The following is a 143,840-nucleotide window of genomic DNA, read 5'->3' as shown; positions in this document are numbered from 1 at the left end:
AATCAGCCATGGTAGATAGGTGGTTAAATTGCAACGGAATAGATGAGCAGCGGTGACAATAGCAAGGTAGGCAGCGATGACGGTAGCAAGGTAGACGGTGGCGGCGACAGACTAGGATTATAAGCTAGATGTATAGTGCAACGGAAATAGGTAGTGTCTAGGGTTAGGGTAGAGACATATCAAAACACAGTAACATCATCGGCAATAACCATAGCAACGGAAAGTGAAGTAAACAAAGGCAACATTAACGGCAACAATAGCGGCAACGGTAACATCAACGACAGTAGTAGAGGTAACGACAACGACAACAGCAACAGCAACAGTTCTTCCATATCAACTTTAGCTAATTCACACAGACAACTTCTCTTCACTCCTCCTCTCCCCCTGAAGAGGTCGTCGGAGTCAAGAAATAGACTATATCTTCATGGGAATACATCAAGGTAATGGGGATACGTCAATAAACATATCCTTTTCACTCCCCCTCCCCCCCTTGAAGAGGAGGGGAGGAGAGCACTTAAATTGCAAGGAGAACGCAAACACAGGTCACAAGAAAACCTAGGCTCTTATACCATGTCAAACAAAGTAGGGTAAATATTTGGTTATGCTCAGATACGCTCATATTATTATTATTCTCCAATATGGAGGTATTTATACAAGTACAAAGATGTGTTAACCCTAAATAAAATAGGAAATATATCTAAATTACAATCGGAAGTAAATCTCTATTACAAAAGGACTAAATAATAATTGGTAAGTAACCAAAATTCTAATGAAATAAGGAACCAAAATCCTAACTAAGTAAGGACTCGCCAACACATTTTTCATATATCCCTCATCCTCTCCAAAATGGAAAATGAAATGCTACGACAAAAATAACAGAAGTTACAGCCGCCAATATACATCCAGTGTATGAAAAAGAATAAACTGGACTTTTAGCACCAAAAAAATTTCTTAAATTTCTTCTTAATAAATTAAAGTGTTAAACAACCCAGAAGAGAAAAGGTTTGCAACAAGCAGATTACTAACTAAAGACATTAATAAGTGCAAGTAAATCAAAAATTGACAACAACAACAAAAATCTTAAATTTCTGCAGAAAACAAAGAGAAAATGAGTTTGTAGATAAAAATCAAGCCCATGTGTTATCTGCTGCCAAAAGCAAACCAAAACCCAGTAATCAGCACCGAAAAAACAGAAATACAAATCTATAAACCCAGAAGAGAAATACAAATTTATCAGATGTTTCCAAACTTCAAACACCAAAACATGTCTCAGTGCCACTTCCATTTTTAATTTACCCAAGCTCAGCATAGATGAAATTTGGGCAGCAAATATTACAAAAAATAAATAAATAAATTGGGCAGCAACATCACATTTCAATATGCCAAAATGGAGATTTCAGAATCTATAATTTGAAAACAAATGTCCAATATTACCAGAGGGGGCTATATTTTAGAATCTATAATTTCAGTATAGTTGAAATTTTATTAAATTGGGGCAAGAGTTGGGAATTTTACCAGAGGGGGTTTCGAGGGAGACCCAGAGAGAGACCAGGATGCAGTGTGGTGAGAGAGAGAGAGAGAGAGAGAGAGAGAGAGAGAGAGAGAGAGGGGCCGTCGTCTCCGGTTCAAAGAGAGGGATGAGAGGGGTCGAATGAGAGAGGGCTTGAGAGGGATGAGATTGAAGACGGAATGAACAAAATCTGCGCCTTTTTTTTAGAAAATTTTCTCGAACTTGCGCGACGACCAAATCTTGGCGTCGCGCAAGGTAATATTTACACGTCAAAATTTTCGCAATGCTCAACATAACAACAAAATGACGTCGCGCAAAGACTTTTATCTGCCAAAATTTTCGATCTGCGCGACGTAACAATAAATTGACGTCGCGCCAAGACTTTTTTACAAGCGGCCGCCAAAATTTTCGCAAACTTGCGTGACGTAAAAATAAATTGACGTCGCGCAAAGACTTTTTAGAAACTGGCCGACAAAATTTTCACAAACTTGCGCGACGTAAAAACTAAGGCGTCGCGCAAAGTAATATTTTCACACCAAAATTTTCACAACTTGCACAACGTAACAAAAACTGGCATCGCGCAAAGAGTTTTGCGCAACGACTAATTTCAAGCATCAGTTTAGCTCGCGCAACCCTAAATTCTGAAGCCAAAATTATCACAACTTGCACGACGTAGAAGATAGCCTTACGTCACGCAAACCCTAAACCTGAACCCTAAAACCTAAACCCTAAACCCTAAACTCTCGAAAATTATCACATTGCGCGACGTAGGTGGTCTTGGCGTGGCTTAAAGTTTGTTTGTGCAACGAATTGATGCATCTCACAAGATTATTTTTTTTAAAAGAATGATTATAAAAATTACTGATGAATCATATTAAAAAATCCAAGTATTGTGAAATAATAGAAATAATTGTAACCAATTGCATTTTGAAATTGATGATGAATTTATAAAATGAAAACATTAAAACATTTATGAATTTGATTTGTGATTGTTAGGGCTGCAATTCGGCCGGAACGGATCGAAAACAAGTGTTCCGAATTCCGATATGAAAATATTCGGAACTAAAAATAAATTCCGATGCCAATTCCAAAAATTCAGAATATAATAATTCTATTTCGATAAAGAATATTCGGCACTTTCGGAAACTTCTGAAATTCCAGAAAGTTAACTTTTGAAATATTATTATGATAATTTCAAAAATTTAGGTATTCATAAATTAGAAATTCTAGATCATTAGTATCGAAACTAATGATCTTTATTTATGAATTCGTCTTTTATCTTCTTATCAATCTTCTTTTCAATCCAAGTGATACATGCGATCTGGAATTCTACCTTCCTCTCTCAGTTGCTCCCTCTAAACTTCTCTCCAGTTGATTATTGCCAAATTGTGTCCTATAGATTTCTTCTTCACGTTTCCTTGCTTTTTCGTTTTGGTTTGATGATAGTATTTATTATAGAGCATAGTTCTTGTATGGGTTGAAGGATTGAGGGTGCTGTAAATTATTATTTGTTGTTGATGGCACAAAAAAAAGAGATTTGGATGCAACTGGATACAAAGTTGTTGGCTGTGTAATTGAACTAATTTTTTTTTTTTTTTTTTCATTTGGACCATTACGTCAAGAACCCTCTATCTGACTTGGGATTAATATATTTTAATTGTATGGATGAGATATTTTTTACATTAGAATTTTATTGTATTTTTTTTATGGATGAGATTTTTTTTTTCTCCCTTTCTGTTGCACTTAGTCTATTTAATTAAACCATGATATATTATCTAATTTCATATTTAAACTAAAGATTATACGATTACATATGATTTTTTTTTCCTTTTATTTTGCTAAGGGAATGTTAAGGTTTGTTTCTCATTTTCATTTTTTGAAAATGTTCTCTAAAAACAATTTTCAAAAATATTACCAAAAGGGTCATGGCTTTATGATTTAAATGAAGGTACATGGTGTTGTAACAAGACACTTGTGACAAGCATGTCTAGTCAAATACAACATCTAGCTTCAATTCAAATATATGACCATATGATATTATAGAGGTTACATGCATTGTTGATCAGAGTAATGCTGAAAACACTAAAATAAATTCCAAATTTTTATAGCTCAATTTATTTAACAATGTTTCATTTCTTCACACATATAAGGTTTGGATATAACAAGTACACATATGCATTTTTGTTATATTCAAACAAGCATATTTGCCAAAATCTTTACACTAACATAATTAAATTACAAAAAATTTCATTTACTGTGTTTTACATGGCAAGTCGCAAATAAATTGCATTATTCATCATCTGAACTATAATAACCTTCGTTATCGTCGCTATCATCACTTTCGGTCTCCCAATCCTCCTCCTCTATAACTACATCATCATCGTTGTTCGAGCCCACTGCAACATTGTATCGCAAAAGATCACCGAGGTCAATTGTAATTGACTGAATCGGTATTTTGATTGAAGACACTCCTTGTATCTGAAACGGTTCTTATATAACATTTGTATCTCAAAATGTTTCAGCATCATTTTCCATTGAAGATTCTAAACGTTGGTCAGTGAAGTTGTTGACGTCGTTGTCAGTTGGGTCTAGTTCTGGTATAGCATACACATTCCTCTGAACCATCTTCTGAACAATTTTCCAACAGCTCCCGGCTTTAGAGTCGTGTAGATACACTGTTAGTCAAGACATAAACAAGACATAGACAGCTTTCCTAAAACAAGGAAAAGCTTGTCTATCATCTCTCATACTTTTCCATGTTTACATATCCATGTTTTAGGGATGTTTACACATCCATGTTTTAGGGATACCTTTCCAGGATTTGTGTTAGATGTAATTATTAATTAGCCATGTACAATTGCATATAACTCTCAAGTGAGTAATACAATTTCAGATTAGCATTTTCTGCAAATCTTCTTCTCCAAGTTCATCTCTATTCTCTCAATTACACTATCTTTGGCATGGTATCAGAGCAATCGATTTTGGTTGCCTTTGCATAACCTTGTTCTTTCCTAATCTCTACCTATCCTTGCCCATAATTTGCTGTTATATCATTCCTATCTCATACTTTGCCTTACCTTAAAATTGGTTGTGATCACAATCCTAATTTGTGCTCTTGTTTGCTGAAGTTCTAAGCTTGTTTGCTTAAACCTTGTCTCTACTTAACCTTGTCCCTGCATAATTCAAACTTGTGTTCCTTTGATTACTTGGTTTTGTTGTACCCCTGTTGTGTTCCAGAAAACTTCCGTTGCATTTATGTATCCATACTTTCACACAAGACCCACAACATGGCACCCAAGACTGCTTATGTCATGACTATCGGTGAGTCTCCATCTCCTGCCTTACTCTCCGACTCCAACCCCGACTCAGGTACACGCTCTACTACATGGATAATTGATACTGGTGCAACTGATCATATGACTTTTGACTCTACTGTTTTTTCCACCTTATTTCCTAAATCTCATTATCCTTACATCACTAGTGCCAATGAGGCTCCTTCTAATGTTGCTGGAGAAGGGACTATATCACTTTCCCCTAAATTGTCCTTACCTCATACACTACTTGTCCCCTCTATTAAATGCAATTTGTTGTCTGTTGGGAAATTCCTTGACTCACATAATTGTTATGCCACATTCTATCCTTCTCATTGTAAGTTTCAGGACCTTACGACTCACGAGACGATTGGGCATGGTAAACGGAGAGGGGGGTTGTATACCTTGACGGTCTCATCACCACCACGAGCTGCCCATGTTCAAAACTCACGTGCTCAACAACAGATTTGGCTATGGCATCGTCGCTTAGGACATCCATCGTTTGGCTACCTTCGACGATTGTTTCCATCTTTATTCCAAGGCTTAGTTGATTCTCAGTTTAAGTGTGAAACATGTGTGTTGGCCAAGAGTCATCGCACTGTATTTCCCTCAAGTGATAGTAAAACAGAATTTCCTTTTGAGTTGATTCACTCCGATGTTTGGGGCCCTGCTAAAGTCTCTTCTACTGGCAAGAGGTGGTTTGTTACATTTATAGATGACTGTACCCGCATGACATGGGTATATTTGCTCGCCCATAAAAGTGATGTTACCACCACAATCCGCGAATTTCAGGCTATGATCACCACTCAGTTCCAAGCATCCATCAAAGTGTTTCGATCTGACAATGGTGGGGAGTATGTGAATGGTGCCTTGGCTCAATTCTTCAAGGACCAAGGTATCAATCATCAAACCTCCACACCCTTCACTCCACAACAAAATGGTGTCGCCGAACGAAAGAATCGCCAATTACTTGAAGTTGCCCGTGCCTATATGCTTGATAAATCTGTTCCTCATCACTTATGGGGTCATGCTCTTCTCTCTGCAGTCTATGTGATTAATCGGGTGCCTAGTAGCGTTCTGAATTTCCAAACTCCACTAGATACCTTGGCTCATCACATCTCTCTTCCTACCATTCTCAAGTTGCCTCCTCGTGTGTTCGGTTGCGTTGTTTATGCTCATGTTCCTTCTCATCAACGGAGTAAGCTGGATCCGTGTGCCCTCCGATGTGTGTTTATTGGATATGGCTTGAATCAAAAAGGATACAAGTGTTACCATCCTCCTACTCAAAATTTTTTTGTCACTATGGATACCACTTTTCATGAAGATTTGGCCTACTTTATGGTTTCCAAGACCCCTTCTCTTCAAGGGGAGAGGGGGAGTGAAGAGAAGGACTTGTCATTTGAAGAGAATATCGAAAAAAATGCTGAAGAAAACGGAGAAGTACCCCAGGCGACCGGTCGCCACCCTACTTGCGACCGGTCGCTTCTACACAGAGTTGAAGAATCTCATGAAGTGCCCCAGGCGACCGGTCGCGATCCATTGACGACCAGTCGCGAAATGCCCCATGCGACCGGTCGCGACACATTTATGACCGGTCGTTTTTACACAGAGACGAATACCACTCAAATTCCCCAGGCGACCGGTCGTGAAGAACCCAGCGACCGGTCGCTGTTTCACAGAGTCGAAAATTCTGAAGAAAATCATGATCTGTCCAGCCCTGATATCAGTGAAGACCTTGAGACTATGGAACCAGAAGGTGATCTAGATGCCCCTGATGATCAACTACAGAATACAACCCCTCCTGCCTTACCATCGCATCATTCGTCTAGTGATGAAGAAGTACTTGAGGTAACCACTGAACCACCTAATGTTGCACCATATACACTTCCACCTAGATCCACTAGGGGAAAACCTAAACCTCAATATTGCCCTGACCTTAATGCTAAATCTAAATACCCCATCAATAACCATGTGTCCACTCATAGATTGTCAAAGTCATATGCATCATTTGTCAATCAATTATCTACTGTATGTGTTCCAAGTAAATGGCAGGATGCTGTGATAGATTCTAGATGGACTGAAGCAATGGCAATTGAAATGGAAGCTTTGAAAAAGAATTCTACATGGGAAATGGTTCCTTTACCACATGGGAAGAAACCAGTTGGATGTCGATGGATATACACTGTTAAATATAAAGTTGATGGATCCATAGACCAATACAAAGCTCGATTAGTGGCCAAGGGATATACACAAACATATGGAATTGACTACCAGGAGACGTTTGCACCAGTTGCCAAAATCAACACTGTACGTGTTCTCATATCCTTAGCTGCAAATCTTGACTGGCCACTACTGCAATATGATGTAAAAAATGCTTTTCTTCATGGGGACTTACAAGAAGAAATATATATGGATCCACCACCAGGGATTCCTATGACATCCGGTCCTAATACCGTATGCAAGCTGAGAAAATCTCTGTATGGGCTAAAGCAATCACCCCGAGCCTGGTTTGGGAGATTTACTGATTCCATGAAACGATTTGGGTACACTCCAAGTAGCTCAGATCACACATTGTTCTTAAAGCGTCGTGGTGGAAAGCTTACGGCCCTGATCATCTATGTTGATGATATGGTGGTTACCGGTAATGACAATGAAGAAATGCAGAATCTACAGAAGCTCCTTGGAAGTGAATTTGAGATGAAGGAACTGGGTGAGTTACAATATTTTCTTGGCATTGAGGTTGCTAGATCTAAACATGACATATTTTTATCCCAAAGAAAGTATGTGTTAGATTTGTTGACAGAAACAGGAATGCTGGATTGCAAGCCAGCTGACACACCTATTGAACAGAATCACAAATTGGGAATGTATCCAGATCAAGCTCCTACTGATAAAGAAAGGTATCAAAGGTTAGTTGGGCGATTGATTTATCTATCCCACACACGCCCTGACATAGCTTATGCTGTGAGTGTGGTAAGCCAATTCATGCATCAACCGAGTGAAGCACACATGAATGGAGTCATACGAATAATGCGATACTTGAAGACTGCCCCTGGAAAAGGATTGATGTTCTCCAAACATACACCTATGGATCTTGAAGGATACACTGATGCTAATTGGGCAGGGTGTATCACGGATAGACGCTCAACTTCTGGATATTTTACATTTGTGGGTGGCAATTTAGTTACTTGGAGGAGTAAGAAACAAAGAGTTGTAGCAAGATCCAGTGCTGAAGCTGAGTTTAGAGGAATGGCTCAAGGAGTATGTGAATTGCTTTGGTTGCGAAGATTGCTAAAGAATCTTGGCATTAAACAAGTGAATGCCAAAAACCTATATTGTGACAATAAAGCTGCCATCGAGATAGCACATAACCCAGTACAACACGACCGTACCAAACATGTGGAAGTCGACCGACACTTCATCAAAGAGAAACTAGAAAGTTGTATAATTAAGTTTCCGTTTGTAAACTCGGAAAACCAACTTGCCGACATTCTGACGAAGGCCGTATCGAGTAAAGTCTTTCATGACTCAGTTGACAAGTTGGGCATGCGTGATATCTTTGCACCAACTTGAGGGGGAGTGTTAGTCAAGACATAAACAAGACATAGACAGCTTTCCTAAAACAAGGAAAAGCTTGTCTATCATCTCTCATACTTTTCCATATTTACATATCCATGTTTTAGGGATGTTTACACATCCATGTTTTAGGGATACCTTTCCAGGATTTGTGTTAGATGTAATTATTAATTAGCCATGTACAATTGCATATAACTCTCAAGTGAGTAATACAATTTCAGATTAGCATTTTCTGCAAATCTTCTTCTCCAAGTTCATCTCTATTCTCTCAATTACACTATCTTTGGCATACACAATTTGTGTTGCCATGTTTGCCAAAATATAAGGGTCGTCATCATACCAAGTTCTGTTAATGTTCACAAATAGTAAGCCATGGTCGATTTTAACACTTCCCTGCATATTTGGGTTTGTATCAAACCATCGACACTTAAAGTTGAAACTTATAACAATGATTTATTATTTGAAAACCAAAAACAAAAGAATGATAAAGTTGAAACTTATAATACCTCTTGTTTTCCGAAACCGCCCATTCCAAAACGCTCTCCTGATGCCATAAATAACAATATTTCTTCTTGAAAAGGAAGTCGGAGGTTTTTGGTTGCATATATAAGAGCAAAGCCCTTACAAATGGTTAACATCGTCAATCAAAATATGACCCTTCCTTTGAATTTCTGCCAACCCACTGAAACTGCAAGAAACACGACATCAATATGTTTCACTTCCTTCCAGCATGAAACGTTAAAAACAAAAGAAAAAGAATTCATGTATTGCAACATAAAACTACCTGAATTTCTTTTTCTGGTTGGTGTTTCCAGACTTGATGTATGAGACGAAGAGATTAACCAACAATATCTTTTGGAATTCTTCAAGTTTTTAAGCCAGAAAGATTATCCAAAAATTAGAAAAGGAAAGCGTATGATGGAAGCCGATGGTTGTGGATGGTGAACAAACAAAGTTATTGTGCTGTTTGCGAAGGGGGCGTGGCCTTTGATTTCTTCAAGGTCATTATATTGAGTCACGCGAATCTCTGCAAAGATGGACTGGTTAGTGGTCTGTGTTGCTCGAGAGATGCTAGTGCTTGCCAGCTTTCTCTGACTGCTTTCACTTCTCTGCTATTTCTTGTCTTCTTCAGTATTGAAGTGCATAGTGGAATAGTAGTCAGGCCTAAAATAGATACCATGTACTATCACACCAATACAGAAAAAGGGGTTATACCACTCCAATTTCTACATATGCAAAAGTTATAAGAGTTGTTAATAGAAATATCCATGTAATTATTATATTTTAACATAAACCCAATCATTTTTTAACTCATATTTAAAAACGTTGTCATGTAAGATAATATTTATTCTAGTATTATACACTAAATTACAATATTCTATGCCATGTAAGATAATGTTTACTGTGCTTTTTCAATCTTTCCTCTCAATTCTTTCTTTCAAATTTCTTTATTTGATGATTTAGATCAATATGTTGGCCATTGCAGTGTAAATTAGTATGTGGGTTTTGGAGATAGTAATTTTTATCAACTATTCCAGTGACAAGTTTGTACTTATTTTCATTAATAGAAGATGAAATGTTGTTGAAATATATTCAACTAAAAAGAAAAATACTTATACCAATAAAAGCCCATTATAAAATCTTTGTTATTTTTCTGTCTAAATTAAGGCCCCGTTTGGTTCGCGGAAAGAATTTGATGGGAGTGGAAGGTTCAAGATTCATATCCCATATTTGATAATGGTGAGAAAGTAACTAGTGTTAGAAATATGTCTTTAAAGCCAACTGATTATGTGATAGTTAGAGTTAAAGATATCTTTGATAAAAGACATATTATGTTATCAACGGCCAAGAAAGGTTGTTTGATACATTAAATCATCATATATTATTTTTCAATATGTAGAACAACCATAATCCAAGGAATACACAAGTGGATATGAGAGCTATGTAATGAGATTGCATACATGGAGACTTCTAATCATCTCTAAATCCTGAATATGTTCCTGGTCATAGGAATATTGATCAATATTCTGCAAAGATCAGTACACACAGTATCGTCTCTATTTATAGGGAATGGCAAGGTCTCAAGTCTTTAAGTGTGGAGACACATCGATATGTGTGTAGGTGCTTGTAGAAGAACAAGTACACTGAACACGATCCAACACATGAGTGACAGCATGGAAGTCTTTACTCACATGTCAAGCTGGAACTCATAAATTGCAATGGTGCAAACTAATCCTTAGACCTAAGGCATCATAGATGTTTTGTGGCTATGTTGTTAATCTTTGAAGGCACTATACGGTCATGCTAAATTAGGCATAGCTTAAAGGTGCTCATCAGGATTCTCAATAGAGTCATGGAAGCAAATGAATGTACAACAAGGAATCTCTACTCTCAGTAAAGGAGAGAGAATACTCCAAGATATGATTGGTCAAATCTCTGTGCAGAGTAGTGGATAAGACTTGAAAGAAGAAGTCTTCAAATTTACCAGGATAATCATAAAAAAGGAATGATTCACATTAGGATATTGACAATCGGATTCCATGATCTAATAATGTGAATAAGGAGTATTGACATAAGAGAAGGATTCAATTGCACGGTCATTCCAATTTGAATAGGTTCTTTCACAACGTCTCATTTAGCTCGGAGAACCGTGACTTGCTGCTAGGTGACAACCATGGTTTGTGGATGCCCTAAAAAATTTCAATTAACCTTTATTAATAGGAAGAATTAAATTGTGGAATTTAATTCGTATATAATCTCTGAGGAGTTGAGTCGACCCACTACCTTACTAAAGGGAACCTACGAATCTGCACACCCAAAGAATGTGATTAGAGGTACAAATGAGGAGAAATGAAATGAGGAGACACAAGTCAATGCTTGATAATCAAATGTCAAAGTCAACGGTCAAAAGTCAACATGTTGGCCGGAGCAATTGACTAAAGTCAAATAGTTCGACTGGGTCAATTAAGTGAGACTATAATTATAATTTACTAGTTAAATTATAATTAAAAGATTAATTATGGAATTAATATTGACATATAGAAATATTGGATTGAGCTTTTAAATATGATTTAAAAGGAAAGGGGCAATATAGCCCAAAAGGCTATTGGGCCCAAGGGATAAGTGGCATAAGATGACATGACCCATGGACCAAATGGAGCCCCAAATACCCACCCATTGCCTTTTTGTGTTGTCCTATATAAGCTAAGTGTTGGAGAAAACCTAGCTAGGGTTTTTGGTTTCCTACTCTGGTTGATGAGTGATCATCTTTGTATCTAATCTTCCATAAACCAAAAAAATTGGTCCAATCAAGAAGTAGACTAACATCCATACTTCTTGATTGCCTTCTCTTCATCTCTAGGAGCATTTGGTGTGGTGAGGTAGAGGACTCCAATCTTGGAGCCTTAAGGTGAAGGAGTCAAAATCAAGAGAAACAAAAGGCATTTCCAACAAAGGTGTTCATTCTTAAGAAATCAAGAAAAGGTCATCAAAGGTAAATATCTATTCCTTTTTTCCTTTTTCTATTTGTGTTCAAATAGACTAGGCTAAGATACTTGGTTTAAAATGAAAAAGGTTTAGCTCAACTAGTATAAACAAAATGAATCCGCCATTTAGAATGTTTTTGTTATATAAGTTGTGGCTAAAGTTCATTTCCTAAGCATTAGATGCATGTTTCCTTCAACCAGGAAATACCACTTTATTTGAATATTTTTCATGTTTGGTTTGTGTAGGAATGTATTTGTTTAATTTTCCAATTATACCCATGTTAGAAATATGAACCAAATTAAATAAAAAAGGATGCATTTACTACTATATATTGCAGTTCCAAATTATTAATTTGAACAAAATGGTCATGAAAATATGCATTTAATGGTGGCCTTAGTTTCCCTTAGATGCCCTAGGACACATGTGCGCTACACTGATGTATTGAACGAGTCTATAGCATTGGCCGATAGGCCTAGGTAATCTTTGAAATTTCATCGTGATTAGGATAGATCATTGCAATTGTTGGTCTTCAACGAGGAATTCCTATTAAACGCTAGTCATCAGCTATTATGAAATTATGAAGTTAATTATTTAAAAACTAGCTATTTTCAGAATAATTAAAACTACGTAGTGAAACTAAAACACTAACTAAACGAATTAAATAGGGGCTTTGCCATATAAGGATAAATAGGAGGGCACCAAGACAAAATAGTCCAACCCCTAAAAAATTAGACAAACAAGTCCAATCACTGTTCGACAATGACATGAAATAACTTTTATGTCACTCATTGAGAGTAACATTGAACAACTCTCGGGTTATATTCCGAGAGTGACATAAGAGTTATTTTAGGGGATAGACCATTTTAACATTTTGTCTTGTGTGAAGTACTTTTTTTTATTTATTTATCATTTTATGTTAAATAAACAAACTAAACTAAACATTAACTAATAAATGAACTAAATAAAATTGACAAAATAAAAATAACCAAATAAATTAAATTAGATTGAGAAGAAGAGTGAGAGAAGCCGATATTGAAGGGCTGGGACAGATTGAAGGGCATGGGGGCAGTCGAGTAAAGGCCCAACCAATTAGAAAGAGTAGTACATTTCCCAAAAACAAAAATATTTATACTACTAAAATGTTTGCAAATTGGATATTAGTTGGAGCTAGAAACTCCATCTCGCAGCTGTGGCTCTGGCAGCTCTCTTCAGTAGGGGTGGGTGTGGTTCGATTTTCATTTTATACCGGAATCAAAATTGCTACTATTTAACTAGTGCGGTTTGATCTGGCTTTGGTGAAAAAAATTTATGAAACTAGTTCCAGTGCCCTTTTTTTTTTGTTTTTTCAAATGATTTATTTTTACAAATTCCAACCAAAATTTTATTTTTTGGGCTTAAAAATTCACAAATGATCCAAGTTCATGCAAAGAGAGATGATTGGGCTTAGAAAAGACAGGTGCTTTGAAGTTGGGTTTGGGAACTGGTTTGAACCAGTTGGGTCCGATTCAGTGCCGGTTTGTTGACTTTTTAGTCAACACTATTTTTTTCCATCCGGTGTGTTCCGGTCTTCTAGTCTCGATGCTACCCCTACTCTTTAGTTCGTGCCTCTTTTTTCTCTTCTACATAGTTGACTGTTTTTTTTTTATATAGAGGAAAAGGCATTTCATTCATAATTCAATAAGTTCATACAAAGATTAGCATGAGAACAATGACCTTGTTAAAACTTTCCTAGGAAAACCACATGGGAAAAACTTAGGGTGGGAAAGACTACCACACATGCCACGGACTAACAGAAAAGTCCAAAACATAACCAAACAAAGACCGCTACAATAAATAGAACCAACTACCACACTACTAAAAAATCAACATAAGAGACCCCGCATAAGAGCACACCAACGCATCCCAAACTGTCAAATAAAGCCTTCTACAAGAACAATCATAGTCCATTGTACAACCCAAGAGTTGTTCAACATGCCAAGAGATAGAGACACAAGAACACACCAAGAAGAGAACACAGAGGAGGCAACAAAGAAGGAGCCTTCTCCCTCTTGGTCAATTGAACGTCTTCATCCACCATCATCTTTACGAGCTGCAGAAACCCAACCTTGGGCTTCCACCCAAGCACCTTCTTAACCTTTGTAGCATCTTGTCAGTCACCACATGGTCCCTCTAATTCGAACCCACATAACCAAACGATACCTCCATGAACTCCTCCATGTTGAAGTGAGTCTCCTAATTAATCAAGGAGATTTATTTCCTTGATTAATTAAGGGATTTACTTTCCTATTTTATATAATTGATAAATATTTGTATAATTAGGAGATACTTTCCTAATTCTTTCCTGTATCTAATTCCTTGTATAGCACCCTTGTAAACTGTTTATATATACCTCCTTATGGAGAAGAATAAAATTATATGAACATATTGAAAACCCGTATTCATATTTTAGCATGGTATCAGAGCAATCGATCCTAGGTTGTCTCTAACTCCTCGTATCGAATTTCTCGAAACCCGAATCCCTCGTATCGAATTCCTTGAAACACGAACCCGTATCCTCGTATCCTGAATCCCGAAACCCTGAATCCTGAATCCTAAATCCCGAAACCCTGAATCCTGAAACTCTGAATCCTGAATCCTGAATCCCGAAACCCTAAACACAAACCCGAAACCCTAAATATTTTTCCTCGTATTCTTCAATCATTCCGCTGCAATGGATATCGTCTCTTCCTCCGCAATTGCCACCACTGGTTCCCCAGGTTATGTTTTGCATAGTTCTTCAACGAAACACACATGGGTCATTGACACCGGAGCCACTGATCACATGACCTTTGATCCCGGACAAATTTACTCTCATACACCGTCTTCTCAATCGGTGGTGTCTAATGCCAATGGTACCCCCTCCCCAGTCCTTGGGGAGGGTTCCCTCTCTCTCTCTGACTCCCTCACTTTGGATTCTGTGTTGATTGTTCCATCCTTACATCATAATCTCTTGTCTGTTGCCCAAATTACTACGGCTTTGAATTGTACTGTAACCTTTTGGCCTACTCATTGTGTTTTTCAGGACATTCTCAACAGCAAGACGATTGGTTGTGGTACTAGGAGGGGCAAACTCTACTATCTGGACTTGGCTTCTGACAGTGAAGCCAGCCTCAGTCAAGCTTACAAAATAGGGGGTGCGAGTGTTGAGAAGCACACTTCCAAAGTATGGTTATGGCATCGCCATCTTGGACATGCTTCGTTTGGATACTTACAGAAGCTATTTCCTTCCTTATTTTCAAAGTTAGATATTTCCAGTTTTCAGTGTGACATCTGTGAACTGGCCAAGAGCCATCGTGTTCCTTTTCCCTTACGCTCAGCTAAAAGTCTGGTTCCTTTTTCTCTTGTTCATTCTGATGTTTGGGGCCCGGCTAGAATTCCCACTCCAGGGGGCGCTCGATGGTTTGTCACGTTTATCGATGATTGCACACGTATGACCTGGGTTTCCCTTCTCCAAACCAAAGGGGAAGTCAGTTCCAAATTTCAACAGTTCTATCACATGGTAGAGACTCAATTTCATACTCGAATTCAGATTCTTCGCTCCGATAATGGCGGAGAATTTCTCAACCATGATCTGAATCAGTTCTTTCAAGATCATGGCATCATACATCAACGCTCATGTCCTTACACTCCTCAACAGAATGGTGTAGCAGAACGAAAGAATAGACACTTATTAGAAGTAGTTCGTGCCTCACTCTTTGGTGCAAATATGCCTAGGTCCTTTTGGGGAGAGGCCGTCCTCTCTGCAGTATACCTTATAAATCGGATTCCCTCCAGTATCCTCCAGTTCAAAACCCCCCTTGAAACACTCCACCACCATACCCAAATACCTCCAACCCAAAACCTGGAACCCCACATTTTTGGTTGTGTGGTGTTTGTCCACTTACATGATCACCAACGCAGCAAATTGGATCCCCGCACCGACAAGTGTGTTTTCATTGGTTATGCCCCTAATCAGAAAGGTTACCGGTGTTATCATCCTCCTAGTCAGAAGGTTTATACTTCGATGGATGTTGTGTTCCGGGAACACGAGATCTATTTTTCAGATGCACAGGAGGACACTTCTCCAATTTCAGATTTTTTCCCTTCAGCCGGTTTTCCAGATTCGTTCCAGACTCAAAACGACCGGTCGTAGACCTCTAGAGACCGGTCGCACGACGAAAAAGACCGGTCGCCAGATGAAAACGACCGGTCGTAAACGACTCTGCCTGAAAGCGATCGGTCGCATGTCCTTACCGACCGGTCTCCACGCACGTCAACGACTCTGCCTGAAAACGACCGGTCGCATTCCTCTCACGACCGGTAGCCCCACAAGTCGCAACGCATGTCCACGACTCTGTCTGAAAGCGGCCGGTCGCCTGATCCTAACGACCGGTCGCTCCCCCCAGTTTTTTCTGAAGTTGTTCCGCTTCAGTCCGATCCCAGCCATCACACTCAGGAGGAGAGAATTGAAGAGTTTGTGCCTGCTCCGGAGAATTCTTCAGCTCCAGTACCACACCAATCACCTGCTGAGGACGTCATTCAGGTAACTTCTCTACCTGAAACTGATAACATTAATGAAATAACTGATTGCATTTCAGAAGGCGCAGAGCCTACATATCAAATTCCAGAAAGGAAGAATCGTGGTAAACCCCCAGTTCACTACGAAGCAGATCTCAATGCAAAAGGGAAATATCTCATCAATAATTATGTATCCCTCACCAGATTATCTGAGTCACGGGTACACTTTGTGAAGCAGTTAGCCGACATACCTGTTCCCAACAGTGTAACCGAAGCACTAGAAGACCCAAAATGGAAAGAAGCCATGAATGAAGAAATGCGAGCTCTCCAGAAGAATGGCACATGGGAACTCGTGCCATTACCTCATGGAAAGAAGACAGTGGAATGCAGGTGGATCTATACTGTGAAACTCAAGGCAGATGGATCAATTGAAAGATATAAAGCTAGATTGGTGGCAAAGGGATACACACAGAGATATGGGATAGACTACCAAGAAACCTTTGCCCCAGTAGCCAAGATCAAAACTATCAGAGTCCTCCTGTCTCTAGCAGCAAATCTCGAATGGCCATTACATCAGTTTGATGTAAAGAATGCATTCTTACATGGAGACCTGGAAGAAGAAGTATATATGGACTTACCACCAGGATGTAACTTCACTCATGACAAGGAGAATCAAGTTTGCAAACTCAGAAAGTCACTGTATGGGTTGAAGCAATCCCCCAGAGCATGGTTTGGCAGATTCACTAAATCCATGAAGAATTTTGGATATATACAAAGTAATGCATATCACACCTTATTCTTGAAGCGTGATGGAAGAAATCTTACTGTATTAATTGTGTATGTGGATGATATAGTCGTAACTGGAAACGACACAGGAGAGCAAATAAAACTGCAGAAGTATTTGTCTCAGGAATTTGAGATGAAGGATTTAGGTGATCTGAAGTATTTTCTGGGAATTGAAGTAGCCAGATCCACAACTGGTATATGTCTGTCTCAAAGGAAGTATGTATTAGATCTACTCACTGAAACATGAATGCTTGGATGCAAACCTGCTGATACACCCATCAAGATGAATCACAAGTTATGTGAAGACATGGATCAAGAACCAACCAATAAGGAACAGTACCAACGCCTTGTTGGAAGGTTGATATATTTAGCCCACACAAGACCAGATATTGCATATGCTGTGAGTGTGGTTAGTCAGTTTATGCATTCACCCAATGTGTCACATAGGAATGCAGTTGATCGGATCTTAAGATACTTAAAGTCAGCACCTGGGAAAGGATTAATGTTCTCAAAAAATAGAGATCTCGAAGTTGTGGGATACACAAATGTTGATTGGGCTGGCTCTATTACTGATAGACGTTCTACTTCAGGTTACTTCATGTTTGTGGGAGGTAACCTAGTCACTTGGCGGAGTAAGAAACAAAATGTAGTTTCTCGGTCTAGTGCTGAAGCAGAGTATCGAGGAATGGCTCACGGAGTTTGTGAATTACTATGGATCAGAAGATTGTTGACAGAATTGGGTTTCAAGCCAAAAAAACCAATGGAGTTACATTGTGATAACAAGTCAGCCATCGATATTGCTCATAATCCAGTTCAACATGATCGAACTAAACATGTTGAGGTGGATAGACATTTTATCAAGGAAAAAATTGAGAAGAAGATCATTCGCCTACCATTCGTAAAATCAGAAGATCAATTGGCAGATATCTTAACCAAAGCTATTTGTGGAAGAGTATTTCATGACTCACTTACCAAGTTGGGCATTGGTGACGTATATGCACCAACTTGAGGAGGAGTGTTGAAGTGAGTCTCCTAATTAATCAAGGAGATTTATTTCCTTGATTAATTAAGGGATTTACTTTCCTATTTTATATAATTGATAAATCTTTGTATAATTAGGAGATACTTTCCTAATTCTTTCCTGTATCTAATTCCTTGTATAGCACCCTTGTAAACTCTTTATATATACCTCCTTATGGAGAAGAATAAAATTATCTGAACATATTGAAAACCCGTATTCATATTTTAGCACTCCACTGTATGTGACTCCTCCGTCGCCACCATGTAGTCATCAGGCTTCATGGTGCTTGGTGGTGTGGCTGAGGCTGTGGGGTGGGGCTGGGTTTTGGGGTCAGGGAAGAGGGTGGCTGTTTGGAGCTGATGGGGTTTATTTATTTATTTTATGGTTAAAAATCTTTTTCTTATTTTTAATTAGTTTTTTTAATGTTTTATTAATATTTTAAGTAATTTAAATTTAAAAAGGTGGGTCCCACATATGCCACATCAGCAATTAACAGAAATTCTAACAGCAAGGTTAATGCTGAAACCAAATTGCAAAAAATTGAAAAGTTTATGGTATGTAATCGTTAAAATTGAGAGTGCATGGACAAACAAGTCCCATTTCAGGTTAGCTAGTCCCAATTGTTGTCATTTTTTGCAAGATTAACTTAGTTGTAAATTTGAATTTTAGTTACCTTTTTATATGTCTTTTTTGTAACTTAAAATGTGTTGTGTTTCTTTTCTATACTATAATTGAATAACGTATTATTAATCTTTAAAATCTCTAATTGATATGTTAATTAGTCAGATGTATTCATTATGAAAAAGACATAATAATGTTTTCTAAGACACTACAGTTGAAGTTTGATGTTGTCGAGTGGTTTTGAATCCCTCGGAAGGTAAATGGTGCCATCCATGAAGCGGCAAGGATTGGTTTAGGTGTGGCGGATCTGCAAAGATGGGCTGATACACCACTTCAGTCCCTTGTTTGTGTCTTGATCGGTTCATAATTGTATATCATTTTGTACCCTTCTAGCTTATGATTTGGTTATGTTATTGAGTTAAACTTGTGCTTTTAATCCATTTTCTGTTTTGATAAGTCCATAATTTCATACACTTGCTTGCCTTCTTTACTTAGTGATTTTGCTTAGCTTCTCTTTATTTTGAGTCACTTACCTCTGTTTGTGTGTTTTGTAGGTTAAGATAGCAAGAGATCACATTTGATGCAATCCATGCATGTTAAGGGCTGATTGGGATAAGAGCAAGAGCTTAAAGACAAAACCAAAGTTGGGCCACACTTCTTGTCAGTCCAGTTTCGTAAGTCACCTTGCAGGTCTCATTTCAGCAATCTGCACAACTCGAATGAGGAGACATTCTTCATAGACGTTGTTCAATTGGGTGTCTAGTATAACATATCCAAAATTCAGCCCAATTGAACATATTTGAAGTCCTTAGCCCGTCCAACACTGAACCATGCTCAGGAGGATTTGCAGCTGCCAGCTTTGAGCCTTGTCTCCTCCTTTAAGCCATGTGCCTCACCCATGCTGCAACTGACTTTAGATCCAACATAATGAGTGAAGTGGGGAGGCATTCCAGCTATGAAAGTCTAAAGGATCAAGTTGGTACATGCTGGAGTTATTATAGAGAAAGCATGTGCATGCATGTGAAGCAAAGAGAAAGGAGAGAGAGAAGAATGAGGAATGATGAGAGGCATTTTGCTTCAGCCTTTGAACATGGGAATTGAATTGGCAGACCACTTTGGAGCTGGAGATCAGGTTTTAATTGAAAGAGAAAGCATGTGCATGCATGTGAAGCAAAAAGAAAGAAAAGAAATGAAATGAAGTCAATTCCAGTCTCTGTTCGGCAGCCAACTTTCAAGGCCCAAACCGCACACTTCTACTGCTCCGATGGGAGTACTTTCTTCATAGAAGTTGTTCCAATGGGTGTCTAGTATAACATATCCAAATTTGAGCCCAATTGGATACGTTTTGAAACCTATGGCCTTCCTACACCAAGCCTGGTTCAGAAACCTCGTTTTTCAACAACCAAAAGGCAACCAAATGGGTTGGCAGCAAAAGGCAACCACATGGGTTGGCAGCAAAGGCAGCCACAACTGATCACCTTTGAACCCATGTGAAGATGCTTGAGGTGCAGCAGCAAAAGATGAAGGATGGTGTGGGAATCCATCATGATGTTCCTCCCTCTTAGCCCTATAAATAGAGAAGCCTTCAAGCTTCAAAACACACCCCAAGGGGGGGAGCTCTCAAACACTTCTCTAGAGCTCCCTTCCCTTCTCTCCCTCAAATTCTCTTAGTTTCCTTTCAAGTTGTCAATTGTTGTAACAAAATGATTTTACTAAATTTTCCTTCAAGTTTTCTTAGTTCCACTTTACTTTTATTTGTAATGTACATTCTTTCTTAAGTATTCAAGTTTAATTAGTTTCCAAGTTTCAATTATGGTTTTTGTTCTTATTCATTATGCTTATAAGTTAATATGCTAGTTTGAATGATTGATCACCATTTAGGCTTGCATGTTAGCTATCTTGGTTTGAATTAAGAGTAGACACCATGCTTTAATTCGAATTGAACTATGAATAGGAAGAGTATGTATGGACATTCGACAACAGGGATTAGATACATGCTTGGTTGTTTAAATTGTTCATGCTTAATGGGTTCCTAATGCTTAATTTTAGGTTAGACAACAAATGATCAAATTAGGGAATTAGGAACACAAGGTTATGACCAAACACCATGGCTTAATCATACTTTAGCTAGAATCAATCCGTTAATCTAATTGAACTTGGGAACTTATCTACTTGAGTTATTTTCTTTTCTTTCTTTCTTGTTTTATTTATTTTCTTTCTTGTTCTTCTGTTTTGTGTAGGAAAACTGAATTGGATTATTCAATCACCAATCCCTGTGGAATCGACCTCGCACTTACATATGTTATACTACCGAACGGCTCGTGCACTTGCGAGTATCACAAGTTGAAGATGCAGCTGAATCCATTTTGGTGCAGCTGAATCGACGCAACAAGTTTTTGGCACCGTTGCCGGGGATCGGTAACATTGTTTGATTCTATTTGGCTTTCCTACTTTATTTTATTTTTTCTTAACTGGACAATTTTTTGTTTTAAAGTTAATGACATTAATGGACAAGTTGTGTTTGTAGTCCAACAGAAAAGGACAATTGCCCAACAAGCAAGAGAACTGGGTTTAAGTCCCAGCTTACGCAACCCATATTGGTGCTTGTTGCTTTGAAGCATGGAATTGGATGTGTGTTGATTTTCCTTTTCATTTTAGTTTTTATTTCCTAATCCTTTTAATTCCATTTCAAGTTTGTGTGTTTATTTTAGAAATTTATGACAGCTTAATAAAAATGGAGATAGATGGCAACCTCAATCATAAGAATGGGAAGTGTGGAGCAGTGGGAGAAGTCGACCTCCAAGTGCATCCACACTCGACCTAATCGCTTCAAGGGGGAGCATTTCAATCCTTTCTCTTATTTGAATTCTATTTATTTTCGTAATTGTTTTTGCCTTTTGGTCCGCGCTGGGTTCTTTGTTTTTCTGTGCTGAATCCAACCATATAAATAACGTGAAATGTGGACTTACAGTTGGAAAGTTATAGGCTAAAAACTGAACAGAGGTCGAAGCTGAAAAACAGAGAAACGAATCTGTCCAAATGGTGATAAAAGGGTGATAAAAAGTGCTGTTTGTGTTTTTCTTTGGTTTCTTGGTTTGTTTCTTTTATAGTACAACAATTTATGTCGTTTGTTTGAGTTTGTTTAGAGTACTTAGTTCATTTTCGTTTATGGTTTGTTGTTTCATTTTATCTTAATTTGTTTTTCTTTCTTAAATTAAAAATTAAAAATTAAATATAAAAAAAAAAACAAAAGATTTTTCATATGAGCTGACTTATGGTAACTCCAGTAAGCACTTCCGTCAATACAGTGTCTATGAGTTCTTTAGGCGACACCTTCGGTGTCTACGAAGTTTGGGTTTTAAGCGGGACCATTGTGACCCCTCCAACCTTCCCGGATCCCTTGGCTGTGTTTTCTGAGGCCCTTAACTGGTCATCCGTGAGTTGCTTGTATATTCGTGTGTTCTTAAATCAAGTTTTTTTTTTTTTTTTTTTTTAATTTTTAATTTTCTTTGTTTTCTTTTCTGTATAGTCTTTGTTTTTGTTTTTGTTTTGTTAAGTTAGTTTATTTATTTATTTACGTGGTATGGTTAGTTATTTTATTTCTGAGTGTTAAAAACACATTTTTATTTCACTTCAAACTCTGCAATACAAAAAAAAAAAAAAAAACGATAACAACAACTTCTTCTTCTTCTTCATGGCATGCCTCTATTTTCTCTTACTTGTAGAATCTGCAGCAGCTCTACATAGTCTTCATTTCTCTTTTGCAGCATTTCTACATGCTGGTTGGCACTGTAGAGCCGTTTTTGCAAGTCCGCCACCAGAGTTTTCAAGGCAGCCACCTCCTCGCTCAGCGCTGTGCACTCCCGCATCCTCGCCAGTAATCGCATGCCCAAATTGGTAGCCGAGACCGCATGAAGCACAGTTAAAGAGTGGGACTCATCCACCGCCATCTTGTCAGACCTACGTGCCACATGCAGATGATCTGCCGATGTGAGTTTACTGTCAATCATGCCTCCCAACAGCACTGCTCTGTTCGGCATTGCCTCAGAAAAGTTCGGTATTGCCTCAGCAAAGTTTGAGGCCGTACCGTGATGATATGTGGAGTTTGGGAAGACAGGAGTCGGAGGAGCCCTTATTTGGGCATTCGGAGGTGCAAGGGACAATTCAAGGTTGAGATCATCAAGGTGAGCGCATGAGGATGCCATTGTATTGTTTCTGAATTTTTTTGATGTTTTTCTTTGAGTTTGCAGGAAGAAATGCTGGGTATCATCCGCTTGTAGAGGCGTGCTTTAAATAGACATATGCTGATGAGGGTGCCAACGCCATTTCGGATTTCCCGGGCATGCTCGACCTAATCGCTTCAAGGGGGAGCACCTTTACTTTCACTTTACTTTTCTTTTTTCCGTGTTTTCTGGTGTTTTATGTTTTTGCCCGTTACTTTCGGCTATCATATTTGTCTTATTTTAGTTAGGGAAATGTGTTTTCTTTTCCGTTTGTCGTCTTTGTTTTATTTTAGTTGGGAAGTGTGTTTTCTTTTTCTTTTTCTTTTTCGTTCTGCAACCTTACTCTTTTATTTCCGAAAAAAAAATAAAAATAAAAACAACCAAAAATAAAAAATAAAAACAACAATAATGCAGTAGAAGTCATTTCTTCATAGTGCTCGGTGTCTCGACCATTGGAGCTTTGAGTTTGGCCCTATGGCTATCCTCTTTTGGATTTTCACGCACAGCCTCTTGAGGCTCATCACTTGAGGTCCCAAAGATCGCAATCTTAGCTTGAGCGTAATTACTCTCGCGATCTGCTTGCTTGCGTTTACCCGGTCGGTCTAGGTCCTCCAGCTGGTTTCGCATGTCACGAGAATACAACTCTACCATTTTTGATAGGTTTTTATTCTCATCCCGTAATACTTCTAGCTGGTGTCGATTCACCTCCACTATCCTTGCCCTCTCCCTTTTCAAGCTTTTTATAGCACTCTGACACTCTTCAACCATACTTCGCTCCGCCGCCAACTGACCCTTTAGCACCTCTACCTCATGGGACTTCGCAAGTAGGCGATGACCCAAACTTGCGACTGTTGCCGTACTCTGCACGCTCAGTGCCAGGGCATCGCTCACGATCCGGTTGTCATCCATTGTCCCCAGCACACGTATATCTTTAGGAGTCACTAAATTTCTAGCCACTCCAATGGCAACACCGTTGTCCAGGAGTATTGAGTCAGTTACTGTCACAGGCCCCCGTGCGGAGGCAAAGTAGGGCATCCATACTGGTGCCGCTGCTTGGCCTCGTGTCTGAGTCGGTGGAGCTAGGTTGAGATCCAACGAAAATGGGTAGGAAGAGGCCATTTGATTTCTCACTTTCTTTTCTTCTTTCTTTCTTTTCAAGCTATAAAAAGCTTGAAAAGGGAGAGGGCAAGGATAGTGGAGGTGAATCGACACCAGCTAGAAGTATTACGGGATGAGAATAAAAATCTATCAAAAATGGTAGAGTTGTATTCTCGTGACATGCGAAAGCAGCTGGAGGACCTAGACCGACCGGGTAAACGCAAGCAAGCAGATCGCGAGAGTAATTACGCTCAAGCTAAGATTGCGATCTTTGGGACCTCAAGTGATGAGCCCCAAGAGGCTGTGCGTGAAAATCCAGAAGAGGATAGCCATGGGCCAAACTCAAAGTTCCAATGGTCGAGACACCGAGCACTATGAAGAAATGACTTCTACTGCATTATTGTTGTTTTTATTTTATTTTTTTGGTTGTTTTTATTTTTATTTTTTTTCGGAAATAAAAGAGTAAGGTTGCAGAACGAAAAAGAAAAAGAAAAAGAAAACACACTTCCCAACTAAAATAAAACAAAGACGACAAACGGAAAAGAAAACACATTTCCCTAACTAAAATAAGACAAAGATGATAGCCGAAAGTAACGGGCAAAAATATAAAACACCAGAAAACACGGAAAAAAGAAAAGTAAAGTGAAAGTAAAGGTGCTCCCCCTTGAAGCGATTAGGTCGAGCATGCCCGGGAAATCCGAAATGGCGTTGGCACCCTCATCAGCATATGTCTATTTAAAGCACGCCTCTACAAGCGGATGATACCCAGCATTTCTTCCTGCAAACTCAAAGAAAAACATCAAAAAAATCCAGAAACAATACAATGGCATCCTCATACGCTCACCTTGATGATCTCAACCTTGAATTGTCCCTTGCACCTCCGAATGCCCAAATAAGGGCTCCTCCGACTCCTGTCTTCCCAAACTCCACATATCATCACGGTACGGCCTCAAACTTTGCTGAGGCAATACCGAACTTTTCTGAGGCAATGCCGAACAGAGCAGTGCTGTTGGGAGGCATGATTGACAGTAAACTCACATCGGCAGATCATCTGCATGTGGCACGTAGGTCTGACAAGATGGCGGTGGATGAGTCCCACTCTTTAACTGTGCTTCATGCGGTCTCGGCTACCAATTTGGGCATGCGATTACTGGCGAGGATGCGGGAGTGCACAGCGCTGAGCGAGGAGGTGGCTGCCTTGAAAACTCTGGTGGCGGACTTGCAAAAGCGGCTCTACAGTGCCAACCAGCATGTAGAAATGCTGCAAAAGAGAAATGAAGAACATGTAGAGCTGCTGCAGATTCTACAAGTAAGAGAAAATAGAGGCATGCCATGATGAAGATGATGAAGATGAAGAAGAAGAAGAAGAAGAAGAAGAAGTTGTTGTTATCGTTTTTTGTTTTTTTTGTTTTTGTTTTTGTTTTTTTTGTTTTTGTAATGCAGAGTTTGAAGTGAAATAAAATTGTGTTTTTAACACTCAGAAATAAACTAACTAACCATACCACGTAAATAAATAAATAAACTAACTTAACAAAACAAAAACAAAAACAAAGACTATACAGAAAAGAAAAAAAAGAAAAAAAAAAAGAAAAAAAAATAAAAAAAACTTAATTTAAGAACACACGAATATACAAGCAACTCACGGATGACCAAAAGGCAAAAACAATTACGAAAATAAACAGAATTCAAAGAAGAGAAAGGATTGAAATGCTCCCCCTTGAAGCGATTAGGTCGAGTGTGGATGCACTTGGAGGTCGACTTCTCCCACTGCTCCACACTTCCCATTCTTATGATTGAGGTTGCCATCTCTCTCCATTTTTATTAAGCTGTCAAAAATTTCTAAAATAAACACACAAACTTGAAATGGAATTAAAAGGATTAGGAAATAAAAACTAAAATGAAAAGGAAAATCAACACACATCCAATTTCATGCTTCAAAGCAACAAGCACCAATATGGGTTGCGTAAGCTGGGACTTAAACCCAGTTCTCTTGCTTGTTGGGCAATTGTCCTTTTCTGTTGGACTACAAACACAACTTGTCCATTAATGTCATTAACTTTAAAACAAAAAATTGTCCAGTTAAGAAAAAATAAAATAAAGTAGGAAAGCCAAATAGAATCAAACAATGTTACCGATCCCCGGCAACGGTGCCAAAAACTTGTTGCGTCGATTCAGCTGCACCAAAATGGATTCAGCTGCATCTTCAACTTGTGATACTCGCAAGTGCACGAGCCGTTCGGTAGTATAACATATGTAAGTGCGAGGTCGATTCCACAGGGATTGGTGATTGAATAATCCAATTCAGTTTTCCTACACAAAACAGAAGAACAAGAAAGAAAATAAATAAAACAAGAAAGAAAGAAAAGAAAATAACTCAAGTAGATAAGTTCCCAAGTTCAATTAGATTAACGGATTGATTCTAGCTAAAGTATGATTAAGCCATGGTGTTTGGTCATAACCTTGTGTTCCTAATTCCCTAATTTGATCATTTGTTGTCTAACCTAAAATTAAGCATTAGGAACCCATTAAGCATGAACAATTTAAACAACCAAGCATGTATCTAATCCCTGTTGTCGAATGTCCATACATACTCTTCCTATTCATAGTTCAATTCGAATTAAAGCATGGTGTCTACTCTTAATTCAAACCAAGATAGCTAACATGCAAGCCTAAATGGTGATCAATCATTCAAACTAGCATATTAACTTATAAGCATAATGAATAAGAACAAAAACCATAATTGAAACTTGGAAACTAATTAAACTTGAATACTTAAGAAAGAATGTACATTACAAATAAAAGTAAAGTGGAACTAAGAAAACTTGAAGGAAAATTTAGTAAAATCATTTTGTTACAACAATTGACAACTTGAAAGGAAACTAAGAGAATTTGAGGGAGAGAAGGGAAGGGAGCTCTAGAGAAGTGTTTGAGAGCTCCCCCCCTTGGGGTGTGTTTTGAAGCTTGAAGGCTTCTCTATTTATAGGGCTAAGAGGGAGGAACATCATGATGGATTCCCACACCATCCTTCATCTTTTGCTGCTGCACCTCAAGCATCTTCACATGGGTTCAAAGGTGATCAGTTGTGGTTGCCTTTGCTGCCAACCCATGTGGTTGCCTTTTGCTGCCAACCCATGTGGTTGCCTTTTGGTTGCTGAAAAACGAGGTTTCTGAACCAGGCTTGGTGTAGGAAGGCCAGAGGTTTCAAAACGTATCCAATGGGGCTCAAATTTGGATATGTTATACTAGACACCCATTGGAACAACTTCTATGAAGAAAGTACTCCCATCGGAGCAGTAGAAGTGTGCGTTTTGGGCCTTGCAAGTTGGATGCCGAACAGAGACTGGAATTGACTTCATTTCATTTCTTTTCTTTCTTTTTGCTTCACATGCATGCACATGCTTTCTCTTTCAATTAAAACCTGATCTCCAGCTCCAAAGTGATCTGCCAATTCAATTCCCATGTTCAAAGGCTGAAGCAAAATGCCTCTCATCATTCCTCATTCTTCTCTCTCTCCTTTCTCTTTGCTTCACATGCATGCACATGCTTTCTCTATAATAACTCCAGCATGTACCAACTTGATCCTTTAGACTTTCATAGCTGGAATGCCTCCCCACTTCACTCATTATGTTGGATCTAAAGTCAGTTGCAGCATGGGTGAGGCACATGGCTTAAAGGAGGAGACAAGGCTCAAAGCTGGCAGCTGCAAATCCTCCTGAGCATGGTTCAGTGTTGGACGGGCTAAGGACTTCAAATATGTTCAATTGGGCTGAATTTTGGATATGTTATACTAGACACCCAATGGAACAACTTCTATGAAGAATGTCTCCTCATCCGAGTTGTGCAGATTGCTGAAATGAGACCTGCAAGGTGACTTACGAAACTGGACTGACAAGAAGTGTGGCCCAACTTTGGTTTTGTCTTTAAGCTCTTGCTCTTATCCCAATCAGCCCTTAACATGCATGGATTGCATCAAATGTGATCTCTTGCTATCTTAACCTACAAAACACACAAACAGAGGTAAGTGACTCAAAATAAAGAGAAACTAAGCAAAATCACTAAGTAAAGAAGGCAAGCAAGTGTATGAAATTATGGACTTATCAAAACAGAAAATGGATTAAAAGCACAAGTTTAACTCAATAACATAACCAAATCATAAGCTAGAAGGGTACAAAATGATATACAATTATGAACCGATCATGTCTAGTTTCAGACGGTCTTCCTAGTCTAGGGGAGGCTCCAAGCGTAGGCAGGCAAGGCACTCTTTTAGGGCCTCCAAATTGGAAGCCCCCAATTTTTATAAACCTCTATATATACATATTATGTATGTTATTTTTAAAATTGTACTATATTAATATTATATTAAGCCCAAGTATTATTTTTTTTTAAAAGCCCAATTATTTACTCTAAAACTAAAAAATGGAAACTTAACAAGGGACCAATTATTTTTTTAAAGTTAAACCAGTTTAATAAGTTAACCTAGTTGAATGGGTTAGCCTAATAGCATATACCTTAGCAAAAACGAAAAAAACCTAGCAGCATATAGGAAAATCAGCTCTACTCAACACAAGAAAAAAAAAAAACAAGCAGTTTATTATTGAATAATCTATTGCAAGAGGAAGTGATCTTCAAGGAAGAATAAGAAGGTAAAAAGCCACAAGACTATTGCTTATATTTTCTATTGAAAAAGCATGGTAGAAAAACTTGATTATGTAAAGTTAATTGATACTTTAGCATTGAAAAATGCAAGAGGGGTGATGTTTTGATGCATTTTATAAAGTTATGTGAATTACATTTTGTTTGTTTCTTTTTAGGTTAAAATTTTGACTTTGAGTTTATATAATTTTTTTTGAACTTATCGAAAGAAAAAAATGCGCATAAATATACATAGAGAGTAAAAGACCACATTTTGGTAGTTCGCCTAGGGCCTTGAAAACCTTAGGACTGCCACCGTGATGGGTCGTGTGTAGTGTAGGGGGAAAGTATTCTTGCTAGGCTTTGGAATTGGCCTGTAGCTTCTCTTTTTCCTTTTCGGTTAGCTTTTGTTGGCTTTTTGTAGTCTCAATGTTGTTCCTTCCTGTTTCGTTTTGAATGAATTCCTTGATTACGACCTAAAAAAGAAAAGACACTACAAATAAGAACACAATTTAACAATAGCAAAAATCTAGAGCCAATTTCAGTAAAAAAGCTTGCACTGCTGGTGAATCAAATAAGAACACAATGTAGAGATCCAAAAAACTTCCATATATTTCTTGGTCTTGCAACGTATTTCCCTGAAAAATTCTATACATTTCTTTGACTTTTGTAAAACGCTCATGTATATATCTGTGATTTTGGTTTTCAAACGTACCCTGAAAAAACAATCACATAATCACTGATCTTTAGCTAGATATGTATAGGACCGAATGATACTAATACAGTCCGAAACTTTAATGTGCCCATAATTTGCAAGGGCACCACCAAGAAAATTAGATTATAAGGTACATGCCAAGTCCTGATCACTACAAATAAATCGAAAATATGGATAAGGTACTTGCCAAGTCCAGTAACTACTTTACTCTATATTTGTCAAGAATGGAAGTAATAACAATCATTGGTTGAACGAGCCTACCACTATCTTTTTTTTCACCTCTAATTTGTCATCTTTAGCCCTATGACCTTGTAGAAGCTTGCGGTATTCTTCTGTCAAACAAAAGCAAACGTTTTCAGGTGAGACTTAGTCCATTGCAATTTTACTACTCACTTGATGTGGACTTATACACACAGCATCTTCTGGATAAATGTCCAAAACCGGGAATAGCACTATTTTGATATAAGAAATGATGAAGATAATTTGTAAGTAGTGCTTCTGTGAATTTGTTTTTTCTTTCGATTTTTAAGCCATAAGACCAAAGACTTACTGTGGAAGCTGATGGGTGGTGTGCACCTGTTTTCCTCTCTGCAAAGTATTCTCTCGTATTTCAATGGACGGATGGGAATGAGATAAGACAATTCACTCTTTTACCAAATCTGTTTTCAGTCTGTTTTTCAACTGTTTTGTTTTCAAAACCCTTATGACTCAGAGCTACCTGTTTCAGTTCGGTGAGATTTGAATAAAAATTCCACCAAATCTACAGTTCCATTTAAATTAGTATATTTCAATATTGCTTCCTGCCATAGTTTTCCTGTGTGGCAGACCTTAAGAGTGATGCAGTTGTCTTGATTGAATATATTGTGGAGGGTTCTCGAGTAGAAAAACTTATATGGAATCGGGATAATATTGTTTTGCTTTATTTACTGGTGTGTTCACAAGGTTTCTATGTTTTGCCTTATTTACTGTTGTGATCATAGAGTTTCTATGTTCTGCCTTACCTACTTTCGTGCTTACAGGGTTTCTGTGTTCTGCGTTACCTATTGTCGTGCTCATAGAGATTTTGTGTTATGCTTTTATGTGTTCTTCTATGTGCCCTATTTGTTAAGATTTGTCGGTTGTTTCAGCCTTCTTTACAGTTGTTTATATGGTCAATGTCGAGTATAGTGTTTTATAACTCGCTAGTTAAGTTGAGCATGTGAAATATCTTTGCCTCAACTTGATATAGGGGATGACGAAGATAATTTGTAAGTAGTGCTTCTGTGAACTTATTTTTTCTTTCAATTTTTAAGCCAAAAGACCAAAGACTTACTATGGAAGCTGATAGGGTGTAGTAATATACATCTGTGAGAAAAGTTAATGTGCTGTGGAAAGTAGTCTCTCGTATTTCAATGCACGGATAGGAATGAGATAAGACAATTCACTCTTTTACCAAATCTGTTTTTCAACTTTTTTTTCAGAACCCTTATGACTCAGAGCTACCTGTTTCAGTTGTTAGGTGTGATTGAATAAACATTTCACCAAGTCTACAGTTCCATTTAAATTAGTATATTTCAATATTGCTTCCTGCCATAGTTTTCCTATTTGGCAGACCTTGAGAGTGATGCAGTTTTCTTGATTGTATTGTGTAGGGTCCTCGAGCAGAAAAACTTATATGGAACAGAGATGGCATTGTTTTACTATCTTCGACCAATTAAAGATTGTCATGTAAAAAAATTATCACGTGTGGCACAACTAGATTAGTTGGGGATAGCAAAATAGTGTTATTCATGTTACATGTAAATGTTTCTCGTTGTGGAGGTGCTTGATAGATGAGAGTGCAGACTAGCTGCCTAGCTGCTTGCCTACTTTATCTTTTGGATCTCATGATTTAGTCACTTCTCTGCAATATGTTTTGTTTTGAGTAATGATGGTTGTAGGGCATTTCTAGCTACGTTTGTTCTTGACTCGGGACACTTTCAGTCCTTTTTGTAACTAGACTATCCAACTAGGTTTTTATATTTGTTTGATCTGAAATTAACTCATTTGATGTCTAAACTCTTTTCAGATTGTTACTGCGTGTAGTGGTTTCGAACTATTTCTAATTGTTGAGCTTTGTTACTGTGAATAGACCTCAAAATTTTAAGTAATTCATATGCAGAGTCCGATTTGGCATCCACACAACTTTGTACTTTGTGAATTAATGCTCCATGTAACTAAGCCTTCAGTTCGGCATCCGATTTAGCTCTATGAGATTGTCTATCTTCCTCATCAGTTGTGGAAACATCAACAGGGTCCCTGATGGATTTCTAGAAATTATGGTATTGGGGATGCATGGGTTATTCCGGCTTTTGTCTATGTGTATTGTTTGTGCCCAATTCCATCATTTTTAAATAATACTAATTATATAACCATGAACTTGGTTAATTGATTAAAGGGTTAATCGTTTTATTAGTCTCTAAACTTAGACTCAATTTGCATTTGAGTATCATAATTGATTAAAATATGAATAAAAAATTAAAAAACTAAAAAAATTAAAATTAAACTCTCTCTCTCCCTTTCTATCCCGATTTCTACTCCCCCAAACTTGATTTTTCTTTTTTTTTTTGGTTGGTTTTTTTTATTGATTTTCTTTCATTTTTATTTTAAAGATATGATTTTTTATTCATTTTTTTTGTTTTAATATAAAAATACCATTTTGCCCCTGCATTTAACAGAAAAAGTTAACAAAATTGACGGCAGGACCATTTGTCCTAACGAAAGTGAAGTTAAAGGACCACAGGAACCATTTTAGAAATTAAGGTACTCAAATGCAAATCGTTCAATTTTCTTCGTTTTTCTATTTTACTCTGGTTTTCGTTGTTCTGCTACGTTTTCGTTCGATTTGCATGTGGAATAAAGTTCAGCTTTGGGCGATTTCTGTTCTTCCTAGTTCGGGTATTTCGAGCTCAGTTTTGTGGCGCCATTTTTTGGTGCGATCTTGTGGAGTTTAATGCTAAACCCTATCTTCTTCGTTTTGTGATCAGATTTGATTTTGAGCTGTTGTTTGGTTGGGGAGATTTTTGGCAGTCCTAGGTGTTGAGGTATGAGTACTTTATAACCTTTTGTTTGTTTATATCAACTTATGTTTTTCGAATTTAGTTTTAGTACTTTGATCGTGGTTTCCTTTTGGTTTCTATTCGAATTTTTTTGATTTTCTGTCATAAACTGCATTGCCGTTTCTGTTTGTTGCAGCATTTGAGCAGAAACTACAGTGCAGTTTCTAGTTTCTTAAATTGCATTGCTAGTGTATGACAATGTTACAATTGCTTATGGACTTGAATTTGTTTTGAACTTAGTTTTAGTACTTTGAACATGGCTTTTCCTTTTGGTTTCTATTCAAATTTGAGCATATGTTTTCTCATAAACTGCACTGCAGTTTCCGTTTATTTCAGTTTTTTATCAGAAACTGCAGTGCAGTTTCCTGTTCCATATTTGGATTTCAGGATAATTTTTGCTATTCTATGGGAATGTTACAACTGCTTATGAACTTGAATGTGTTTTAAACTTAGTTTTATTACTTTGAACATGACTTTTCCTTTTTGTTTCTATTCAAATTTGAACATATGTTTTGTCATAAACTGCATTGTAGTTTCCGTTTGTTGCAGTTTTTTTACTAGAAACTGCATTGCAGTTTCTTGTTTCATAATTCGATTTTAGACTAATATTTGCAAGTCTATGGGAATGTTACAACTGCTCATCTACATTATTTACTGATTTGAATTGTTTTCTGTTTTTGTTTGTAGTTTTGTTTGCATTTTCAAGCCTAATGGAGGTTTGTGTCATAGCCAAGTGCACATATAAGTCAAAAACCATTATGTTTTCAGTTTCAGCAAAGTCATCCATGGTTGATGTTTTGAAGACTTTGTGTCTCAGGTTTAGGGCTTTGCAGTTGGGTAGTTTCACGTTACAGTATTTGCTACCCGGTTTTTCGAGTTGTTTACTAGAAACGGTTAGTGATTTAGACATGATGATGGCATATTTGTTGATATCAAATGCGATGAGCGTGGTTATTTTAGTTAAGTATTTATGCATGAGCAGTGAGTATAGTGGTGATTTTTGTGGAAAGAATGAGTTGATAGCCTGTGAAAAGGGAGAGTCGTCGTGTTCTAGTATTGTTGAAGACAAAAATGAATTTTTGGGCAGGTCGAAGAGAAAAAGTGCTAAGCCTTTGTTGTCGAATGAGTGGGAGACGTACATACATCATGTAGGGCAGAAGTTTGACAGTGGTATAAAGGAGTTCCGGTTGAAATTGTGCAAGTATGCTCTTGAAGTATGATTTAATTTTTTATATGCCGACAATGACAAGAGGCAGATGATTGCTGTTTGTTCGAATAAGTTGGAGGGTTGTAGTTGGCGTGTTTATGCGTCTCGTTGTGTGCTACTGGCTGTTTTGTAATTCAGACGTTAAATAATGTGCATACATGTGCGGGTCGGATACAAGAATCAAAGAGTAAGATGATGAGGTCTTGTGTGGTGTCCTCTCTCTTTGTGGACATAATTTGTGCAAAACTAGAGCTGAAGCCAGTTGCGATTATACACAAGTTCAAAAATTATTATGGTATAGACATTTCATAGTACCATGCATGGTTTGGCAAAGAGTTGGTTCTCTGTGCGAGCTTGAATGTGAAGCTGGAATTAATCGCTTTAGATGGTTTTTTGTGTTGTTTGGAAGTTCCATTGCTGGATTTCAATATTGCATCCCCTTGTTGTTCATTGTTGCTACATTTTTGAAGAGCAAGTACAAGGGGCAACTTCTTTGTGCTCCCAGAAAGAATGGGAATCAAGGTATGGTTACAGTATTGTATTGGATTTTTGTGTAATTTGCATTACTATTTTTTGTAATATTTATGGTATTTTGTGTACTCTGCATTGTAGTTTATGTTTACTGTTTTGTGTAATATTGTTTGTATGTTGTCAATTGTTCTTTGAGCATTCAGAAACTACACTGCAAATTCCATTTGTTGCAGTTTTTTAGCAGAAACTGCAGTGCACTTTCTTGTTTCATAATTCAATTTCTTAATAATTTTTCAAGTCTATGGGAATGTTGCAACTGCTCATGAACTTAAATGTGTTTTGAACTTAGTTTTAGTACTTTGATCATGGCTTTTCCTTTAGTTTCTTTTCACACTTGAGCAAATTTGTTTTCATAAACTGCACTGCAGTTTTCGTTTGTAGCAGTTTTTGACCAAAAATTGCAGTGCAATTTCTTGTTTCATAATTCAATTTCAAAATAATATTTGCAAGTGTATGGGAATGTTACACCCGCTCATAGATTTGCCATTTGGTTCCCTTAGTTTTAGCACTTATATGTGTTTTGAACTTAGTTTTAGCACTTTGATCATGGATTTGCCATTTGGTTCCCTTTCAAATTAGAGCAGATTTGTTTTCAAAAACTGCACTGCAGTTTTTGTTTGTTGCTTATACTTGTGCTTTTGGTTTGTTTTGCAGGGTTTTATCCTCTAGCTTTTCGAGTTGTTGATTCTGAGACAAAGGAGAATTAGACTTGGTTTCTTCAACATTTGGTTGTTATATTGCTACCGATGGGGGGAATGGTGACTTTTTACTCTGACCGTAATCAAGGTTTGTTAAATGCAATGGGGGTTGTGTTTCCTAGATGGCCTCATTCTTACTGTTACTATCACCTCAAACAAAATTTGATATCGAAGTACCCGAAGTCAGGTTATGGGAAACTGATCCAAGCCCGTGTTATCAATCTCTTTAGTAGATGCACATATGCTGTTACGAAGGAAGAGTTTAAAGTAGCAATGGACGAGTTGGTGATTGTTGGGAGTTCGAAAGTGAAATATATCTGATTTGTCTAGAGATCACTATGCCAATGTAGTTTAAACGAGTCGTTTAATAACTAGGTTGGTGTATTTCGAGACTTGTCGGTGTTATCATTAATAGAAGGGATTCAACAGAAATTGATGGTATTGAATTCTCAATGACGAATTGAAGCGAAGAAGTGGACAACAATTTTGTGTCCGGAGATGGAAACTAGAGTGGGAAAACGCGAAGGATGGTAGGACTTGGGCTGTTCGTCATTCTAGTTACACTGTTTTTAAAGTATTTGCTGATTATTCTATGATGGTTGATCTTAGGCAAAGGACATGTTCTTGCTGTCTTTGGCAAATTGATGGTTTTCCTTGTACGCATGTCGTGGCTGCAATTCTAGCAAAGAAAGATCCAGTTTATGATTACGTTGAGTGTTACTACAGGTCTGACTTCTTTCAAAAAGCCTATGAGAGTCCTATTTTTCTTATTCTAGATATTGGGAAAGGCTTGGGCAGCAACGGTTCAGTTGCTGGAGTTGTGCTTCCGCCAATTACAAAGAGGCTAGCTGGAAGACCACTAACGAAGAGGATCAAAGCTTTTGGTGAAGGTACAAGGCGATTGAAATGCAGTCGATGCAGTGTTGCTGGGCACAATAAGAAGACTTGCAAGGCGGTGATATGAACATTCCTTCTCAGTTGACAATTGCTTATGTTAGATATGGTTTAGTGAATGTATAGTCAGTTTCTACATTGCAGTTTTTGCAAACACTGCATTGCAGTTTTTAGTTGCTTTTAATTTGCTACACAGCTTCTAATTGGATATTATGATTCTTTTTTGAAGTTAATGAAAATTATACAATTGTTTCATCAGTGGATACTCATTTTTAACTGCCATTCATTGCTTGTTTTCACATTTGAGCAGATTTTGTTTCATAAACTGCATTGCAATTTCTGTTTGTTGCAGTTGTTGACCAGAAACTACAGTGCAGTTTCTTGTTTCATAATTCAATTTCAGAATATGGGAATATTACAACTGCTCATGAAGTTAAATGTGTTTTGATATTAGTTTTAGTATTTTAATCATGCCTTTGCCTTTTGGTTTCTTTTCACATTTTTTTAGCAGATTTTTTTTTTCATTAACTACACTGCAGTTTTCGTTTGTTGCAGTTTTTTTTGTTTCATAATATGATTTTAGAATAATTTTTGCAAGTCCATTGGAATGTTACAACTGCTGACCTACTTAAATGTGTAGGAGTTTTGTGATGTATTGTGCTCGATATTCATTCATGAAATTCTTGTTTACACTTTTTGGAATGGGCTGTCCTTGTGCTATTTTATCCATGTAGAACATGACAAACATGCAACAATCCAACCTTCAAATGAATACGAGATTAGTTTTTGGTTTTGAATGATTTCAAACTGTAATGAATAGTTGAGTATAAACAATTCTTACGAAGATGAACTTTGTTGAGCACATTCTTTGTCATCCTCAAATGGAAACTGATATGGATTCTGCAGAATCCAATTGAGAGTGAGTTCTTCATTTGGGGACATCTTTTCTGGTATAGGTTTAGGGGGCTCTTGCCTTTGCTTCACAAGTTTTGGTATTTTTCTAAGAACGCTTGTGCTTGAGGTCTGATGTATTCTAGCCACCCTTCAACAATATTAACCTGTTTAAAGAAGAAAAAAAAAACAGAAAAAGAAATGGTAATCAGTGCATGCATATTATAGTTTTGGTCTAAAATTAGGCAGTAGGTATAATACAGAAACTGCATTGCAGTTTGTGTTTGTGTTTGTGCTGAGAAATTAAGAGATGTTCATTCCACTTACAATATGGTGAGCAATGTCAATGCATCTTTCTTCAAGGTCAAGACCAATACTCGCGTGAATGGAATAGCTAATGGAATATTTTGTAAATTTGAAACTAAATATTGAAATTTGAAAATAATGACATAATGGCATATGTTGTAATTTTAAGGTTCTTTAATTATATTATGGTAAAAGCACGTATTATATTTTGGATTTTGGCTTAATTCTAATTAGCTAAAATTGAATTCCTATTTGCCTAAATACTAAACTATATTGTGTGTGAAAACCAAGGTCTAAAATATCGGTGATATCGGAAATATCGGTAGGCCAAAAACACGGAAATTTCGATGGAAATATCGGAATATTATCGATATCGATAAAAATTGAATAAAAACCACGGAAATTGTAAGAAAAACTTGGAAAATTTTATTGAAACTTTGTAGGATGTTTATTTAGTCAATTATCTATTAGTTTATCATAAAAAATTGGAAGGAAATGCATTGCATGATGGATTTAACTTATTTAAGTTGATTATATAGCGAGCTGGCAAACACTGTGAGTGTAGAAAATATGTAGTAATTAATGAAAAAAGATTAAACACACCATAATCATTTATATATAATGAATTACTACAATATTTTACACTTTATACATTGCATGGTAAGATACATGAGTGACTTAGTACCACATAGAGTTCCTATGAGGTTCAAATTTTTCACTATCTTCATCATCTCTATGTGTAGAGTAAGTATATTGTGAAGAGTAGTCATCAAATGTTAAATCCCCAAAATAGTTTTGAATGTAATTGTTAACATGCCACCCATATGGATCCGAGATTGGTTGACGTTGTCCATAAGCAAAATCATTTGAAGATTGAGTCTCGGATTCTTTCCATGAGTCGCTCGATTCCATCCCAATAGGAATGGGATATGAAGGGTAGGGAAATGGTTGGTTATGAGTATAACCATAATTACTACTTCCCACTTCAACAGAGTCCGAAGTTATAGATAACGAGTCATCTTCTTGACTTGACAAAGTCCCCTTGCCTCTTTCTCTATGAGTATAGTCCTTCCCTATGGCACCAATTCCTGGTCCTGCCCGCCTACTGCCATGGTCCTCATCTTGTGTTGCATGCGTGAAGTTTGCCTCACCAGTGAAGGGGCTCATAAATCCGAGAGGTGGTCCAACATAGTTTCCATATCCACCACTACCTCCAGCTCCACTATATCCTTCATCATTCCCACCTCCAGTGGTAGGTGAGTCTCCTGATCTTGTACTAGAGCTATCATTAGTATTAGCAGGATCTTGTGGTTGTGTAGGATTGGAAGAAGGTGGAATTCCAGTGTTTCTTGGTCTTGGGCGCAAAAGTTCTTCCAAAGAGTCAGCGCTGCTAGATCCCACCTCCTCCTCTAATACTCTTTCTACATTTATGCCTTTATTACGTGCTTCTTCAGCAACTCTTAGAGCTGGGTTGCCTTCATCATCATCTAAATGAAGAGGTCTAATCCATTGATAAAGTTGGTTACCCTCTATATCATCATTTTCAGCAACAATATCAAACAAATCTAGTGGGTCACCACGGTCGACATGATCTATTTCTGCTTCCTTATCTCGAATTTGAAGCTTCATGTTGTAGTAGCAATAAACTAATTTTTCCAACCTACTATGAGCCAACCTATTTCTTGGCTTTGTGTGTATGAGTGCAAATGTACTCCAATTTCTTTCACAAGCAGATGAGGAAGCTATTTGTGATAATACTTTGATTGCTAACTTTCTCACAGTTGGTGCTTCAGTCCCATACATGATCCACCATTCAGCTATAATGAAAAACAATGTTAATAAGTCTAATAACTCCAACAAATTCTATTATAAAATGATAGTGAAAAATTATTACACTCACTAGGAGACATTTTTGTTCGAGCAACAACTGATGTTGGTTCTCCAAAAGTTCTTCTTGCATCTTTAAACCATGTTAGCTGAATTCAATAAATCGTGTTAGTTTAATCCAACAATGTAATTATTATAATTTGAGTAATTGTGTACCTCATTTCCAAATTGGCCAACTGCTGGTGATGCAGGGTCTAATTTAGAGTATACATTGTGTACAGCACGTATAAGGGTACCATCATCTCCAACACCGAGTCTGTATTGGTATCGAGGATTCAAATAATATGCTATTCAAAGAAACACATACTCTCGTAAGAGAAATAATATTTATGGAACTAAAGAAATGAATTGCAAATTATGACATAATTTATACATGCTGCATGCAAATTGTGGTATAATGTTTTATACCATCGGTCATCAATTATCTTTATGACCCACCTTGCAACATGTTTTCGTTCCAAGTCCTCCTTCACTACACGCATCAACTCATATATTGCCCCCATAGCAGGATACACTTAGGTGTCAACAATCCGTAAAACTTTGTAAAGAGGTTCAAACACTTGGCACACATGTTCTGATTGAGTCCAAGAAGCATGATCAAGCACTATACTTTCCACCATACGACCTGCATTTGGGCGGTTGAAATGGTGGTGGGCCCAATCTTCGCTAGTGAATAGTTGCTTCAACCCTGATTTCTTCTTAAGTAGGCTGTCTAATGCAATATAGTTGGTGGCGAATCGAGTGGTAGCTGAACGAATAATTTCTCCTTTGCAAAATTCACGCATCTTTGCCAACAACCAACCGTGATTGTAAATATAATTTGTGATCGTTCTAGCTCTTTTTACGACATTAGCAATATTCTCTCTTTTCCCCATTGCCTCAAACATGAGATCAATACAATGTGCTGCACATGATGTCCAAAACACATTATGATGCTTCATTAACTTTTTTCCAGCTTTGACAAATGCAGAACCGTTGTCGGTCACGACTTGGACAACATTATGCTCTCCCACCTCCATGATTACATCCCTCAATAGTTTGTAAATATACTTGTAGTTCTTTATATGGTCTGAAGCATCAACGGACTTCAAAAAAATTGTCTTTCCCTTGGAGTATACCATGAAGTTTATGATAGACAATCTGGTCGGGCCAGTCCATCCGTCACACATGATTGTGCAACCATTAGTTTCCCACTTTGACCTCAACTTGTTAACATACTCGCTAATGTCTTTATACTCCATTTTCAAATATTTGTTTCTTACCTCATAGGGAGTGGGAGGTTGTACTCCAACACCGACCTGTTGACATCCCAATACCATATTTTTGAAATGATGTGATGATGCCTTCTCAGCAGGGACATTGTTATAAATAAATAACTTGCTAATTAGACGCCCCATTCCCTCCTTCACATTACCTCCAGCGAAATAACTCCAAACACTCTTTTGACGTGCTTTGGATGACTTATATAAACTGGGGGCTATTGGTGGTGTTGGTTGTGATTCTCTAACACTTGCTCCCCGTCTCATTTGTGCACCACCACTTGCCCCGGAACCTTGTGCTCTATTAGGAAGTTTATGGAGGTGTTCTCTTTCCCATGCTGACTGTTTGGAGGCACGTAATGCTTGTTTGAAATTGTGTCGCTCTTCAGGTCCCATGTCATCATTACATTCGTCCTCATTGTCATCATCATCACTTTCAACTGCTTGGCCAATGACTTCTCCTCGTAGCCCAGCTCGAATATTTTCCATTCCATATGTTTTTTTTCCTTCTGGTGTTGTTTATTTTTTAATAATGTGGTGATGAATGCCTTCACTTCAGGGGGGACATTATCGCATTGTTGGACATTATTTCCTGGATCTAATCCACTAAGATGGTACTTAAGTTGCGTCACTCCACCACTCTTCATTACCCAACCACAATATTTGCAAATTGTGCCATATTTGTTTCCGTCTATTGGGTCTCCATGTTCCCAAGCTGGATCACGTTTAGTAACTCCACTAGACATCTTAAACGTACCTATATTTATTTTTCATGGAAATTAGGTAATTATTTTTTGGCCAAAAAATATAGTAGTGACGATTATATAAGAGAACCTAAATAATAAAGTTATTCTACAGAAGAATTAAATAGGAAGTAAAGAAAATGATTGTAGGAATTTAAGTAATTATAAAAATAATATGGAATAATAAAACCTAATAATGAATAATAATCCAATTCGATAATAAAATAATAAACAACATTAAACATATTAAAATTATCCTAGGGAATAATTATACAACATTACTTAATTTAATTACTTCAAAAAATTAACATGCAAGTATTGGTTCTTAGATCACATGCACGGGTCCACACAAATTTTATGTTGTTGTATAAATTACAATAATATAAATATAAGTTTGTAAACTTACCTTAAATATGGAACCCTTTGTGTAAAGGCCAAATAGAATCTGTATAGACCAACAATAAATTAATAATTAAACAAATGTAACAAAATCTGATGAAAGCATATAAAGTCTTTAATAATGAATTAAGAGACAATAAACACACATGTAAGTGACCAAATAAAGAATAGAAAAATTTAAAACCACATGCCATTGACTAAGTAATTAATTGACACAATTTAAAATATAATACCACCAAAATTTTGGAATAGATAATAATAAACATGCAAATTAAATAACAATAATGAATGAGAATAACTTACTATAGTTCAGTTTTTTTTTAACTTGGGGGGAAATTGAGGTTGATAGATGTTGAGAATAACATGAGCATTATGTTTTGTTTTGGAGAGATGTTGAGAAATAAGGGACGGCCTTGGACCATTTGATTTTATTTGTATATATAGAAATAGGACTACCTAACTATATATATAGCAATATGACTACAACTAATTAGTTAGGTGAGCGGTTGAATGGCAGGGTAAGGGATGTAAGTTGAAACGTGGTGAGTATTTCAAAAGTAGAGACTTGAAAAGGAATGGTCAAAAGAATTCAAAACAATTTGTTTCTTGCAAAAAAAATTCAAAACAAAACCATGTATATATATAAATATTTTAGCATATTTTTCACAAAAACATAAGTGATATGGTGGTTAAGGTGTTGAAGGAGTAAAATGGGAGGGGTTTGAATCCCCTTGGCGTCTTTTTTAATATAGAAATTTATCCTATATAATAAATATTAGCTTACAGACATTTTAAAGACGTTATAAATATTACACACCGAAAATATATTCACAAACACGTACGCAGCTGAGTTGGATAAGGCGCTGGGCTGTTTCTCACAGAGGCAAGGGTTCGAATCCCTCCATGCGCAACAAGGATAATTTTCAGCATTTTTCAAGTATATCGAGATATTATCACCATTTCAGCCTTAATTTGCATGACAATATTATTAAAGTAAACTAATAATAAAATAACATTTTTAAAAAATAAAAATACAAAAACAAAAAGCCTCTCTCCCCCTTCCCGACGCAGCCCCACCCACTCAGCAACACACTAGCCACTAGCCCCTCCCCCACCTCTTCACCCTCCTCCACCATTACTTGAGCAAAATCCTCAACAACAAAAAAAACCTTAGTTATTTGTGCAGAGCTTCTTCAACCTCAGCGCGAAATTTGGGTTGAGGGTTGAGAGCTGCAAGACGAAGCCACTATTAATACCCAAAAAATGCAAATTCACCTCTAGTCTTATATCAATATGTCAGAGACAAATAACCCAAATAAGAAAACACTAATTCACCACGAATTCAGAAGAGAAAAAAAAAACAGAAACAAAATTCTAGAAAGAAAAAATAGTAAAGAAGCAGAGGGAGAGGCTTTAATCTCATACACCAAGTGAGTTTCTTTAAAAGAGAAACGATTGTCTTAAAAGGGTGGATAAGGCATCCACAACAATTGATTTTTTTTATAAAAAATTTAGCAACCACAACCAAAAAAAAAAGAGACCACATGAAAGAATCGATTAAAAAAAAATAGAGGAAACAGGGAACAGAGATTCATTTAACTGCTGCCACCAAATCCAACAAAATGAAAAAATGTTGTTTTATTTTTATTTTAGTTTATTGTTTTATTTGAAATGCTTTAAAAAAGTTTTTTTCTTAGGTCCTTAGACGTCATTTTACAAAGGGATAAATTTATCTTTAAAATTTTGAAAATAAAGTGGGTGGGAAAATAGGACAGGTGGGTGGAAATAGCAGCACTCTTGCAATATTTAACTTGAATGAATTTGTTACCTGATTTTTGGGTTTTGTTTGGAGTTTAGCCGCTTGAGGTGTGATTTTCTTTCAAGTTTTATGGCCAAAAAGATCACCAAAGAGTTAGAGGGTTCTAAGTTGATGATGAAAACTGATCGATGTTGTGAACTTGTGAATATGGCTTTCTGTTTTATAGACAGTGTGTGACTTTATTTTATTTTATTACTCTTTTCCTCTTTTAATTCTTCAGCTACCCTACAAACTCAATACTGATTAGGGAATCACATGCTGCACCTGCATCTCTGCAAACTACCATAAAGGAGACAAGACTATTTTCCCTTTTTTTTTTTTCGGGCAAACTACAAAACTCAATAGTGATTAGGGAATCACATGCCGCATCTCTGCATCTCTACACACTTAGTTGCCTAGTTCCCTAGCGGCAGCTGTATGCCATCTCTTCTTTTCAGCTTTTGCCTGACAGCTCAATATCTCTTACAGATTCTTTGCTTTATTTTTATTTGTTTGAATGTGCTTGACGACGTTTATGCAACAAGTTTGGTACGTCATTAAAAACCACCAGGAGCTAAAAACTAACACCATTTACCAAACTTCAAAATAAGAAATAAAGCTCTTCTGAGATTTCATATCTTGTTCTTTTTAATTATGTTTTCAATTCAAGTTCTTATGGGATTTTAAGTTGAGTGGTTAATCTTCATCAAATGGGTCTCTTTTCTTACTTGACGAGTAAACCTTGGATTTTTTGTGAGTTTCAACTATTATATGGTTTTCTCATCCACCCTACCCCATGCTTGGATAATTGTGTATACATACGGTAAATTCCACCGAATATACCCCGGGAGTTTGAGGAAAAAAGTGGTGAATGAAGAACACAAATCTAGTTTGTTTCCATGATTCTGAAAAGTGTTGGGAAAATTGGCTCGCATAAAGGATACAAACTTTTGGACCAGCGACCGGTCGCAGGACATTTGTGATCGGTCGGTTTTACACAGAATCGAAGTCTGGAGCAGAAACAACCAACGACCGGTCGCCAGCTTATTCCGACCGGTCGCATGAGGTCGAGCACGAATGTAGTAGACTCTGCCTAAAAGCGACCGGTCGCACAGTGTCTTGCGACCGGTCGCCCAGCACGTGCTGTTTCGGATTTCTCGAGTTTTGAACTCTAATTTCAAGGGCTATCGCCTCCCACCCACTTGCAAGGACCCTAGGGGTCACTTCTAAGTCAGAAGAAGGTTGGCAATCAGTTGGGAGGTTTGAGGAAGCATTAAAGGACATTGGAAGACTTGTTTCAAGGTGTAGCTACCTTATGGTTCTATATAGGGTGGCTGCACAAGTAGCCATCAATACATAGCTTGTGGCTGGCCTAATCTGTGGTCTATGTCAGGTATTCAAGGGCAGAACGTGGGAGACAAAGCAAGGGTCTTCTCTCAAGTCTATGGGCTTATGTATTAAAGGAAAGAGGGAGCAAGTCTGAAAAGAGTGAGAGAGTTTAAGAGAGCTCAAGTAGCTGGAAACTAGTGAGTCAAGAGGAGGAGAGAATTCTCAAGTGTATCAAGGTGTGAGCAAGGGTATGAGAGAAACAGATTGTGAGGGTAGTGTTCTAAGGGGGTTTCTGTGTAAACCAAAGTTGTAACCTATCTTCATTAGTGAAATTTCTCAAGGGGATCACCAAAGAGGATGTAGGCAAATTGCTGAACCTCTATAAACACTTGTGTCATTTGTGCTTGATTATTTCCTGTGTGTGTGTGTAAGATTCATCCATCATTGAGTCTTGTCCAAAGTCCATCAACAACAAGGTCTAAAGGGGAGTGAGTTGGTTCTAATTCACAACAAAAAGAAAAAAGAAACTATATTGTTATGTAGAAATTTGTTTGTTACTTGTGCATTGTTGCTATTATCATTTGGGGATCAGCAAAGAACGTATATAATTTTATAAGTTTTTTTCTCATATTTTTAAAATTGTTTTTCATTCTTAGAATCAAAGTCATTGAGATTCAAGCAAATAACTTCATATTATAGGCAAATCTTTGAAAAATAAGAATTGGCCAAAATTAAGAACTTAGCATGCACATGTATTTCGGGTTTTCTCTTATACCATGATCATCTTTATTGCATTTGACTCTTTCACATTGTTCTTGAATTACTTTAACTAGTTAACTAGCCTCTCTGCACGCGCTTCCGCGCCTGCGAGAGGCTTTTTTTTTTTTTTTTTTTTAATTTTAATTTTAAATTTATTTTAGAATTTAAAAAGATAATGGATAGTTGTGTTCCATAAAAATAGGATCCATTATCTGATTTTTCTTTTAATTTTAATTTTTTTTAATATGAAAAAGTATGAATTTACCATATTATCCTCATTTAATTAATAATTTCAATTTTTAATGTTTGCATTAACTAAGGGCATTTTCTGGTATTTTGAATGTTTCACCATTCTCTGCCTTTTGCTTTATATATATAGATTAGCATGAAACGCATTGGAAATTTATATAAAACCAAATAAAACACCGAATTTTTGAAAGATTTGATGACTATCTCTATACACATCTATATGGAACAGACTTTCCCATTCCAATTTTCTCCGCATTTTGTTCTTTAATCATTTTTGTTCTTTTGGTTCTTTCTCTTTCCTATTGTCTTTTTCATTAAAATTTGTTTCCTTTTGAAAAAAAAAAAAAAAAAAGATGTGTAAGTGGAAAGAGAAAGAACAAAAAATTACAAAATTTATTAAAAAAAATTAAAAAGCAAAAGGGAGTATAAGGGAAGAAAAGGGGAGTGAGATAAAATCAACTCCCATAAAAAAAGGGCATATAAACATATATTTACTACCGATTATCATATTAGACATCTATATAAAAATGGCATTTAAACATATATACCGATTATGTTATTGGAGGTAATTAAAATATAAAAAAAGTTTACCGAAAGAAAAAATGCTGAGCTCCAAGTCACATTAACAATTTAACAGATAAAAAATAATAATTGCATGATTTATTTAATCACAAAAAGCCTACAACAATAGGCTTTCATAAATTTTCATATAATTGTAAATTCATATAATAAAAGAGCAACCAATTAAACGCCTCATTATAAAAGAAAATCCAACTGTCATGGTGAGTACATGGCATAATTATAATTCTCAAATAATATAACTTTGTTTAGATAATTGAGAAAACTACTAAGAAAAAGATTAGTAAGATTTACTACCTACCTAAATCCTCAACACTAGCATCAACGTCATCAATCAACCACGGAAGCTAATCCGAATAGGGCTAAACATTCTCTACATGTGCGAATTGCCTTTGGTAAGTATTGTAGAGACTTCTTTCAAATGCCTTAAAGTTGAACATCAAGTCGTTTGGATAGATAGTTGACTCATCAATGTATCTAGACTCGAGCAGACTCTCAGGCAACAATGGCATTGATGGAGCTCTAACACCAATTGGTTGTGGGTGCCTAGTATTTGGATATTTGGTCACTTCTTCATGGGGACTACTTCCAGTGTTTTGTGTTATGAACAATTCCATAACGAAGATGCAGCCGCCTTCTATGCATCAATCAAGAATTTTCCGATCATAACTAAACGATGTTTGAAAAATAATATCATAGATTACAAAATCGCCATTCAGTTTTGCAATGGTTGACGAATATCAGCTCGGCACTCTAACATATGAATATAAGACATTCAATCGGAATGTTCTGCTGAAGTTCTACGTGAACATTCCCAGGGTAACATTTCGTTGTGATTGCGAGGTTACTGTAAGAGGCTGCAACATTCCTTTATCCAACTCTACCATCGTATTTATCCTTGGCCTCCATACTTCATCGTTTGGTAACGCCCCAGGATTTTGTAGTAGGGCGATGCCCAAATGTAGACATCGAGCAGTTGTTGGGGCAGAATTGTTTTCCCCCAGTACATGATGTTCACTATCATATGTACCTCCCCTTGGATAATGATACTTGGAAACAGTGGATATGGATACTTGGACATGTCGAAACACGAGCACCCTCGGTGGGGTGTTTCATAGGCCCTTGGCCAAGCAGTCTGCCCTCGTAGGACTTTTCGTAGACGCACGAGTATTGAGGATTCTACTGTGTGGCCTGGTGAGCCCAGTCCCCCAGTTGGACAGCTTGTCCCTGGCCACATGGTTGTTGAGGATTTCTCCATGTTGTCTAGTCAAATGATCCCCGAGTTGGATTGTTTTCCCCTGGTACATGATGATGGTGTGAGGTCTGTATATATATATATATTTAATACACATTAAATATATGTGGATTTGTTTTCGAGTTGTGATTCTTGAACTTATGCTTCGTGAGTACTCTGCACAGGTATGAACGTTTGATTTATAGTTTGGAAAGTGAGAACTAATATGGGTTTTGAGCTCTTTTACGTTGAAACTACGATTGGTATTATCTTGTGTCATAATGTAATTAGTTGAATTTGTCTTTGATTTGAAGTTGTGAATACCAAAAGCTATTGATTATACAAGCAAGTGGATATAACACTTGTAGCTCCATCTAGAAAGTGTTGTTCGGCAACATATGCCTTGGATAAGGTCTGGTTGAGGGAAAGAACTGATAAAAGGAAAGGAACTTATAAAGTGTTCAGTATGTGCCTTGTCGAATTTGATGTTGTAAATGAATCTAAATTTAATCGTTGGTATTACTTTAAATAATCGTATATTATCTGAATCGTGATTGTTGATTTAAGAACTACGCATAGCTTGATCCCTCACAAAGGGGTACGTAGGTAGTCTGGAGTTTAACCTAGGTGTAGCCGCAAAATAAACTTTTTGAGCTGTACTTGTATTGTTCTAAGTGTGAAAATGAATTTTGGAAGAATAAGCAAGATATTTTCTGATTGCTGTTACGATAATTGCTACGGGTGTATGGATTTACAAATGAGTTCAAAAGCAAGAACGTTTTAGAAAATGTTTGGTTATAAGGCCGGAGGCCTGTTTGTTTGTTGTGTGTAACGTACTTTGTGCATCATGAAGTTTGGTGATTTTAAACAGTGTTTTTGACAGGTTGAAAATTTTGGTAAAGTCCATTTTTCAAGGGAGACTCTGCCGAAATTTCAATAGAAGTCTCGGCCCTCTTTTCCTTTGTTTTAGGGGAAGAGGATGTTTGTAATTAGTAAGTGGGCCCAGCATCGGTTGGATGTTAGAAAAACCACAGGATCCATCACGGATTCCGAGAAATTCGGGACGGGTCTGGTCATACACATGGCTTTATTGGCATTTCTACTCCATTGCAAATAGCTAGTGTGCATCAATAAGACCGTGCTACTTCGCTCTTCGGATTCGGAACAAGTCGACATCCCAAAACCAAAACAATTGGAGTTATTAGTCAGTTCAATTTCTGATGACCAAAACAAAATAGTAGGCCTAGAAAGAGATAAGGCACATGACTTCCATTACCATTTTAATGCTCCATTTCAAATAGCTAGTGTACGTGCATCCCTAAAATTGGTTCCCAAAACCAAAATAATTGGAGTTATTAGTCAGTTCAATTTCTTACCAAAATCAAATAGTAGGCCTAGAAAGAGATAAGGCACATGGCTTCCATTGCCATTTCTTCTCCATTGCAAATACTAATTTGCATGACCAAGATCGTGCTACATCATGTCGCTCTTCCAGTTTGGGAGATGTCACTGTCCGTCATTTCATGCCTAAATTCAGACTCATCCATTAATTTTTAATAGTGTAAAGTTCTAACTAGGATACCAATTTTTTTATACAAGCGATTATATGGTTGGGGAAGAGTTTTTATCAAAAATAGCCAAAATTTACCCCATACTTTCATGAATGTCAGTTTTTGTAAAAACTTTCAAACGTAGCAAAAAAACCCACTTAAATAGACTTAAATAGCCTTAAGTTAAAACTAATTTACATCTCAGAGTTATAACCAATTGAAACCATTTGCATTGTGGTTTAAAGAGAGAGAGGAATGGTTCATTAACAATAATAAAACTAGTAGATAATTATATTACTGGGAGGAGAAAAAAATTGTTGGACAAAATAAGCATACAGAGTTTATATAAAAGATATTTTTTAATTTTTAATTTTTTCGAAACCAAATTTGTCTTTCATTAAAGAGAAGGTATGGTTATTCTGTTGATAGGGTAGATGATGTTCGGCTAGGCGAAGTTGAACAAGTTTGCTTTAAAACCACTGTTGGAAAGAAGCAAGTTTTTCTCCTCTCGTTTTCCTTCTTATTGACCAAAAAAATAAATAATTCCCTTTCCTTGTTATTGCTGGTAAATTAAATTTCAAATGATTTAGAATGGTTATTCTCTTTCTCGTTTAATGTTTTGATAAATTCTATTCTAATCATGAATTTAGGCTTCATTCCTTCTTTTATTTGTTTTTAATTTTGAGGGCATTTTGAGTTTATTTAAGTGAGTTTTTGGCTATTTTTGAAAGTTTTATAAAAATTGACATTTATGAAAGTAAGGGGTAAATTTTGGCTATTTTTGATAAAAATTCGTGGGGGAATTGAACCTAGGAACTCAGGTACTTGGATAAATACTCTAATCACTTTAACTACAAGCCCCTTCCTAATTAGCCTAACATTTGTTCTATTATTCATACCCATAGAACACTTCCAATCTTGCACGTTGAATTATAAAACACATTACTTTTTACTTTTTTAACAAACACATCAACATTCTCCATTGCAAATTAAATTAGTACCAAATACCAAACAATATATTACGTACCCATATAGTATGTAGGCCTTAAATTTGGCTATAATCAAACAAAATACACCATTTTTTGTATTTCCTTTAAAATCTATGTGTTTTTTAATACACAAACTTTTATGAAGTCTTTTAAAGTCGTGATTAAATACATCCAAATTGGAATGGAGTTTAAAAAGTCTGAATTGAATACATCCATAATTGTATAGACTTTTATAAAATCATGATTGAATACACCTAAATTTTTAAACTTCTTTAAAATATTTTTAAAAATATCAATTGAATACACCCCCCTTAGTTTATACTTTTCTAGAAAGGCCTGCACGTACATAGAGCTTAGGTTTGCAATCAGAACCCTATTGCAATTTTCAATTCTTTCATTTTGGCATTAAGTTCCACGCCTATATAAATTTATCTGGATTGCCATGCTATCCCGCACTAATTAATCTCTGGAGCCAAATACATGGATTTGAGTAATGAAATGAGTTCTGCCGAGCTACTCCAAGCTCAAGCCCACATTTGGAATTGCATTTTCAGCTTCATAAACCCTATGTCTCTCAAATGTGCAGTTCAACTAGGTATACCTGACATCATAAAAAAACATGGAAATCCCATGAGCCTTTCTGAGCTTATATCTGCATTGCCAATCCACCCAAAAAAATCCAATTGTGTCTATCGGCTCATGCGAATCTTAGTGCACTCGGGCTTCTTCAGTCGCCAAAAGCTGAGTGAACTTGATGAGGAAGAAGGTTATGTGCTGACGGATGCTTCCAGGCTCCTTCTTAAGGACGATCCCTTAAGCGCAAGACCCTTCTTACTTGGCCTGCTTGATCCTTTAATGACCAAACCATGGCATTACTTTAGCACTTGGTTCCAAAATGATGACCCTACAGCATGTGTCACTGCGCATGGGACAACGTTTTGGGATTTCGGGTACCTTGAGCCAAGTCTTTCCCACATTTTCAATGATGCCATGGCTAGTGATGCTCGACTAATCTCGAAGGTGGTGAGTAATGAGTACAAGGGGGTGTTTGAGGGATTGGAGTCCTTGGTTGATGTTGGGGGTGGTATAGGAACCATGGCCAAGGCCATTGCTGATGTATTTCCCCATGTGGAATGCATTGTATTTGATCTCCCACATGTGGTCGCTGACCTAAAAGGGAGTAAGAACTTGAAATTTTTTGGAGGGGACATGTTTGAGGCCATTCCTCCCACAGATGCAATTTTAATGAAGGTACGTACATCTCGGAGATTATGTTACCCCCAATCAAGTTGAGATCTTCTTATTATACACGAGCAGTTGAGAGCGAATCAGTTAGTAAGTTAATATGACATTGAAAATTCATTCTCATTGTAGAATGTGATTTCATGGTCTATGGTGATATTTTAGATCCCTTCTTCTAGTGCCTGATTACATTATACCATATTCCATTTTTATTATAGCACTGACTAGTATCATATAATAATGTTATACTTAGTTCTTTGTTTGAGTCTATATATTTTGAACTTATAATACAAGTAAAAATACTAGAATGGGGGAATGATGGCTGCCATATATCTCTTAATAATTGTTTAAGATAGGGCAAATTCTTTATTTGTATATCCGTCTCTTACAAATGGTGATTGCTCATGACTAGCAGTGGATATTGCATGACTGGTCTGATGAAGAATGTATAAAAATACTTCAGCGATCTAAAGAGGCAATTACAAGGAAGGAAAAGAAAGGCAAGGTGATTATCGTCGACATGGTAATGAAGCAGAAGGGAGATGACCAATCAATTGAGACGCAACTCTTCTTCGATATGTTGATGATGGTGTTGGTTACAGGAAAAGAAAGGACTGAGAAAGAATGGGCTAAGCTATTTTCTGATGCAGGTTTCAGTGACTATAAGATGACTCCCATTTGCGGTTTAAGGTCTCTAATTGAGGTTTATCCTTGATATTCTCCTCTCTGGCTTGTATTGGTTTGGAATAATTTGGAATAATTTACATATACGCTTGTAATATTCATGTTTAAGCCAATTGAGGTTTATCCGTGAATTGTATTGGCAGAGTTTGGCGAATAAAGTTGTTTTTGCATGTTGCTTGGGTATAATTATAACTTTCCCCAAAGGCCAAGCAGGAACACAATGGCCCATATGCCATTTTAGCTTAGGTAAGTTTCCCCAAACAATAACTTTCTACTCCAAATTCATTTAATTCTAAACCATCATTAGGAGGTACTCTTTAAGCTTTTATTGGGGAGCCCCAAAAGCAGAGTCAAATTTCTAAGTTAACAAGCATTTTGGCTATTAGATACAAAAGGAAAATTTAATTCCAACATTGAAGCAAATCCTAAAGGGATTAATTAATGTGAAACTAAATTTGAACATGATGCATCTATTGTTACTCTGAAAAGCGGGGAAAAAAAATGATACTACACCTCCATCTAAGCAATTTGAAAATTCTAGGAGTGACAACCACTACACCAGAACATATCATTTACGGCGCACAAAGCACGCCGTCAAGTGTCATTCACGACGCAAGGCCGTAAATGATGTTCCTCAATTACGACATGTTTTTCCAGTCGCAAATAATCTCACGAAAAACACACTGTAAATCTTATTAAGGCATGCATATAACGTCGTTATAATTACTTTAGACGGCTTGCATAGTGAGCCGTAATTCAGTAGAAGCAATTACAACATGCAGTGTTTGTCATAAATGAAGACTATTGATTAGCAATTACGGCTTATTATGTATGCTGTGATAGGTTATTATTATTATTTTTAATAATAAATCTCATGTTGATTTTATCCTGTCATAAAAAATAAAAAAAAATACCTGTTACCTATTAAAAAACTCAAAATTTATAAAACCAGTGCCATCTAACACAGTATTAAAGAATAAAATAGATATCGAACAAGAATGAGATTAATGAAGGCATTAAACTCCACGTGCTTGGATTAATCAATAGAAATTTTCAAATACAAAAACATAACATTTGATTCATGAACTGAAGCACCAAATGTCAATAGAGCCATACAAAAAAGACCAAGCAATTTCCATAGATACTAAGCAGCAGTGAGTGCAGTGGCTAACGCTCCCAGCCCTAGTGTTAGTAGTTGATCATTTCCTCTCAGCAAACCAGCTTCTTGCTGAAACATCATCCAGAAAAAATAATGAAAATACATGAGTAAATCCACTCCAAAATTACTGAGCAATCTGTTATTCTTAGTACACTCAACATTAAAGACTATCTATCTATCTCATATCCCACTTACACAACCATAGAAAAAAAGGTAAGCAAATTCATACTTACAAAGATCAGCAAAACGTCAACAACATAATGATTACCTCCATCAACAGCTAGTCGAAGGTGATGAACTTGATTGGCCATGCAGGGTCTTGCATCTATAGCTACTCTTTCAACGGCAGTCCATCTGCCTGTGGAATAGGAAGAAAGAAAGTTTGATAAAACTCGCTTAGATTCAGAAACCACTAGTACTTGCAAATGAAGCTCGGCAGGAACTATTGGATAGAATATATGTAAAGCCAATATAAGATTAGTAGATGGATAAAAGTAGCAACTGACTTAATCCAAAAGTTAGAGGTGCAAGTAAAGCAGGGCATAAGAGTCGAGGCTTAAAGCATATAATGTGTCAGAAAAAATGGAAACAACAAGAAATAGAAAGTAACTGTGAAAATAAAATAATGTAGATTATAACTCAATTGGAGATGTCTTCGAACCATAGCTGCATCAGTAATATATATGTCAGATCCACAAAACATTCATAACCATCTGACTATCCAAACTGAAAGATAACAAATGCAGCAAGTCTGTGTTAGGTGAGATGCAGTTGAATGACTCGAGGCTAATTTGTGTTAGGGAATAAATTTGTGTTTCATGTGCTCATTTAAAAAAGAGATATCTTTAAAGAAATCGTGTTGCTCACTTTTTTGCTCTACTAATCGGCCTTTTTGAATCACCCAAGCATCAAGAGCAAGCTTTTTATAAGCCCTCTCAATCACTTTCTCCTCAATAGTTTATATACTGTTTGAAAATGAAAATCATGGTTTGATAAAGAACTATGCCAGCAATGCATAGCTGGAAATGTATCATCTCAGGGCTCCGCCCTTGGAAAAGGATCTTCCCCGTCTCCAAATCCTGTACACAAAAGAAATCAGGATAAAAGGTGAAATAACAGTGGTTATCTTTGGAAAATTGATGAACAGAGAGAATATTAGCAGAGGCATTAGGACAGTAAAGGGTGTGAGATAAAGGATAGGTAGAAGAAGGAGAAGAAACATAGGATGTGCCAACTTGAAGAATTCCCAAACCTGTACCACCAAGCTCCCCATTAACGTTGTCAGTTCCCCGGTACTCCCGAGAATGAGAAAGCTGACTCAAATCATTAGTGATATGAGAGTTGGCACCGGAATCAGTAAGCCACTGAGAAGAGGAAGAGCCGCCAAGGGGAGCAGCAATACCAGCAGAAGATTGAGCAGCATAAGCAATAAGACGCTGAGCCAGGACTTTGCCTTCATAGGAAAGATTGAGACGGTTGAAACAATCAATAGGATAGTGACCATAACGGTGCAGATTTGCATTGCACGCGACCTGGAGCAGCAAAATTGGGAGGCGCAGACGAAGAAGCACTAACAGAACCACCAGGAGCAGCACCAAGAAGACGAGGTGCATGGGAAGACAAGCCGCGACCAAAGCTAGGAGAAAAACCGGAAGAAGAACTGGAACCGGAACCACGAGAAAAACTGCCGCGAGAAAAACCAGAAAAACCACGGCCGCCGCGGGGGGAAAAGGAACCACGACCGCGGAAACCACCACGACCACGAGCAGCAGCGAGAACGGTAGCACCAGTGTCACCAGGAGGTGGTAGAGATTGAAGACGGCATTCCGCACTTAAGAGAAGAGCCTCCAACGCAGCATAGGTGATGGGAGTGTCACGAGCTTGAGCAGAAGCAGCAGTAGTTTCATACATGGGCCCAACATTATTCATAATAATGGCGACAAGATCATCATCATTGAAAGGAGAACCAGACAACGCAAGAGTATCAGAGAGAGCATTGACCTTGTCAAGATAGTCGGCAATGGAAAGGTCACCGCGAGTAGTCCGCATAAGATCACTGCGGAGCTGCAAAATACGATTGTGCGACTGAGAAGCATAGCGGTTTTCCAACGAAACCCAGGTAGAACGAGCAAAAGTCGACAGAGCAACAGTAGACAAGACAGTGGAAGAAAGAGAAGAATTCAACCAAGAAAGAACTTGTTGGTCTTGCTGGATCCAGTCTTCATACGCAGGATTAACAGATTTAGTGAGTTTGCCTTCAGCATCAGTCAGAAAGGCAGCATGACAAATGCTAGAACTATCAACAAAAGAGAGAAGATTGCGACTGCGAAGCAAAGGAACGATCTGTGCACGCCAGAGAGGGAAATTGGTGCGATCAAGTTTGATAGCAAAAAAATTGGAGATATTAGAGGAGGATGCCATGAAGACAGAAGAGCTTGAAGCAGCAGAAGAAGACATGAAGTGACGAAAGAAAAAAAAAACAACGAAGTCGTTAGACTCTGTGTTGCTCTGATACCATGAAAGAATCTTTGTTTTCTTATATTCCAAAAACAGATATTACAATCTATTTATACACAAGGTATATGAATGTAAACCTTTCAGTTACTACATAACTGAAATGTATTTACAACCTAATAATATCATAACAGTAGCAAGCATCATAACATAAATGTATTTACAACCTAATAATATCATAACAGCAAAAACAATTACATGCTGGCATTCATTGGCTTTAAACCACCCGTTACTAGTCAGGACTATGGTAACTGCCTAACAAGGTTTATCATCACTATCATAAAGAATGACAATATCTGCAGTAGCAAGACCAAGTCCCCCAGCTCTGATAGAAACACTGGAAGCAATGGCTTAAGTGCTTTTGGTGAACAAAATCCAGGTATGAGAATTGCTCCTCCCTGCAAGGTCACAAACATAACATATTAGGATTAATATAGACCATTCACTGGAAAACATTTAGAATACACAAGACATGGAACTTATTTGGAACAAAAGAATCTGGCCACATTAACAATCTAAACTATTTTCTCACATTCTTCTTCCTACTCTCCTAATCCCTGGAAGTAGATATACCAACTCATACTAATTTAATATATGAAGCAAGAGAACTGAACTTACAAACCCTTGAGAAAGCTTCCCAAGAAACCTGTTGAACAGAAGCTAACATACAATGTTATACACTTGGAGTCAATAACAGAACATGAAATACTCGACTATCATTGACAGCAATAACAAGCTCAGATATAAGAGATTCGATATCTTCCTCATCTATGACTAAGACCACAATGTTAGCAACCTCCCTTGCCAACTTTTGAACTTCCTAACATTTCCAAAGCAACAATATTTCAAATTCAGCCCATTCTTTACCAGATCCTAAGTTCGGCAGTATATGCCCATTCTTTGTCCATTGCTATAGTGAACAACTTGTTAACTGATCCTGTTTAAAGCAACACGTTACACATATATTTTCATAGAGAATTGTTCATCCTGTTACAAATATATCACAGCAGTTAACACAAGTTCAGAATAATTACTGGTGCACACAGAAAATCAAATGATCCTCAAGAAGGCTCAGATTGTGACACATGTCATGCTTAGCTTGCTTTGACTGTTACATGTTAGAGTTTGTTATTGAGAGAGAGTTGTGTTTCTCTCTTGTATAAAAAGTATATTCTTGTAATGATTTTCATTCAAGTCAATAAAATCAGAAAGTTCCAGATTCACTTTTCTCTTCGATTCTCTAATCTTAGACTTTTCTCAGTATCCAAACACATAATACCTTATTTACTGATCAGATCCCAATTCGAATAAGATATCAAATTAAAATTTCAAGCAACAACTAAAATTCTAGCACACCTGCCCACCCAATACAAACCAATGATTGAAGTGTGTCAAACAAAGTGGGTAGAATATTTTCAGGTATGTTTCATTCTCCGAAATGAGGTATTTATAATATAAGGTTACAAACCCTAACAAGGTTATACTAGGAAATAAGCTAAAGTCCTAATTACATAATATCTATACAAAAAAAGGAAATAAATAAAATCATAATATACTAGGAAGTAAATCTCCTAATTACACTAGGATCTCGCTAACACTCCCCCTCAAGTTGGAGCAAAGATGTCGCACATGCCCAACTTGTCAAGCGAGTTGAGGAAGATACTGGAAGAGACAGCTTTTGTAAGGACATCGGCTAACTGATACTCAGAGTTGATGAACGGGAAGGAAACAATCTTCGCATCCAACTTCTCTTTAATGAAATTTCGATCAACCTCCACATGCTTTGTATGATCATGTTGCACCGGGTTATGTGCAATTGCAATTGCAGTCTTATTGTCACAATATAAATCCATGGGCTTCTGTGGCCCAAAACCAAGATCTCTCAACAATCTCCTCAACCATAGTAACTCACATACGCCGTGAGCTATCCCACGATACTCGGCCTCAGCACTAGATCGAGACACCACTTTTTGTTTCTTACTTCTCCAAGTAACAAGGTTACCACCAACAAACATGAAATACCCAGACGTAGAATGCCTATCAGTGGCTGAACCAGCCCAATCAGCATCAGTATACCCTTCCACATCTATATGACCATATTTGGAAAACAACAATCCCTTGCCAGGAGTTACTTTCATATACCTTAAAATACGAGTCACAACCAACATCTGATCTACACTAGGAGAGTGCATAAACTGACTCACCATACTTACAGAATATGCAATGTCTGGACGGGTATGAGCTAAATAAATCAACTTCCCCACAAGTCATTGATAACGTTCTTTATCAGTCGGAACTTGATCAGGATATAACCCCAACTTATGATTCTGCTCACTAGGGGTATTAATCGGTTTACAATCCAACATCCTAGTCTCTGCAAGTAAATCCAAAACATACTTTCTTTGGGATAGAAAAATACCATGTTTAGACCTGACAACTTCAATCCCAAGAAAGTACTTTAAATCACCCAATGATTTCATATCGAACTTGGAAGCCAGATACTTCTAAAGACTCTGTATTTCTACATGATTATCTCCAGTCACAATCATATCATCAACATAAATAATTAAAGCCGTTAACTTACCTTTATGACGCTTCAGAAACAAAGTATGATCAAAGTTACTTTGCACATACCCAAACTTTTTCATGGATGAAGCAAATCTTCCAAACCACGCTCTTGGAGACTGCTTTAATCTATACAATGACTTCCGCAGCCGACATACAACACCCTCCTTAGTGGTCACAGGAATACCGGGAGGAAGATCCATATAAATTTCTTCCTGGAGGTCACCATGTAGAAAATCATTTTTGACATCAAACTACAATAAAGGCCAATCGTGGTTAGTAGCAAGAGATAAAAGCACACGCATAGTGTTGAGCTTTGCCACTGGGGCAAATGTCTCCAGATAATCCACTCCATATGTCTGAGTATACCCCTTGGCTACCAATCTAGCCTTGTAACGATCAATAGAACCATCAGCTTTATGCTTCAAAGTAAACACTCATCTACATTCAACTGCTTTCTTCCCTTAGGGCAAAGAAACTAAATCCCACGTCTTATTCTTGTTCAAGGCATCCATTTTCACATTTATGGCAAGGCATCCATTTCCACATTCATGGCATCCGTCCATTTGGGGTTAGATAGAGCATCTTGTAGTTTAGTTGGCACACATACACTAAATAATTGACACAAATATGATGCATATGACTTAGATAAACGATGAGTTGTCACATAATGGCTAATGGGATATTTAGATTTGGCATGTATATCAGGAGAATATTGTACTTTGGGTTTCCCACGAGTAGTTCGTGGGGGTAATTAATAAGTAGACACAAACAGATCATCAGACATTACCTCACTTGACTCAGTATCACGATTTGACTGGGGCAATGGTAGGGCAGAGGGGGGTCTTGTATCAATCTCATCTACACAAGAGTCCCTAGTATCACTGTCACGTTCTTCTGGGGTAGAGCAAAATTCCTCCAAAAAATCAACCTGTGACCGATCGTGACCTTCTGTGCGATCGGTCACGTCCAAGTAGTCATTGTTGTCAGTCATCGGGGCATGCAACCGGTCGTGACCTTCTGCGCAACCGGTCATTTCAAGGCAAGTTCTATCGCGATCGGTCGCTTCCTCTGCACAACCGGTCGTTTCCAGGTAGGTTCTATCGTGACCGGTCGCTTCCTCTGCGCAACTGGTCGTTTCCATTTCGTGAGAAATTCCTTCACATGCATCTTCACGTCCAAGATCTTCCACTCCAACACTCTTCAATTCACTCCCCCTCTCCCCCTGAATTGAAGAGGAGGGAGAAACATAATACGGTACTTCTTCATGAAAAGTGACATCCAAAGTAACATGTACCTTCTGAGTTGGAGGGTGATAACACTTATAACCCTTCTGAATATTAGAATAGCCAATGAAGACGCAGCGGAGAGCACACAGATCAAGTTTACTCCGTTGATGGGAGTAGACATGAACATAAGCAACACACTCAAACACCTTCGGAGCTAACTTAGAGACCGAAACCGGAGAAGTATGGGCACACAACACATAAATCAAGAACCCGACTAGGAGTCCGATTAATCAAATAGGCCGCAGCTAAAACACCATGGCCTCAAAGGTGATGGGGAACAGACATGTCCAATAGAAGGGAGCGGGCAACTTCAAGTAACTGATGATTCTTGCGTTCAGACACACCATTTTGCTGAGAAGTGAATGGAGTAGTAGTTTGGGGGATAATGCCTTGATCACGGAAGAAATGGGTCAAGATATTATTCACATATTCACCTCCGTTATCAGTCCGAAGCACCTTGACTCGAACGTACATGAAACTGAGTAGACAGCATGGCACAAAATTCAGGAAGAATAGAAGCAACATCATGTTTATTCTTCATCAAATATACCCATGTTAAGTGAGTGCAGTCATCAATAAATGTAACAAACCAACGGAAGCCATTAGAAGTCACACGAGCAGGTCCCCATACATCCAAATGTACTAAATCAAAAGGCTTTGTAGCTTTACTGTCACTCAATGGAAACACAGCACGATGACTCTTGGCCAAAATACATGTCTCACACTTAAAACTAGACTCATCACAAGAGCGGAATAAAGATGGAAACGAACGTTTAAGGTAGCTAAATGACGGGTGTCCCAAGCGATGATGCCATAACCAAATTAGTTGTTTGTCTTTGACACCACAACTTTGAACAGTATTAACGACACGATCATGAATTGGTGCAGAAGGCAATGTCAAATAATATAACCCCCCTATCCGTTTACCATGCCCAATAGTCTCGTGAGTCTTGAAATCCTGAAAAGAGCAATGTGTAGGATAGAAAGTAGCAGAAGCATTAAGTGTATCAAGTAATCGACCAACAGATAACAAGTTACAATGGATATTGGGAACTAATAACGCATGAGACAAAGACAGAGTAGGAGTGAGAGAGATTGTGCCCTCGCCAGTAATTGGAGAGGGCAAGCCATTAGCACTAGTTATGTATGGGTCACGGGTGTTACTAGACAACTCATCAAAAAATTTAGCATCATAAGTCATATGATTAGAAGCACCAGTGTCAATTATCCAAGTATTGGAGCCAGTACGTGGAATAGAGTCAGAACCACACAATTTTGCAGAAGAAGCAACAACAACACCAACAATGGAGTTATCACCCATGATTGCAGTAGAAACTCAATAGATCACGGCAGAGTATACAACTGAACACAACAGAGAATATTTTTAGGTATGTTTCATTCTCTGAAATGAGGTATTTATAATACAAGGTTACAAACCCTAGCAGGGTTATACTAGGAAAGCAGCTAAAGTCCTAATTACATAATATCTATACAAAAAAAAGGAAATAAATAAAATCCTAATATACTAGAAAGTAAATCTCCTAATTACACTAGGATCTCTCTAACAAAGTGCCCACCCAAGAACATTAAGGTTGAAGTGTTGTATTCTTAAGCTACCGATAATCCCCAAATTTGAGTTGAAGATAACAATTTACACTCTGACATAAGTTGGAAGGATGATTTCTCTTTTTCGGTAACCATGAGGAGAAATTTTCACATTAATCAAAATTACTCTCTAAAAATAAAACAAATATACAAATTTCTAAATACTAACGCACAACTAGAACCCAAATTCAATCAAATAAAATTAGAAATACAAGTAGAATCTTGGATTCAATCAAATAAAATCAAACATTCACATAGAATCCATAATAAAAGCAAGCTACGGACATCTAGAATTCAAATCAATCCTAAACTGATATGAAAACTTTGTATCAAGCATGGAGGTTAGGGCTTTTGAAAATCGCACCTTGGGAACTGTCATTGAGCCTTCAACTTCGAAGCAATTGGCCTCGAGCAGTTGTCTTCTAGTTGATGAGGAGTTAAAGCTCTTGAATGTTTGATCGGTGCATAAATTACATATCATTTTGTACCCTTCTAGCTTATGATTTGGTTATGTTTTTGAGTTAAACTTGTGCTTTTAATCCTTTTTGTGTTTATCTTTCAGTTCATTGAGCTTTAGGTAATAATGAGGGCTTTGGATAGTAAATGATGCAATCCATGCATGTTAGGGCCTAATTTGGATGAATGGATGAAGAGCTTAAAGACAAACTCAATTTTGGCTACAGTCCCCTGCCAGCCCAGTTTCGTAGGTCATATTGCAAGCTTTGTTTCAGCAACCTACATAGCTCGGATGAGGCCACATTCTTCATGAAAGTTGTTCCAATGGGTGTATACTATAACATATCCGAAATTCAGCCCCATTGGATAATTGTGGAGTCTGTTACCTAGCAAACACAGAGCCATGCTCATGATGGATTTTATCAGCGCGCAAAATGAGTTAGCAATTTGTTTTGGCCTTAACTTCCTCCTCCGACCTTGGATTGGCCCAAATGATATATGGCTGGAAAGAAGACATTCTGAACTTCAAGTTTGAGTGCTTAAAGTCTTAATTTGCTTAAGGGAAGCCCAATTCGTAAGCCCTTGAAGTTGCTGGTCATGCTGACCTCAGGATGAGCTATTATTTCTGGTTGGAAGCTTGGTCATGGTGACATGAAGATGAGCTAGGGCTGCTGGTGGGATTTATTAGTGAAGTGCATCAACCATTTCAGATTTTATAATGGAAGTGTTGTATGCATTAGTGAAGTGCATCAACCATTTCAGATTTTATAAAACAAGTGTTGTATGCATTAGCCATACTTAATTCAGATTTTCAGCTTCCTTAGGCCTATATATAGTGAGGTTTCCCAAGCTTGTAAACACACCCCAAGGGGGGGAGCTCTCAAACACTTCTCTAGAGCTCCCTTCCCTTCTCTCCCTCAAATTCTCTTAGTTTCTCTTTCTAGTTTTCAATTGTTATAATGAGATCTTTGTGCTGAAATTCTCCTTAAGTTTTTCCAAGTTCTACTTAATTTTCATTGTTATGTAAATTCTTTTCTTTAGTTTCAAGTTTGATTAGTTTCCAAGTTTCAATTATGGTTTTTGTTCTTATTCATTATGCTTATAAGTTAATATGCTAGTTTGAATGATTGATCACCATTTAGGCTTGCATGTTAGCTATCTTGGTTTGAATTAAGAGTAGACACCATGCTTTAATTCGAATTGAACTATGAATAGGAAGAGTATGTATGGACATTCGACAACAGGGATTAGATACATACTTGGTTGTTTAAAATGTTCTTCTATGCTTAATGGGTTCCTAATGCTTAATTTTAGGTTAGACAACAAATGATCAAATTAGGGAATTAGGAACACAAGGTTATGACCACACACCATGGCTTAATCATACTTTAGCTAGAATCAATCCATTAATCTAATTGAACTTGGGAACTTATCTACTTGAGTTAGTTATTTTCTTTCTTTCTTGTTTTATTTATTTCCCTTATTTTTCATTTCTGTTTTGTGTAGGGAAAATGAATTAAATCATTCAATCACCAATCCTCGTGGGATCGACCTCGCACTTACATACGCTATACTACCGAACGGCTCGTGCACTTGCGAGTATCACAAGTTGAGGATGCAGTTGAACCCATTTTGGTGCAGCTGTATCTACACAACAATGTTCCAATGAGAAAGAAGCCATAGATTGTGAGAGAGGGAGACAGAGAAGAAGTCAGAGAAAGAGAGGGAGATGGAGAGAGAAGATAGAGACTATTTTATGAGAGATGCGAGAACATTTTGGTCTAAAGGAACAAAAAACAGAGGGAAAAAACTGCGTGAAATTTGTAGCGGGTTGCCAAAATAAAATAAATAATACAATTACGGCGTAAAACATAACACGCCATGAATACTTTGAAAAAACATTTATGCTTAACGACGTGCACGAATTGCAAGCCTTAATTTCTAAATACTAACGGCGCGGGTAATAGCACGCCGTTAAAAGAGAAAAAAAAATTTAATTTGAGGCTTGCTTTTTTATATGTCGTAAATATTGATTATTAACAACACGCTTATTATGTATGTCGTCAATTTCAAACTGTAAAAGCTTAAGTTTGGTGTAGTGAACGTTCATCCGCAAATTCGCTCTAGCGGTCTAGGTTTTTCTCAGGTCAGCAAGGAGAGTGGTGACTTTGGTCACAGCAGGACAACTCAATCTCAGACGTATGCTTTGACTCACCGGGCTCTGGAAAGGGCTGGACAGTGGATTAATGGCTATTGAAGACGTGTACTCATTTTACTTCTTGTTTTGCATTAACGGAAGAGGAGCAAACATAGATTATTGTGGATACGAGGGAAGCTGTTGTCCTCAAGATTACACGTTGGCTCTTGATTGGGAAATTCCTGGTAGATAAGCCCTTCAATGAAGAGGCCTTTAAGCGCACCATGGCTACTATCTGGCGCCCCAAAGCCAGACTGACGATATTGGAGATAGGGAAAGATCTATTCTCCTTTGGTTTCTAGTCAAGGAAGGAAAGCGCAAAGGTTCTATCTGGATGACCGTGGTTATTTGATGGCTACCTTCTTGCCCTAATTGACGTGTACAGAATTTCCAATTTGTTCAAAATTCCCCTCATTAGCCAAGAGTTCTAGATTTAGTCAAGGGCTTACCTTTGGCTTTTATGACCAAGAAGATGGGTGGTGTGATAGGGAACGCCATGGGTACTTACATCCTCTCCAACCATAGCAAAAAGGATGACCGGTTTGGCAGTTTTCTAAGAATTAGGGTTTCTATTGACCTCAGGAAGCTTCTTTGACGAAGTTTGCTATTGCAACTAGATGGAGAACTAATTGAATTGGTGATTCGATATGAGAAAATTTTGGTAACTTGTTGCGGGTGTGGTTTGATCGGGTACTCTGAACAAACTTGTAAATTACCGAGCCCTCCCAGTGTTGATGATTTACAAAAACCATATGGTAAATGGTTCCAATTCGATGTCTTCCCTCCAGATTACAAGAAACCTTAGGGATGCAGGTTCCGTTTGTCCCCTGAGCGACCATTGTAAAAATGGTGAATGAAGAGAATAGTTGGTAGAGAAGATCTCTATATTTTATTGATGTATGAATATACAATATAGCTACAGCTTTATACAAACTGAGAGAGTCTTATTCTAGGAAGGAAATAAAACAATTGAATAATATATATACAAGGAATCAATCAACGACCCTATAATCTGGGCATATCAAATATGACTTGATTCTTTTCTTTAACACTTCCCCTCAAGTTGGAGTGTGGATATCCAAAACACCTAACTTGTTGATATGTGAATGGAAAACAGCTTGCCCCAATGGCTTTGTGAAAATGTCAGCAATCTATTTTCCAATTTGCACGTATGTTGTCTTGATTTCTCCTTTTTGAATTCTTTCTCGTACAATGTGGCAATCAAGTTCAATATGTTTGGTACGTTCAAGGTAAACTGGATTGGCTGCAATATGTATTGCCGCTTGGTTGTCGCAGTGCAACGTTGTCGGTTCATAATGATCAATGCACAAGTCGCGTAGTAGATATCTCAGCCAAGTGAGCTCACATGTGATTGCTGCCATTGAGTGATACTCAGCTTCAGCTGATGATCTGGAAACATTAGTTTGTTTCTTTGTCTTCCAAGCTATAAGAGCATTCCCAAGAAAAACACAATAACTCGAGATGGACCTTCTCGTGGTGGGACATCCTACCCAATCGGCATCACAATAACCCCGTAATATTAGACTGCCTTGTGAGGGAAAGCCTGACCTGGAGCTATCTTTAAGTATCGAAGAAGGCGATGCACTACATCTAGGTGAGGCTTTCTTGGCTGTTGCATGAATTGACTAAGAATGTGGATGGAATATGCAATTTCTGGTCTTGTGATTGTCAAATAGATTAATCTTCAAACCAATCTGCGATAGTGTGTAGGGTCCTTGAGAGCGACACCATCTGTAGGCATTAATTTCAAGTGCTGCTCCATAGGAAACATTGCGGATTTTGCACCAAGTAATCCAGCCTCTTCAAGTATATCCAGGGCATACTTGCGTTGACAAATAGAAATCCCATCTTTGGATCGTGCAACTTCAACACCAAGGAAATATTTAAGTGGTCCAAGATCCTTGATGCGAAATTTTGTGTGGAGGAACCGTTTGAGACAAACAATGGCATCTTCAACATTCCCTGTGATGATCATATCGTCAACATAAAGGAGTATAGCAGTAAAAGAATTATCACACACCTTGGTGAATAAAGAATAATCAGCCCTGGATTGGTGAAAGCCAATTTCTTGAATGGCATGAGAAAACTTGTGGAACCAACTGCGAGATGCTTGTTTAAGCCCATACAAAGACTTGTTGAGTCCGCATACAACTCTCTCCCCCTGTCGACGAAACCCGGGAGGAGGCTGCATGTAGACTTCTTCTTAGAGATCACCATAAAGGAAGGCATTTTGCACATCAAGTTGATGCAAAGACCAATTGCGAATGGCAACAACAGACAAGAGGCATCGCACAGTAATGAGTTTGGCAACATGAGCAAAAGTCTCCTTGTAATCAATTCCTTCACATTGAGTAAATCCTTTGGCCACAAGACGCGCCTTGTAGAGTTCAACTGTACCATCGGAGTTGTACTTGATTTTGAAGACCCACCGACATCCAATGTCTCGGTGACCAGAAGGTAATGGCATTATGGTCCAAGTATTATTGGCAACAAGAGCATCAAGTTCAGTCTACGTAGCCTCAACCCATTTTGGATCTGCACTAGCCTGTTCATAAGAAATTGGTTCTGCCCAATGGGATATGTTGGTCACAAAAGAACGATAAGCATCAGACAAGTGGGAGTAAGAAACATACTGAGTCAACGGATAACGTGTGCTCGACGTGGCAGAGGTGGCACTGGGGTCAAGCAAACTAGCATGATAAACATGATAATCACGAAGCTTGATGTTAGGCCGAGGAACATGGTCAGAACGACGAAGATGAGGCTCGGAAAGAGGGGTTAGGATAGCAGGGGTTTGGTTGGAGAGGTCTTGCTGGTGTTCATGGACATGGAGAATAGGAGGTGGAGTCGTTCAGGGGTTAGGTGACAATTGGGGATTGTCATGAATGTTTATATCTGGGCTGACAATGGGAGATGGGTTGGAGAGATTTGAGTTACCAACTGGAGAAGAGGATGAGGACTCAGCTGGGCCAATAAGGCCATCTGGGCTATGAGAGAGGTCTTGAGGTAGTGGTAAGACCAGACTGGTTGTATCATCATCATAATCAACGGGTTGGGTCGAGAATGGAAAAACATGTTCATAAAATTTGACATCCCTAGAGGTGGAAAATTTCTTGGTTTCGAGATCAAATATGCGATAACCTTTTTGGCCAAGGGGATAACCAACAAAAATGCAACGCCTAGCTCGTTTATCAAATTTGTGAATAGGGTGAGTATTTGTTGCATAGCAAAGGCAACCAAAAACATGCATGTGCGTATAAGTAGGAGAAGTGTGATGAAGCATGGCATATGGGGATTTGTGAGAAAGGAGAGGTGTAGGTAATCTGTTTATGAGATAACATGTTGTTTGGATACTTTCTCCCCAAAAAGACAATGGTATGTGAGCCTGGAATCTAACAGCCCTCCCCACATTTAAAAGATGACGATGCTTGAGCTCAACAACCCCATTTTATTGAGGCGTTGAGGGACAAGAATGTTGGAAAAATACGCCATTGTCATCAAAAATTTTTTTGCATGGATATGAATTCTGCCCCATTGTCAGGACGCAAAGACTTAATGCGAAAATTAAATTGGGTTTGCACCCAAGAAAAGAAGGATTTCAACAATGAATGTGTTTCTGATTTAAAGCTCATAAGATGAATCCATGTAAAACGAGAATAATCATCTACAATAGTTAAAAAATAACGCCCCCCCCCCCCCCCCCCCCCACGAGTGTGAAGTAACTCTGTGTGGCCTCCAAATGTCACAATGGATCGAATCAAAAGGAGCTACGGATTTAATCAAACTGGAAGAAAAAGGTAAACGAGTCTGTTTGGCTAAGGGACATACATCACAATTATTGGAAAAATAAAAAACGACTTCGGGGATGCTTTTGGATAAAGCTTGGAGAGGGGCTGCAGATGGGTGTCCAAGACGTTGGTGCCAGAGGTTGGAATGGCGGTTGACATGGTGTACTAGGAGTGGGTTCTGTTGGCTGGCGATGTAGTAGAGCCCTTTATGTTGCTTGCCTAGGCCAATCATCCTCTTTGTAGCCACGTCCTGCACAACACAAAATTTGGGGAAGAATGTCACTATACATCCCAAAGCTTGAGTGAGTTTACTAACAGACAAAAGATTGACTCGAAATTTTGGTACATGTAGAACACCATCAAGAACTAAATCCTTGGTCAATTTAACATAACCAACCAATGTGATTTCAGCGTGTCCACCATCAGGTAATTCAACAAAGTCATTTTGTGATAGAGTCATGTGATTCGAGGGCATGGAATGGGATATGTGATCCGTTGCCCCACTGTCTACTATCCAATACAAAGTGGAGTGAGATGCATGTACTGTGTTATAACATGTAGGGGTAACAATACTTGTGGCGTTAGCAAAAGGTGGTGTATTACCATTCTCTTTGCGAAGCAGCACCATGAGTTGAGTGTACTCCTCGGTGGTGAATGTGGGCTTCTCATTAGGAGTGGTAGTCGGTGTTTGAGTTGACTCCACAGAGCTTGCTTGAGTCTTATGTGAAACTGATTTCCTTCGATTGGGCGGCTTCACATTTTTGCCATGTAACTTATGGCCCATGGGAAAACCGTGGAGAAAATAACAGTGATTGACGCTGTGTCGTTCTTGGTCACAATAGCTGCACTTTAAGGGAGTCTGTAATACCCCGAAAAATTCAAGGTGGATTTTCATATTTTAGTGAAAAATAATATTATGGTGGAGAATGATTATGGGTATTTTATCAAGAGATTTTGGATTGAGATTATTAAATTAAGTGTGTTTGATTTCAAGTTGGACAAACATGACCAAAATACCCCTATATGTGGATAATTACCAAAATACCCTTGTAGGCAAAGAAAAAAGTGAAACGTGGAGGGCATCAAACCATTATCCTCCCATTCTTCCCCCTTTCCCTCTTACTTTATCTTCAAAAAATCTGATTTTTATCCTAAATTGGAATGAGTTGTTCATCTATTGGAGGTGAGTCACCTAGTCTAAAGTTGGTGAGTCACCTAGCCTAAGATTCTTTCTGATTCTCTTCCTCCCCATTCATTGTATCATCACTCTCTTCTAACTTGATGACTCACCTAGCCTAAGGATCTTCAATCATGAATTTACTCTTATCCTCATCATTCATTGTATCATCCCTTTCTTCCTCATTCACCTTAGTTTCATCCTTATTTTTCTTTTGTTCCCCTTCAAAATCCAAAATTCGTCGCTTCCTTGGAGCAGCCGAGAACTCAAATTTCAGAAGCTCAAATGAGAACAATTTCTTCATAAAAGTTGTTCATTTACGTGATTCCTATAACATACTCCAATTTCAGCTCAATCCAACTAGTATAGGCTCTGAAACGTTGGTATGATCACAATAAGTTTACCATTTCCTGATTTCACAGCAGTATGCTCGGTTTCAATATGTTTCTGTGATTTCCTGTACTCAAATGACTTTGGTTCCTTCATCAAAGTTGTTTGAAATGCTGTCTATTATAACATATCAAAAGTTTAGATTGATCAGACTTCTATACCCACCTTGGGAACGTTTAGAGTGGAACTTGTTTATAGTCTTCGACCTTAGTTCCTTCCCTCGTTTTCAATCCAAAACACTCATTTCAAAAGCTCAAAACACTATGGTTTCTTCATGATAGTTACTCCAAATTCTCCTCTTTATAACATATCCAAAGATCATCCAAACTCAACCATTATAACTCTCTGAAAATTGGTTTGAACAAAATTTGTTATTATGTTGAATTTCTTGTTATAGATGTGTACTTTCTCTCAAATGGCTTGTTCCTTATCATTCAATTGCTCAAATTAGCCACTATCATCTCAAGTAAATGTTTCGTTGAAGGCTCATCTGTTTATTGTCTCTTTGAGTACTAGTTATAAACCAAGTGTTGGTTAGAATGCCTCAAGGATATATATATATATATTTCGAAGTGTGTTTTTGTGAAGTTCTAGATTATTTCAATGTGATTTTGTTCCAATTTCATTATGGGATTTTGTTACATCAAAATGAATATCTCGAGGGTTATTTCAAAGTTGGTTTTGTGTCATTTGAATTTAAATTGATTTTTTTGTGAAATTTCAAAGTAGAGACTATCCTGCTAGAATTGTTTTGATTCTGATGCATACCCTGTTTTGAATAAGTGTTTGAAAACTTCCTAAACTTGGATTTTCATGAAATTTTAGTATGTTTTACTTTCTCGTATTTTCTTCAGACCTAGAAAGTTTTATCCAGTTTGGTTGTAAATTGTAATTTTGGTGAATTTTCAAAATAAAGTGTACAAACCTGGAAAAAATTAAAAAAAAACGTTATGCAGCCTAGTCTGTTTTGGTTTCTATTTTGACATGCTTCCTTAACCCTAATTTTTATCAAATTTTGACATCTTTAATGTTTCTGTCTAGTTGTGATCTGGAAAGTTTTACATTATTTTGATTTGAACTCAATATTTAGTGAATTTTCAAAGTTAACTTGTTCCAACCCAAATGTTTAGCAAAACTGAAATTTTAGTTTTAAATTGATGTTTTAAATTTTCTTTATGAGTTTAGAGCCGAACCACCTGATTTTAAACATCCCAAAGAGTAGAACTATTATATGAGGGGAATATATTAGTTTTTCCTTGACGCTTGGTTCTATGCTTGCTTGGATGTGAGGTTAAGGGAGTAACAATCGGGTCAAACAACTTGTCAAGTGTATTATGGGGTTTTAGGTCTACATGCGTTAGTAGGACACTCAAATTTGTTTCCTTATTTCCAGTGAATTTTAATAAGTAAATTATCTTAACTAGGTGTTCTACTCTGCGTACTTTCGAGGACAAAACCGCACGAGGTTAAACTAGTTGGACTTGAGGTAGGGTTTCCTGATTTCCCGATGATTGGGCTATATCACTTTTAATCTTAGTGCTTATATATAGTACTATAAATATGCATATTATTGTTGTGTTGCTCGGTGAATATAATTTGATGTTATATGAATATTATTATTGATGTTTCTATGTGGATATAATTTGACATTGGTTGAATATTATTATTCATGTGATTAAATCTAAAATATTATCTGTTTTATTATTCAGCAGAGATAAATGATGTTTGTGCTGCATTATATATGCATCATAAATATAGTGGTGTTTGGGGTGTGTGTGTCGTTTGAGGTATATCTAAGGGGTGGGAGAAGGCCTTAGATATATGTGAGTAAATAAAATGTGGAATATATTCAGGTGACAGGAGCAGAGCTTGAATATATTGAGGTGATGGGAGCAATGCCTCTAATGAAAAGTAAAAGTTGAGAAATTCGTAAACAAAAGAAAAATGGATTAAGGGACGGATGGGCGCTAGTTTATATTTTAGGGTATTAAGAGCCACAGTGGTAAAACACATGGTATGGGACATGCAGGCTTGTTGCCCTAAAGTATGAATTAGTGGGATTAGAAGGGAGTGAGTTCATGACATCACCGCATATGCAAATTTATTTATCTGGTCTGATTACATAATTATTATATATCTTGTGTTGTTTGATGCATGACACTTTGATTAACTGTGATAGCTGACCTTGAGGGGTTTGACGGTACTCTACTGGCATTAGAATGCTCATACCCTAATAGATTGTGCAGGATTCAAGGCGAAGTTTGAGGAAGCGGGTTTCAACCAAGCTACTAGGCTTTTATTGTTGATTTGTGTAATTAATAATTGTAAGTAGTCAACCATTTGTTAAAGATCTTAGTGTGTAGTTAACTACGAGCTACTGCGACTCTGATTTTGTGTTGTTAAGTAAATTTGTAGTATTTGTGGCTCTATTTCTCATCATATCATGGTTGTAGGATTTTATTCTTATGACTATGGTATGACTCACACCATAGTTCAGGAATATTCTTTATTTTCGAATCGGGTCGTGACAGAGTCAGATTCCCAAGGGCTGCAGGTGAACGGCTGGGTTGAGCAACCTTCATCGCATGATGACCGGTATTACTATCACGCCGTGCAGCTACTTCAATCTGTCGTTCTTGCTGGAGTATCAAGGCATGGATCTTGTGTGTGTCAGGAAGGGGTTGCATCATCAAAATTTTCCCCGGACGGCGGCGTAAGTCTCATTTAGTCCCATAAGGAACTGCATGACTCTTTCTTTCTCTTCTCGTGCAGCAACTTTCTTCAATCCTCCACACGTGCATGATAAAGTGTCGTGGTAGGAAGACAACTCGCCCCAAAGTGCCTTCATCTTGGTGTAATAAGCCGAGACAGATTGCTGTCCCTGTTGATGTTCAACAATTTCTTGTTGGATTTGGTAAATTCTGGAATCATTGCCCTGTGAAAACCTCTCTTCGAGGTCATTCCAAACTTCGGCCGCTGTTTCGACATAGATCACGCTGCTGGCAATGTCCGGATGTACTGAATTCAAGATCCACGACTCGTTGCATCGTTGCCAAATGGAGTGTTTCGCATCTGTAGATGATGGGGCCTTGACAGACCCATCGACAAAGCCAATCTTATTCTTTGCGCTAAGATTGAGACACATAGATCGGCTCCATTGCCCATAGTTGTATCCTTCAAGAAGCCTGGAGACCAAAACAATTCCCGGATGGTCCGAGTGATGCAAGATGAGCGGATTCGAAACATCAATTGGTTTCTCTGTGGATTTTGCTTCACCCATCTTGTTGTGTTGTGTTGTAGTGGAAGGTGTTTGGGTTTCTAGAGTCACCAGAATCGGTGCTCTGATACCATGTAAAAATGGTGAATGAAGAGAATAGTTTGGTAGAGAAGATCTCTGTATTTTATTGATATATGAATATACAATAGAGCTACAGCTTTATACAAACTGAGAGAGTCTTATTCTAGGAAGGAAATAAAACAATTGAATAACATATATACAAGGAATCAATCAACGACCCTATAATCTGGGCATATCAAATATGACTTGATTCTTTCCTTTAACCCATGGTTTGTTCAAGCACCGCCGCCTACAGCGGCGGCCTCGACAGAAGAGGCTGTGGACAACGATGCTCTAAGATGTGTATGGTGAAAGTTTAAGAGTGGGTTTACCAGACCTTAATATGAGCTCTTTCTCGGAAGTGCTAACGAATGAGGAAGAATTGAGAAGAAGAAGAAGAATCGAGAAATCAGAGAGAGAAAATGAGAATATTATCTGAGAGTTCTTTCCTAATTCATGAATACTACAGTACCCATAGCCTTTTATACTCTAGGCTTTGCTTAGTAATTAAGCTAGCTCTTCCTAACTAACTGAAGGATACACGTGACTATTACAATAGCTAATACAAACTAACACCCATGATTAACGTACGCAACAATCTTGACACCTCAGCAACCTTGCTATTAGCCAAACATCCCCCCTCAAGCTCAGTCTGGATTTCCCGGTTTGAGATTGGTACAGTACTTTGAGAACATAGGTGCATGAAGTCCTTTTGTAAATACATCTGCAATCTGCTCATCTGTTGGAATATATTGAACTAAAGATATCTTTGCGTTGAACCCTTTCTCTCACAAAATGGTAATCAATACCGAGGTTCTTAATACGGGAGTGGAAGACTGAATTAGAACATAGGGCTAAAGCATACATGTTGTCTCAATGAATCATTGGAGGCTCAGGAAGAAATTCATGAAGATCTGCAAGCACCTATCTTATCCAGGCAACATCAGGAAGTGTCAGCAAGAGCCCGATACTCTGCTTCTGTAGAATTACGACAAACATATCCTTGTTTCCTTGATTGCCAAGATACTGGATTAGGAATAGAACCAAAACCAGGTGTAGACATGTAGTAGACCTGCGAACCTATTGCGAGAACCGCTATGTATCAAGTGGTATCAAGTGGTCTACACCTATTGCGGGAACCGCTATGTATCAAGTGATGGAGAAAATCAAAGCTACTAGAGTTAAGGCTTAATAGTGGCAATGTGTGACCTTTAACCGCACTAGCGTAGAGATACAAAGAGTGAGAGCACAATTGGATGATCTCCTAGAACAGCCCATTCCGGATGACACTCTTCACACTCGCCACTCTCTAAACAACCAACTTAATGCTTTGCTTGATCGTGATAAAGCTTTTTCGAGACAAAGGTCGAGAATCCTGTGGCTACAGGAAGGTGATCGTAATTCCAAAATTTTCCATCAGTGAGCCAGTAATAGAAAATAGAAAATTTTGATACGTGGCTTAAGAGACAATTTTGATGCTTGGCAAGAGACTAAAGCACGTATAGAGAAAGTGGTCTTGGATTACTTTTAGCATATATTTACTACTCAAGGCAATATGGATGGGTGGGAGATTCTTGACTCCCTGGATCTGCGGGTCAATGATCAATTTCATTCTATCCTTGATGCTGACTACTGTTAGTGTTTTTGTATTCTTGCTGGGTTATGGAATGTTGAAGAGAAGGAATAGAAGAATGACTAAAGACAGAGTGATGAAATGCTCTTCTTCTCTCGTGCTGGAATTGCATAGAGGATTGTATATTTTCTTCTATCTGAGTGAGCACACAAGGCGTGTACTACATAACCGTTAGCCTTAGCTGGATTCACACACAACAACTTGAATCTCAACCACACATCTAGCTATTCTAAGATCACTACACGTGGCTTATTTCAGCCTTACATTTTGGAGCCTTACACCTGCCATTCTAAGGGACTAAGTGCATTCACTATTATCGTTCTAGGCTTATGCTAATCAGCTCATTACTTACAGTTCTACACTCCCCTTTAAGTTTTGAGCTGATTTCACTCCTAGCTTATCTCTGAGGTAGCAGAATCGATCATTAGCCAATGACTTTGTGAAGATGTCTGCTAGTTGCTCATTTGTAGGACAGTAAACCAAGTCGATGATTCCTTCTTGCAGAGCATCCTTGATGAAGTGATACATTCGATCAATATGCTTAGTTTTCTAGTGAAACACGGGATTCTTTGTGATGGCAATTGTAGCAGCATTATCACACTGAAGTGGAGTAGCCTCAGCTTGAAATTCGCCAAAATCTTCCAACACAAACCTGAGCCAAATTGCCTGTGCAGTTCCCTCTGATGCATTGATATATTTTGCCTCTGCAGTAGAGAGAGCAACACAGTTTTGTTTAACTGAGGCCCAAACAAAGACTCCACTGCCAAAGGAAAAGGCATATCCTGAGGTGCTTTTACTGTCATCAACTGAGCCACCCCAATCACTATGACAGTAACCAATTAAAACTGCATTTCTTCCTTTCACATATACTCCAAGCCGTAGTCAAGTGTCCCTTTAACATACCTGAGAACTCTTTTAGCAGTTCCATAGTGCTTATTAGTAGGGCAATGCATGAACCTCGCAAGTAGGCTAGCAGCATACATCACATCGGGTCTTGTGGCTGTGAGATACAACAAACTTCCCACAATCTTCCTATATTGTTCTTCATTTGCTAGACCACTATCATCATCTTTGCTCAGCTTTTCAGTTGTAACTAAGGGTATAGAAACAGGTTTACAGTCACTCAAGCTAAATTTACTCAACAAAGATGCAGCATACTTTCTTTGATGAATAAAAATACTTGTGTGAGTTTGGATAACTCCCATTCCCAAAAGTGATGTAGGAGCCCCAAGTCTTTCATTTCATACTTCACCATCATATCTCTCTTGAACTCCTCCAACATTGGTTGACTATTCCCTATATACACAACATCATCTACATATATAGACACGATTAGGATTTCTGCTTCTCCTCTGGTTTTGGTATAAAGAGTGGCCTCACTTTGACTCTTTGCAAATCCACATTGAGCAAAGTAGGTGTCAATTTCACCATACCATGCCCTTGGTGCCTGTTTTAAACCATATAGAGCTTTATGAAGCTTGTACACTTTGTCTTCACTCCCCTTGATCACAAAACCATCTGGTTGGTCTACATAAACCTCATTTTCTAACACACCATTTAGGAAAGCAGATTTAACATCTAGCTGATACAATTTCCAACTCTTCTATGCTGCCAATGCAACTAGTGTTCGAATTGTATCAAGACTAGCCACAGGTGCAAAAGTCTCATTATAATCAACACCTAGTTTCTAAGCATAACCCTTGCCTACTAGTCTTGCCTTATTCTTCTGTACTGAGCCATCAAGATTTAGCTTGGTCTTGAACACCCATTTAACTCTAATTATGGGTTTATCAGTTGGTATGTCCATCTGCTTCCATGTTGCATTTTTCTCAATCATTGACAGTTCATCTTTCATGGCTTTCATCCATGATTCATCTTTAGCAACTTCATCAAATTTCTCAAGTTCCATGATGCAAAGATTGCATTGTGCTAGAACATCATCCAAGTTTCTCCATTTTAGTGGAGTGTGATCAAAGGCTTGAGAATTCTTCATGCTGCTACTTATGCCACCTGATGGTTCATGGGAAGACAACACTCTTAGTGACTGAATGTGATCATGGTTCACAAAGGGTGTCTTTGGTGATATAGCTTCAAGTACCTTGGATTCTTCTTCATGGCTGGATAGAGGTACAAAATTCTCAGGCATTGCCTTCCAATCCCAAGCTGGATTTTCATCCAACACAATATCTCTTAAGAGTATAAGCTTCTTAGTGACTGGATTGTACACTATATATCCCTTTTCGCAGGTTGCATAACCCACAAATATCCCCTTAGTACTCTTTGCATCTAGCTTCTGTCTCACCTCACTTGGTATATGCACATAGCACGAGCAACCAAAGATTTTAAGGTGTGCAAACCCTGGTTTTCTCCCACTGTATGCTTCAAATGGAGTCATTTCTCCAAGTGCTCCTGTAGGACATCTATTCAGTATGTAGACAGCTGTGTGTACAACGTCTACCCAGAAATAGTACGACAATCCTTTCTCATGAAGCATTGCTTTTGCCATTTCAGCCACAGTCCTATTCTTTCTCTCCACCACTCCGTTTTGTTGTGGAGTGTAAGCCATAGAGAGTTTCCTTTGAATACCTTCATCTTCACACAACTTGTTGAACTCACAAGATGTGAATTCACCCCCTCTGTCACTTCTCAAACATTTCAATCTAAAGCCACTTTGCAATTCTACCATGGATTTGAACTTTCTAAAACAGTTCAATGCATCTAACTTGTATCTAAGAAAGTAAACCCAAATCATCCTTGTACAGTCATCTATAAGAAGCATGAAGTACTTGTTACCAGCTATAGATTCATTTTGCATAGGCCCACACAAGTCGACATGAATTAGCTCAAGGAGATTGCTTGCTCTCCATGTTTGATTCTTTGGAAACAACTCTCTATGTTGCTTTCCAAGTTGACATCCTTCACAAACTTCATCAACCTCTTCTAAGTATGGAAGTCCATGCACCATTTTCTTTTCTTTAAGTTGGTTTAGCCCCCTTAGGTGTAGGTGGCCTAGCCTTTTGTGCCAAGTCCAAGTAAGAACCAAAAAAATGAAGGGATAAAATATAATTTTGTTAATATGGCGGTTGTATAACTATATCTTCATATTTATGGGAAAAAAAAAACAGAGAACTATGAAGTTATGAACAAAGAAAAAAATGGAGACATAAACATATAGACAAATGTAAAAAAAAGAACTATGAAAAAAAGGGAAACATTGAACCACAGCAAAACATAGAAAAATAAATAAAGTATTGACAAAAAAAAATCCATATAAAAAAAGAAGACAAAATAAAGTAGGCCCATTTTGGCCCGACCTCATAGCCATTTTCAAGCCTAGCCCATGGCCCATGCTTGGGCTTTGAATTTTCTGAAAAAGCCTAGCTCGTTATTTCTCTATCCTCCTTAAAGCACGATTCGGCCCGGCTCAAGCCCATTAAATTTGGACCAGGCTAGCTCAACCCGGTCTATTGACGAGACCTACCCCCACCCATAAATATATTTTACTAGTTTCATTAATATAATGTTATTAACTTACTATTTCCAATCGAATTTACATGCATGATAGATTATGGGAATTGCAGCTAACCTAAATTGAAATGTTTGGAGGACTATATCAAGGAAATAAATGATCAAGAAGCAAGGCTACGTATTTGCTATGGAGATGTCACTGAGTTTCGTAGTGATGAATTTGTACAAATCATGATGGTTGATGCTGTTATAAAAAATATAGTTTTTTTTTTTCCGTAAAGCCAAATACAAAAACATTATATTATAAATAACATATAATTAAATTGTGGAAAGCTTTTAAGGTATAATGAAATTGAAGAAAATAAAATAATAGGTAAGTAAAAGGAAAATAAATAATAAATAAGAAGGTGAGTTTGGTACGGTGAAGTACGTCAAAGACGCTGTCCTAAAGCCTTCGTAGCCTCCCTACGTGCAGGTACTGACGGTCTACAAGACTCCAAGATACGACCCCTTGTACATAAACTCAGGATCTGCTATGAGCACGTTCATAGACGGATATAGGTATCCAAGTCACATAACCATTGCCAAAACTAATAATATAAGTAGAGAAAATATAATAAGTAGAAAAGGAGAGAATCATATTGTGTGTGGTGATTGTGGTATGTGATATTCTGATGGTGTTGTGTTTTATTTCAAATGTGAAGAAGGAGTGACCTTTTATAGGCATCCAATAACGTGTAATCTTCACCAACCACAAAATTAAGGCATTCAATATATAAATAAAACCTGAATATTATAACCCCCACAATAAATAAAATAAAACAGCCAAAATAATAAATAAATAAAAACAGTTAAATTTTTAAAACCTTCTAAAATTCCAACAATCCCCCACAAGGTTTTCAAAATTTTATCCTGACAAAAAAAAAACAGTGAAAATATATATTTATATATGGGCAATATAATACTATGTAATAGGTGTAGGTGCCTTTCGGGCTTGAACCTTCACTTAGTGATGATAGTCTCCATTTGAGGAACCTGAGTGTACACAGTATTGAACTCGACACCTTTGACCAAACTTCAACATATCCCACACATAGTATTAGTTGAGACTTGGATGCGGGGTAGCGCTATTTATGGTCATGCGCTCATCTTGATTCTCATGAGAGTTACTAGAGAATAGCCCAATTCTCATAGCCGCGGCCTCACAACGTCTCTCACTTAGGTGAGTTCTCCAAGAGTACATGTGACCTGCACCCTGCGGAAGTTTGCCCGCCTCGAAACTCATTCAGGGATAAATCCCTTCCTAACGTCACATAAAATAGCACTTTTTGCCTTAGGGATGAGCAGAAGAATATCTCAAGGATATCTCCATAATTTTATCAGTGCTATATGAGTCACGCAGTATGGATTGTTTTTACCACATTGAACTTCCTTCACGGGATCTCCAATCACAGAAGTTGGGTTACCTCCCCAGGAGACTCCCTTATGGGCTTAAGCACATCCCCCTCGACATTTTGCATTAATATCCTCCTCCAAGAGGCATGCATATCAAGACTAGCCTTCACAAGGCATATATAATGTAGGTCATGTCTTTGTTCTCCATTTTAGCGCGCTCTAAACCTGCATGTTATTGGAAATATTTCCTACACAATCTTGCACACAAATGATTAGTGGATTTCACCTCAATATAATTGGAAATTAAATACGGATTGGTATACATTTAAGTATAACAAAAAAACATCATACATTAAATCTTATGATCAAGAGTACCTCTCAAGTCCATGAAACTTTGAGTACACCTGCTACCACTTATGAACAACAATATAACAATTAATTCATTAAATAAATTTAATTATAAATACTAAGTATTTCAAGATACTCTTACTCCCTTTTGTGCACTCAAAGTGGCTGAAATCATGATCACGTATCCAAGTTGAAATTGTATCTTGTCGATTCTCAATATGAACCTATTAGACAATAAGAAGTCTCTACCAAAATTTTATACCAAGATCATCATTAGTTGCAAATATTTTCGTATCAAAATTGAAGATAAATTGGTCTCATAATAAACTTGCATAATGAAACAAATTTCACACAGACACCGTATTTGCCAAGGAAATATAAAAATTATTATGTCACTAAATGAATATAATGAATCTTTTCCATGAGAGCATAAAGAAATTGAAAACACACAAAAAATTATGGGAAGAGAGAAGGAAAGCCTACATAAATGAATCTAATATTTTCCAGCATAAAAGCAAGACTGCATAATGTTAACAAATAAATTACAGCATTAAAGTTCACATTTAGGAAAATTCTAACTTTCACAAATTGTCTAAACTGTTTAAAAATAATTAAGAATGCAAAACTTTATAATAACTGTACAACATAACTTCAGGTTTAAAGAGATAATCAAAACCACTCCAAATCTGGAAAATTAAATTCAACATAAAACAAGTATTGAAATTAATTTTGTATTTTGAAACACCCACAAAAGTTCCAACAATTACCCACATAGTTAAGGAAATCCTCAACCCCCACAAATTAAGGGAATTCTCACAATATATGAAGTCTGTACCAAAATTTTATTTATTTTTAAATTCATGAGATATGCTAACTCACAGTCAAATTGATAGTTATTGTAAATATAATAGTGAAACCACCGAAAGGCTCACAAAAATAAATGTAGAAAATGCCAAAAAAAAATAAAAATTAGGGTTTGAAAGCCTTACACCAAAACTCAAAATTAAATGCCGCTTACAGTGATATAATTTATAATTTTATTTCAGTTTTCTCCAGAAGGTTTCACAATGTACACTTCCTGGTAATTAACTCAATGTGGCAGCTGTCAAGACTTCACAATCAAAAGAACATTAGTTCACTCAATATATTTGTATCAAGATTAACTCAAGTAACTAATATAAAGAATTGCACAATTGAAATATATAGGCGTTGGCAACTTTAAAATGAATCCAAGACATTTAAACAAAATGTAATTAATTGCATAAATGTTCAGAACATTAAAGGCAATGATCACCTAATAATATCAACAACTTTACTGCCAAAATAAGGGCTCTAAATGTCATGAAATTGACATTAAAGTTTTGAAACTAAAGCTGCATAAATTTAAAAATAAATAAAAATCTCGTAATTAAATGTGCAATGCAAAGCTTCCAAAAGAAGTTAATAGCAATTAACTAATTTTGGAACCAAAAGGAGCTAACGTCCAAAATCACTAAATTGAAATTATATTTTCCATTACAAACAAAACGACTCAAACAAAACAAAATAATAGCTGCATGCTTACAATTTCAAATTTGATATTACATAAAGCTAGTCTAACGGCAAGTGCTCAAATGCCAATTCAATGTCATCTCAATAATCACAGTAAATATAGAAGTAAAGAGAAAGTATGTTAGCACATAGATTATAATGTAATTTTAGTTTGAATTTATGTTTGTCAGGCTTGGAGGGGTCTGATAAGATGGACAGGGGTGTAGAGATCAAAGGGTGGTTGTAGTGATTCAGGGTATCTGGGTGGTTGTGAAAGGTCGAGTCACGGGGCACCGGCAATAGAGAGTGGGCATATGTCGGTCGAACATCCGGTTAGTCAAAGTAGTGATGATAATGGTGTTGAAATTATTGTACCGAGGAAAGAAGATGTTATGGGGAAAGAGTTTAAAACGATAGAATTAGCAGAATAATATTATATGAGTTATGCAAAGGGCATTGGATTTAGTGTGAGAAAAAACAAATTGGTTCGTAATACGGAAGGGAAAGTATGTAGGAGACGGTGGTGTTGTACTAAAAGAAGGTTTGAGAAATGAGAAGTTTAATGATCGACCGGATAGGATTCGGCAATCGAAGCACATCACAATCATGAACTAGTTACTCCACTTGAATCGCCATATCTCCGATGTAACCGTGTTGTTCGAAATTCTGATTTAGCACAAGCAGTGGGAATGCGAAGAGCATTGGTTAGAACATGTCAAACATATGAGTATATGGTCGACCAATGTGGTGGGTATTTAAATGTTGGTTTTCAAATAAAGGATCTGTACAATAAGTTAGATGCATCACGCAGGGAAATTTTGCTCGACGTTGACACAGAAGCCGCACTCTCTTACTTGAAAGTGAAAGGAGCAATGGATCCAGAATTCTTTTGTAAGTTTAGTGTTGACGAGAAAAATAGGCTTGGTAATTTGTTTCGGATGGACTCCACTTCACTTTTGGATTACATTGCCTATGGCGACGTCCTCATATTCGACAGCACGTACAATACAATAATGTATGACAAGCCCCTAGTGTTGTTTGTCGGTTCCAACAACTACCATTCTACTGTAATGTTTGGTTGCGCATTATTGCATGATGAGACATTTGAAACTTACAAGTGGTTATTGGAAACATTCATGGCATCCATAAAAGATAAGAAGCCAATATCAATATTGACGGATGGCGATGAGGCGATGCGTAAAGCCATTGATGATGTGTTTCCCATGTTTAACCATCGGTTGTGCTCATGGCATATGTCAAGGAAAACACAAAATAACTTGAAGGATGATGAATTGTTAAGAAATTTTCAGGCATGTATTTGGGAACCATTTGCATTGGACGAGTTTGAGAAGAAATGTGAGGTTTTGAGGGAAAGAGTGAGTACTCCGAAACAGAAAGAATGGTTGGAAATGATGTATGCAAAAAGACACTAATGGGCTGAATCATGTCTTAGAGGAAAGTTTTTCAGTGGTATGTGCATCACTCAACGCGTGGAGTCCATGATCAAGTATGTGAAGGATTACTCGAGGAAAGGCGTGAAGTTGTTTGAATGTATTCCAGCAATTGATAGGGCTATGTTACGTCTTAGGAATACCACGGCGAAGGATGGTTTCAATGCAAAGTACTCAACACCAGTCCTTAAAACTGCATTGACAAAACTCGAGCAACAAGCTTCTCTGATTTACACGCATAGGTGCTTTGTATTGGTACGTCATGAGATCGAATCTTGTTCAGCACTCACCCATGATAAGGTGATGTATAATTTTGAAGGTCATGTATACGTATTGTCAAAATATGGTGAACCGCATAATAATTGGACTTGTGTTTACCACGGTGGGGACAATATGCGGATAGAGTGTGGATGCCGGAAATATGAAAGTGAAGGGATCCCATGTTGCCACATGTTTTATGTAAAGAAGTGCGAGCACCTTACGGAAATTCCTCCATCACTCATAATGAAGAGATGGACAAAGAGTGCCCAAAGTGATACATGTAGCGAATTTTTCGGCAAACGCGAAGACACTACCAATGAAGTTGTAGAAATGGCGAGGTATGGAAGTTTAAGTGCTATGTCAAACAAAGTTTGTTTTTATGCATCGAAGAGTGTAGATGGTTATGCCATGTTGACAAATGAGTTTAGTAGATGGAAGGGAATTTGTGAAGGCTTACGGCAAAAGGAAGAAGAGACAAGTCTGAAATTGGGTAGTGCTGGGCAATGAACTCCAAATATTGTCAAAGATCCAAAGATCGTTAGGACAAAAGGAACTCAAGCAAGCCAGGGTGGAACGTGCAATCGTCGACAATGTCATTTGTGTCGCGGATATGGACATACAAAGTGTAATTGCTCTCAAAGAAACTTGCATCCAAGTAGAAATGCAGGTGTGAATATCCCTTCAGGTTGTCAAAGCTATCAGTATAGTAACGAGAATGGGTCGTCCCCGGACATTAGCTACAGTTATGCTAGTCAAACGGTTTCTCAATGCAGAGGCAACTATGTGGTTGATTTGTCTAGTTCTGATTTTCTACTGCAAACCCAACTGCTTCTACCCCCAATAGTAATAATGGTTTCTCATTCGACAATGGTGAACCTATTTCCCTATCTACTTGTTCAACCCAAAACAATTGTAGTTTTGGAACTTGGTTTATATGTAACAATTAACATTAAATGTAGATTTAGTGATGGACAAGATGCTTTCATATAATTGATATATTATTGTTTTATGTATGTATTGTTGAAAAACGGTTTTATGACTTCTATGGGGTGCTTGGATGGAAGTTCTACATAGGCGGCGGTCATCCGAAATACATAGCATCAGAAAGGGTAAGGGGCAATTATTTGAACATATTAGAATCGATAAAGACCAATTATTTGAAAATACTTAGTATTAGAAAATTGTTGGCCCCAAAGTGCGAATTACATTTCCAAATATACCCAATTTCGTAAACCATAATTGGTTAATCCTATTTTTTAATCATATCCATAGGCTCATAATGAAATGGTTATTTGCTTTTGTTTGTCATTGCTATATACATTCATTACCTTCGTGTTTATGGTCTTAACAGTTTTGCCCACAGCCGGTCGGCATTTGCATTGCAAACATGCAATTGCATGATGGTGATGCAATACAAGAGTGACTGTGCGCAAACGAAAATAAGAAAAATGGATTGTACAGGCATAATTAGACATTTTTTTACTATAAATCGAAGGGCGAAATTAACCGAAATACAGAGCATGAGAAACGGTAAGGGGCAATAATCCGAACATATTATATTACACAACAACCAATTATACGAAATTACCTAGTAATAGAAATTGTGATGTAGTGCGAATCACGTTCCAAAATATCCCAAATTTCGCAAACCAAATTGTGATTAACCCTAATATTTAATAATAGACATAGGGTCATAATAAAGCAGTTACTTGCTTTTCTTTGTCTTCGCGCTATACATTAATTAGGTTTGCGTTTTTAAGCTATGTGGAGTTTGCCCACAGGCGGGTAGCGTTTGCATAATACACATGCAATTGCACTACGATGATGCAATGCAAGAGTGACTGTGCGCAAACGAAAATAAGGAAAAATAGATCATATTTTACTGTACATGCATAATTAGACAAATTTTTTACTATCAATCCAAGGGCATATTATCCGAAATACAAAGCATGAGAAACGGTAAGGGGCAATAATCCGAACATATTATATTACAAAACGACCTATTATACGAAATTACCTAGTAATAGAAATTATCATGTAGTGCGAATCACATTCCAAAATATCCCGAATTTCGTAAACCAAAATGTGATTAACCCTAATATTTAATAATAGACATAGGGTCATAATAAAGTACTTACTTGCTTTTCTTTGTCTGCGCGCTATACATTAATTAGGTTTGCGTTTTTAAGCTATGTGGAGTTTGCCCACAGGCGGGTAGCGTTTGCATAACACACATGCAATTGCACTACGGTGATTCAATGCAAGAGTGATTGTACGCAAACCCCTAATAAGGAAAAATAGATCATATTTTATTGTACACGCATAATTAGACATTTTTTACTATCAATCCAAGGGGGCTATTATCCGACATACAGAGCATGAGAAACGATAAAGGGCAATAAACTGAACATATTATATTACGAAACGGAGCAATGATCCGAAAAATTTAATCATATCCATAATTTAATTGGTTTTCTTTCTCTTTGGGGTACGTGAATGAACACTTTTATCACCTTTGCATTTTTGGTCTATGGAGTGTTGTTTTGCATTCGGATTACCCTTAGCTGCGGCCCCGTCCTCATCCTCATTCTCATCCCCAACCTCTTTCTCTTCGATCCAACCTTTGTCTTCATCTTCCTCTTCATCCTCCTCTTCCTCCTATTCTTCCTCTTCTTCTTCCTGTTCTTCTTCATCTTCCTCTTCCTCTTCCTCATCTTCTTCCTACTCTTCTGGTACCACAATTTTGGTCTTTCCTTTTCTAACTTTGTCATGTTTAAATTTTGAGCGAAACTCCTACATACAGGGAAACATTGAGATATATAAATAATCAATTTTGTTGTGCACACAAGTGATGATGATTTGCATTGCATAATTTAACATATTATTAAATATTGCAAAATTGAACATCTTATAAATCGAATGGGGCAATGGAGGTAACAAACTTACATGTACTGCATCATCAGCTAAGACGTCTTGACCAATATCTTCACTTGCAATGGTTGTCCCCTTGGTATTCTTCAATATCTCCTATTACAATATAACATCGTTCGTTTTCATTCTTGGGCTCTTATTTCAATATAACATCGGTGATATTCGTTAATTTTATGCAATCACTATGAAATGAAGCTGAACTGACTCACAATCTCTTGTTGTAGGCGCCTAATCTCTATGCTTGCTTCCAATGATGTTGAAAATAGTATGGCATTCAACCCAGCATTCAGCTCCAAAATCTCGGTTGCAGCTTCAGCAGTTACCTAAATTCAGGCACATGCAATTACAACAATCACCACTGGAAGCCATCAATTAGGAATAAATTATGCAATGGAAACTACTTACATGCGTTTCACCATCAGGTAATGGTAGATCAACGCTATCTTGTCCACGGGGTATCCGCACAAGTTTACTTCCATTATCGGCAGCCCAGCTTGGTATTCGCACTAACAATGCCTGAGGAGAGATGTTTCCAACCCTTCTATGTTGTCCTTCCTGTGGAATTGAGGTATCATGTTAGTTTTAAGAAGAAAAAAAAATTCAATTTAATGCAGGAAGTGTAAGTACATAACACGTGTTCAGTGTAGAACCTACCGCTTCACGTAAGTCCTCATAGTGGCGGTACCTTATGTACTCATCTCTGTACTGGGCATAGTCAGATGAATTTGCAAGCCATTCCGAAGCTGGGTACCTATTAAGTGCTTCCTCGACTTCTGACTCATCAGTGAGCTTATAATCGGAAAGCATTTTCCTCGATGGAATTTTGGGTACTCGAGGTTCTGTGCTGCCTAAGCTTTGCATTGCGACTCGCTCTCCTAAATACCAGGCAGAACCAGCTGGTCCATCCAGTAGGATTCGTTTACGGGTTGCCGACATGGTATTTTTGACTTCTTCCGACATCTCAAATTCATCGGTCCCCCATGGGTTCCAATTTACCTATAATACAAATTGGTTACCTTTGCGTATGATACATTTTTTTGGTAATAAAATATTAGTTCAAGAGTGAAGGCTTTATACCATATCATTTGTTAGATGTCGCATCAAAACTCTAAAATGTATCAACTGATGGTGCAAGTCTGGCTTTGCTTTTGCACCTAACAAACTCAATGCTCGGGGCCACGTGCTCAAGGTCCCACTGGGCCTTGATAAAGCAAACGGCTTTAGGTACTCGCAAGCCCATACCTACACAAAACAAGTATACAAATTAGCAATTTAATCAAAAAAGTTTGTTGCACTTTGGGGACATTCAATTCGATTCCACTAACCTCCCATCCCCTCCAATACCCACCCATGCTTGAGGACCTGCCCCTAGAACAAGAATCCATTGATCTATACAAGCAAGCCAAAGCCGCACCGCCTCAGTCGTAATTACCAATGTCTGAGACTATTTCGAGACTGGGGGCGTAGTGCATACTCACGTATTGGCTCTTATCATTTAGGAATGAGGACCCAATCAAGCATAGTATAAATGCCCTTGCAATTTGGTCTGCTTCTTTATCGTCTTTTAGAATCTTCTTCCAGTACGGGGTAGAAAGGCTTTCATACGGCACTCTCATTTCGCTCGGCAGTAGGTTTGCAATTGGTTTCCCAAACAGTTTAACCAGCTTGTTCTTATTTCTGTAAATCTCCAAGTCGTACTTTAATCGCTTCCCACCAACACGCAATCATGTGATTGCTGCGAAGTCCTTGGGGGTCATCGTCATCTCTCCAACTTCATCGAAGTGGAATGTGTGGGTAGTATCCCACCATCTCTCAGCTAAGGCCACAAGTAATGGCCTATCCCTTTTCTTTCCATGCCCCAATATTAAAACAATTGGTACATAATTTTTTTTGGGCAAGCAAAGCATACTCTGTTAATGAATGTATATTGGCATTATGCATGAATTAGCAATATTAGATAAGTATGTCACATGATATATCATGCCATTATTCAAGATTTTTCTTTTCCTCTCCAGAGAGAAAGCTACACCTAACCTTGCATGCTTTGTTTCATCGATAGCCAGTCTCTAATTGCCCATCCAAATCATCAAATATTTTCATTGGAGATTAAACGTGATAAAGTCTAAAACCACAGCCTACCATTTCAAACTTTGAAATAGAAGAATGTAGGGTTGAATGTTGTTATTCTACTTTCATCATATACTAAAATTTGGGTTTGTTTGATTGACATTTCGTATGTTTGTTTACAGCTATTCGACCAAAAGAACACTCATTTACAGCTATGATAGAGTAAATCAATCGTCACCAATTTCATTCCCATATGGCCTTAATCTTGTGAAAAAAGGTAGCGATGAACTACAATTAATTCAAATATTCCCTTAAAAAATTAGTACAGAAAAAATAATTTATTATTCCTAAAAACAAGAAAATAAAATAATCAACATTCTTTTAAAGTTTCAAACATAATACCTCTTTACCGAAACCGCCCATTCCAAAATGCTTGACTCCATAGCCATAAGTAACAGTATACTTGTATGAACGGAAGTTGGAGATTTTTGGTTGCATACATAAGAGCAAATCCCTTATAAATTATTAGCATAATCACTCCACCAAATATGATGATTCTCTCTCGAATCTCTTCTAAATCACTGAAATTGATACCCAGGAAACAAATTTGTAATAAATGTTGCGATAAAAATGAAAGAAAAACGCATGCATTGCAATATTTAACTTGAATGAATTTGTTACCTGATTCTTGGGTTTTGTTTGGAGTTTATAGCAGCTTGACTTGAGGTGCGATTTTCTTTCTAGTTTTATGGCCAAAAAGAACACCAAAGAGGTAGAGAGTTCAAAGTTGATGATGAAAACCGATCGATGTTGTGAATATATGGCTTTCTGTTTTATAGAGAGAGTGTGTGACTTTATTTTATACTTTTTTCCTCTTTTAATTCTTCATATACCCTACAAACTCTAATTAGGGAATCACATGCTGCACCTGCATCTCTGCAAACTGCCATAAAGGGAACCACATGCTGCACCTGCATCTCTGCAAACTGCCATAAAGGGAACAAGACTATTTTCACTTTTTTTTTTTTTTTTTTTTTTTTTGCAAACTACAAAACTGAATAGTGATTAGGGAATCACATGCTGCATCTCTACGCACCTAGTTCCCTAGAGGCAGCTGCATGCCATCTCTTCCTTTCAGCTTTTTCCTGACAGCTTATTAATTTCAATATCTCTTAGAGATTCAGATTCTTTGCTTTATTTTTTCTTTGTTTGAATGTGCTTAACGTTTATGCAACAAGTGTGGTACCTCATTAAGTGAAGTGGTTAATCTTCATCAAATGGCTCTCTTTTCTTATTTGACCTTGGATTTTTTGTGGGTTTTCAACTTTTATTTGGTTTTCTCATCCACCCCACCCATCCTTGGATAATTGTGTATATGTGGGAGTTTGAGGGAAAAACATGCCGAATGAAGAACATAGATTTAGGGGGTGTATCCAATTCAAATTTTTAATGATTTTTTTAGAGTTTAAAAGTCTGGAGGTATTCAAAATATACTTTTAAAGAGTATATAAAAGTCTAGTGGTATTCAATTATGACTTTTAAAAAGTATTTAAAAGATTGGTGGTATCCATTTATGACTTTTAAAATGTATTTAAAAGTTTGGTGGTATCCAAAAAGTTAATGACTTTTAAAAAGCTTATTAAATGAATGACTTTTCCATACTTTTCAAACTAATTGTTAAGAGCAAAAGTCTTGCCAATTTACTAGTGACTTTCCTCAACTCTATGAAAGTATTTAAGAATTTGTCAACTCTATGAAAGTCACTCACTTAAAAAATGTCTTTATAAGTAGATAGTTGAGAAAAAAATGTCTTTATAGTTTGTTTCCATGATTCTGAAAAGAGAAAAAAAATAAAATAAACAATGCTGAGCTCCAAGTCACATCAACAATTTAAAAGAAAAAAAATACTAATTACATGATTTATTTAATCACAAAAAGCCTACATCAATAGGCTTTCATAAATTTTCATATAATTGTAAATTCATATAATAAAAGAGCAACCAATTAAAGGCCTCATTATAAAAGAAAATCCAACTGCCATGGTGAGTACATGGCATAATTATAATTCTCAAATAATATAACTTTGTTTAGATAGTTGAGAAAACTACTAAGAAAAAGATTAGAAAGATTTACTACCTAGTTAAATCCTAAACCCTAGCATAAACGAAAGTTAGTCAATGCCATCGATCAACCACGGAAGCTACTCCAAATAGGGATAAAAATTCTCTACAGGTGGGAATTGCCTTTGGTAAGTATCGTAGAGACTTCTTTCAAATGCCTTCAAGTTGTACAAATTGTTTGGATGAATAGTTGATTCATCAATGTATCTAGACTCGAGCAGACTGTCAAGCAACAATGGCATGGATGAAGCTCTAGCACTAATTGCTTGTGGGTGCCCAATATTTAGATAACTGGGCACTTCATTCATGGGGACTGCTTGCAATTGGCTATGAACCATGCCATTATGTGATACACCATAAACATTTTGCATGATTGAGTATTTGTTGTCATACTCCACCACAGGATCAAAAAGGGTGCTCATCTCCATCTCCATCTCCATACCTTCCCCATTTATAATCTGGGGTTGCGGGGATAGAGAATCCTCGACATGATTTCGAGTTTCACATCTTTTGCTGTTCTTATCAACTTTCTTATAAATTCTACAGAGTACCCAATTATCCAACTGCAAACAACAAAACTTATTTTTGTAAGCATCACAAATTTCAACTCTGGCATATATAGTTAGATTTTCATTCTCAATTATATAGAAGGAGAATATGCATACCCTCATGTCATTCTCTCCATTTTTTCTTCGAACGGGAGAATCCTTGACTCGAAACTCAAGAGCCTTTCTGAATCCAACAAGAGCACCATTAGACCTAACTGCTTTGTCAGCTCCAGTGGCCTTCCAGTATCCATCACCAGCTGCTCTCTTTGGACGACTACCATTTTTATACTTCCGGTCCCTCGGAGTGAAAAAGTACCATTCAGCTTCTCCATATTTCCTATTTTTATCTGTTAATTAACAGAAAAAAACTAATTTGCTGATTATTTTGTGATGGTTGATCTTGGGCAAAGGACATGTTCTTGCCGTCTTTGACAAATTGATCGTTTTCCTTGTACGCATGCCGTGGCTGCAATTCTAGCTAAGAAAGATTCAGTTTATGATTACGTTGAGTGTTACTACAAGTTTGACTTCTTTCTAAAAGCCTATGAGAGTCCTATTTTTCCTATTCTAGATATTGGGAAAGGCTTGGGCAGCAATGGTTCAACTGCTGGAGTTGTGCTTTCGCCAATTACAAAGAGGCCAACCGGAAGACCACCAACGAAGAGGATAAAAGCTTTTGATGAAGGTACAAGGCGATTGAAATGCAATCGATGTAGTGTTGCTGGGCACAACAGGAAGACTTGCAAGGCGGTGATATGAACATTTCTTCTCAGTTGACACAATTGCTTATGTTAGATATGCTTTAGTGAATGTATAGTCAATTTCTGCATTGCAGTTTTTGCAAACACTGCACTGCAGTTTTTAGTTGCTTTTAATTGGCTACACAGCTTCTAATTGGATATTATGATTCTTTTCTGAAGTTAATGAAATTTATACAATTGTTTCATCAATGGATATTCATTTTTAACTGCCATTCATTGCTTGTTTTCACATTTGAGCAGATTTAGTTTCATAAACTGCATTGCAGTTTCCGTTTGTTGCAGTTGTTGACCAGAAACTACAGTGCAGTTTCTTGTTTCATAATTCGATTTTAGAATAATTTTTGCTAGTCTATGGGAATGTTACAACTGCTCATGGAGTTAAATGTGTTTTGATATTAGTTTTAGTACTTTGATCATGCCTTTGCCTTTCGGTTTCTTTTCAGATTCTTTGAGCATATTTTTTTTTTCATTAACTGCACTGCAGTTTCCGTTTGTTGATGTTTTTTACCAGAAACTACAGTGTAGTTTTTTTGTTTCATAATTTGATTTTAGAATAATTTTTGCAAGTCTTTTGGAATTTTGCAACTACTGACGTACTTAAATGTGTTGTGAAAAAAGTTTTAGTACTTTGATCGTGGCTTTGGCTTTTGGTTTCTTTTAACATTTTTTGAGCAGATTTTTTTTTTTCCATAAACTGCACTGCAGTTTCCGTTTGTTGCAATTTCTTGTTTCCTTTTCCTTTTGTTGCATCCTGTTCTAAGATTATATGACAGTTTAGATGTATAATGTGAGATCCCACATCGACCAACGGAGAGTGGGTGATGTGCCATATATGTACACACTTGCATCCATATAGCACGAGGCCTTTTGGGAGCTCACTGGCTTCGGAGTCGTAGGAACTCCGAAATTAAGCGAGTTGGGGGCCAGAGCAATCCCAGGATGGGTGACCCACTGGGAAGTTGGTAGTGGGCTCCCAGAAACAAAACCGTGAGGGCCAGAGAGGGGGGGGCTCAAAGCGGACAATATCGTGCTACGGCGGAGCCAATCCGGGATGTGACAATTTGGTATCAGAGCCACTCTGCCGTGTGGTGCGAGTGTGCCGACGAGGACGTCGGGCCCTTAAGGGGGGTGGATTGTGAGATCCCACATCGACCAACGGAGAGTGGGTGATGTGCCTTATATGTACACACCTGCATCCATATAGCACGAGGCCTTTTGGGAGCTCACTGGCTTCGGAGTCGTAGGAACTCCGAAGTAAGCGAGTTGGGGGCCAGAGCAATCCCAGGATGGGTGACCCACTGGGAAGTTGGTAGTGAGCTCCCAGAAACAAAACCGTGAGGGCCAGAGAGGGGGGGCTCAAAGCGGACAATATCGTGCTACAGCGGAGCCGATCCGGGATGTGACATATAACAAATCTTTTCTTATATACCATAACTAGAAATATTTACAAACATCCACAAGAATTAAGATACATATTGTCTTGAGTTAACAAAAGACAAATCACTAGAGACGATTAATGAGACAGTGTCTGTGGTGTAGCACTTTTGTGATGTATTGTGCTCGATATTCATTCATGAAATTCTTGTCTACACTTTTTGGAATGGGCTGTCCTTGTGCTATTTTATCCATATTGAACATGATGAAGATGCCACAATCCAACCTTCAAATGAATACGAGATTAGTTTTTGGTTTTAAATTATTTCAAACTGTAATGACTAGTTGAGTATAAACAATTCTTACGAAGATGAACTTTGTTGAGCACATTTTGTGTCATCCTCAAATGGAAACTGATACCTCAAATGGAAACTAAGATGGATTCTACATAATCTAATTGAGAGTGAGTTCTTCATTAGGGGACATCTCTTCTGGTACAGGTGCAGGGGCTCTTGCCTTTGCTTCACAAGTTTTGGTATTTTTCTAGTTTCTAAGAAAGCTTGTGCTTGAGGTCTGATGTATTCTAGCCACTTAACCTGTTTAAAGAAGGAAAAAAAAACAGAAAAAGAAATGGTAATCAGTGCATTGCATATTATAGTTCGGGTCTGAAATTAGGCAGTAGGTATAATATAGAAACTGCATTGCAGTTTGTGTTTGTGTTTGTGCTGAGAAATTAAGAGAGGTTCATTCCACTTACAATACGATGAGCAATGTCAATGCATCTTTCTTCAAGGTGAAGACCAATACTCGCGCAAATGGAATAGCTAATGGAATATTTTGTAAATTTGAAACTAAATATTGAAATTTGAAAATAATGACATAATGGCATATGTTGTAATTTTAAGGTTCTTTAATTATATTATGGTAAAAGTAGGTACTATATTTTGGATTTTGGCTTTATCCTAATTAGCTGAAATTGAATTCCTATTTGCCTAAATAGTAAACTATATTGTGTGTGAAAACTAAAGCTCCCTAGAAAAAATCATTTATTATTCCAAAAACCCATAAAACAAAATAATAATCAACATTCTTATAAAATTTCAAACATAATACCTCTTTTCTGAAACCGCCCATTCCAAAATGCTTGTGACTCCATAGCCATAAGTAACAGTACTTGTATGAACGGAAGTTGGAGATTCTTGGTTGCAAACATAAGAGCAAATCCCTTATAAATAATTAACATAATCACTCCTCCAAATATGATGATTCTCTCTCGAATCTCTTCTAACTCACTGAAATTGATACCCAGGAAACAAATGTGATATCAATTCTTTTCTCTTCTTTTTGGTAATAAATGTTGCGATCAAAGTATGTAAAAATTAAAGAAAAACGCATGCGTTGCAATATTTAACTTGAATGAATTTGTTACCTGATTTTTGGGTTTTGTTTGGAGTTTAGCCGCTTGAGGTGCGATTTTCTTTCTAGTTTTATGGCCAAAAAAATCACCAAAGAGGTAGAGAGTTCTAAGTTGACGATGAAAACCGATCGATGTTGTGAATATGGCTTTCTGTTTTATAGAGTGTGTGACTTTATTTTTAACTTTTTTCCTCTTTTAATTCTTCATCTACCCTGCAAACTCTAATTAGGGAATCACATGCTGCACCTGCATCTCTGCAAACTGCCATAAGTGAGACAAGACTATTTTCACTTTTTATTTTTTTCTCAAACTACAAAACTCAAATAGTGATTAGGGAATCACATGGCATCTCTGCATCTCTACAAACCTAGTTTCCTAGCGGCAGCTGCATGCCATCTCTTCTTTTCAGCTTTTGCCTGACAGCTCAATATCTCTTAGAGATTTAGATTCTTTGCTTTATTTTTCTTTGTTTGAATGTCCTTGACGAGGTTTATGCAACAAGTGTGGTACCTCATTAAGTGAAGTGGTTAATCTTCATCAAATGGGTTTCTTTTCTTATTTGAGTGTAAACCTTGGATTTTTTGTGGGTTTCAACTTTTATACGGTTTTCTCATCCACCCTACCCATCCTTGGATAATTGTGTATATGTGGGAGTTCGAGGAAAAAAATGCCGAATGAAGAACATAGATTTAGTTTGTTTCCATGATTCTGAAAAGAGAAAAAAAATAAACAACTCTGAGATCCAAGTCACATCAACAATTTAAAAGAAAAAAAAAACTAATTGCATGATATATTTAATCACAAAAAGCCTACATCAATAGGCTTTCATAAATTTTCATATAATTGTAAATTCATATAATAAAAGAGCAACCAATTAAAGGCCTCATTATAAAAGAAAATCCAACTGCCATGGTGAGTACATGGCACAATTATAATTCTCAAATAATATAACTTGGTTTAGATAGTTGAGAAAACTACTGAGAAAAAGATTAGAAAGATTTACTACCTAGTTAAATCCTAAACCCTAGCATCAACGAAAGTTAGTCAATGCCATCGATCAACCACGGAATCTACTCCAAATAGGGATAAAAATTCTCTACAGGTGGGAATTGCCTTTGGTAAGTATCGTAGAGAGTTCTTTCAAATGCCTTCAAGTTGTACAAGTCGTCTGGATGGATAGTTGATTCATCAATGTATCTAGACTCGAGCAGACTGTCAGGCAACAATGGCATGGATGAAGCTCTGGCACCAATTGCTTGTGGGTGCCCAATATTTGGATAACTGGGCACTTCATTCATGGGGACTGCTTGCAGTTGGCTATGAACCATGCCATTATGTGATACACCATAAACATTTTGCATGATTGAGTATTTGTTGTCATACTCCACCATAGGATCAAAAAGGTTGCTCATCTCCATCTCCATCTCCATGCCTTCCCCATTTATAATCTGGGGCTGCGGGGATAGAGAATCCTCAACATGATTTCGAGTTCCACATCATTTGCTGTTCTTATCAACTTTCTTATAAATTCTACAGAGTACCCAATTATCCAACTGCAAACAACAAAACTTATTTTTGTAAGCATCACAAATTTCAACTCTGGCATATATAGTTAGATTTTCATTCTCAATTATATAGAAGGAGAATATGCATACCCTCATGTCATTCTCTCCCCTTTTTCTTCGAACGAGAGAATCCTTGACTCGAAACTCATGCATGATCCAGTTGGTCTTGTCACCCTTTGGAGGTTTCCCTCTGTAAAACACAAGAGCCTTTCTGAATCCAACAAGACCACCGTTAGACCTAACTGCTTTGTCAGCTCCAGTGGCCTTCCAGTATCCATCACCAGCTGCTCTCTTTGGCCGACTACCATTTTTATACTTCCGGTCCCTCGGAGTAAAAAAGTACCATTCAGCTTCTCCATATTTCCTATATTTATCTGTTAATTATCATAAAAAAGAGAAAGCGTTACAATATTATAGGTACTTCTCATCATCTAAATTAAGTAAAAGAAACGAAAGTGTATTAAGAGATTTTAGGTAACACGGCTATCAGTGCACCCAGTTGATCTCAGAACCACCATGCATCCTGTGAAAAATTATCTAAACACATAGCAAAAGAACATGTTAAAATGCAGCTTTAATCTTAGTGATGATAATGCATACATTATCCAAATATATTCTGCTGCATGGCACTATTTCAGTATATGTATAAATTTATGTGAGATGCAAATATGAAACTCAGTTAATAAGAAAAATATACTAAACCCTAAACACAACAATCCTACATGAGAAAAACATCCACACAACGTTAGATCATTATGAAAATCTAATGAAGAATCAGTACATAACCCTAGGGATATTGATACAAAAATTAGTAATGCACAATTTTCCTTTATTGACATGTACCAGCAAGAAATTCCGGATTGTGGCGGTATAGGTTAACTTCAATGATCCGGTTGGGAGGCAAGGGCTGATACAAGACCTTCTTCTTCAGATAATGCACAATAAGTTCCTCATCGAGAGGGTTGAACCGATAACCAGGCGGGAACGAATTGAAAAACTCATCTTCCTCATTTTTCAGATTGTTATTGAAACTGTTTGACTCATCATCTGAATGCTCTGTGCCCGCAAACACATTATCAAAGAATTTCCAAGCTCGTTTGGTTGCGTGAGTTCATGAGTGAGATGAGCTTGAGCATGAGATTGCTTGTTGATGAGTCTATAAGAAGCCACTTGGGAAGTAACAGAAGCCTTGTGATGCGGATGACTTTGTTCAACAGGCTCCATTGTTGGACTATCTTTGAGGGAGAAGACACTGGTAGAGACGCAAGCTTGAGTCTTCCTCTTGGTTTCTATGGGAATGTTACAACTGTTTATGGACTTGAATGTATTTTGAACTTAGTTTTAGTAGTTTGAACATGGCTTTTCCTTTTGGTTTCTATTCAAATTTGGGAATATGTTTTGTCATAAACTGCACTGCAGTTTCCGTTTGTTACAGTTTTTGACTAGAAACTGAAGTGTAGTTTCTTGTTTCATAATTCGATTTTAGACTAATATTTGTGTTGGTCCTGCAATTCTCACGTCCTGGTGCTCCGGGCCGAGGAGATCCGCACCAACACGGGTCGTCCTTCTTTGGTGCGGTGCGGTTGTGCGCAGACGTGCCAGCACTGTCTACCATGCATTCGATGATGATGCAAGTGGATGGATGGATGAGTTGCGCGCCTATTCGAGTCTGACTTCTAATCAGAGCGACTGTGACCAAGAGAGGAACTAATCTCGGCCGTCAGGTTCATGGCCTGAGCTACAAGGCCGTTAATGATGGTGTTAATGGTGGATTTTTAGGCGGTGCTCCGTCGGAGGCTTATGTTTGGTGTTGAACCCTTTAAATGTAATTGGAGCTTGGTATTTATAGAAGAGACTCTGGGAGGAAGGCGAAGCTGATATCTGCATGACGTGGTCAATCAGAGATAGTGGGTAGTCTGAACAACATTTGGGAATGTGAAGTATGGTGGTGTGACCCCCATAAATCTGGGTCGCCGCCCTGATCATCGGTTCTGCGTCTTGGGCCTTGGAGGAGCATTTAATGTTCTGGTCTGATGGTTGGTGACTTAGCCTTACAAGTCATAAGATTTCGCACCTAATCATCCTGATTTTACTCACCGTACACTGACTCCAATCACTTCCCTCCTTCCCTTATGCATTAAATGTAAATTCTTCTTTTGCACGGATCGTGGGTCTTCTGCTGCAGTCAGGAGCATTATCTCATTAAATGAAATGTGGGACCTTAATGACACGTGGAAATGCCCCTTGACTTTTCCACTTTGGCTGTGTATTTGAGGGGTTACTATTTTCTTCGTTCAAAGTTCACTGTGGTCGTGAAGACTTCTCCTTCATAGATCTCCCTCATTCTACGAGGAAGAGCGGATGACAACCTGTCGCGCTCAGCTTTTGGGCAGGTGCCTTGGCCGAGAGGTTGTTCCTTCGGTCAACCTCACAGGCCGAGATTTTCAGGCACAAACAATTTGCAAGTCTATGGGAATGTTACAACTGCTCATCTACATTATTTACTGATTTGAATTGTTTTCTATGTTTGTTTGTTGTTTTGTTTGCATTTTCAAGGCTAATGGAGGTTTGTGTCATAGCCAAGTGCACATATAAGTCGGAAACCATTATGTTTTCAGTTTCAGCAAAGTCATCTGAAATTGGTGACAACCTAGGCACTCAGAAGGACCCGTCAATCTAGGCATCCCCTGTGCTAGCAACAACTATGGTGAAAGTGTGTGAAAGCATCATAATCAAGTAAACATCAGACAGTAGAAAATGATGACTAGTCAACCGCAAGAACACGAACCCAGAAATACATGTGATGACTAGTCAACTGTCAAGAACACAAACCCAGAAAATTAAGAGATGCAAACCATAAATTTGTTCACCCATAAAGCCACCATTGGGAAAAACTGGGGGTCATCAACCGACCAGGTATTCACTAAGCAAAAAGATTCTTACAAAGAAACACTAGCAAGCTCAACAAATCCTAGGTCTATTTAGGAAAATGAGATATACCTCCTTTGTGCAATCTTCTTCTCTAGCTTAGCAAAAACCAGCAACAGTCTTTCATGGCAATGGCAGCTTCTTCTTCAACTCTATCATCCCATGGCACCAGCTAGTTAGCTCCAACTCAGATAAAAAACGAAATTTGGATTCAAAGAGAAAATGACCAATTTCTTCAAGAAACCATACTCTTGAAGAAATCAATCTTGAATCTAACCTAGATATATATGAGAGAGTGTTTGATCTAGCAAGATGGGGTTTTCATATTTCAAATGCAGTTTTCAAAAAGAAACAATTTGGAAAACTCAAAGATGAAAAATATGAAGGTTACTCTTGAGGAAGAAGCGAAAGTTTTGCAAAGAAACTTTCCAAAACTTGCCTACAAAAGTCACACCAGCCAAATGAGGAATGCACTCATTTTTACACAAAAATTCCTTGGTTAGAATCGTACAAGGTAGTAGAGAATTTCGCATAATAGGACAAAAACAAATGGGTAGGGTCCAGCTGGAAACAGTGAGCTGGAAATCCTAACATTACAAAAGTTGACTAGTCATACGAAGGAAAGATGACTGGTCATAATTTTTAGGAATTTAGTTAATGCAATGTAATGCAATGCAAAACTTACCTTTGTCAAACACATTATTGTCCATCATAATGCAGCCAGATAAGAATACCTAGAGATGTAATTCTTAATCTAAACTAGAGCTTGAGAAAATACAATGATTGTCCTATTACAAAATTGTCAAGGGAAGCTAAAAGTAAATCACAAAATTGTTTCATCAGTGGATATTCATTGTGGCAATAGCAATCATCCCCGTTTTTGGCAATGAGGATTAGACTCCGCAAAGATGTTCATGAGAGCTACAGCAGCTGCCTCTATCGCTTGTGGTCCAAAGCCAAGCTGGTCAAAGAGTGACTTGAACTTTGGATTCCTTTGGAGGACTTGTGAGGCCGTGGGTCCCTGCTTCAGACCTAGGTAACGCTCCACCACACTTGTTTCGGCCTCCGTAAGGTTGTGGAATGTTACAGTAGCTGTTTCCTGCTGCGCAAACGAAGCCCCCAAGTGGCGTTCTTCCGGCATGTCCATCGAGAATACCTCGTTACCCGTACTATCATCCCATCCATCAGCAAGTGGCCATGGGGTATTATAGCTTGAAGGTTTCGAATATTTGCACCAGTAAGCCTTCTCCATATTTCCACAAGGCTCCCAAATAGCCTCGGGTGGCTTCGGGTCATTCTTCCAGGGGCGGCACAACTCACCGTCGTCGAGCAAGTCATCGGAGCATGTGATGACAGCAGCTATTTCCTTTCCCCTTCGTTTTGGCAAGGGGTCCTCATCAATGGCTTGCTTCCTAGAAGGAAGCTCGAGGACTCCTTCATGTATCTTAGCATGTAAGATCCTCCTTAAAGTTTGGCAAGCAGTGGTTGGATGTCCCACAAACTGGTGGTAACGGCAATACTTAAGATCATTCTTTTCTTCTCTAGTGGGGACCTTGTAGGGTCTAAGAGGCTTGATTGCGCCGTTAGCAATCATTGTGTCGAGGATGGCATGGAATTATTCGTCTTTGCAAGGCAACGGGGGATATGCCTCCCTATCTTTTCGCTTGTGTGAGTTGTAGTCACCGGATGATTTATCATCCACATCCAACGTCTGATGCACTTCCTTCTTTTCACTCCTCCAACTCCTTTGTTCGGTTGGCTTGACAGACATGCTTGTCTTTCTTACTGCTTCCAGCAGCCGAGAAAATTGGCTAATGCCAATATTTTCCAAGTAAACTCTATAATCTGCCACAATGTTGCTGATGCAAATCTCGACAAGTGCCTCTTCATCCTTCTCGTCATAACAATCCAAGGCTAGGTCCCGGAACCTACGTACAAAGTCCATGGGATCCTCCCCATGTTTTTGGCGAGTGTTGTTGAGTTGAGTAGTTGTAACTCTCTCCTCATGCTGGAAATACTTCTTGCAGAACCTGCTTGCCAAATCTTCCCACTAACGAACAGAGCCTGGTGCTAGTGTTGTGTACCATGTATAAGCACGGTCGGTGAGGCTCTTCGAGAACTCACGGAGTCAGAGATTATTGTTGCCAGCATGTGGTCCCAAGGCATCGAGGAAACGGTTGACGTGCTCCTTCGGGCTCCCTTTCCTCCCATCGAAGAGGACAAAGCTTCGTGTCTCATAGCCCTTGGGATATGGCTGCTGGAGCAAGCTTGATGGATACGGTGGTTGAGGAATATACTTCCAATCCTCTTGGGTTCTACTTAGTTCTTGTTCCAGCATTGCAATGACATCTTCTTGGGTGACAAAAGAGGGTCCCTTTTGTTCAAACCCCTTTCCAGTAGCAGCAGACTCCTCTTGTGGGTGTCTCTCATTTTCTTCACTTGGCTTAGAGACCGAACTCTTCAGCTCCTTGATCGTGTCTGCCATCTCCTTATGAGTTTCTCCCATGGCATGGATGGCAGCAATGAGCTCTGAGAGGGTGAAAGCTCCCTCACTTGCACGTTCTTCTTCTCTAGAGGAGGCATTTTGCCTTGATTCTGAATCACCATGGTCTGGCCCATCTTGGGAGGTCATGTTGTTCCTTCTAGTCTACTTCTTTGGAGGCATTGGTGCAGATAATGGCCTAATCCCCAGTAAAGTCGCCAATTTATGTAGGGACCTTTTTCTTCTGGCAGCTACCAAGTGGGCTGGGCTGCCGTAAGGAGCAAACTAAAGAAAATATCCCCTGTATTTGAGTTCAAAGATCAGACCCCAAAATGTTTCGAAAGGATAGTAAAGCCTTAGGAAACACCTTGGTTACCTTCACCAACAAAATAATGGTTGCTCAAGGTCCCTTTCCCGCAGCTGCCTCTGTGAAGAATTCCTATTTTCATATATCCCTCTTCCTCTCTTCCCCTCCCTCTTTCATGGTCAGATCTGAACAGGGAAAGAAATGTGCATACATGCTGGTTCGAAGGGTAGCTCCTTAAACGCCAATATCTTTTGGTCCCTTGGATGCTTTGCTTGAAAACTTGTTCATTCCCTCCCAGCAGCCCTTCACGTGTGGATCCCTTGGCTTCTTCGGGCCTCTCCTCTTCAGCCAAGTGTTGAGGGCCTTGGATGCCCTTTATTCAAAGTGTATGGTCTTTTTAATATGGAAAGTCAAGTTATTCAATAAGTGGGCTAAGTTCACCAAACATTTGGGCTTCGTGGGCTATCTAAGGTAATGGACTATTTTGGTTAATTTTAGTGGGCCATTTTGGTTGGGATTTTTTTTCTCTTGTGCTTACCCATGTTTTTGGGCCTAAGAAATGGGCCTGAGTTCCGAGGCTAATAAGCGACCCAGAACCTCCATTTCTTGGTCCATCAATGGGCCTCATGACAACTTATTACCATCCATACCACAACCCACTTAAGCAAGCCCCGGTCATTTGAGTGGCTTGGGCCCACTTACGCTTGTAGCGTGGTTGGGTGTGCCGTAACAATTTCCTGTTTGGCATGGCATGTTGCTTGGCATGTTTTTTAATTATGATGCTTGAAGGGATAATTAGCATGGATTTATAGAACTAACGCATTTTATAATCTTAATCTCGATTCTTAGCATGACGGATTATTTATTTGGCATGGCGTGCAAAATGTGATTCGTGCGTGGCGGATCTTTGCGTGCTCCAAATTGGCCCTTTTTTGAATAATGCATCATTTTGGGCCAGGAATTTATTTGGGCCCAACCGCGGATTTTTTGGGCCTCAACATTAGCCCCCTTAATTATAAAGGCCATGGACAGGTGCTGGAATGGGCCGAATAATTAAACCCAACCCAAAAAATCATATTTGTATTTTTAGGGGACCTCTTCTCTTTCCCGCTTGCAAAAATGACGGCATGCCACGAAACCCAATAGTTGCTTGCAGTTTCCCAATGCCAATTGCTCTCTTCTCCCTTCTTATTATTATTTTATTTTATTTTTTATATTTCCTTTTCCCTTTGCTTCCCCGTTCCACGCACCAGACCAAAACCTCCTCCATTACTCTTTCCTTCGTTTTCCTTCGTTCTCCCACGAACTCAGACCAAGTGAGAGAGTGAAATCGGGCAGAGACCACCCGACTCCAGTCACTGGGAAAGAGCCCAGGTTGGACTCAACCCCGCCATTCCTTCCTCGTTCGAAGGAGCCCATTCGTCGCCGCTAGAAGGGGTTTCCTTGTGCAGATTTTCCCTAAAAGATCCCCCAATTTCTCTCCTTTTCCTGCCATATCGGAGGCTATCTTTTGGGAGATTAACAAGGTACGCTCCTTTTCTTGTTTTCTTCTTAGATTTATTAGTGGATTCGTTGGGCTCCTTACACCCATTGATGTCGTTCCTTGTTTTGGCAGCCAACCACCAGACCCCCTTTTGACCTATTTTGCTATTGCCACAATGAGAGCGCTCACGGAATGGGTGCTAGCAAGGGAGGTCTTGCATCAGTCTTCTGGGGTTCCGTTTTCTTTGGTTTGCTCGAGCAAACAACAATCATTCTCCTCTTGTCATAATGAATATCCACTGATGAGAACCCGAGGATGATTGCTATTGCCACAATGAATATTGTTTCGCTTTTCGAGTGCAACGCTCCTCCCGGCACCTTGAGAACCCGGTTTCCCCAACTTCTACTTTAACTTAGAAAAATCACCAACAACATCCCCGCTTTTGGAAGTGAAGGGTAGGTTCCGTTTCGCGCTCAGGGAGATGGCCTTTTCTTCCGACACTAGGCGAGCATGGCGAACTATGGTGGGAAGCAATCTATCACAATGGGCAGCGTGGAATCGACTGAAAGAAGCAAAGCAACAGTTCCAATAACTTTGGTAAGCCTTCGAAAGGCCACCAATGCATCCCTTGTCAGCCAAAGGAAGTCCAAGAAGCCTGCCATCTTCCGGCGCATTGTCAATGGTCCAAAAAACCCTATGCAGCATGAAGGGATCGCCTTGGCCGAGGTTGAGAGGCACACCTTGATCAAACCCAAATTGTCGCTTAACTCTATGAGGTGAATAACACATAGAAACTTCCAAGTGGTTGTCACTCAGTGTGGGCAAGGGAAGGCATGCAGCACTTAACAGCGCTTCTCTTCGTAATCGACGACCTCGCGCCGTCGTCATCGAGGCCTCAACCAAATCATCGAAATCAGCTTAGAGAGGTATATGTTTTAATCCCTTTGATAAAGCACAGTAGGGACGGAAGATAAAGCGCTCAACATCATCCAGCAGCTCCAGAATAGTTCCTTTGGACCATTGACAATGCGCCGGAAGATGGAAGGCTTCTTGGACTTCCTTTGGCTGACAAGGGACGCATTGGTGGCCGTTCGAAGGCTTACCAAAGTTATTGGAACTGCTGCTTTGCTTCTTTCAGTCGATTCCACGCTGCCCATTGTGATAGATTGCTTCCCACCATAGTTCGCCATGCTCGCCTAGTGTCGGAAGAAAAGGCCATCTCCCTAAGTGCGAAACGGAACCTGCCCTTCACTTCCAAAAGCGGGGATGTTGTTGGTGATTTTTCTAAGTTAAAGTAGAAGTTGGGGAAACCGGGTTCTCAAGGTGCCAGGAGGAGCATTGCACTTGGAAAGCGAAACAATATTCATTGTGGCAATAGCAATCATCCTTGGGTTCTCATCAGTGGATATTCATTGTGACAAGAGGAGAATGATTGCTGTTTGCTCGAGCAAACCAAAGAAAAGGGAACCCCAGAAGACTGATGCAAGACCTCCCTTGCTAGCACCCACGGCGTGAGGGCTCTCATTGTGGCAATAGCAAAATAGGTCAAAATAGGGTCTGGTGCTTGGCTACCAAAATAAGGAACGACATCCATGGGTGTAAGGAGCCCAAAGAATCCACTAATAAATCTAAGAAGAAAACAAGAAAAGGAGCGTACCTTGTTAATCTCCCAAAGGATAGCCTCAGATATGGCCGGAAAAGGAGAGAAATTGGGGGATTTTTTAGGGAAAATCTGCACAAGGAAACCCCTTCCAGCGGCGGCGAATGGGCTCCTTCGAACGAGGAAGGAATGGCAGGGTCGAGTCTGACCTGGGCTCTTTCCCAGTGACTGGAGTCGAGTGGTCTCTGCCCGATTTCACTCTCTCACTTGGTCTGAGTTCGTGGGAGAACGAAGGAAAACGAAGGAAAGAGTAATGAAGGAGGTTTTGGTCTGGTGCGTGGAACAAGGAAGCAAAGGGAAAAGGAAATATAAAAAATAAAATAAAATAATAATAAAAAGGGAGAAGAGAGCAGTTGGCATTGGGAAACTGCAAGCAACTATTGGGTTTCGTGGCACGCCGTCATTTTTGCACGCGAGAAAGAGAAGAGTTCCCCTAAAAATACAAATATGATTTTTTGGGTTGGGTTTAATTATTCGGCCCATTCCAGCACCTGCCCATGGCCCTTATAATTAAGGGGGCTAATGTTGAGGCCCAAAAAATCCGTGGTTGGGCCCAAAATGACGCATTATTCAAAAAAGGTCCAATTTGAAGCACGCAAAGATCCGCCACGCACGAATCACATTTCGCACGCCATGCCAAATAAATAATCCGTCATGCTAAGAATCGAGATTAAGATTATAAAATGCGTTAGTTCTATAAATCCATGCTAATTATCCCTTCAAGCATCATAATTAAAAAACATGCCAAGCAACATGCCATGCCAAACGGAAAATTGTTACGGCACACCCAACCACGCTACAAGCCTAAGTGGGCCCAAGCCACTCAAATGTCCGGGGCTTGCTTGAGTGGGTTGTGGTATGGATGGTAATAAGTTGTCAAGAGGCCCATTGATTAGACCTGGCATTCGTGTCGTGTTATCAGTGTTCGTGTCGTGTTTGTGTCAACCCGCTTTTTTTAACGGGTTGACACGACACGACACGATAAGAAAACGGGTTGAAAATGCTCAACACGTACACGACCCGTTGCCATTCGCGAATTACACAACACGACACGAATCACACGATAAGAAAAATAAACAGTTTTTAAATATATTTTAAAATTTTAAAATAAAATATCAATTACAAACAATACATTATACATCCGAAAAAAATATGGGGATTGTTAAAACTGGGGAAGCTGCTGACTAAGGAAGCAGCCATGGGAGAAAAGCTCCAAGCTTTGAGTTCAAAGCAAACAGCTTGGCAATGAAAGAAAGAGAGTAGTTTGGGAAGAAAGAAAAAAAAGAAAAGAAAAGAGAGTGGTTTGGCAAAGAAAAAAAAGAAAGAGAGTGGTTTGGCCAAAAAAAGAAAGGAAAGAAAGAGAGTGAACTGGGATGGGAAGGAGGCGGTAGAAGAAAATGAGGATAGATTTACAAAAATGCTGAAGAGAGAGAGAGAGAGAGAGAGAGAGAAATGGAGTACTGAGAGAATCAGGGGAAGAATATGAAGGAGGAAGAGACAAAAGAAAAGAAAGAGAAGAAGAAAAATAAAAATAAAAAACATTAAAAGAAAGAGATAGATTTACAAAAATGCCTTTGTGCTTAACGGGTTGCTAACGGGTATTCGCGAATTGACACGACACGACACGATAGCTTAACGGGTTGCTAACGGGTCAACACGATATCAAAACGACACGATAACTCAAACACGAATACTGAATTTTTCGTGCGAATTCGTGTCGTGTTAACGGGTCGTGTACAATATTGCCAGGTCTACCATTGATGGACCAAGAAATGGAGGTTCCGGGTCGCTTGGGAGCCTCGGAACTCAAGCCCATTTCTTAGGCCCAAAAACATGGGTAAGCACAAGAGAGAAAATATCCCAACCAAAATGGCCCACTAAAATTAACCAAAATAGCCCATTACCTTAGTAAAAATAGCCCATTACCTTAGATAGCCCACAAAGCCCAATTGTTTGGTGAACTTAGCCCACTTATTGGATAACTTGACTTTCCATATTAAAAAGCCCATACAATTTGAATAAAGGGGATCCAAGGCCCTCAACACTTGGCTGAAGAGGAGAGCGATGAAGAAGCCAAGGGATCCACACGTGAAGGGCTGCTAGGAGGGAAGGAACAAGTTTTCAAGCAAAGCATCAAAGGGACCAAAAGATATTGGCGCGCAAGGAGTTACCCTTTGAACCAGCATGTATGCCCATTTCTTTCCCTCTTCAGATCTGACCATGAAAGAGGGAGGGGAAGAGAGGAAGAGGGATATCTGAAAATAGGAATTCTTCACAGAGGCAGTTGCGGGAAAGGGACCTTGAGCTCCCAAAATCCCTGATTTTGTGCAAAGGAGCAGAGTAGATTTCACCAAAATATGATGATTGAAAGGATGAGGAGAGAAAGGAAGGGAAAGACTTGGCAAAATGGGATGGAAGCCATTAGGGTTTCTTGGAAAAAGATAGCTTCTAGCGGCTATAAATAGGGCCTCTTCTACCCAACAAAAATCGTCCACAACCAGAGAGCAAGCTTCCTCTCTTACTTTCAAAACCAACAATTTTCATTCTTAGTTCTTCTCCTTCCTCAGTTTCCTTTCTTGCCATGCTGTTCTAACACTTGACAGAACAACTATCAAGCTGCTGGAAAAGGCACTCAAGCTACCCTTTTCTTCCTTTCCTTCATTCACAACCAAACCTCTCCTACTTTCAAAATCATTTCTCTCCTATCTTAATACCCATATTTCCCCAAAAACACTTAATTTTCTCTTTGGTGCTAAGCTCATGGCACCTTTACTCCCATGCCACAAGCCTCTCATGCCAAACTAAGATTCTACCTGTAAGCACTAAGAAATTATCTGTAAGCAGCCATTATTTTTGTTGGTGAAGGTAACCAAAGTGTTTCCTAAGGCTTTACTATCCTTTCAAAACATTTTGAGGTCTGATCTTTGAACTCAGATACAGGGGATATTTTCTTCAGTTTGCTCCTTACGGCAGCCCAGCCCACTTGGTAGCTGCCAGAAGAAAAAGGTCCCTACAAATGGCATATGTTGTAATTTTAAGGTTCTTTAATTATATTATGGTAAAAGTAGGTACTATATTTTGGATTTTGGCTTTATCCTAATTAGCTGAAATTGAAGGGAAATAGCTTAAAATGCCACCCATTTCATAATTTTAACTAAAAATACCACCCCTTCCCAATTTTTTTACAACTATCACCTATAAATATAAAATTATTGTCCACTTATTGCTGATTTTTCACAAGTTCAGAAATTTTGTTCTCTCTTAGCTCACTCAGCTCTCTCTCTCTCTCTCTCTCTCTCTCTCTCTCTCTCACAGCTCTCTTTCTCTTTGGTATCTGTCTATCGTAGCTCTTTGTGTCTCTCTTGGCTCTCTCTCTCTCTAGCGCAACTCTCTGTCTCTCTCTTTGCTCTCTTTCTCATAGCGCAGCTCTTTCTCTCTCTAGCTTCGTTATGTCTCTTTCTCCCCCTATTCGGTCTCTTGCTCTCTGTTAGGAATCGCGAACCCCTCCCTTTAGGTATGTCTTTTGAATAGCTGCTTGCAACCTTGAAGCTCTAGTGGATTGCCGACCTCGAAAAGGTAGTGTTGATGGTTATTTTCTTAATATAAGTGGGATTATGTGAAATGGGTTATATTTTGATTGTTTGGGTTTGTGTTAAATTCGTTTTGGCTTTCATTGTTTTGGGTTAGGTTTTGTTGAATATTCAAGCTCATTCATCTGGGTTTGTACCAATTGCACCTAGATTGGTCTGGATATGTGAATCTTGAAACTTGGGATTTTCCATTTGATGTAGTAGATCTGTATAGTGTGATTCTAATGTGTTACTGGTGTACTGTTGTTGTGTTCCTCTTATTTTACTGTTGTATTGCTGTTATGTTGCTGTTATATTGCCATTATATTGCTGTTATATTGCTGTTATATTGTAATTGTATTGTATAGTTGTTGTGGTTATATTGTGTTAAGTAGCAAATATTAAGGATTTAACTATCAAGATTCCAGTTGCTGAAATAATAGTATCTGAAACCCCTAAATTAAAAAACACATATTGCAAATGAGATAGCTCCGAATGGAATTACACCCTGAGAGAAATCATTATTAAAGACAGACAAACCTTAATATTTGCTACTTAATTGCAAACGTGGGTTAGGGTAGTTGGCCAGGGCAGGGAGCCCATCCCCTTGCACCCAAGTTTGACTACCCCTCCCCATAGATTAGATTAGTTTAGAGTAGTTTAGAATCTCGTTTGTATCCCACCCCTTGCACCCAAGTTTGAGTCCCCCTCCCCGTAGATTGGATAAATTTAGAGTAGTTTAGACTCTCGCGTGTATCCAAAAAATAAATTTAAGTCATGCCAGTTTCTTGCAGGGTCTAAAAGAAATTGCGGAGTCTTTGTCTGGAACTTTGACGAAGTGAACTGATGCTATTGTGCAAGATGATATTGAAGGTCCAGGAATGAAACCGAGAAACCTGCTGAGGTTTGAATAAGAACTCTTTTATCTAGTATTTACATCATTCTTGAACATTGTAATGGAGCCAATCTGCTTGTATGCATATCTGATGCTTTCTGCTGAGGTTCCCATTTATGTCATGCCTCTTTTTTCTTTTTTACTTTGCTTTTTTTCTTTTGGCTTGTCATATCTGTGTGCCAGATAGCTGCATTTGGCACTATGAACTGACTCGGTGGCAGTTACAAATTAACATAAGTCTTAATTCTGGAACTGCCATTCATAAACTCTATCTCTGTACTTAACCCAGTTGTTTTTGCAGGTCGGTCTCAACCAAGTGTTGATTGCAATATTCTAAAGAAGATGACCATACACTGTTATTTTATGTAGGCATACGTATGAGATGGCTTAGCTTTAATTGGTTTGGTTGTTCCAAGTTTTATGTACACAATCTCACAATCACTGCCGAGTTGTTTTTCATTTCATGTATTTCTACGTGGTTTTTTTTCCCCCAATATTCTGATTATGGAGATGAAGTAAATATTATTGTGGAGCTTATAGAATGTTTAGTTTATTTTGTGGGCTTAATTGTGTGAGAGATGCCCTTATAATGTCAAACAAACAGTATTGACATCAATCTTTTGAAATAATTGAAATCACACCGTTTATTATTATTATTATTTTTGTTCCTTCCTCCGAGAACAAGCAAAGTGGTTACAAATATGAAAGATTCCGAATTAAGTTTTCTTCTTTCAAATTCCGCATGGAGCTAGAGTTCTACGGTACCATCTGATGATACTTCACAAAAAATACGACTTTTAATCTTTGTTCAAAAGATCAGTTTTTAAGTTTCTGTTTGAATAAAAATCTATTATTTACTTTCTTTTCCTTCAAAGAATTAGGACATGACTTATATTCTTGGTAACCCTTTTTCTTCAAAATCTCTAGTTTCTGTCATCTGAAGTCTTTCCAGTCATTCAACTCAAAAAATCTCCAACCCACTTTGTTATGGCAGAACAAGTGTTAGAAGGCCATAAATAGCCACAAGTTCTCATACATGTATATAAAACGTGTGAAGTTGAAACCTACAGACGACAAGGGAAGAAGGAAGCTCTGTCCCATAGAGGTGATCCGTGGAGTAAACTAGAACCTGTAGAATCAAATATCTCTCTTTATGAGAGGGTATGCGATTATATTTGTTTTCTAGGGCACAAGCTCTTTTGCCATTCTCACCAGGAAAAAGGAAAATGAAAAAGAGATTTGAAGTCGTATATTTACCCCAACCCAACTGGCTGGTCTTACATTTGTCATACATAAGATTAAATGTAACCACTAATGAACTGATCCCTTTATTTTTTATTTTTTATTTATTCCAATTGCCTGTGCATCACATGGAAATCTTAGGATTTATTTACATCAAACTACCTCTTAAGAGTCATGAGAAGAAGAAGAAGAAGTGAAAACAGAAGGACCTAGCTGGAGCTTACAAGTAATTAAACTAAAGTTAATTTAGTTAAAGTGAGGGGAAGAAAACATGTTTATGGCACCATTCCAAATTGACTGCCCCCTCGAATTGCACAATGGCAATATGGTCTCCTCCTGCGACTCTAAAGCAGGCAAAACACTAGTGTTGGAAGGACATATAAAAGGGTTATTGTGCGTTCCATTGTACAAGCTTGAATGGATTTTCTTTTCTGTTGTATTTGGCCCTTCTATTTTCAAGCATGCCAAAAATCATCCTGGTTTTGTAATATGTGGTTTGTGCCCAATTAATTTACTGTGGATAGTGCATTTTTGTACCCAATATTTGATAGCTGCCTTCTTTTGAACGACAATTCATTGAGGGAGAGAATTACTTTCCTTTTGAATATGAATCGATATGCAACTCCAACTATCATTTGAAAGGTCAACATCAATTCATGGTAATATAAGGATGGATAACAATTGTCGTGTCCGTGATATTTGAATTTAGGATTACTTTGAACGAAGTGGAGACTGTTATTAGACCAAATGCCATTGACATACGATATAATAGCAATATTAGGCCAACATACTTGCACTATAGAGGCAATATTTGAGCAATTTAAGGATAATACGATAGCAATAGTACTACAATATACATCCAATAGGGTGGCAATATGCATACACTATCTATGCAATACAAAGGCAATATTAAGCAATATACATACAATATAACAGCAATATTAAGTAAATCTACATACAATACACACACATCCATTACAGACTACATTTTACACATGCAAAACAAATCGCCACCGAACCTTAACAATACTATCCCGTGAAGGGAAAACGAAGGCAACAAAAGATCCATGTACTCGGGTGAGATGAACTGAAGATCCCTAGAAAAAATCATTTATTATTCCAAAAAACCATAAAACAAAATAATAATCAACATTCTTATAAAATTTCAAACATAATACCTCTTTTCCGAAACCGCCCATTCCAAAATGCTTGTGACTCCGTAGCCATAAGTAACAGTATACTTGTATGAACGGAAGTTGGAGATTCTTGGTTGCAAACATAAGAGCAAATCCCTTATAAATAATTAACATAATCACTCCTCCAAATATGATGATTCTCTCTCGAATCTCTTCTAACTCACTGAAATTGATACCCAGGAAACAAATGTGATATCAATTCTTTTCTCTTCTTTCTGGTAATAAATGTTGCGATTAAAGTATGTAAAAATTAAAGAAAAACGCATGCATTGCAATATTTAACTTGAATGAATTTGTTACCTGATTTTTGGGTTTTGTTTGGAGTTTAGCCGCTTGAGGTGCGATTTTTTTTCTAGTTTTATGGCCAAAAAATCACCAAAGAGTTAGAGAGTTCTAAGTTGATGATGAAAACTGATCGATGTTGTGAACTTGTGAATATGGCTTTCTGTTTTATAGAGAGAGGGTGTGACTTTATTTTATTTTATTACTTTTTTCCTCATTTAATTCTTCAGCTACCCTACAAACTCAATACTGATTAGGGAATCACATGCTGCACCTGCATCTCTGCAAACTACCATAAGGGAGACAAGACTATTTTCACTTTTTTATTTTTTTCTCAAACTACAAAACTCAAATAGTGATTAGGGAATCACATGGCATCTCTGCATCTCTACACACCTAGTTTCCTAGCGGCAGCTGCATGACATCTCTTCTTTTCAGCTTTTGCCTGACAACTCAATATCTCTTAGAGATTCAGATTCTTTGCTTTATTTTTCTTTGTTTGAATGTGCTTGACGAGGTTTATGCAACAAGCGTTGGTACATCATTAAGTGAAGTGGTTAATCTTCATCAAATGGGTTTTCTTTTCTCATTTGAGAGTAAACCTTGGATTTTTTGTGGGTTTCAACTTTTATATGGTTTTCTCATCCAGCCTACCCATGCTTGGATAATTCTGTATATGTGGGAGTTCGAGGAAAAAAAATGCCGAATGAAGAACATAGATTTAGTTTGTTTCTATGATTCTGAAAAGAGAAAAAGAATAAACAACGCTGAGCTCCAAGTCACATCAACAATTTAAAAGGATAAAAAAAACTAATTGCATGATATATTTAATCACAAAAAGCCTACATCAATAGGCTTCCATAAATTTTCATATAATAAAAGAGCAACCAATTAAAGGCCTCATTATAAAAGAAAATCCAACTGCCATAGTGAGTATATGGCACATAATTATAATTCTCAAATAATATAACTTTGTTTAGATAGTTGAGAAAACTACTAAGAAAAAGATTAGAAAGATTTACTACCTAGTTAAATCCTAAACCCTAGCATCAACGAAAGTTAGTCAATGCCATCGATCAACCACGGAAGCTACTCCAAATAGGGATAAAAATTCTCTACAGGTGGGAATTGCCTTTGGTAAGTATCGTAGAGACTTCTTTCAAATGCCTTCAAGTTGTACAAGTCGTCTGGATGGATAGTTGATTCATCAATGTATCTAGACTCGAGCAGACTGTCAGGCAACAATGGCATGGATGAAGCTCTAGCACCAATTGCTTGTGGGTGCCCAATATTTGGATAACTGGGAACTTCATTCATGGGGACTGCTTGCAGTTGGCTATGAACCATGCCATTATGTGATACACCATAAACATTTTGCATGATTGAGTATTTGTTGTCATACTCCACCATAGGATCAAAAAGGGTTCTCATCTCCATCTCCATCTCCATGCCTTCCCCATTTATAATCTGGGGCTGCGGGGATAGAGAATCCTCGACATGATTTCGAGTTTCACATCTTTTGCTGTTCTTATCAACTTTCTTATAAATTCTACAGAGTACCCAATTATCCAACTGCAAACAACAAAACTTATTTTCGTAAGCATCACAAATTTCAACTCTGGGATATATAGTTAGATTTTCATTCTCAATTATATAGAAGGAGAATATGCATACCCTCATGTCATTCTCTCCCCGTTTTCTTCGAACGGGAGAATCCTTGACTCGAAACTCATGCATGATCCAGTTGGTCTTGTCACCCTTTGGAGGTTTCCCTCTGTAAAACACAAGAGCCTTTCTGAATCCAACAAGAGCACCATTAGACCTAACTGCTTTGTCAGCTCCAGTGGCCTTCCAGTATCCATCACCAGCTGCTCTCTTTGGCCGACTACCATTTTTATACTTCCGGTCCCTCGGAGTGAAAAAGTACCATTCAGCTTCTCCATATTTCCTATATTTATCTGTTAATTAACATAAAAAAGAGAGAGCGTTACAATATTATAGGTACTTCTCATCATCTAAATTAAGTAAAAGAAACGAGAGTGTATTAAGAGATTTTAGGTAACACGGCTATCAGTGCACCCAGTTGATCTCAGAACCACACATGCATCCTGTGAAAAATTATCTAAACACATAGCAAAAGAACATGTTAAAACGCAGCTTTAATCTTAGTGATGATAATGCATACATTTTACAAATGTATTCTGCTGCATGGCACTATTTCACTATATATATAAATTTCTGTGAGATGCACTTATGAAACTCAGTTAATAACAAAAATATACTAAACCCTAAACACAACAATCCTACATGAGAAAAACATCCACACAACGTTAGATCATTATGAAAATCTAATGAAGAATCAGTACATAACCCTAGGGATATTGATACAAAAATTAGTAATGCACAATTTTCCTTTATTGACATGTACCAGCAAGAAATTCCGGATTGTGGCGGTATAGGTTAACTTCAATGATCCGGTTGGGAGGCAAGGGCAGATCCAAGACCTTCTTCTTCAGATAATGCACAACAAGTTCCTCATCGAGAGGGTTGAAACGATAACCGGGCGGGAACGAATCGAAAAACTCATCTTCCTCATTTTTCAGATTGTTATTGAAACTGTTTGACTCATCATCCGAAAGCTCTGTGCCCGCAGACACATTGGTTATGAAAGAATTTCCAGGCTCGTTTGGTTGAGTGAGTTCATGAGTGAGATGAGCTTGAGCATGAGATTGCTTGTTGATGAGTCTATAAGAAGCCACTTGGGAAGTAACAGAAGCCTTGTGATGCGGATGACTTTGTTCAACAGGCTCCATTGTTGGACTCTCTGAGGGAGAAGACACTGGCAGAGACGCAAGCTTTAGTCTTCCTCTTTTCTATGTTGTTGAAAAAATGCGTGGAAGAGTTGTAGTTGAAAACAAATTTAAAAAAACAGACTCCGAAAGTATTTGAGATAAATCGGGGTTTCGGGTGGGATTGGCCGCTGGAATATGCTTCCGAAATTGAATTTATGATATTCAAAATTAATGATAATTATCAGTTGTTTTAATTGCTGTTTATCTTATTATTTGAAACCATGTATTTTAATTGGTCGACCTAGCTGCATGATAGGCCATTAATAATTAATTAAATTATCTTTGTTTCATGAAGATAACTTACCGAACCCAGTGGTTATCTTAGCACATGAAACCTTAATATAATAATCTATAATATAAATGTTAAAAGAAAAGTGGGAGTAAAATGAATTTTTAAATTAATACATAAAAAGTTGTTAGATTAACATGGAAGATGATATTGTGTTATGAATTAAAAAGTATTAATTAATTAATACCGGATGAGACTTCAAACTAACCTTGGTCACAGAATTGAAAACATGCATGCTGATTATGAGAATTTCTAGATAACACAAAAATTGAACATTTATTTGGAAGTAAAATTAAGTCTTTAAACGAAACACAAAAAGAAAAACTAAACAGGATATGAACTATTAAGGATGTGCGTCACCACCGCCTAAATTAAATTTTTGACAATTTACCACCGAGAGTCCTCTTTTAGTGAATGTGCCGCTCATGTCTACAAATATTATACCTAAAATATTGTACAATATTATAGGTAGTACATGGTACACAAATATTGTACTTCACTACCTACAATATTGCGTTACACAAGTACTTCTCATCATCTTAATATTTAGTGCAAATATTATGTGCCACCTAGACTCCTCTCTAAGGTAGTACATAATATTGTCTACCTTAGAGCTTTTTTGCTCTTTTGAGTATTGTATGGGAGAGCTTCCTTTGTTGATACAATGTGACATTTTGTATGCTTTGGGAGATGGAATAAAACTTGTGCAAAACTCTCATCGTGATAACATGACAGTCTACCAAGTCAAAATAAAATCATCTCATGACATGATAGTCTAACCATTCAAAATAAAATCATTTGTTCGTATTAATAACTTTAAAAAATTAGATTAAAGTTCGGTTTTTTAATTACTATATGCCAAAATTGTGAAATTTTCTTATAGTTTTAATGGGTTCAAGTTGGATTAGAAATTTTAGTGCCGATTGATTCTGAAATGCAAAAATTCCTTTAAAAAATTGAATCAGAATTGGACCATATCTTAAAATTCTAAAAATTCAGAATATTGAAGAACATTAGATTAAGTTTGAACTACCTACAATGTTTGGCATTATGTTGAAATAAAAATAGGATTCAATCACCAAGTAGACAAAGATGGAGTTCTCCTGTGGAGTATAACAACATTTCATTGCATGTGAGCACTAGTCCCATATCACTCGAAAGGTGAACTCCATCAAATCCTTGTATTATAAAGTTCTTCCATGACCTGTTGGCTTTATATAAGCATTCTCAAATCCAAGGATTGTTATATCTAATACCTAATTTTTCTTAATTAGAATTCGATGAGTCCGAAAATCAAGCCCAGTTTTAACACAATACATGGCTATTCTTTTTTTTCTTTTTTTTTTTGTTCGAAACACATGGCTATTCTATGACCCCGTTCTGCAAGGAAAATTTGTTCTCATGAAAGTTCTTGTGGCAAGGAAAATAGCTCAATTGTTTTTTTATGCTTAAAGGGTCAATTTCGAGCTCAAAATTTAAAAGAATAATGCGCAAAAATCAAAAATTATGTATTTAAAAAATGCCAGAAAATAAAGAACACATCGAAACTTACAGTACAAGAAATACAGGGAGATCACTATAATGTTCATGTTGTTATTTAATATCAAAGAGAAAAAGAGTTGCATGAACACACTTGACTCTCAGTAATCCAATATCCAATATCTTATTCAATAGTTAATTTCTTCTGTATTCTGCAGACACGTGGATAACACAGACTGAGTAGACTAAGTCACTAAACCAAAAACACCAACCGAAACATAACACAGACTGAATTTATTGCAAAGACCTTCACTGTACTGAAACAAGAAGACTCAGAAATTGACAAAATTCTTTTCCTTCAGGCTTTCAACTGTTTCCTTGAGGCTAACCTCTAATGGAATGAATTCAACACCCAACTTCTTTGCCTTCTCCTTGGACACCTGATATGTTGGCACAAAAGGCTTATCATCCGCACACCTGGAAATACCATTTGAAAGGTAAAATTACAAAGTTAATTTCCATGAAACTAGCATAGGAAAACAACAGGAAACTGAGAGAGAGAGAGAGAGAGAGAGAGAGAGAGTTTGGCATCGACATGCACTATCAAGCACAATAACAGGTCATGCTCGGTATGTTCTTTGCTTTTTTAATAAATAAAAAATAGAGGAAGTTGTGAACCTGCAGATTGCAAGAAATGAGGGAGCACAAACAAGTCTGCCAACAAAGAGTCTTCTACATTATCTGTAATTTCTATTGGCTTAAGCCCCTTATATGGTGAATTTTTTTAGCAACAGTTCCGTGTACTACAATCATGAGCACTTAGTTGACATAATCTTTGCAATACTAATTGAAGAGCATCTATAGGCTGACAAAGTGCAGCAACTTCAACTTCACATGAAATTGAACTAAGAGGACAGATGATGATAGCTAGCCCAGTTACGACATTTGTTTCCTAGGCAGTCTAGTTGTATTTTAGCGTGACTGAAAGGTTAGAAGGATGCAAAATGAGGATCAGATATTGTAGTTCTGAACCACTATATATTCTCATTTTGAATACAAAATAACCACTAAAACCAAAATACACCAGAAAAGTGTGAAAAACGGCAATGCTGAGTTTAGTTATAAATGCGATTCAAATTTAAAAGAAAACAAATAATTAATTACTATCAGAATCATGGGACAGTGTTAAATGTGGAAATTAAGTATCTATGGCCAATCACAAAGTTATACCAAAATTTAAATTGTGTGGGAAACAAAGACTTACTTCTCTGGAAGTTGCAAACCAGGGTAAAGCTCCTGTAAAATTCTCACAACTTCTGAGAAGTGTGCAACTCTCTCAACCAAACAATATCTGCCACTAGCTGAAGGAATCTCAAATGCTTGAATATGTGCATTGGCAACATCTTTAACATTAATCCATCCAAAACTTGCATTGGGAAATGTTCGAGCTCCTGCATCAAACAAAGAAGTAAGAAAACAATCAGGTTCTTCATGGAGAAAGAAAGCCCTGAGTGTTAGACAAATAAAAGGAACCATAGAGCAGCATCTTGACTATGAAGAAATATCCTTATTTAAAATAATTATCTAATGTTGATGCAGACATTTTTCCAATCATGTTGAGCAGGAAACATTTTACTTGTTGAAATCAAGAAATACCAGATACAACAATGAAGAAATGTTACCCTTAATAACATTCAAAACTGCTGCAGCACTTGTATTAAGTGTTGGCTGTAACAGAGGACCAATCACCATTGCAGGGTTAATTGTAACCATGTCAATACCCTTCTCCTTTACAAATTTCCAGGCAGCGTCCTCAGCCAAAGTCTTTGAAAGCACATACCATAGCTGGAGAAAATTAAGGGAACATAAAAAGAAATGAAAATATGTTTTTGTTACAATAGTAAAGATACCATATTTTATTGAATGCACAAGCCAAAAAAATTAATCTTTGACAAAGCATTTAAGCCTTTAAGGTTTGACATGATATTGTCTGGTGAACAACATCATTAAACATGAAGCAAATGAAAATGGCTTTAAGGACACAACAAACTACCTTCATGTTTGGTGACTACATTATAATTATGGGCATGGGAACCCCTCAATCACAAAAAACAAAAAAACAAAAACTGGTTTTAGCAACTTAATAAAATAACATGAAATCTTAAGTAACCATTAAGCACTGAAGAAATTTCATTTCTAAAGCCCAAGTTAAAGCAACTTTTAAGTTTTCAGAGTTTATGATAAAAGCACATAAAAAGTTAACATCACAGATTGAGAGATTAAGAAGATATTGCCACATACAAACAACTTTCATGTTCACCATACATGCTTTCTGAACTTACAATAAGGAAACTGGAAATTTCTCCCAAAAAGCGTTCTATGATACTAAAATCCTATTGGGTAAGAAGGAAGAGAAGATTATGTTCTCTTCCCAGGCACAATTAATTAGGCCCCTGCAAACCATCTTGTTAGTAATTTCACATACACACATATGAATACATATGTACTAACCTATAAATAATTCACAAGGTTAAATATTTTAGAAAATATACTTAAACTACAGCTTGGTTTTAGAAAATGTGCATGGGAAAAAGGAACCGGCTTCTCTTGTCACTTAAAAAATTCCCTATCTTCTTCTTCATTGCTAAACTTTCATCATCCGTTAACAAATCCATTGTTCATTCATTAACAAGCAGACTTGCAATCATATTATTTTGGTTTGGTCAACTCTCAGGAAATCAAAACCAAATTTAGCTGATATACTCATTTACCTCTGTACCATTACATTGTAACGACTCAAAGTGCATCACCATATTTTATTTTCAAAAGAGTATGAATAATGATGATGGCACATGCATACCTTTGATTCCTTACAAACATCTGCATCAGTAAACCAAGTCTCATCAACAACTACATCAGGAGTTCGAGGTTTTCCGTTATATGCAACTGCGGCAATCGAAGATGTCAAGACCACCCGTCTGATAGACTGGGATTTCGCACACGAATTAAGAACATTAAGGGTTCCCTTTACTGCAGGGTCAAGTAGTTCTGCCTGAAATGGGGCAACAAATATTTAACAGTTAGAAGCCATACAACCACCCCTATTAGTAGCAAGAAAAGAACAATCTAGTGTTATTATTATATGAAAAAGGGGTCCTGCATTTTAAGGTTGAATTCAAAAAGCTATCAGAAATCAACTAAGGAATGCGAAAGACAAGTGCTGTAATCCTAATCTTGACAACTTAACTTGTGCATTGTGCTTTGTCGAGAAAACGAGAAACTCGTGCGTTGCATGTACAGGCAGCAAAAATTGGACAGTCACGATTGTTCCTAACATTTCTAGTGCATCATTCTATGTTTCCAACAAGTAGATACATGATGATGAACTTATACTTATGTACTTAATGTGTGCTTTAGTAGTGACTTTTATAGAGTGGAAGAGATTAATCTTAATCTTAGAGAAAAAATGGGTGACACAAACACAGACTACATCTACTAGTTTTCTTGTCCACCAACATAGACTTAAACATGCCAAGAGGGTTCTTTTGGCCATGAATATCATGAAATAAAACTTCAGAATCATAACTCGATCATGTACATTGAAGGGAAAAAAAAAAAAGCATATGTTATTGCAACAGTAATGGATTTATCAAGCAAACATATTTGATTGCATTAACATGATGAGTTGGAACTAAATATATGTATCCACTTTTTCCCAACAGCCAATGCTCTAATCCCTTGATTTCTGAAGGAGATATTGAAAATTACATGGCTCATTGGTAATTTAAAATTTTTATGCCACAAATTATATAACCTAAAAAAGGATCCTTAGTACCTTTATTAACAAAACAGAAATCGGAAGCACATGCAAAAACTATCTAATATTCATAAAGGAAGGGTACAAGTTGATGAACCTTTGGATCTGTGACATCATGATAAAAGGGAGAAGCAGTATGGAAAACCCCTTCACAACCCTCAACAGCAGAGTCAAAAGAACCTTCCTCCAATAGATTTGCTTTGAAAAGTTGAAGTCTCTCTTGAGCTCCATCAAGCCCAAGCAAGTGCTCTGTCTTAGTTGGATCATCTATGTGAAAAATGAAAAATGAACTCAGTAAATCATTCTCTCAATACTTGCCGCATCTATTAAATTACAGAGTTGATCCAAAAATTAAAACTATTCTGAGAACTCATTGACAGAAACAATGAAAACGCAAGACTCGTCAATCTAGAGCATACAAGTTGTCCTGGGAGATAAAAGAAAAAGGGAAACAAAATGTATAATGCTACTTCTATGTATATACAGGAATAAGATTGCATTCAGTGTTAGGATAATGTAAAATAGGATCCGAATTTATAAACAAATGTCAAAGCTTAGAGACACATCTGTATTCGCATTAATGGACATCATGTATCTACGTACTTATACATGCATTATTTTTCTGTCAAAATTAAATGATAATGGCACAGATAGGAGTAATAAAACATTAAATCATTCATATGACAGGGCAGAAAACATCCCAGAAAAGGAGAATAAGCGTTGCCTGAAGAAATACGTGTAAATTAGAAGGATCAATACCACCCACAATTTGATGTCAGAATTAAGTTATGCCTGTCATTTTATATGAAACATGCATTTAACGTGATCCTACCTGAACTCAACCAACATTTTATTGGTTAAGCACCCAAATAAGTTTTTATTAGTGACGTGTACCTGTCCTTTGAAACCAATTCTACCACAGAAACAGAAATATGTCACGACCCATGGGTAGAACTTGCCATTGCTACACCAGCTTGCAAGGGTAGGATGCCCAAGAGCTACTACAAAGATATTTTATCTATAAAACGTATGACATCTGGCACATGTCAACCTAACACTCTTCCGCGCCCTACCTCCTCATCAGCCCACTCTACATACACTGGCCAAGTTACTTCCATTGAGGTGGCTTTCACTCACCTACTCCCCTGATAGCTCGATTGTAGCCATTTCCAAGTGGGGTTCATGCACCTACCATCTACCTACCAGTATACAGTGAATTGATATTATGTTCATAAATAATACCAAAGTGGATTTTAACCCAACCTACAGATCACACCTACCCCGTGGTGGTGAAATGCCATACCAAATATCCCTGTGAAATCCTATGCCAAATATCCTGCCCCATGGGTAGAACTTAGCCTTGCAAATCTAGCTTACAAAAGAAACAGTGCCCAAGAGCTCATATGTGGGACATTTAGGACATAACAAAATAATCAACTCTTCTAGTTTTTTATTTTATTTTTTATTTAAAGATTTTAACTTCAACAAAAAATAAAAACCTGCAAAACAGTTAAATCCTGCGGTAGAACCTGCAAAAAGCAAGAACAATGGATACAAGGCCAACAGACCAAGAAACAGGACATTACTACATGTCCACAGAACAGGAATAGAAAGGATGGAAACCCCAGAAACATACTAGACAACTACAACAGAGCTAGCAAATTCTTCTTTTCGAAAAACTTTTCAGCTCGTCCTAAAAACATTTAAACCAACGTTTTATCGAGCTTCCAAAATTAGAGTACTTCATCTGTTTCAACAATAAAGTATTAAGGGGTCCTTTAGTATCAAACTGAAATTAACATGTATAACCATGAAGGCAAACGAGAAAAAAAAAAAAAAAAAAAAGAAGCAAATCCTTCATTGAAGGTTGAATATCATGCACAAACAAGGGCAAATGTATATGAAAGAGAACAACCAGATAGCCATTCGGCCCCATTTCCATGACTCGACTTCCCCATTCATTCCTGACGTAGCTAATAACTAAAGCCTTAATCAATATACGAAAATAAAACCCATAAAAGCTTAAAGCACATCTCTAAGATGCGATTGCATTACTTCCACACCTCAAGAGATAGAGAATCTGACCCATCAAACCAATACCCACAACCAGGTTCTCAAAAGCGTACATAACCATCAAATTTTCAATCAAGATGAAGAATAATCAATTATAACAATAATCTGAAATATGGGTATGCCCCAACATTGCATTCATTAATCTAAATCACAAGCATCAAAAGATCAGAAACCATAACGAACAAGAAAAACCAAAACTTATGAAGACCAAAAAGAGGGGAAAATGTACTGACTTGGGTCGCGAACAGAGGCCTTGACAGTGTAACCGCCTTGAAGAAGAAGCTTCACGAGCCATGAAGCAATGTAACCGGACGCACCGGTGACGCAGATGACCTTGCCAGCCCCGCTGCTCATTTTCTGTAGTCTGTGCCTCCTACTCTGGACTCTGAAGATTGGGCTCGGTTTACGTTTCAGAGTTTGGAAATTGGAAGCTCCTTTTATAAATCAATCTTTGACCGTTTCTGAATGGATGGGTGATGGCTTTTGTAGCTGAATGGATGCGTGATGGCTTTTGTTTTGTAGCTGAATGGTTGCGTCATTGCATTCGTAGCTGATGATGATTATGGCGTGATTCACTCATTCTAGGATACCAAAATTACCCAATGCAAAAATTATTATTGCAAAAAGAAAAAAAGGAAGGAGATTACCAAATTACTGGGTTTTTTTTTTATATACATATTTTTCTCCTTTACACGTGTTGCGCTCTTACGTTACATAAATATGAGTTATTCAAGTATTAGGCTCAAGTGACTGTACTAATGAAGAGGCTTATTGAGAACCTAAGATATGTTAAATGATCATTTGCCTATGAAATACTAAATAATTTAGATTTTTTAATATAAAAAAACTATTAATGATTGAATCTAGTCCATTTTGTGAAACATAAAGTTTTCTTCCCACAAGCTTTCTATAGTCTCTGCCTACTTTGGACTATGGAAATTGGAATTGGAATTGGAATTGGAAGTTCCTTTCAATTTTTGAGGCCATCCCCAATGAGGGCCTTAAATGGGGCTCAATCTTCTTGAAGCTCTATAATATAGAGCCTATGTGCAAAGAGGTATCCCCAATCGAAGAAATTTGGAGCCCTATATCATAAAGCCCCACCGGAGCTATCTCTAAATCTTCATAAAGCCCCACCGGAGCTATCTCTAAATCTGTGGACTCTAATAGAGCCCCTAGAGCCCAAGCGGGTCCCACATTTTGAAAAGATGCAGCATACATCATGCTTTGTTTAATGTCTTTTTTCTAACAACAACCAAATAAAGGGCTTTGTCTACCCCTTTTGTTTTTTGTTTTCTATTTTCTTCTTCTTCTTCTTTTTTTTTCTTCTTTTGGTTCGACATTTCCTTCTCTCTTTTTTTTTTTTTAATTTCTTTTTGCTTTCAATTGTTATAATTTACCTTTAGAATTACTACTTCAATTTTTCTATGTTTCTTTTAATTTTTGTTAATTACAAATGGGGTAGAAATGTTGATTTTTTATTTTTTAAATTATAATTTATCTTTAGAATTACTACTCCAAATTTTGATTTTTTTATTTTTTGATTTTTTTTGTAGAAATGTTCATTAAAAAAAACCTAGCATAACATAAACATACAATAAAACAAACTAAGTTAATAACAACAAAAATTAACACGTAAAACAAATTACATCATAAAAAAATTCAAATAGAGCCTCGGATGTTGAGCCCCTCATTATGGGAAAGATGCTTTTAGAGCCTAAAATATTCCAACGGAGCTTTAAATGGGTCTCTCTCCACTATTTTTAGAGCCCCATTTAGAGACTATGATTGGAGATGCCCTGAATGGATGCGTCATGGCATTTGTAGCTGAATTGGTTCATGGCATTCGTAGCTGTTGATTATGGTATTTGCCACAAGAGGAGGAAAACAAAAAAGAAGAAAGGAATTAAATGACCAAATGACTAGGTCTTTTTTTTTTCTTTTTCTTTTTCTTTTTCATTTTATTTATACAAGTGATAATCTATATTAATGTAATCTGAACTATAGGGAGGGGAATTCGAACTTGGGTGCAGAGTGGGGAACACATCCCTTTGGCTATGTCCATATCTGCTGTTATCCTTTAGATAAAATAAAATCTCTAATCCTATCTTCATACTAAGTTGTCACCAAGTCATTGGCTTTGGCTAGTTGTTTCCCTCTTTTCGGCCGATATGATCGACGAAAGGAACTTTTGATAATTCTTCTCTTGGATTGTGTAGGCGTGCCACCACCAAGCCACTGATTGGCTTGATTGGAAAAAATTGGATTGTTGTTTTCGTGCTTCTAACTTCTAACCAACCGATTGATCGGCCAAGCAAGGAACCTCTTCTTGGCATAAGTTCTTTCACTTCCTTGAAGTCGATGATGGTTAGGTTTCGTATGGGTATTTTTAGTATTTTTTGGGATTTAATGATAATGACGCAAATTTAATTGAAAGGCGATTGAACTAAATAACAAGAAAGAAAATGTTAAAATAAGATCAAAGCAACAATAAATATTTATTTAAGTAAGAACGAACAAGAATGGTATGAACGATAAAGGTGATAAAATAAAGCAATATGAAATTAAATTAAACTTAAAGAAAATTCGATAACAATTAACAGTAAAGCAAGAAACTTGAATCTGAAAACAACGTAATGAAAAATGTAAGTACATAAACTTACACTAACGAAGGCGAAGAACTAATCTAGTCTACTTGCTTTGAAAATAAAACCTAGTCTAGGGATAGAAAAGTCAAAGATAAAAAAAAAAAAAATAGGTTTTTTGTGTCTGAAGTCAGGTCTTCCTCCCTTCTTCTTAAGAGGTTTATATGGGGGTATCTGTCTACCCATGGGTTAGCCATCAAATGGCTCGAAGGTCAACTTTGTTCAAAATCTTTCCTTGTGTGGCTTCTTAAATCCATAGAATTGATTTGAATGAGATTGTCGGATTGCAAATCTGATCACTTGATTCTATCCTCCTTAGGAATGTTCTAGATTGACATCAATTTCTTTGATTGCTTTCCTCATATGGATCTCGTGGTTTGAAATGACAATGTTTACAATGTTTACAACAACATTGAAAGTGGTATTTCCTATGGCTTCCAGGGTGGGTCCTCACACTGAATGTTGGGCTTTTTTTTTTTTTTTGGTATGGTATGTTGGGCATTATATTGTACAGAGGCTGGAGATTTTCTAATGTGTCAAACCCTAGTAGTTGCACACTCTGCTCGAACTTTTCCCTTTTTGCAAAGTCTTCCCCTCCCTATTCAGTCTTCTTAGTGAAGTAATTTGAAAACTGGATGGTCCAATAGGTGCTCGACAAAAGAAATTGATGCCCAACATCTCCCTGTAGCTAGCTTTGCTAGGCCTTCCTTCATTGGCAAAAGACCAGTTCTACTTTTTTCCTTTTTTCTTTCCAAAAGCTTGTTAGGGTAAAATTCATGCCAACAAGATATTAAACATTTCTGACTTCCTTAATGGGATTTTGGGTTTTGAACTAGTTTAGTTGCTTTTCATTGGGTTTTGGTTTGAGTTTGGGAAGGTTTAGTTGGTTTGTAAATGGACATTAACTTTCTCTAATGTTTACTCATATGGTTGAGCTCTAGCAAACGGGCTTGAGTTTTGGTGTAGCCCAAAACCTCCATTCTCTAAAGTCTACCATGGGCCTAGTGGACCCTTGTCACCATCCACACCATAGCCTACTCAGTACACCCTAGGAGTTTATGTGGCTTGAGCCCACGTGAGCTTGTTGGATGGTTTGTCACAAAGGGAAGACGCTTGGTATTGAAAGGATGTATGCAAGCATGTGTTTACCATGCTTTGGCTGTGTATGGGAGGCTTGGAAGCTTGCAGTGCAGTGGCCACAAGCTTATATTGCAAGGGCTAAAAGCTTGTATGTGCTTATGCTTGGCAGAAGAGTGGGCTTGAAGTGCATGAACTTGATACGAATTTGATCTTCGCCTAGCTTAGATTTTTGATAGAATCTTCCTCATGGGCTTGGTGTGCACGAAATTTGTAAATCAAACAGGTTTAGTGTGATATCCCCACGTGTCGAATCTTTGGAGGAGCCAATTACGGCCCACAAGGGTCACTTGACCCTTCTCAACATTTTGAAAATATTATAGGACTAACGTCATTTTAGTCCCTGGAGGTTTAAGGTCGTTATCGAAATGGGCCCCTAGATTTCAATTTCATCAATTTTGTACCTGACATTTCAAAAACTTACCAATTTACACCGGCCGTTACATTGACCATCAGGTCAGACGTTAAATGATGACGTGGCAATTGTGGGTCCCACCACATAATCTAACTAGCCAGTCGAAATAGTCCAGACGAAGGGCATTTTTGGGAAAAAAAATTTTGTTTTGTAAAAAAGGAAGTTAACTGTCTGCTTCGTTGCACCTTATATTCAACATAAGCCGAGAGGAAGCTGGCCAGAGGAAACTAGCGAAGAAGATCTAGAAGCGATTGGATGCCCGGAATGGATGAAGAAGCGCCGATGTGTTGGTGTGGCAAGGCTGCTACAATTCGAACCTCTTAGACAAATTCGAATCCTAGGAGGCAATTTTTCATGTGTGCAGCAAAGGTACGTTAGAATAATAAGGGTTTGAAGGGTTGCAAGTTCTGGGCAAGGTTTGATCCAAAAATGTGTGAACGGTCAAAGGCAGTGATTCCTGGGCTTCTAAAATCGCGGAACAAGCTGGAGAAATCAGTGGCAAAGGGAAGACAAAAAGAAAAGGTCGTCTGAGTGTTGTTGGTGGCTTTGTGGGTACTGTTTGCAAGCTTCATTTTGGGAGGGATGTGTGGGTCTGGAGTGAACAAAAAGAGGAGTTTCGAATTAGCTTCTGCCATGCTATGAAGTGTTTCTAGGTTGTTGGTTATTGGGGTATTTGTGTTGTTTGTGTGCTTTTGTAAGCGATTTTGTAAGGGTTTAATTGCTATGTAAGGGTTAAGGCACACATGAAATGCATTCAGTAAGTTTTTGTTTGTTAATGGGATTGTGAAGGCAACATTTGCAGTGAATTACATGTAAATGAAGTGAATGCCCAAAACAATGTAAAGAGAAGTTTGAAAATTTTGCCAAAACAAGCAATGCCTAAAACAATACATGTGCTAAATGAAGTCAAATTATGCAAACAATAACTTGGAAAATTTTCAAATCAAAATGGCTCAAAATAGCCAGATAATACATTCACAATTACATATTTCTTGTCCTGTGAAATCCATTCCAAAATGGCAATCGGTGGATGTATTTGCATTCACAGTGGCTGAAGCTTATGTGAATGCCATTACATCCATCAAAAAAGGTCATTCATTAAGTTACAAAGGACCAATTGACCAAAAACAACCCCTAATCACAAGTCATTAAGTTATACAGGACCAAGTTATATAGGACCAACTTACCCTAGGGTTTATGTCACATCCCGGATCAGCTCCACCGTAGCACGATATTGTCCGCTTTGGGCCCCCCCTCTCTGGCCCTCACGGTTTTGTTTCTAGGAGCTCATGACCAACTTCCCAATGGGTCACCCATCCTGAGATTGCTCTGGCCCCCAACTCGCTTAACTTTGGAGTTCTTACGACTCCGAAGCCAGTGAGCTCCCAAAAGGTCTCGTGCTAGATGGATGCGGGTGTGTACATATAAGGCACATTACCCCCTCTCCGTTGGTCGATGTGGGATCTTACAATCCACCCCCCTTAGGCCATCTCCAGCCATGGGCTATATCCCAAATTTGGCCCTAAAATAATACAAAAACCATCTTCAGTCGTGGGCTAAACAAAAGTTTGGCCAAATTTGGAGGGCCACATTTGGCCCTATAGCCCTCCAACCAGGCCACATATAGCCCAACTTTGGGCTAGGCCAAATTTCTAATGGGACCCACACAAGTGCTTTTCAAGAACCCAATTAAATAATGCTGGACCATTTTGAATGTCTAATTCGTATTGTATGAGAAATAATGTATAAAAAATTGTTGGTAAATGATTGTTGGGTCAGACCTACCCCACTTGCTTTTTTTTTTTTTTAAATAAATAATAAATGTGGTCAGACCCTCATCATTTTGAATCACTTCGTACTGTGTGAGAAACAAATTATAAAAAAAATGTTGGTAAATGACCGTTGGTCAGACCTACCCCACTCCTTTTTTTTTTTTTTTAAATAATAAATGTGGTCAAACCCTCAAATCTTTCAAGTGTTGTTTGAAAAAAAATTATAAAATTTTTTTATTGATGACCGTTGGAGCTGAAACATTGAACCCATCCTTTTTTTTTTTTTTTTTTCAAATGTCTTCATGTTTTTAGATGTTTGGTGTTGTTTAAAAAAATTATAAAAAATTTTGGGTCATGACCGTTGGAGGTCAGACCCTTGAAACCATTCCAATTTTTTTATTTTATTTTATTTTATATAATTGCCTTTGTTGGCTTTATTTTTATTAATTTTTAAATTTTAAAAACCTAAAATTTGTCTATAAATACCTCTCCCACTCATTTCATTCCACATTTCTTACAAATTCTATCACATTCTCTACTTATTCACAACTTTCCACTCTTTCTTGTTGTCAAATATTTTCTACACTCATTTCCTACAAATTTATTTTCTTCCATCATTTGGCGTCTACGCTCCTCCCATTCAGAATCCAAGTTGGAACTTGAACCCCAGTTGGAATCCATTGTAGAATTGGTTGAAAAAGTGTAGAAGAATATAGGAATTACAAAGGAATGAGATGATGTTGTGAGATATTGAATCGAAAACACTCCATTTATTGACATTTAAAGATGAAGATAAGAGGTGCCACGTTGACAAAAATCTAATATGAAATCTGGATAGTTGTTCCCGGACCGACACGTGTCACTCGAAAATCATAGTCCAAAAAATTATGGAATATTGTTTCTAAATAGTAGTTTAATTCAATTAAACAATATATAGAGTGGAATGTATGAGTATTGTACCATAGTTTTTCTCAAAATAATAAAATATGAAGGATCCTAAAATATAGCCCTGCATGGCTGGAGATGGAAAAATTTAGCCCTGCACTATTCTTTAAAAAATTAATATTTTCGGGGGCTAAATTTTTAGGCCTATGGCTGGAGATGGCCTTAGGGGCCCGACGTCCTCGTCGGCACACTCGCACCACACGGCAGAGTGGCTCTGATACCAAATTGTCACATCCCGGATCGGCTCCGCCGTAGCACGATATTGTCCGCTTTAGGCCCCCCCTCTCTGGCCCTCACGGTTTTGTTTCTAGGAGCTCACGACCAACTTCCCAATGGGTCACCCATCCTGGGATTGCTCTGGCCCCCAACTTGCTTAACTTCGGAGTTCCTATGACTCTGAAGCCAGTGAGCTCCCAAAAAACCTCGTGCTAGATGGATGCGGGTGTGTACATATAAGGCACATTACCCTCTCTCCGTTGGTCGATATGGGATCTTACAGTTTAGGACCCTTTAATCACAAAATGCCAGTCTAACAACCCCAAACTGTAATGATTCCCTTTTCAGTTAGCTTCAATCTACAACATTTGATCTTGCATTTGATGCACAAGTTGATGAACCAGGACATGAAGTTGAGGCCACTGGAGGTTGAGAAGTGGCATGTCCTTTCTTACTTGGTTTTGGCTGCACAGATTATTCAGGATGTTAAGAGAGGATTTGGAATTTGAAGAAAACTGATAAGAACCAACATAAACAAAAGTTAGTTACCAAAGGTTTCCCTTTTTGCACACGCCTTGGAGGCTTGGATATTTTCTTTTTGGTACTTGGACCAGCTGAAGTGGCTGCTTGGGATGGATCAATAGTGGTCTACAACATAAAAATATTTGTCAGGATGCAACAAAAGTAAGTATTATTAAGGGATAGAATTGAGAAAGATTGAGTTGCTATACCTGGATATTTTCAGTACTTCTCTTCCTCTTACTTGCAGTTTTGGCCTTTGGGGGAAGATTCCTATGGCAAATCCTCCTATTGTGCCCCTTTTTACACATTGCCCACATTTGAGAGAGTCCTGTGTGTTGGGAATATGAGACAATGCAGTTTCAGTTATGTTGCTTGACTCTCCCATCTTCATTTTGCCCTTGTGCTCTCCCTCTTCTTTCTTTCTACATTTCCTTCCAGGCTATTTAGAGTAAGAAGGAGGAAGACATGGTGAAAAGTCAGTCTTACCCCACATATCCATCCCATTCATAGGTAGTATGAGATTATCATATGTCTTCAAGTAAGTTGTTGTCAAATAACAGTCATCCACAAAATCCATGACATTAAGACCCCCTTTATAATTTATGGCTGAAATAGCATGAACACAAGGCCATCCCTGCAAATCCCATGCTCTACAAGAACAACTCCTTAATTCCAAGTCCACAATATATTGTGCATGGCCACCAGCTGACACTTGGAATTTACCTCTCTAATTTTAGTTTCTTAATAATTAAAAAATTGTCCTCAAACACCATTCCGTTTACTTTTATACCAAAAAATCTCTTCTTCTCAACATGTCTCACCATTTAAGTACTTTAACGTGATTAATGAATTGTTCTTAATAGTAAAATTTAAAAATAAGTTCATTAAAGAAAGTCATAAATCAACACTAATGTAATAAAATAATATTTTAATTTGACATATATAGGGTGGAGTGTAAAACTATGCACTATGTAAAATTATCACATCAACCATCAAATTTAAATTTAACGTTTGATATTTGACATCTCTCTTGGAGATGCTCTAAAGGTAATATTATTAGTTTGTATTTTGTAATATGTAAGTTTTTTTTTTTTTTGGTCAAGGTAAAATGTAAGTTATCTACTAGAAATTGTGTGAAGGTAAGTTATTTTATTTTATTACTATCTAACTCCACCAATAACATGCTCCTCTTGTTCTATTTTTTCTCAACAGTAATGCTATTTGAACAAACTTAATTGACCACATTAGCTAACAACCTTATGTGGCAGTTGATGTGGTCATGCGACATCAATAATGAAATTAGGTTAAATGGATTTATTATTTTAAAATTGATTCTTTGATTCATGTCCACCACCACAAGAAGCTGTCATCACTAGACGGTTGCTGGGTTGTCCCCAACAATGTGGTGGCTCTATGTGGAAAGCTAGATTTGATAGAACAATCAAAGTTGCAAAGCTAGAATTAAATGAAGAAGTCGAGATCTATGACGAATCCTTATGGGAAGAACATCGAGATTTTAACTTACTATTTTATTTTAAACTGGAGGAACATCAAAATGGGTAGAAGCAATCTAATATTTGTGCACCAGATTTACTCGTGGATTGACGTAAAGAAGCAATTTGGTGCTCAATCCCCAAAAAAAATTCTCATTTCTATAACAAGGCTTCAACTATTTCACGCGGAGAAACCCATATCTCATTTGGACACACAACTTCATATATAAACGGTAGTGAAGAAAGATTATCTCACATGGAAGAGAATTGACATCACATTGTTGATGGTGATGATCTGACAACAATGTTGTCCCTGTGGCAGTGAGATGGTGATCCGATGGACTGATGGACTCAATGGTTGAGCGGCAGTGGACAAAGTTCCTACTCCGAGACCAAAAGGTTTTGTTTTGTTTTTTTTTTCAGAGCATTGGAAATAGAAAATAAGATAAATAAATTCAACGTCAGCTAATTTCGTTAATTTATGTGGCAAGACCACATCAGCTGCTACATAAGATGGTTAGCTAATGTGGTCAATTAAGTGAGCATCTAAAATATGTTTTGTAGCATTGTGCATGTCATTTGCTTAAGGAAGAAGACTAGCAGTGAACATCGAAACCCTAACTAGTGTTCTCATTGTTTTAACCCCAATCCAATTCTATTTTTAATCAAACGTTGTTCTTAATATTTTGTTTCAATATTTTCAGTTTTCAAAATCATCTTAAAATCATCCTTTTGAACACATTGTTTACATTGAGTGCCTTTGTGTATTACACCTTAACTTTGATTAGAAATCTTAGGGTTTTGAAATCAGTTTTTAGGTTTTTCTTTCACTTTTGCATTCTTAGTTTGTGCCATTTAATTAGTAGTTCTAGGAAATTAATTTTAAACACATATTAATCCAATCCTCGTGGGAATGATCTCGTATTTACTTTCTATATTATTTGTCTGATCTTGTGCACTTACGATTTTAAAACGTGCATATAGTTGCTTAATTTTTAGGTTGCTATTTGTACAACAATATTATTATTTTGTTTATGTTCTTAAATACTTAATTTCTTATTATTTTCTCACGAAAATCTCAAAAAATATTTATGTTCATTCATAAATAAATTAAATTAAATTAAAATTATATATATATACAATCAAAATTTAGTAATTAGTGAGCATATTATATTTAAGCATTTGTGTTTGTGATCGCACATTATATCCAACTTTAGTCATTGGTGGATCTAGAAACTTTTGGTTTTAGGACAAAATGTAGAAGTTCAAATCACTAACAGACTTAAGCTCAACTACCCTCACACACTCCATGTTCTCTCAGAGTACTTTTATCAAACACTTTGCCACAATTCCAGCATAGTAACTTCTTTGGGGAATTTAGTCTAACACCTTGCAAGCTTTGCAGGCTTGAAGAAAACAAGGGTGAATCCCATCTTGAGTGAGGGCAAGTGCCTACACTCGTCCTTCAATGGATCCGCCAGTGACCTTAGTCACATAAACCACCATATAAATATGCTTTATAAATTAATAGATAATTAATTAAATAAACATGTCTCAAAGTTTTATTCAAAAATTTTCATGATTTTTATTCAATTTTTGCCGATATCGATATTTTCACGTTTTGGAACTCTCGATATTTCAGAAACGACCAATATTTAATACAATGATGATGACAACTCCTAGATGCCATAAAAACTTCATTTAATTTGCCAATGGTTTAGGAAGATGTAGTAAAATGCATACGAGTGCTGGAGCAGACTTGACAAGTATGGTGCCTGAGAAATATACTTCCAATCTTCAGTGCTTCACTCCAACTTCTACTCATTTCCATATTCCTTTAAAGATGCTCTAGAGTCTAAACAAAATCATGATGATAACTAAAATATCCAATTGGAATGAAACATATGTTTTTTTGCTTCTATATATATATTTTTTTTTTGGAGCAGAGCAGAGCTTAGTTGATATTTTGGAGAGCCTTTTGCTACCATTTCATATGGTAACAAAGTCTTGATAAATTTATTTCCAATCAGAACGCATCTCCAACTTTATAGCTTAGTGGGAACGTGAAAGCAAAAGTGACAATGACACCACCTACCAAAAAGAATTGCCGGTGACATTTTCACCCACCCAGCACGCTATTGCAAAGTACATTTTGAGATTGGGACACCAAAAAGAGCACTATCGAAAATGCTAGAATAAGCATCTAACTTACCCATGGTGAAAGTCTTGAGTAAGAGTTCACACTCCATGCAAATACAATCTAATGGTAATGATAAATCAAAATTCTGATATCCACAATCCATTGATGATGACAAGAATGTTCGTATCTAAGTATTAATTATAGATATCAATCTATAATGGCCGAATTAGAGATTTTGAGGTCTTTATTCGAAACTTAAATTGAGACTATTGCATGTTTTCACATGAAATGAAAACACTAAATTAAAAGAAATCATTTATCATGAATTGTCATAAAACAAAATTTTAGAACAAAAAATTATCATGAGTGTACAGAAAATATCATCACAAGGTAACCAAGTAGCTTCGACCAAAAAATCATCATAAGTGTACACAAAAACGAGCAAACAAATACAAAAAAATTCCAAATCAATCTTTTGCTTTTAAGGGCCAAATCCCTTTGTGATAATAAAGATTCTTAAATTTGGTCCACCACTGGTGGTTGATACAACAACAACTCAACAATATATTAATTGCTTGACTTCAACCAGTCCTCCTCACGCCAACCACACAATCCACAATAACAAATTCATATCTTGCACCATTCTTCTCCATTGTCCATCCCTCTCTCTCTCTCTCTCTCTCTCTCTCTCTCTCTCTCTCTCTCTCTCTCTCTCTCTCTCCTTAAGCAAGAAAATAGAAAACTCTTTCATGGCTTCTCTTCTATTATCTCCCAACAAACCCATTAATGCTACTCCACCGCTTCTCCCTCAATGCCTCTCCCAAAGACATAACCTCAACAAAACCAAAATTCTCATCTTTCCAAGTAAACCCTATACTTCACCAAAGCCAGAAACAACCACCAAATGCTCATCATCACTCTCAAGCCTAAGCCTAAAAGTACAATTAGATCACGAAAACATTGAACCACAAACACTAGTCTTCCATGAAGACGACCATAGGCCACTCCATGAAATCTGGAAGGAAATTCAAGGCCTTAACAACTGGGAAGGGCTTCTAGATCCAACACTCAACTCCCATCTCCGGCAAGAAATCATCCGCTACGGAGAATTCGCTCAAGCATGTTATGATTCCTTCGACTTCGATCCTCACTCCAAGTACTGCGGCACATGCAAGTACCAAGGCGCTCATTTCTTCGAAAACCTCGACATGGCCGACCGTGGCTACCAAATCAGCCGATACCTCTACGCGACTTCAAACATCAACCTCCCCAATTTCTTCCAAAAATCAAAGCTCGGCAGCGTGTGGAGCCGCCATGCAAACTGGATGGGGTTCGTGGCTGTGGCCACGGACCCCGACCAGATCAAAAGGCTTGGGAGAAGAGACATTGTGATTGCATGGCGAGGAACAGTCACGTATCTTGAATGGATTTATGACCTCAAAGACATCCTACACCCAGCTCAGTTTCGCAACGACCCGTCCATCAAAATCGAATCCGGGTTCTATGACTTGTACACCAAGAAGGAAGATGAATGTAAGTTTTGCTCATTTTCTGCCCGGGAGCAAGTTCTTGCGGAGGTCAAGAGGCTTCGTGAGCTATACCAAGGTGAAGAAATTAGCATTACAATCACAGGGCATAGTCTTGGCGCTGCTTTAGCTATTTTGAGCGCTTATGACATAGCAGAAATGGGACTCAATATTGTACATGATGGTGACAAAGGTCATCATGAGTTGGAGAGCACAAAAATTCCGATCACCGTGTACTCGTTTTCGAGTCCTCGAGTTGGGAATCTGAGATTCAAGGAAAGATGTGACGAGCTTGGAGTTAAGGTGCTGAGAGTGGTTAATGTGCACGATAAAGTGCCTAGGGTGCCAGGCATCCTTACGAATGAGAAGTTTAGGTTTCAAAAGTACATAGAAGACACTATTGCATTTCCTTGGAGTTATGCTCATGTGGGAGTGGAGCTTGAGCTGGACCACACTCAAAGTCCATTTCTAAAGTCCACTAATGATTTTGGGTGTGCACATAATCTCGAGGCCCATTTGCATTTGGTGGATGGGTACCATGGGAAGGGGCAGAAGTTCTGCTTGGTGACCAAGAGGGACATTGCACTTGTGAACAAGAGTTGCGATTTCTTGAGGGCTGAGTATGGGGTGCCGCCGCACTGGCGGCAAGACGAGAATAAGGGGATGGTGAGGAGTAGGGATGGGCGGTGGGTGCTGCCGGAGCGGCCCAAAATTGAGGCCCACCCGCCAGATACAGCCCACCACCTTCAGCAAGTGCTCAATATGTGTAGCACTGAATTGGAAGCACCATGATTTTGACTTGAACCACTAACGTATCTCATCCATTGTGCTTAGTCTATATCCTTGGTCTCGTTTTCATTTGGTGCTGAGCTATAACTCTCATTATTACGTCCAAATGAAGGAATTGTTTTCTTGGTGTCCATGTTAAAAATGTTTGACAAAAAATACAACAGACAGAAGAAGAAAATGTTGTAATAGTGTGGATGGTGTGCAGTGGGACCTATAGGGGAAGCCTTTTGTTACATGCTTCATCAAAAGCATTGAAACAATGTGGTGTAAATGCTTTATATGCTCACATATCACATCCACTCTGCTTAGTCTATATCTTTGGTCTCGTTTTCATTTTGTGCTATGCTCAGAATCATTATTATGCCAAAAATGGAAGGATGTTTTCTTGGTGTCCAATCATTTCTTGATTGTTGACATTTAAAAGGTTTTAAAAAATTTATCATTTTGATTTTTAAATTTTTTTTTAATTCTTTTGACTCTTTTATTTTATTTATTGTGGGGTTATAAGTTTTTAATTTTCAATTTTATTTTATATTAATTGCCTTAAGATGTCCCATCCCAAAACATATGGCACCAAACAATGGTTACAAATAGGATACAAAGTCTGGTCCAATCTCAACCAGTCCAATTCGAAATATGAAGTCCAATCCAGTCTTATCCGATCCGGCACACCAAACAGAGCCTACAAATATTGGAAGCGTATAAAAGGCCACTCCTCTTTCACATTTGGGACACCACAACCTGATTCTCTCTTCTCCTAGTTTTATAATTTTTTTTATACTTTTGATTATTATTTTTGGACAATGGTTTTGTGAACATGCTCATAGAGGACCTTGAGCCTATGTATTGGGGTTCATATCTTGGAGTCTTATAGACCGTTAGTACCTACACGTAGGGAGGCTACAAAGGCTTTAGGACAACGATTTTGACGTGCTTCACCGTACCAGACTAACTTTCTTACTCATAATTTATTTTACTTTTATTTGCCTATTATTTGTTTCCCTTTTTACCCTAATTTATTATTATAATATAACCCTCTATTTGGATGAAGCAATTGAAAATTGCATAGAATTCTTAAATGACGGAATTTAAATCTCCATCGTTTAAATTTGAGGGTTTTTCTTGGGTCGCTCTCTCGTTTATACGAGAAGAGAAAAGTCATGATGGCTAGGGTTTCTTCCTTGTTTCCCATGGGAAGAGTATTGGTCCACTACGTTTTCCTGAAATAGTCTCTCCTAGTGCTCTTTAGATTGGTATCGGGTATCTGGATCTCATCCTTTCCTCCTCTGATTTGGTTTTTATCGTTTCGATTTGGTGGTGGTTCTCGATTTTGTATCGTGTCTAGCACGTTTTGTATTGAGACTTGGGCTTTTCAATTTTTGGTATCGTCTCTCTCTACGGTATAGGTTTTTTTGCTCTCCGTCTTTCTCCAAATCAAACACCGACTATTTTTTTAATTTTCGGTCCTGCTTCTATGGGGAAAAGGGGAACCCTGCTTTCGGCTGGAGAGCCGACCCTCGACAAGATTGGGACTTCGCTCGAGCGACAACTTGTGCTCATAGCTCGGGAGAAGGTAGGGGTGGTGATAGGGGCTTCTGCAGTATCCGATTGATTTGTGGGTTTTATTTATGGCCTTGTTGCAAAAGTACGAACACCGTAGGAAGTCAATCGTGATGCTTTTATCAAGAATTTTTCCAGCTTATGGAAAGGTAAGGAGAATGTATCAATTAAGGAAATTGCACAAAATCGATTTTGGGTTTGGTTTGTCTGTGACTGTGATCGCCATCGAGTTCTTGATATGGAACCATGCCTCGTCTTGCTGGCGGAGACGCCATATGATGGCTCTATCCACACAATACTGTTACGTTATGGGACCTTTTGGGTTTAGTTGCATGGTGTTCCGGGTTTTTGTATGACAGTAGCTATTGCTCAAACTATTGGGGCCATTTTGAGTGAGGTATTATGGATGGAAAATTGAGATGGGGATGATTGTGTGGGTCACTTTATTCGTATCCGAGTCCGTTTTGATGTTGATTTGCCTTTAATACGTCGAACACCTGTTACTTTTCCCGAAATTGGAGAGAGACTGATAGAGTTCAAGTATGAATACCTTCCGGAGTATTGGTTTGCTTGTGGTACACTTAGTCACTCGACTCAGGTTTGTGTCAAGGCATATGAAGAGGTGCATGGTCGGTTTACTATTCCCTCCCTAAATCAGTTCACAACGACGTTTGTAGGATTGGAAACCGATACCAACCTGCGAGGAAAACCTAATGGGACTTTGGCTCGTCGATCCCCTCCGCCGCTATCACCTTTACGTGGTAGCTCCCATTTATCTCTGAGTGATGGGCCATGGTGGCGGGTCTTGGCAATCCCTACTGAGTGCCAAGAGCACCGTGGCTATGAAGAGATGGTTGATTCTACTTCTTCCCCAAGCAGGCGGGAAAAAATACTAGCTACTGTTGAGAATTTTTCGGTTTAGGTTGATTTTCCAGAACAACTTGTTTGGCAGTCTACCCTTCTTGAGCTGCTAGTTGCGGGTACGGCTATCTCTAAGTTGAATCCTATGTTACTTGACGTCCTTGTACGCGAAGCTGTTATGCAGGGTGGAAGGGGTGACATCCTTGTGTAGCTGTCACTGTTGGATTCTGATTCGTTTAATTTTATGACTCTTATTGAGCAGTCAGCAAGACTCAGTACAAAGCGTGGTAGGGGTCGCCCAAAACGATATTGGCAGGAGAGATAGGTCTGCATAGGTCAGATGGTGACAAGGCTGGCGATAAAAGAAAGCGAATGGAGGATATTTCGATATTTTCGTCGGTAATTGTTAGTGCCAAGTAAGGTAGTGGCAAGCGTTGGTTGTGTATTGATGGTTCAACTGGACAGGCGGAAGAGACCAACCTTAAGGGGTCTCCCAAGTCTCAATGTTAGTATTCAATTGGAACATTCGTGGGCTTGGAAACTGAAGAACGTTTCGGGACCTGAAGAACTTTCTTCATGATAAAAGGCCAGACTTGATCTTTCTTGCTCAGACCCGTCTGAGTGTGGTTCAGATGGGAGGATTGGTCACTAGATTGGGTAGTGGTGGGGTTGTGTGTGTAACCCGTGATGGTTTATCTAGTGGTTTGTGTATGCTTAGGAAACAAGGTTTAAGTGTTTAGTTGATTTCCTCTTCTGTCGAGCATATTAACGTGTGGGTCACTTTTCCTACCTCTCAAGTTACTAGAGTGACTGGCTTCTACGGTCACCCTGACCCCGGTCAACATCGACACCCATGGGAATTACTCCGGCGTCTAAGCTGTATCACTACAGCTCCATGGTTGTGTTGTGATGACTTTAATGAAGTTTCCTCAGTTGATGAGAAGAGTGGTAACAAACCCCTTCTGAATCCCAGATTGAGGATTTCAAACGTGCTGTTTTGGACTGCCAGTTATTATCTTTTGACTTTGTGGGCCACCCTTTTACGTGGATGAATAATAGGAAGAATCAACACAATGTGCAAGCACGCCTTGATCAAGGTTTTGGAAATCAACAACTTCTGTCTCTAGGGTAACTTTACAATTTATCATTTAGTGGCGTTTTCTTCTGATCATCGCCCTCTTCTTATTGTCGCAGATACTCAAGACTCCCAGGTTGGTTGAACCCCTATGGGGCGACGCCAATATCACTTTGAAGAGCTATGGTCTAAGGATGACGAATGTGCTGTGGTAATTAAAAATTCTTGGTCATCTTCGGCTACCCCTGTAGAAAATATCACCCGCTGTGCTCGGCAACTTTCATCCTGGAAATAGGCGAAATTTGGTGATCTCAAAAGTAAAGTTGAAGTGCTACGCTAACAGATTGGTTCCTTTCAAGCTGCTCCACCAACTAATATTTATTTCCACAGCAAAAAATCATTGGAATGTGAGTTGGATAAATTACTAGAACTTGATGAAATTTATTGGCGGCAACGTTCTAGGGTGACTTGGCTTCAATATGGGGACCAAAATACTTCTTATTTCCACAAAGTTGCGAATCATAGGGCTAAGACGAACTTTATGCATGGTATACTATATGCCCAAAATCGCTTGCAGTACGATTATCAGAAGGTGGGCGACATTTTCCTGGATTTCTATCACCGGCTTTTTTCTTCTGATTACGGTTATATGGCGACTAAAATTTTTGATGTTGTGAAAAAGCATGTCCCTCAGATAACTCAGCGTGCACTAAACTTGGATTTTACAAGGGATGAAGTTGAGGTCGCCTTACAGTCTATGGCCCCAACTAAATCTCTGGGTCCGGATGGGATGCCTGCTTTATTTTACCAGAAGTATTGGGATGTTGTGAGGGGTGATGTCTGCCAACTCTGTCTGAATGTTCTCAATGGTTGTGATAGTGTTGTGAGTTTTAACTACACTTTAATTGCTATTATTCCAAAGATTGTGTCACCAACCCAAGTTACCGAATATAATGTGCTCTACAAAATTATTTCCAAGACAATAGCTAACAGACTCAAAAAGGCTTTGCCCCATGTGATTTTGGAATTCCATAGTGCCTTTATTCCTGACCGTATGATTTTGGACAATTTGTTAGCAGCTTTTGAAACTATTCACTGTTTAAGATCATCCTGTCCAGAGGTCTACACCAAGGGGATCCCATTTCGTCTTATCTTTTTCTTATTGTGGCTGAAGGATTTTCTGCTCTTTTACAGCAAGCTGAGTTAAATTCCAAAATCAGGGGAGTTTCAATTGCGGCTTCGGCACCTTCTTTAAATCCTCTTTTCTTTTTTTTTTAATTTTTTTTTTTTTACAGATGATAGTTTTACTATTTTGTGATGCTGAACCCTGTCAAGTTACTAAGCTCAAGCGGATATTTCGTATCTATGAGGAGGCTTCTGGTCAACAGGTTAATTTGGAGAAATAAGCCATATGTTTTAGTTTTAGTCCTTCTACACCGCCGACTACACAAGCCCAAATTCAAGCCATGTTGGGTGTTCCTATTGTCCCATGCCATGAAAAGTATTTGGGACTTCCTACAGTTGCTGGAAAAAATAAAAAACTGTTGTTTCGCACTCTTAAAGATCGCATCTGGAAGAAGATCACTTTGGGAAGGTCGATTACTCTCGAAAGCTGGGAAGGAAGTTTTGATTAAGGCAGTTTGCCAAGCTATGCCTACTTACTCAATGAGCATCTTCAGGCTCCCTGTTGCGATCTGCAATGAGGTTGAAAGTATTGTTACGCGGTTTTGGTGGTCTAAGGGTGATGCGCAAGGGATTCATTGGAAAAACCGAAAAGCACTATGCTGACATAAGTCGGAATGAGGGTTGGGTTTCCGGGAGTTAGTCAATTTTAACAAATCTCTATTGGCAAAATAAGGTTGGCGTCTACTCCAATCTCCTAATTCCCTTGTAACTCGGATGCTGAAAGCTAGGTATTTCCCTACTACTGATTTCTTGAGTGCACAGGAGGGTTCATCTCCTTCCTATACAGCATTGTTTTTGGCATTTCACTTAGAAGGCATCCCGACAAAAGTTGTCTTTTTTCACCATAAGATCGCCATGGACACGACTTGTCACATCCCAGATCGCTCCGCCGTAGCACGATATTGTCCGCTTTGGGCCCCCCTCTCTACTCTCACGATTTTGTTTCTGGGAGCTCATAAGCAACTTCTCAGTGGGTCACACATCTTGGAATTGCTCCAGCCCCAACTCGCTTAACTTCGGTATTCCCATGACTCCGAAGCCAGTGAGCTAGATGGAGGTGGGCATGAGATTTAATCTCAATTGCTCAGCAACCTTTTTTTGTTACTGTGCTGTGGCTATTGTGGAATGATTGGAATGTTGTCATTTTTGGTTCTGATCCTATGTCTGCGAAGCATCTCCTTTTATGTGCAAAGAACTATGTTGCGGAATATCATCAATCTCAGTTACTACTTCATAGGTGTATTTCATTGCATATTTCGGACCAACATTGGCGTCCTCCTCAGGTTGGTTATTTTAAGCTTAATGTCGATGGTGCTTTGGATTTGCGGGATGGTCTTCGTGGGGTAGGTCTGATTGTTTGTGTTGGCTACAGAGCTTTACGCTCTCAAAGTAGGTCTCTCTTTTGCCTTAGATGCATCGCTTCTTCCCTTGGTAGTTGAATCTGACTCCCTGGCTGTAGTGCAGTTGCTATCAAAGGAGGAAGAATGTTTTGCTCCTAAGGAAGTGCTTGTGATTGAAATTCGGCGTCTTCTTCTGGCGTTATCCTCCTGTGTTCGTTTTGTCCCCCGTACTGCCAACACTATGGCTCATCGTATTGCACGTTATAGTCTTCGAACGAAGGAGCTTTGTTAGGTTATGGACCTTCGTGGCTCCTAGATGGCGTTAGGGAGGATTGGTCTCATTTTGTCTGACTTTGTAATAGAGGTGTTGACTCTTTTGTTTAGTCATTAGCATGGGTGGTGCTCTTTCCTACCCTGGGATTTTATCCCTTGTGGTATCCCCAAGAAGGTTTTAACGAGGTCACCGTCAACATGCTCGTTCTTACCATGTAATGTTATCTTTGGGTTGAATGTAATACCATTTTCTCTCCCAAAAAAAAAAGTTTTGATTTATGTATGTTGAATTTTGTAAATGACAAAAATTATAGTGAAAAACAAATTCATGCTCAATAGAAATTGCGACATGACGCCTTTTTGGAAGAAAATTAAACTCAGGAATCTCAGTCCCCAATTTCCATGATTTTTGTGCGCGTCATTTAATAAGTCTATGCTTAAGTTGCCAAACAATGGAAATATCAATTTCTCCTCAATTCTTGACTTGTAGCTAAATCCCGACTTATTTTTCTTCATCCAAACGAAGGTAAAGGATTTTGCATTTGGCTTTGTACGGAAAGGGAAAACCAAATTTCTAACCCTTCATTTGGATGAACAAATTGAAAATTACATAGAATTATAAAATGACGAAATTTAGATTTCCATAATTTTAATTTCTGGCAATTGAAGATTTCAATGTTTGGATTTATGTATGTCAAATTTTGTAAATGATACTATGAAAATTGTGAAATGACGCCTATTTTGGTGGAGATTAAACTCGGGAATTTGATGCCACAATTTCCACGATTTTTTCTGCGCGCCATTTAGTAAATTCCGAGCTTAAGTTGCCAAACAAGGGAATTGTCAATTTCTTCTCTTAAATTCCCAACTTTTAGCTAAACTCTAAGTTATTTTCCCTCATCCAAACAGAAGGTAAGGGAATTGTGTAGAATTGGCTATGGTGAAATCAGAAGCTCCAGTGATCCCATAACTTGAATCTCATAACCTTATTTTTATATGCTTGCTTTTATTTATTTATTTTAGTTAATTATACAATCAAATCTCATCATTCAATCGTTCAAATAAAGTCTAGGGTTAATCACAATCGGTACTTAGAAAGTTAAATCACTCTTCATGGGAACGATACTTTACTTAACTCTAAACTACTTGTGTGATTCGTGCGCTTGCGAATTTGCTCAACATCTATTATTTGTTTATGTAGTTTTACTTTACTGTATCTGTTTTTCAATTTTTTTTAATTGATTATTATAGTATCACCCTCTGTTTGGATGAAGCAATTGAAAATTGCATAAAATTCTTAAATGATAGAATTTAAATCTTCATTATTTAAATTTCTGGCAATTAATAGTTTCAATGTTTTGATTTATGTATGTCGAATTTTGTAAATGACAAAAATTACAATGAAAAACGAATTCATGCTAATAGAAATTTCGAAATGACGCCAAACGCATTGAAAGCAATTAGGGTGAGCAAAGCTACAAAATAAGGGTTTGATCATCGGACTAACCAAGAAACAAACATTTTCTCCATTGAAAGCAATTAGAATGAACCCAAACCCCTTCTAGAACACCACCTCTACATGCCAAGTTCCGTAAAGCACAAACTAAAGATTACAATATTCCTCAAATCAAGCATCATGACTAATGTAAAGAAGAGATAGATTTGGAGTATTGGTTGATGAAATGGTTGAGTTTTTGTGGTTCCTAATTCAAAATGACAACTTTTCCTCATCACTTCCGTGTTAAAATCTGGCACCACTTTATCAGCTGAATAAAAACAAAATTTAAAACAATAGAATGCCCAAATCTATTTTCATCATTTTCATGCAAAACGATGGGGAGAGGAAGAAGAAAAGGAAAAAAGAGTGCTTACCCGTTACTAGTATTATTGTTTACATAAAAAGAGATAAGCACACGTTTTTACGTTTCTTTCGTTTCAGATACAACCGACAAAAAATGATCTGTGGAGGAAAAGTGACAAAAGATGTAGAGGGGATTTAAATAATAATCTTACCTCAACACATTGTGTTCTTCATTTTGACGGTTCAAGAGGAAGTTGTAGGACTTGCTCTACTAGCATGTGTTGAGAGAGAGGTTATACATCAGTTGAGATTGTGACTGATTCCAAACTTTTGGTGGACATGTGCTTCAATGGGGTGGTCAAGTTACATACGTTTTGGTGGGTGGTTTGGTTTATGACAATTAA

General features: G+C 37.8%; 10 protein-coding genes, 3 long non-coding RNA genes and 3 pseudogenes across 16 annotated transcripts; 4 read left to right on the top strand and 12 right to left on the bottom strand.

The window, feature by feature from the left end:
• Window positions 1–3,631: 3,631 nt before the first annotated feature.
• On the bottom strand, window positions 3,632–9,458 carry LOC110755246 (uncharacterized). The gene is made up of 3 exons (XR_002526462.2): window positions 9,182–9,458; window positions 8,904–9,085; window positions 3,632–8,790 (listed from the first exon to the last, which is right to left on the bottom strand). It is a non-coding gene; the product is annotated as an uncharacterized LOC110755246 (long non-coding RNA).
• Window positions 9,459–33,824: 24,366 nt separating this feature from the next.
• Window positions 33,825–35,992, top strand: LOC148294940 (uncharacterized; annotated as a pseudogene).
• A 1,733-nt stretch (window positions 35,993–37,725) lies between these two features.
• Window positions 37,726–39,625, bottom strand: LOC110769452 (uncharacterized). 2 transcript variants are annotated; one of them, XM_088252810.1, is made up of 4 exons: window positions 39,445–39,625; window positions 39,163–39,262; window positions 39,020–39,095; window positions 37,726–38,936 (listed from the first exon to the last, which is right to left on the bottom strand). In XM_088252810.1, exons 1-4 carry the CDS (start codon window positions 39,507–39,509, stop codon window positions 37,798–37,800), a joined length of 1,380 nt encoding a protein of 459 aa, XP_088108936.1. In that variant the 5' UTR covers window positions 39,510–39,625; the 3' UTR covers window positions 37,726–37,797. The 2 variants fall into 2 exon arrangements, with proteins under 2 accessions (XP_088108936.1, XP_088108937.1); XM_088252811.1 differs by having other exon boundaries at window positions 39,163–39,293; window positions 39,445–39,576.
• LOC148294939 (uncharacterized) lies at window positions 39,522–40,754 on the bottom strand. The gene has a single exon (XM_088252315.1). The coding sequence runs from the start codon at window positions 40,752–40,754 to the stop codon at window positions 39,522–39,524; it is 1,233 nt and encodes a 410-aa protein (XP_088108441.1).
• A 9,568-nt stretch (window positions 40,755–50,322) lies between these two features.
• LOC110769592 (trans-resveratrol di-O-methyltransferase-like) lies at window positions 50,323–51,990 on the top strand. Its single transcript, XM_021973636.2, has 2 exons — window positions 50,323–51,145; window positions 51,552–51,990. The coding sequence occupies exons 1-2, from the start codon at window positions 50,375–50,377 to the stop codon at window positions 51,849–51,851; spliced, it is 1,071 nt and encodes a 356-aa protein (XP_021829328.1). The 5' UTR covers window positions 50,323–50,374; the 3' UTR covers window positions 51,852–51,990.
• A 15,630-nt stretch (window positions 51,991–67,620) lies between these two features.
• LOC148294938 (uncharacterized) lies at window positions 67,621–71,563 on the bottom strand. Its single transcript, XM_088251545.1, has 3 exons — window positions 71,517–71,563; window positions 67,988–68,274; window positions 67,621–67,664 (listed from the first exon to the last, which is right to left on the bottom strand). The coding sequence occupies exons 1-3, from the start codon at window positions 71,561–71,563 to the stop codon at window positions 67,621–67,623; spliced, it is 378 nt and encodes a 125-aa protein (XP_088107671.1).
• On the bottom strand, window positions 71,564–72,261 carry LOC110746764 (uncharacterized; annotated as a pseudogene).
• Window positions 72,262–81,423: 9,162 nt separating this feature from the next.
• On the top strand, window positions 81,424–82,125 carry LOC148294937 (protein FAR1-RELATED SEQUENCE 5-like). The gene has a single exon (XM_088252314.1). The coding sequence runs from the start codon at window positions 81,424–81,426 to the stop codon at window positions 82,123–82,125; it is 702 nt and encodes a 233-aa protein (XP_088108440.1).
• Window positions 82,126–84,705: 2,580 nt separating this feature from the next.
• Window positions 84,706–88,260, bottom strand: LOC110746290 (uncharacterized). Of its 2 annotated transcripts, none has more exons than XM_088251535.1 (8): window positions 88,084–88,260; window positions 87,805–87,983; window positions 86,413–86,577; window positions 85,990–86,331; window positions 85,741–85,890; window positions 85,545–85,658; window positions 85,351–85,431; window positions 84,706–85,197 (listed from the first exon to the last, which is right to left on the bottom strand). In XM_088251535.1, exons 2-8 carry the CDS (start codon window positions 87,898–87,900, stop codon window positions 85,126–85,128), a joined length of 1,020 nt encoding a protein of 339 aa, XP_088107661.1. In that variant the 5' UTR covers window positions 87,901–87,983; window positions 88,084–88,260; the 3' UTR covers window positions 84,706–85,125. The 2 variants fall into 2 exon arrangements, with proteins under 2 accessions (XP_088107661.1, XP_088107662.1); XM_088251536.1 differs by lacking the exon at window positions 88,084–88,260 and adding an exon at window positions 86,661–87,182 and having other exon boundaries at window positions 87,805–87,880.
• Window positions 88,261–89,602: 1,342 nt separating this feature from the next.
• Window positions 89,603–90,529, bottom strand: LOC110747077 (NAC domain-containing protein JA2-like). Its single transcript, XM_088252313.1, has 3 exons — window positions 90,526–90,529; window positions 90,188–90,417; window positions 89,603–90,085 (listed from the first exon to the last, which is right to left on the bottom strand). Exons 1-3 carry the CDS (start codon window positions 90,527–90,529, stop codon window positions 89,603–89,605), a joined length of 717 nt encoding a protein of 238 aa, XP_088108439.1.
• Window positions 90,530–92,267: 1,738 nt separating this feature from the next.
• On the bottom strand, window positions 92,268–93,784 carry LOC110747076 (uncharacterized). Its single transcript, XR_002525113.2, has 4 exons — window positions 93,635–93,784; window positions 93,319–93,497; window positions 92,572–92,801; window positions 92,268–92,491 (listed from the first exon to the last, which is right to left on the bottom strand). It is a non-coding gene; the product is annotated as an uncharacterized LOC110747076 (long non-coding RNA).
• Window positions 93,785–94,692: 908 nt separating this feature from the next.
• LOC110747075 (NAC domain-containing protein 1-like) lies at window positions 94,693–98,825 on the bottom strand (annotated as a pseudogene).
• Window positions 98,826–110,563: 11,738 nt separating this feature from the next.
• On the bottom strand, window positions 110,564–111,355 carry LOC110753941 (uncharacterized). Of its 2 annotated transcripts, XR_002526219.2 has the most exons (3): window positions 111,250–111,355; window positions 110,932–111,112; window positions 110,564–110,850 (listed from the first exon to the last, which is right to left on the bottom strand). It is a non-coding gene; the product is annotated as an uncharacterized LOC110753941 (long non-coding RNA). The 2 variants fall into 2 exon arrangements; XR_015835515.1 differs by having other exon boundaries at window positions 110,564–111,112.
• A 965-nt stretch (window positions 111,356–112,320) lies between these two features.
• LOC110753964 (NAC domain-containing protein JA2-like) lies at window positions 112,321–114,062 on the bottom strand. Its single transcript, XM_088252312.1, has 3 exons — window positions 113,660–114,062; window positions 112,906–113,189; window positions 112,321–112,803 (listed from the first exon to the last, which is right to left on the bottom strand). Exons 1-3 carry the CDS (start codon window positions 114,042–114,044, stop codon window positions 112,321–112,323), a joined length of 1,152 nt encoding a protein of 383 aa, XP_088108438.1. The 5' UTR covers window positions 114,045–114,062.
• Window positions 114,063–115,945: 1,883 nt separating this feature from the next.
• Window positions 115,946–122,218, bottom strand: LOC110753928 (NAD(P)-binding Rossmann-fold superfamily protein). The gene is made up of 6 exons (XM_021954921.2): window positions 121,975–122,218; window positions 119,766–119,935; window positions 118,712–118,903; window positions 117,534–117,696; window positions 117,116–117,302; window positions 115,946–116,328 (listed from the first exon to the last, which is right to left on the bottom strand). Exons 1-6 carry the CDS (start codon window positions 122,093–122,095, stop codon window positions 116,184–116,186), a joined length of 978 nt encoding a protein of 325 aa, XP_021810613.1. The 5' UTR covers window positions 122,096–122,218; the 3' UTR covers window positions 115,946–116,183.
• An 11,409-nt stretch (window positions 122,219–133,627) lies between these two features.
• LOC110753926 (alpha/beta-Hydrolases superfamily protein) lies at window positions 133,628–135,654 on the top strand. Its single transcript, XM_021954913.2, has one exon. The coding sequence runs from the start codon at window positions 133,776–133,778 to the stop codon at window positions 135,342–135,344; it is 1,569 nt and encodes a 522-aa protein (XP_021810605.1). The 5' UTR covers window positions 133,628–133,775; the 3' UTR covers window positions 135,345–135,654.
• The last annotated feature ends 8,186 nt before the right edge of the window (window positions 135,655–143,840 follow it).

The sequence above is a fragment of the Prunus avium genome, chromosome 4 (assembly GCF_965620075.1).
Source record: "Prunus avium chromosome 4, drPruAviu1.hap1.1, whole genome shotgun sequence".
Taxonomy (NCBI): Eukaryota; Viridiplantae; Streptophyta; class Magnoliopsida; order Rosales; family Rosaceae; genus Prunus; species Prunus avium.
This window is presented reverse-complemented; position numbering and strand designations above follow the sequence as displayed.

Excerpts from the sequence above, each read along its gene's own strand:
- LOC110753928 (XM_021954921.2), bottom strand. The coding sequence starts at position 122,095 with ATGAGCAGCGGGGCTGGCAAGGTCATCTGCGTCACCGGTGCGTCCGGT. Across the intron at positions 119,936-121,974 it reads GGCCTCTGTTCGCGACCCAA|ATGATCCAACTAAGACAGAG; the intron begins GTCAGTACATTT and ends TTTTTCACATAG. Across the intron at positions 117,303-117,533 it reads AGTTTTGAATGTTATTAAGG|GAGCTCGAACATTTCCCAAT; the intron begins GTAACATTTCTT and ends TGTTTGATGCAG.
- LOC110747077 (XM_088252313.1), bottom strand. Across the intron at positions 90,086-90,187 it reads ATGGAGAGAATGACATGAGG|TTGGATAATTGGGTACTCTG; the intron begins GTATGCATATTC and ends TGTTGTTTGCAG.
- LOC110769592 (XM_021973636.2), top strand. The coding sequence starts at position 50,375 with ATGGATTTGAGTAATGAAATGAGTTCTGCCGAGCTACTCCAAGCTCAA. Across the intron at positions 51,146-51,551 it reads CAGATGCAATTTTAATGAAG|TGGATATTGCATGACTGGTC; the intron begins GTACGTACATCT and ends CATGACTAGCAG.
- LOC110753964 (XM_088252312.1), bottom strand. The coding sequence starts at position 114,044 with ATGGAGCCTGTTGAACAAAGTCATCCGCATCACAAGGCTTCTGTTACT. Across the intron at positions 113,190-113,659 it reads CAATCCGGAATTTCTTGCTG|ATAAATATAGGAAATATGGA; the intron begins GTACATGTCAAT and ends GTTAATTAACAG. Across the intron at positions 112,804-112,905 it reads GGGGAGAGAATGACATGAGG|TTGGATAATTGGGTACTCTG; the intron begins GTATGCATATTC and ends TGTTGTTTGCAG.
- LOC110746290 (XM_088251535.1), bottom strand. The coding sequence starts at position 87,900 with ATGCAACCAAAAATCTCCAACTTCCGTTCATACAAGTATACTGTTACT. Across the intron at positions 86,578-87,804 it reads TGGGCGGTTTCGGTAAAGAG|GTATGGGCTTGCGAGTACCT; the intron begins GTATTATGTTTG and ends TGTTTTGTGTAG. Across the intron at positions 85,659-85,740 it reads TACCTGATGGTGAAACGCAT|GTAACTGCTGAAGCTGCAAC; the intron begins GTAAGTAGTTTC and ends GCCTGAATTTAG.
- LOC148294937 (XM_088252314.1), top strand. The coding sequence starts at position 81,424 with ATGGTCGACCAATGTGGTGGGTATTTAAATGTTGGTTTTCAAATAAAG.
- LOC110753926 (XM_021954913.2), top strand. The coding sequence starts at position 133,776 with ATGGCTTCTCTTCTATTATCTCCCAACAAACCCATTAATGCTACTCCA.
- LOC148294939 (XM_088252315.1), bottom strand. The coding sequence starts at position 40,754 with ATGGAAAATATTCGAGCTGGGCTACGAGGAGAAGTCATTGGCCAAGCA.
- LOC148294938 (XM_088251545.1), bottom strand. The coding sequence starts at position 71,563 with ATGAAGGTTGCTCAACCCAGCCGTTCACCTGCAGCCCTTGGGAATCT. Across the intron at positions 68,275-71,516 it reads CCTGCAGCCCTTGGGAATCT|GACTCCCTTAAAGTGCAGCT; the intron begins GACTCTGTCACG and ends CGGGGTATTACA. Across the intron at positions 67,665-67,987 it reads ACCTTTTGCTAACGCCACAA|GACGTGGCTACAAAGAGGAT; the intron begins GTATTGTTACCC and ends TGTGTTGTGCAG.
- LOC110769452 (XM_088252810.1), bottom strand. The coding sequence starts at position 39,509 with ATGGGGGCAATATATGAGTTGATGCGTGTAGTGAAGGAGGACTTGGAA. Across the intron at positions 39,096-39,162 it reads TTGGCCAATTTGGAAATGAG|CTAACATGGTTTAAAGATGC; the intron begins GTACACAATTAC and ends TATTGAATTCAG. Across the intron at positions 38,937-39,019 it reads TCGAACAAAAATGTCTCCTA|CTGAATGGTGGATCATGTAT; the intron begins GTGAGTGTAATA and ends TTTTCATTATAG.